This window comes from Gossypium arboreum, chromosome 9 (genome assembly GCF_025698485.1).
Source record: "Gossypium arboreum isolate Shixiya-1 chromosome 9, ASM2569848v2, whole genome shotgun sequence".
Classification (NCBI taxonomy): domain Eukaryota; kingdom Viridiplantae; phylum Streptophyta; class Magnoliopsida; order Malvales; family Malvaceae; genus Gossypium; species Gossypium arboreum.
In genome coordinates this window covers 72468667-72608870 of record NC_069078.1, presented here as the reverse complement: position 1 = coordinate 72608870, position 140204 = coordinate 72468667, and the positions used below count along the sequence as shown (strand labels likewise).

Genomic DNA, 140204 nt, shown 5'->3' with positions numbered 1-140204 from the left:
AAATATATATAAATTATTATTTTAAAAGAATATATATAAAATGGGTTAAATCTCAAAAGCATACATGAAAAGTGGTTTAGTGTGCAATTGTGTACATGAACTGTATTTTGATCTAAATCTTGTAAAATATTAACGCAATTATTGATATAATTAACATCATTTTTTATTTAATTAATTTATATATATAAACTAATGCTTTTATATTTAAAAATATTTAATATAAACCATTTGATATATTAAAATATTAGATTTTTAAAAAAATTGATAAACAAAGAAATGCACTAAAATGTATTAAAATTTGGAGAAACGGCACCGTTTGAGTAAAAAAACTAGTGGCGCTTAGCCTAAAAACGCCGCTAATTTGTTTTAATTCGACCAAAACGATGCAGTTTCAGTTTATACTATTAAACATTTAGTGGCGCTTTCAAAAAACGCTGCAAAAACACATTACCATTAGGCTTAAACGACGGCGTTTCAAAACAAGGTATAAATTTTTTTGTGGCGCTTTTAGAAACGCCGCAAATTTTCAATACCAATTTGCCCAGGGCGATGCCGTTTCGCATCGGTGAATTAAGTTTTAGTGGCGTTTTTATAAAACGCCGCAAAAGTTCAATAGCCGTTAGCCTTCTACGACTGCGTTTAAACAAAAGTTTTAGTGGCGTTTGTAATATAAATGCCGCAAACTTGCCCCAAATCGATTTTAACAACGTCGTTTCATTACAAACAAATTAAACTTACACATTTTCCTCTTGTTTGCCCTAATTCTGAATCCCAATTTCCCTAAATTCAGAAATCCCCAAATTCCCCAAATCGACAAGTTTTCCCCCAAATCTCCTTGTGCATTGCAACCCATCTCCTCCATTGCCTTCTCCCTGTGCATCGCAAACCATCCCCTCCATCGCCTTCGCACCGTTCATTGCAACCCATCTCGGCCTCCATCGCCTTCGTCCCGTGCATCTGCTGCATAGCCATCGAGTCTCCCCTCTGCTGCGTCACCGTCGTCTACCGAAACCAATCGGTCAGTATTTTCCATTATAACTCCTCTGCTGAACTTCCGTATCCTTTTTGGCTAATGTGAATCATGGAACTGTAACCTGGTTGGTTTTGTCTGATATGTATATTATTTTCTGCTCTTTCCCTGGACGCAATATTTGTATAGGTCGCTTTATGAAAAAACATATATATACATAAATAGTTTTGTTTATGCAATATATTATATCTCCGTCTAACTTTGATATATATTAATTTCTTTCGTATTGAAGAGGGCATGGTTGAAGACAATGGAAATGGGTGTTGATATAAATTTAAGCTTTCATAATTTAACCTTCATTGTCAAGCTTAATAGTTCTCAATACTTTTTTCTTTTTTCGATAATTAAGGTTATCAAAGTTGGAAATTTAAAAGATAATTAGAAAATAAAGTCCAATCCTTTTATAACTCACATGAATAATGCTAATTGTTTTCGATATTATTTTTTTAAAAATTGAGTGATTAATGTTATATCTAATTGACACATTTGTGGCAGATGAAGACGATAAGATGTGAATCAAACTTAAAAGATATGAAAATTTTTGGTTAAGTCAAAATGTTAAATTTAGATAGAATAGTAGAGTGGTAACGTAGATGAATAATGATTTGCTTTTGAAGTTGGTATGATTGTATCTTTGATGGTAAAATTTGAAAAAAAGTGCCAATAAGGACAGCTGTTGGACTGAGATTTTCAAATAAAAATATTAAGAGCATTGAACTTTTTAAGTACATGAACTAAATCTCAAACTTCATTCAAGTATGGGGACTGATGACATATTTTGACCTGATGTTTGTAACACATTTGAACTAATGTTAAGACTTTGATGATCAGTGTAGTTGTGGATCAAGAATACCCTTACTTCTGGGATTAAATCAAACTGTTATGAGCACATAATTGTATAAGATGTTGAGGTAGAAATTGGCAATTTAGAGCTGAATGTAAATCATTTAGGTATTTTCCAGAGGCTTTCTTCAAAGAAGTTTCGGATTTTACTTTGATGCTTGATACTAGTAAAAAGATGCTATAGTTTAGCATTCTTTCTTTTTGCAGGTTAAACGATTATATGTTTTTTTCCCTATAAAACACAAATAGCTTTCGTCTCTTTAGCCATATAAATTCTGGACTTTTGTTTCCATCTGTTAGTTACTTGCTTTCATGGGTGTATATTAAGCTTTGTTTAAAGTGTATGTTAGGTTAGCGAAAATGTGATGGATTAGCACCATGCCTAAGTTAGTGACAAAACTATGCTGTATTTTTAGTTTACAATCTGAGATTACGAGATAGTTTCATAGAAACTGTTGTCTCTTTTAGTCTTATTTGTAACATGAATATTTGATGATTCCAATGCATCAGCTACCTTGTTCTTGCTGTTGGCTTGCAAAGTTTGTGGAGTTTGTCTCTTGCATTTGTTGATATATATGCCCTTTTGGTGAAACGGAGCCTGAGGAACTACAGAGCAATCCGCTTGTTCACCATTGGTGATGGAGTAAGAGACTTTTAATCGAGCATACAGGGCCTGCAACAAAACTTATCATTACATTATTTTCTTCTTCTTTTTTTGTTTGCCATTTATTCACTGGTTTAACTCTTTATCTTTGCATAAATTTATAAGGCCATCACTTGTTACCTAAAGTTGAGTTTCAGTTTGATGGGAGCTATGATTTGGTTTCATTAACCAATGTTTCCTTTGGGCTTCTTTCATTACATCAAGTATGCAGGTCAAATTTATACACCCAAAACCTCTTCGTGTTCTTTAGAGTAAAAGTCATTAAAATTGAAGCTCGACATGAAGGTTGCTCTTCCATTTTACCTTTTTTGTTCATACAGATATCTTTTAATAGAGAACAAGGATCTAAAAATTTTAATCTTTAAAGAAAGTGGCCTTATACTATTAATTTATTAAGCCTCGTTCTTTGTATATTTCACTAGCGATGGTTATTCGATTTTGCAAATGAAACTTCCATCGTGGGCAAAAGCATTATCTACTCTGCATTCACGACATAGCTATATAGAATCGATGATCCGCGATGTTCATCACATTTATTGTTCTCAATGCACATGCTACGTATGTTACTCCGATCTCTACTATTCATTTTCCTTGAAGTATCCATGTCCAAAGCTATAGGCTCTCAATGCACATGCTAGTTTGCCATTTTAAAATCTTTAGCGGTTTAGCTTTGGTGGTTTTTCTGGGTGGGAATGTTTAGTTAACTTGCTAGTTGAATAAAAAGGAAAAGTCAAAATGTTAAATCTATAGTGTGTTTTTTATATGTATATGGGGCCTTTTATGTGTTAGTGGATACTCCAAAGAGTCGACCTATAATTGAGGTTATTCTTTGATTGTAATCTAAAATTGAGATAAATTTTCTAATAGTAACTACTACTTGCAATTACTAGTTCAACTCTTAGCTTATAATAGAGATCACAATAGATTTATTAGTATTTTCTTTTTCCATCTCTAATATCTAAATTCACAATAGTTATATTCTAAAATATTTGAATTTATTAAAATAAATTATAAAACTAAATAATAACAAAATTTGTGAATTGATTCATATATTTAAATTCGTTATTCATAGAGGCCCAATTGAAATGATAATCACACAAACACAAGTACGGCCCATTCGATGTATTTTACAAAAATAAATAACTCATCTGTCCTACCAACTAATAACAAAATGCTTAGCTTGTCGCTATTGTATTTTCTTTAAGTAATTTCAAGCATTAAGTTCCTTCCAAAAATCTTTATTTTATAATTAATATTTTTTGTATTGATAATTAAGGATAAAAGGATTGTGTTATTTCAGATTCCCACTCAAAATATAAGCAACGGTGATAAAGATTAAAGAAGGATTGAAGAAGGAAAGAGCAAGTGAGTTCTAACGACTAGATCCTAAACATGGTACTATGACGATTTTTAATAAATTTAATTATTACTATAATAATTATATGAAGTAATATATATGAAGTAAAATTATATTGTATACTAAATATGGTACATATACTTTAATTCCTTGTGTTTTGACTTTTAGGATATAGTTCCATGTGTCTGTATTAGTGAATTAATGTTCTATGTATTTCAGTTACTGCTTCCTGCTCCTCCTACAACTATTGGTTCAACTGAAGCTGCCATTTAATCTTCGAATTAATATTTGGTACTGATATAGATAAAGTTTTTATATTTGCTTAAACTGAAATATATTTGGTGCTACTCTTATAATCTTACATCTGTTCTAGGTACTATCGAGCACCTGAATTAATATTTGGTGCAACTAAATACACCACGACCATTGACATCTGTTCTAGAATACAGGTTTAGTTGCTAAATTTTTTCCTTATTTCTATGCATTTTCACTTTAAATTACTTAACAAATATTACTTTTTTACTCCACCTCTGCTTCTGGTGAGAGTGGAGTATGAATAAGTATGAATTAATTTTATTACCATGTAGCTTGCTTGTCCATTAAAATTACAACAATACGACCTTCTCTCCAACCTTATTTTAAATATTTTAAAGATTCAAAGTATATAGGTTTGGAAACCTGACGGGTTGCCTTATATCGAGCTATAAGATATAATGGATCCCCCTAGGTGTAACAACGTCACGTATGATGAATCATAAAAAATTCAAAAAGACTTGAAAAAAGTTCTATCGAGCTCATTTACTATTGAATATTTATTGCCGTGTAGCTTGCTTGTCCATTAAAATTACAACAATACCTGACCTTCTCTCCAACCTTATTTTAAATATTTTAAAGATTCAAAGTATATAGACTGGAAACCTGACAGGTTGCCTTATATCGAGCTGTAAGATATAATGGATCCTCCCTAAGTGTAACAACGCCACGTATGATGAATCTTAAAAAATTCAAAAAGACTTGGAAAAAGTTCTATCGAGCTCATTTACTATGGAATATTTATATAACCTTAATTTATTTCCAATTTACTTATAAAAATTAAACTACGATTCTTTTTGATATTATTATATTCAAATTACTATTTTTATATTAATAATGTCTGATTTTAATATTTAATATTTTTAAATGTCTTTAAAAGTTATAACTAATTTTATCAAAATAGTATTAATTTTGATCATTACTTAAATAAATTACATAACTTACATAACTCATATAACTTACATAATTTACATACCAACTTACATAACTCACATAACTTACATAATTTACATAACAACTTACATAACTCACATAACTTACATAATTTACATAACTCACATAACGTACATAACAACTTACATAACTTAACAAATACATGTAGTTTAATCTAATAATTTCCTTAAAAGCATATAGTTTAAAGTTCAAATTTCATAACTTACATAATCTACATAACTTACATAAAACATAAAAATATATCATATCAAGACTTACATAATAAACAACTTACCCGTGTAACTTATTGCCAACTTTAGAATTCAACAACTACGAAATGGATAGGACTTGGATGAATTTCTCAAGGGCAAGCAACGAGTATCAAAATGGAGTGCAATCTTTTTTAGATTTTGCATTTCATAATTCAAGCTAAGAGAATATGATTCTTTGCCCGTGTAAGAAGTGTGGCAATATCTATTGGCATTATCGTGAAGTTGTCTACGAACATCTAATTGTTGATGGCTTCATTTGGGGGTATAAAAAATGGATTTTTCATAGAGAGTGTACACCTAGTGGAGCCTCTTCGACGATTAATCCAGGTTATCCTTATAGTGGTTACCGTCAGTATGTTAGAGAAGATGACATGGAAGGTATGATGCGAGATGCATTTAATATGCGGAGTGAAGGTTTCCAATCATTTCCACCAAACTATGTTGCATCCGATGATTATAATATCGGTGGGAATACTTTTATGGAAACGAGAAGAAGTGTACCGGATGAACAACCGAATGAAGAAGCGGTGAAGTTCTACACGTTACTTGGTGAAATGAATGAAGAACTTTATGAGGGATCAAAATTTTTGAAAATGTCATTCAGATTCGCCTTTTCCACTTAAAATGTTTGGGAGGTGGACCGGAAACTCTTTGACAATCTTTATTAGAGCTCTTGAGAGAAATGTTCCCGTTTGCAAAAATCCCTCAATCATGTAAAGACATGAAGAAAGTGATTGTAATACCCCATACCCGTACCTGAGACCGGGATAGGATACGAGGCATTACCAAAATTTTCAGAATAATTTCAATTAATTTATATTATTTAGTATTCATTTTCATGTTTCATGTAACATCCTTTTCATATATTCAATTCAAAATATCATATAAAATACTGAAACAATACTTAAATTTTCATATTTACATGCTCATTCAGGGTATCCGAACCTACCTGACTAAATTGCAGAAATCCCAAGATTTAGGAGCATATTGGTAATTTACCATTTTCCCAAATTTCACCTAATCTTAAATTGATAATTTCATTCAATTTATTAATTTAGATAATAAAACAATTTATTCCTTCAATTTAGTCATTTTGACATTTTTACAAAATTGCCCCTAAAGTTTTACTTTTATTCAATTTAGTCCATGAGCTTAAAACATGCAAATTAGCTATGCTAACTGAATATTCATATATATTTTTCCTCCTCCTCCTCTTCATTCCACATCCTTAATGTATATAACATTCTTTTAAGTATGATTTCACAATTTACTTATTAATGCTCACATCAATCTGTTCACACGAGTCATAGTCACTCAATTATTTATAATTCGAGCTACAGAGCTCAAAATTAAGATCTGTAAATTTTCCCTAAAACTAGACTCACATATAATTCCACCATAAAATTTTAAGAATTTTTGGTTTAGCCAATTAGTACAGTTTATTCATTTAATTTTCCCCTGTTTCACTATCCAACAGTTCTGACCTCTCTTCACTAAAAATTAATTATATCACAATACAAAACTCAGATAATGTTCCCATTGATTTCTATTGAAAATAGACTCATTAATAATTCTAAGCATATAAATTTGAGACTCTAATTAATTTTCTCCAATTTTTGGTGATTTTCCAAAGTCAAAACAGGGGAACCCAAATTCATTCTAACATTATCTCACAAAATTCATTATATCTCATAATTTACAAATCCATTGCTTACACCGTTTCTTCTATGAAAAACTAGACTCAATAAGCTTTAATTTCATATTTTATTCATCTTCTAATTCGATTTCTACAATTTATGGTGATTTTTCAAAGTTAGTCTACTTCTACTGTCCAATATTGTTTTAGTTCAAGATGTTTATTACCATTTTTCCTCTAAATTTCAAAGGTCATACAATTCAGTCCTTGCTCAATTAGCCCATCTATTAAGCTAATTTTTCTCAATTAACATTTTATTCCATCATTCTAAACTATTACACAATCTTTAAAAATCAGAATTTTAACACTAAACCTTAATTCACAACTTTTTCACAATTAGGTCCTAAAATCAATTTCTATTGAAATTACTTGATAAAATCATCAAACAACAAAATCATAGCTTCAAATTCATTTTATTTCATCATAAACAGCTAACACTTATCAATGATAGCTTTTAATTTTGTTCATAAAATCAAAAGCTAATGAATTAAACACTTGGACCTAATTGTAAAAGTCACAAAAACATAAAAATCTCAAAGAAGAGGGTAAGAATTGAACTCACATATGTCAAAGTATGAAAACTAGCAGCTTTCAGACCTCCCATGGCGTTTTTGCTGAAGAAAATGATGATATCTCTAGATTTTTCAAATTTGTCTTGTTTTATATGTTTAATTTGTAAAATTTCCCATTTTGCCCTTGTTTCTCCTTGTCTTTTTGCTGATTTTCTTGCCCAACCGTCCAGCCCATACAATTTGGGTCCAATTGCCTTTTAAATCCCTCCTTTTAATCACTTAAACTATTTAATCACAATTTAATAAATTTTGCACTATTTTCAATTTAGTCCTTTTAATTAATTGACTAACCAAGCGTTAAAATTTTCTAACGAAACTTTAATACTAACTTAATAACACTCCATAAATATTTATAAAAATATTTATGGCTCGGTTCTAAATCCGAGGTCTCAATACCTCGTTTTCAACCAAATTTACCTAATTAATTCTTTTAAAATCGCAAAATTCACTAATTAAAATAATTCTTTTAAATTCGCTTGGCCTATAATTATTATTTGTTAAAATTTCTAAACTTACTCGTCGGATTTAGTGATCTCGAATCACTTGTTTCGACACCATCGAAAAAATTGGTCATTACAACTCTCCCCTTTAGGGATTTTCGTCCCAAAATCTTACCGAAAAAGTTGCTTTCAACTCTAATGAAAAACTTCCACAAAATTTCTCAGAATCACAACCGAATTAATCTCAAACATCTCTTCCTAATAACCTTTAGATCAGCATACAATGTCGAGCATATCATCAAAATCTCACTTATTCCTCATAATTACAACTCGGTAAGGGGTGAGGTCGTAAAGCCTCTAACTTAACTCTCATAACTACACATATATGACTTGACATTCATACATAACATCATCGTTTTCACATAATTCACTTCAAGAAAATTTATACACTTATATAGTCTATCAATATTTTCTGCCATCTACAATTTCAAACAATGAATTCACTTAGTTTAGCTCAATATCAACAATTAATCAATTTCAATCTTTTAAGTCCATTTATCACTTACCTTTTTTAATCAATTTAGGGAACCATTTCGGAATTGAGTACTTTGTTTTCATCATGCCATAGTAAAACTATGGTATTGCATATAGTCACATATCACACACCGTAGCCATAGCCCAGCCATGGTCTTACACGAATCACATATCACACTGATGCCATATCCCAGATATGGTCTTATACGGAAGCACGTAATCACATATCTCTGATGCCATAGCCCAGCTATGGTCTTACACAGATCACATATCACATTGATGCCATGGTCCAACCGTGGTCTTTTCTGTCAATTCGTCTTAGCCATTGAACGAAAGTACTCAAATCCGTTGTTCCACTTAATTTGTACTTTTATTCAAATATCATTTTACAACTATCACAGTTTAATGACATTCATATTCAATAATATACTATATCATTCATGAAATTTTCATATCACAACATTAAATTTAGCCATATGAACTTACTAATCATACTTATTCAACCAAGTCTACATAAACACACACTTATTCAGTTTTGAATAAAATTTACTTAATTAAACATGTTGGGCACATAACATCGTAGACATGCCAAACAGACACGGATAGTCTTATCATAATAGACATAGTCATCATAAACCAAAGAACATACTTTAAGGATAAATCATGATCGATAATTTATGAAATAAGAGTGATAGGAAAACCAAGATAAAGAACTCCAAAATACGATACCATACCAGAAATCCGAGAACATAACTCATACGAAAATAATAATAAATATCCAAATGATTTTTCAGAGAAAACTGGAAGAGACAGAAGAATAGTCTCATGTAAGTTTCACCATCGACTTCTTTTTCCAAACATAATAGAATTGAATCCCATATGGAGTGATAGGGATTTAACACTTAATAATAATAAATAATTTGAATTATAATAATATAATCGTATGTTGAGCATGTTTGTACTTAGTGGTATTACCATAATTCAAATTATAAATACTATAATAAATAATAGACATCAAACATGTAACAATATAAGTCATATGTGTTAATTATGCTTTAATTTCATATCTCGGCAATAGTCTTTCATCAAATGGCATCATATATCATTTATATTATCTTTAATCAATTCATGAACCTTTGGTTCAAGCTTTCAATCTCATATCTCTATTTCAATTCACAATTCACATTTCTTTTCATAATTTCACTTTTTCACACTTTCAATAATTTATTCGATCAAATTCATTCGATTTTCTCATTTCATTTACTCAACCCTATTAACATAACTTCGGACTCGAGCGGATACGGATCCAACCAAACACACCAATGCGGCACATTGTGCATAAAACGATGCGTAGTACCTGATCGATATCGACACATAAGTGCCTGAAAAAACACATGAGGTGCCTGATACGACACACAAGGTGCACGAAATCGACACATAAAGTGCCCGATCAAGATAAATGACAAATCCCAGACACTTCCGGTTCCTATGGCATGCCAATTATATCCGACTAGTCCGACAAGTTAATAGGAATTCAATTCTCATTTCAATTTCACTTAATATTCATATTTACCCTATTAACAAGACTCGGACTTTGGCGGATACAGGATTCCATCCAAACACACCAAAATGTCCAACCAAAACACACCAATATAATCCTCTAAAACACATCAGTATCATATAATCCTCCCAAACACACCAGAATAATATAATCCATCCAAAACACACCAGAATAGCACAAAGTGCCTCTTCGGATAAATCCGAATGATATAAACATCAGCATATCCAAATCTCATCTCCAAATCCCTTCTCAAAATCCTATGGCATGCCAACTATATCCGACTCAGTCCAGTACAGTTAATAGGGTATTCAATTCACTTTCCAGTTTCCAATCAATACACATTTCAATTAATCACATATTCATATCAATTTCATCACATTCCCAATCAATAAAATTTTCAAATATAACATATATCCAAAATTTTATTTCCACATCAATCACATATATCCATACAAATTCAATTCAATATTAATACTTACCTTAAAATTTTACTTACTATACACATAAATTTAAATATAACATTTATTCATACCTTTATGAGTTCCGACTCATCATAATCTACTTTTGCTCATATATTTGAGTATCGCTTTTATCATTATCGTAATTAGCTCGATTGGGAAAGTATCTTTATCTTTAAGTAAAATAAATCTCAGCAGAGTTGGAAGATATTACATTATCTTATCACAAGTTATATAATGGCATGTATTTCTAGACTTCACATATGCTACGTTCGATCCGAGAACCGGCTAAACCTTAGTTCTGATACCATTAAATGTAATACCCCATACCCGTACCTGAGACCGAGATAGGATACGAGGCATTACCGAAATTTTCAGAATAACTTCAATTAATTTATATTATTTAGTATTCATTTTCATGTTTCATGTAACATCCTTTTCATATATTCAATTCAAAATATCATATAAAATACGATACAATACTTAAATTTTCATATTTACATGCTCATTCAGGGTATCCGAACCTACCTGACTAAATTGCAGAAATACCAAGATTTAGGAGCATATTGGTAATTTACCATTTTCCCAAATTTCACCCAATATTAAATTGATAATTTCATTCAATTTATTAATTTAGATAATAAAACAATTTATTCCCTTCAATTGATTCATTTTTGACATTTTTACAAAATTGCCCCCTAAAGTTTTACTTTTATTCAATTTAGTCCATGAGCTTAAAACATGCAAATTAGCTATGCTAACTGAATATTCATATATATTTTTCCTCCTCCTCCTCTCCATTCCACATCCTTAATGTATATAACATTCTTTTAAGTACGATTTCACAATTTACTTATTAATGCTCACATCAATCTGTTCACACGAGTCATAGTCACTCAATTATTTATAATTCGATCTACAGAGCTCAAAATTAAGATCCGTAAATTTTTCCTAAAACTAGACTCACATATCATTCCACCATAAAATTTTAAGAATTTTTGGTTTAGCCAATTAGTACAGTTTATTCATTTAATTTTCCCCTGTTTCACTATCCAACAGTTCTGACCTCTCTTCACTAAAAATTAATTATATCACAGTACAAAACTCGGATAATGTTCCCATTGATTTCTATTAAGAATAGACTCATTAAGGATTCTAAGCATATAAATTTGAGACTATAATTAATTTTATCCAATTTTTGGTGATTTTCCAAAGTCAAAATAGGGGAACCCGAATTCATTCTAACATTATCTCACAAAATTCATTATATCTCATAATTTACAAATCCATTGCTTACATCGTTTCTTCTATGAAAAACTAGACTCAATAAGATTTAATTTCATATTTTATTCATATTCTAATTCGATTTATACAATTTATGGTGATTTTTTAAAGTTAGTCTACTTCTGCTATCCAATATTGTTTTAGTTCAAGATGTTTATTACCATTTTTCCTCTAAATTTCAAAGGTCATACAATTCAGTCCTTGCTCAATTAGTCCATCTATTAAGCTAATTTTTCTCAATTAACATTTTATTCCATCATTCTAAACTATTACACAATCTTTAAAAATTAGAATTTTAACACTAAACCTTAATTCAAAACTTTTTCACAATTAGGTCCTAAAATCAATTTCTATTGAAATTACTTGATAAAATCATCAAACAACAAAATCAAAGCTTCAAATTCATTTTATTTCATCATAAACAGCTAACACTTATCAATTATAGCTTTTAATTTTGTTCATAAAATCAAAAACTAATGAATTAAACACTTGGACCTAATTGTAAAAGTCACAAAAACATAAAAATCTCAAAGAAAAGGGTAATAATTGAACTCACTTATGTCAAAGTATGAAAAACCAGCAGCTTTCAGACCTCCCATGGCGTTTTTGCTGAAGAAAAATGATGATATCTCTAGATTTTTCAAATTTGTCTTGTTTTATATGTTTAATTTGTAAAATTTCCCATTTTGCCCTTGTTTCTCCATGTCTTTTTTGCTGATTTTCTTGCCCAACCGTCCAACCCATACAATTTGGATCCAATTGCCTTTTAAATCCCTCCTTTTTAATCACTTAAACTATTTAATCACAATTTAATAAATTTCGCACTATTTTCAATTTAGTCCTTTTTAATTAATTGACTAACCAAACGTTAAAATTTTCTAACAAAACTTTAATACTAACTTAATAACACTCCATAAATATTTATAAAAATATTTATGGCTCGGTTTATAAATCCGAGGTCTCGATACCTCGTTTTCAACCAAATTTACCTGATTAATTCTTTTAAAATTGCAAAATTCACTAATTAAAAATAATTATTTTAAGTTTGTGCTTGGCCTATAATTATTATTTGTTAAAATTTCTAAACTTACTCGTCAGATTTAGTGATCTCGAATCACTGTTTCCGACATTACTGAAAAATTTGGCTGTTACAGTGATAAAAGATTTAGGCCTTGGGTACAACAAAATTCATAGTTGCCCAAATGATTGCATGTTGTATTGGGGTGATCGGAGAAATCAACAGTCTTGTCATGTTTGCGGTAAATCTCGTTGGATGAATAGAGATGCAGAAGATGTTAATGGGGATGAATATGGGCCACAGTCAACAAGGAAGCCGAACAAGATTTTGCGTTATTTCCCGCTAATCCCAAGGCTTCAAAGGCTATTCATGTCGTCAAAGACAGCTGAGTTTATGACGTGGCATCATGATCAACGAACGGATGATGGATTATTAAGGCATCCTGCAGATTCTTTAGCATGGAAATCATTTGACAATAAATTTCCAAGCTTTGCAAGTGATCTTCGGAGTGTAAGGCTCGGGTTAGCATCTGACGGATTTAATCCTTTTAAAATCATGAGCACCTCGTACAGTACTTGGCCTGTGGTCCTTGTTCCTTATAATTTGCCTCAATGGCTTTGCATGAAGCAATCTTCTTTGATATTATCTATGATTATCCCTGGGGAGAAAGGCCCCGGAAATGATATTGACATATATCTGCAGCTACTTATTGAAGAGTTAAAATAATTATGGGCGGGTGTTGAGACGTATGATGTATTGATGAATGAGAACTTTTACCTATGTGCTGCTTTGCTGTGGACAATTAATGATTTCCGGCATATGCGAATTTATCTGGTTGGAGTACCGAGGACGTTATGCTTGTCCTTGTTGTCTTTCTCAAACGTGTTCACAGTGGTTATATAATGGGAAAAAGTTACGCTATATGGGGCTAGAGTGATCATGGGTCAAGGCGGCCCGCCAAGACCCCTTAGAAATGGGAGGGCTTGGGTAAAATATAGGCCGAAAAATGGGCTTGGGCAAAAAATGAGGCCTGTTTAGAAAGCGGGCCGGCCTCAGTAAGAGTTTTTGGCGGGCCCATCAAGCCTCAAAGACGGCCTACCAATTATATATTAATATATATTTTTTATTTTATTTTTAATTATTTTAAAATTTTAATATAACCATTTTTATTATATTATTAATTTGTGTATTTTTAAGAATTGTTTTAGTATTATTTTATTTGTTTTAATATTTGTTTTTATGTTTTTAAATATATTTGATTTATTATATTTTTAATTTTTTATTTAATGAAATAAAAAAATTTAATATGGTAATGGGCAAGGCTCGCTTAGTAATTTTATTTCTATGGGCTTGGGCAAAATTTTAGGCCCATATTTGAGGCGGGCAGGCGGGCCGAGTCTAGTAGACGCCTAAAATTTGTATGGGCCGGCCCGCCCGACCATGATCACCTCTATATGGGGCATCATGGTGGTTAGATGAAAATCATAGCTATAGATTTTAAAGGGCTTTATTTGATCTTGAAGAGTTGAAAAAGCTCCTAAGCAGACCATTGGATCTGAAATCTTATTCATGTTAAAAGATATGGATTTCGATTCACGGAAGCTGAATCAACCATCTAACAGGCAAACAAATAGACGATTGAGGGATGAATCTGATGATGAATCTAACGAGGAGGATGACCCTAATGAGGCGGACTTGTGGAAGAAAAGAAGTATTTTTTTTGAGTTGCCTTATTGGGAGCATCACATATTACGCCACAATCTTGATGTGATGCATATTGAGAAGAATGTCTGCGAGAACATCATCCAGACAATTTTGAACGTCGATGGTAAATCAAAAGATAATCTTTAGAGTCGACTTGATTTAGTTCACATGGGAATTAGGCGTGATCTTCATCCCCAAGTACGTCTTAATGGAAAATATTGGTTGTCGCCTACAATTTTTGCAATGTCAAATGAAGAGAAAGATATGTTCTGCACAGTGTTGAAGGATATAAAGGTTACGGATGCGTATGCATCAAATATATCTCGATGTGTAAGTCTTAAAGATCGAAGACTATATTCATTAAAATCACATGACTATCACATCTTGATGCAAGATCTACTTCAGCTTGCTTTACGGTCTTATGTCAAAAAGGTAACGTCTGTATAATTGAACTGTCCAATATAATGAAAGCAATTTGTGGCAAAGTTCTGAATGTTGAAGAACTTGAAAAAGTACAAGATCGAGCCGCTTTGACATTATGCAATTTGGAGAAGATCTTTCCACTTTCCTTCTTCACTATTATGGTGCACCTTGTCATTCATCTCCCTCGTGAAGCAATAATTGGTGGGCCGGTTTTCTATCATTGGATGTATCCAATTGAAAGGTGCTAATTTATTTCAAAGGCATTCACCTTTATACCTATAGTTACCAGTTTTGATAATGTTGTATATGGTGTTTAGGTTCCTAAGCAAATTGAAGTCTTATTGCCCTAACAAGCGTTATCCGGAAGGATCAATTGCTAAAGACTACTTGGCAGAGGAGTGTATGACATTCTGTTCTAGATATTTAAAAGATGTTGAAACAAGATTGAATAGATCAAGTAGAAATGCCGGACTCAATGATCCTAGCTTGGCCGAAACTTATTTATTTCAAAGTTATGGAGAACCAATCGGCAAAGTTGAAATTGCAGAATTAGATGACCGATCTTGGATACAAGCATATAGATATGTTTTTTTCCACCACGATACACTTGAAGAATTACGCAAGTAAGTTCTAGAATATGATAAATATTCAACTTTTTTTGATTTGTTTATTTTTTAACGAATTAAACATGTTTTTAACATAGTGAGTACAAACAAGTCTTAAGATCTCATTCACGCTCATGAAGATTACAACATCGCGAGATTAATAGGTTATTCGCAGAATCTTTTCATGAATGGTTAAGCCAAACGGTATGCAACTCAACATTTTATTGACAAATTATATTGTTTTCTCATAACATTTACAATTACTCGATTTACTTTTGATTCAATAGGTTTGGAGTGGGAATGTCGTTAATGACGAAGTTAAATAGCTTTCCCAAGGTCCGAATCGAGTAGTAAAAAAATATAGTGGTTTCATCATGAATGGATTCAGATTTCATACCAAATATCGCGAGAGATTGAGGAGAACTCAAAATTGTGGAGTAGTTGTTAATTCTTTAATTACAAGTTACGCTAGTGCTAGGGACAGTAATCTTGTCGAGGGAAATGTAGAGTATTACGGACTTCTAACCGACATTATTGAGTTGGATTACTATGGAAAATGGAAAGTTGTCTTATTTCGATGTGATTGGGTGATGCTAATACTTGCTCATGAATTAAAAATGATCAGTTTGGTTTTACAATGGTGAATTTCTCTCAATTAATTCACACTGGAGAACATTTGATAGACGAGCCGTATGTATTTTCTTCTCAAGTTAAACAAGTTTTTTACTCGAGAGATCCAATTGATGAGGGTTGGTACGTTGTACTCCGAAACACCCCTAGAGACTTATTTGACATGGGGAATGAAAGTAGAGATGACATCGTTGAAAAATCAGAAACTTTGCCTTTTCCAGAACAAAACTTAAATGAAAATATCCCTAGTACTAGTACACAATTTCAATGGGTTCGTCAGGATGTGGACGAAGATATTTACGATTTATGATGTAGTAAGATTTTATGATTTTTATTTATATGTAATGTTATAATTTTAACATTGGTCATGTTATATAATTTAACTATTTTATATTTACTATTGTTGTTATTTCTTACTAAAATTTTAACTATTTTATGTGTTGCGGAAAAATGCCTAGAAGAAGATTAAGAGATCTTAGTATTGTACGAATACTACAAATTCGGAAGAAGTAAGTCTTGAGCAGTGAGCGGTTGTTGGATCTTCAACGTGTTTTAGACACTTGACGAGTCTGTGGAATTTCAAAGTAATGTTAAGTTTATTTTACAAATTGTATTAAATTTTATTACTGATTTATTTTAAATTTCAATATAGTAATAATATATTATTTTTCAACTGAAAATGGTGGGACGCGTGAGAGGTCGAGGATGTATGCTCTAATGATTTATATAACTTAAATTACATCGAGCGTGTCAAAGTAACTAGAAATGACCATGGTCACTGTTGGACAAGAAGCTCGACTTTTAGCGGGCTATTTGGGCATTATAGCACGAAATGCCAATATGTTGCCCATCAACTACTTAATCATGGCATAACATGCCCGATAGCAATAAAATCAAGCTCTCTCTAATATTAAGGTAACAAAACGTTAATGTAATTTATAATACTTTGGTTTAAGTTTCATTTATATTTAATTCTTAAACTTGTGTTTTTTAGGAGAGGTTTGCTTTAGAGGTCTTTGATGCCTATATCAATAAGGCATTGGGTAAAAAATAGAGAGACCATAAAAGCAGTTTGAAAAAAGAATATTTTAAAAAACCCATAAGCCTCGAAGAAAAATTGCAAAATGTCCCACCAGGAATGCTGAGGTACCAATGGGAAGATGCGGTTCGATTTTGGAATTGAAGAAAGGAGATGTATTATGTACTTGCAAACTCTTATAAATTTTTCGGTTTATAGTATTTACTATATACGTAATAATAATTTCATTATGTAGGACCGTGAGCGAGTTGGAACAAGCGTGAGCAAAAACAAAATTTACGCATTACCAGCAGGTCAAGAAGTTTTGCTTGTGTAGCTCGAGGCAGCAGTACTATGGATTTATTAATTCTATCAAGTATTAATGACTTTTACTATTAAATAATATTTTTACTACTATATTGTAGGAAGCCTCGTCGGTCAAAAGTTGGACGCCTTGACTTTTTGACATTACGCATGAGAAAAAAGATGGAACTCCGATGACATCTGAGGCTGCAGAAATTATGGTATATTTACTTAATAAAATTTGATTCATTATAAATATTTATAATATTTAATTATAATGTTTTAATTCATCGTTTTTATTAGTTTAATTTTAAATAATGTTATGTTGTATTCCTTTTTATTGTATATTTCGTTTCTAACTCTTTGGCTGATTTATTAGGAGAAACTAAAAGATAAGAAGGCGAGTATGAAGCGGCGCTTGATCGATAGTTCTGTTAATTTTGAGGATATTGATAATGGATTATTAATGAAGTTTTGGGTCTGAAAGGTATGGTCGGGTTAGATTTCAAGGATCCGTGTTAACCCGACCAATATTTTGGATCCACCTCGCACCAATACATGCCTTCCGGAGTCAAAGTCAAGTCAAGTTCGAGGCTAAAAGATCGATAGTTCGAGATACAAGCTAGCACAGATGAGCAAATTTCTCAACTTAGAGCGGAGACAAGCGAGGAGGCGGCGAATAGGAGGCGAGCGAGCGAAAATACAATGAACTCCACTCTGACTTCATCTATGATTACTATGTTCCAGCAATTTCAAAATCCGCCATCTTAGACATTTGTTTTCTTGTAACTTTTAACATTATTATAAGAATATTTAGAATATTCATTTACAATTTATATAATATATTTCTCGTATAATTTTGTATTATTTAAATTTGCGGGTTTTGGTTGGATTTCATAGTATATTTGCTGTTTTTGGTTGAATTTCTTGCAGGAGGGTTGGATATAGGTGCAAAATACATATTGCAAAACTGGGCAAATTAGCGGCGCTTTTATAAAAAGCGCCACTAAAGACCAGGACATTTAGCGACGCTTTTTTAAAAAACGCCGTTAAAAGTCCTATTTATAGTGGCGTTTTTTATAAAAGTGCCACTAAAAGTCCTGGTCTTTAGCGGCATTTTTTATATAAGTGCCGCTAAAAGTCCTGGTCTTTAGCGGTGTTTTTTATATAAGCGCCGCTAAAAGTCCTGATCTTTAGCGGCGTTTTTTATACAAGCGCCGCTAAAAGTCCTGGTCTTTAGCGGTGTTACATATAGCGACATTTTTTGCGGCGCTTAAAAACGCCGCTAAAGGTAAAAAAAAACGCCGCTAAAAGTCTGTTTTCCTGTAGTGTCACCTAAGCTAATTATGAATAATGAATTGAATAATTAATGTAGTTATGATCTAAATTCATCTTTTTACTTATTTTAGTTATTAATCCATTGATCTACTATTTTTTCACCACTTAAAATAATTAATTCATAATGAAATTCAAATCAACACCAAATATAAATAAGAACATAATCAAAACAAATGAAAAGATTAAATGTATTAGAGTTGTGTGACCTGAGTCCCGTTTGGTCCGACCTAGAAAGTTCTTACTACCATTATGTTCGGAATGAGACTGCAACTGGTGTCACCACCAACCTGGCTACAGCAAGAAAATTACTTGAGAAAGAGCATATTATGTTGTTTTAACAGTGAACTAATTCTTGCTATGGATGCTCTGTTTGATACAATGAATAAGAAATTATGTTACCAATGATACTTGGTAGTTCAGTGGTATAAAATAATGTATTTGCAGTTGTAACTGTTAGGTTGTTTAGCTGGTGTGAAGATTAAGCTTGGAAGTGGAGTTGCTGCTGCTTCCTTCCAGGATTTGATCAAAATATACTGTCACCTCTAATTACTTTAAATTGTTTAACCTTTAGTTATATTAATATATATTTAAGAAATTTTTAATTTATGTCAAACTTGACATGCATGATCTACATTAATATAGAAATAAATTCAATTGTCGGCTTGTCAAAATATTAATCATATAAAAGTTACGGTTAGTTTTACATTATTGTAATTGAATCTCTTCCAAACCGTGGAATTTATCGATATAATTGTACTTATCATGCATGTAAATTTATTCAAAATTGCTATACTACTAAGTAAAGTTCATTTTAGTCCCTCTACTAAAAATTACTCTAGATTAGTCCTTGTGCATTAAAATTGTATTCAAATCATGATATTGTTTAAGTTATTGATAATTTAGACAAAATATATCATACCCATTAATTTACCCATGACCCAACTGAACCTATAAAAAAAAACTTAACCATCCCAAAAAAATCCATGTATCTTTAAACCATCTTTTGGTTGAAAAATACAGACTTAATGAATTTTTTTAGCCACACAATAATTCAAAAATACATGAAATTTTTTTGGGAAGATTAGGTTTTTAATATACAAATTTGACGTGTCATAATTTGAATAAATTTTAATATACAAAACTAATCTAAAACCATTTTAATAGGACTTTACATATTATAAGAACTCCTAATAGACTTTGATTAATTTTAAATGATTTGTTTTTGGATTATGATGAAAATATTCATCTTTTCTATTTTTCTTCCTCTCACATTTTTTTCTTACCAAATCACATTTTTATCTTCTTTCCTATATTCCATTATATTCTTCTATCTCTTCAGTTTTGTACATAATCAAGCACACCTTTAAATTATATAATTCTATATATTATTAATAAATAAGATAATGACATATCATTAAAATTTTTAGGGTAAACTATTCAAATAGTTAATTAAGTTTGAGGGCATTCTTATTTAGGTCACCATTTTTTTTGTTAATTTAATTACTCTCATTAGATTAATTGCATTTTGTAATCAACTCGTCGTGAAAATGTCTTTGGCCATCGAATGGAAGGCTGACGTTACCTTCTTTTAATTGATATAATAACAATTTTAGCCTTTAATATTTTACATATTCTATCAACTTAGTCTTAATTCTAAAAAATTAACAAAATTATCTTCAATATTTACATATTTTGTTAATTTGGTGTTGACCTTAAAAAATTTTAAAAATATTTTTTTAAATCTCAAAATAAAAATACATAAAAATTCAAAAATATCATAAATATATAAGTAATATAAAATTACAAAAAAAATATAAATATTTGAGCATCCATTCAAATTCAGTAACCGCGACGACAATGATAGTAGGAGGGGATTATGAGAGGGTCATGCCCACCAACAATGACAACAACAACAACCATTACAACTTCATATCTTGAATAGCAATGCCCGCCAACAATGGCAGTGACGTACCCAGTAGCCTCCTCCGAGAGGGATTTCTTTGGCAACCCCAAACCGTCGCCCCACCGCCACTATTTCTCCCTATCGTACTCGCTTCCATCCTCCCCTAAAGGGCCTCCCCCTTCTCTGCTTTTTCATTGCTTTTATTCCTTTATTGTCTTATAAATTCAACTTTTATTTAGGTAGCTTCATCGTTATTTTCACTTGCTGAAACTAAGGGATATAAAGGTGTCAGGTAGTATCTCTCATCTTAAAGGAAAAAACAAATGCATATTAAAACCAAAGATGACTCTCTTGTCAATGTAAGGGACCTAAAGGTAAGCTGTCACATTGCATTGCCCTTGTATCCTAGTTCAGTCACTGCATTTTCATTTCAGCATGTCTCCACGCTAATTGTCTTTGATTTCCATTTGCTTGCATTTATGCTCTTTGCTGGTCATGGTTGAGAAATAGGCTTCGAGACGAAACTTTAAAGTTTACTTCTCATTGGTATATGTTGTCAATTAAAGAACAAAGACAATAAACAACAAGAGAAATAGGAGAACAAAAGAGAATTATGTGTCTTATTCTTCAATCCAGAATAATAACTTATAATATTTTTTTAAAGTTTATATTTATAGACATAATAAGTATAAATTATATAAAGTTCTATTTTAATGGACATTAGAGTCTTAAACTACCTTAAAATTTTATCCTAATAGACATCCATTTTATAATAATAAAATGTTTATAACACTTCTTCTTGGATGTTTATCGATATATAATGTGTTTCGTTAAAACCTTAGTAATATAAGAATCCTATGGCAAAAAAATTCTTAGTGAAAGAAAAAAAAACACATATCCTATAATTCGTATAGCATGTTTTCTCATTAAAACTTCACAAAAAACCCAATAGTACAAAACCTTGATTAAGGAAAAAAGAGTACAACGCGTATTTACTCTCTCTCGTGACATCATAATATCTCAGTTTCTATATTTTCTAATATTAAATACTATCTTTTAAATGATCACTTGAATAAATTTGATAAATGTTTATATAATCTTTCTTTTGAAAGTCTCTCGGTCATAAGTGAGAAAGAAATTTAGGAAATATATTTTAATCTAAACAATAATCATAGCAAGCTCTCTTCATAATCCTTTTATAATAAACATATGTGCAAATCAATTTAATAAATATTTATGCAAACAAATTAAACCATTTTTGAAATTTTCTATAGCTTTGAACATCCTAAATCTTTCAAAGATTTTAATATAAAATTCATTATATAATGATTCATATAGAAGGTTGTATCAACAATCATTAGATACATGTCAAACCTAGACTAATAAGATATTTAAATGTTATTGCATTTAGCACAAAATAATGTTATATTTTCTCATAAGCAATGTGAGGACTTAGCGAAAACTTCATTTTTTTATTTTGTTTTCGTAAAATTACTCATTTATACCCTACTAGCTTTATACATTTAGAAATTTAGACTTCTAGTCTAGAAACTTCTTATTCAATATGTTTATTCTCTTTCATTATCTCAATACAATTATTGCATGCAAAACTGTTGACGGCAACTTTTCATTTTAATTCCATATTTTCTTGTAGTGACAAGACTTATTAATATATCTATATTTTTGTAATTCATCATCAAATTTAGGTACCTGAATCTTTTGTGGAGTTTTAATAATTAATTTATATATTAGGTCTCTTTCGGAGCACCTATCTCCGCTATAAAACTATTTTAATTTATTATTTTATTTTACGAGAATTTTCACCGTTGGAATCAATCAATATACCATACTTCATACATTTATTACTTTCATTTAGGGTTTGATTGTTTCACTGAAAATGATTTCTGAAAAATAATTTACTTTCCTGAGGAAGTTAATATTTTTATTGTGTTTGGATGAATTTGTGTAAAATATTTTCTGTTATTTGGTAGATTTCTTAAAAATACTCTATAAAAGTTGTTTTAAATTAAACAAATATACATGTGAGTTTTTCTTATATTTTCATTGTTTAATAGAGTTTATTTTATATCTATAAATTTATATTTTACATTGTTTTTACATATATTAAAATATTTTATTAAATTTAGGTTCATTACAACGCCATTTTTAATTACATGACTACCAAGTGAGTATTTTTATTTAAAATGTGATATCAATAAAATTGACAACAAAATTTAACAATGTCAACAATTGAATTATTATTTTATAAATTTAACAATGTCAACAAAATTGACACAAGTACATAGACTAAATTGTAAATTTGTAAAGAGTACATAAACTTATGGCATATTTTTACATTTATACTGCAAAATATTTATTATTAATATATTTATAATTTTAATAAATAGTTATTATTAAAATATTGAATTTTGAATATTGAATATTTTAAATGAAGAATATTATTTAAATTTATTATTTTTAAAATTATTATTAAAATAAAATTGAAATATTAAATAATTTATACTAATAAATTATATTAATTATATTAATAATTTATTACATAAAAAATATAAATAGTTAAATATGTATGTTTAATAATATTGAAAAATATAATATTTTAATATTTTTAAAATAAAATAAAATTTATTATCAGATTAAAATTTATTTAAGTTAATTTTTATATAAAATAAAATTACCTATAGATGAGCTCTTTTTCAGAAAATGAATTACGCTCTTCAAAACAGTAAGTTATTTTACAAGAAAAATGGTTTATTTTACGTTGACCTGTAAGTTATTTTCTGTTGATCAAGCTATTTTCTGTGAAACAAACACAGAAAAATGTAGAAAACATTTTTCATAAAATCTTTTATACATACAAACGGATCCTAAATCTAAAAAATTGTCTTATTCTAAATATCAATTAGTATATAACACTTTTTTTTTTGATAAAATTAGTATATAACACTTTGTTGTTCTCATTAGGTCAATAAATGCGTTTGTGAATTCTCTTCTAAACTCTTGATTCAAATTACTTTTTGCAATAATCTAATTAATGATAATTCATTCCAAGTAATTATTTCATTCAACTATTATTTGTTTCCCCCTAATTTGGAAAAACTATCAAATCAAAGTTGTAATAACCAAATGATATCATAATTGAATCAACAATTCCATCAAAAAATTTAATAATAAGAGGAGACTCATAATTAATATGCTCTCAACTTTCTCTGAATACCCAAATTTTTACAATGTGGTTAAGCAACTTGAACTTATAACACGTATTCAAATAAATAATTTCAACATGGGTTGTATTTGGATCTTGATCAAAAACCATTTATAACGGGGAGTATTTATCATAACTTATTGATATGATGCATACAAGCGTTGATTCATGTAAAATATCATATATATATATATATATATATACAAAAAATTATTGTCAAAAGTAATGACTTAATTACTAATTGGAGACAATTAATAATTAATTATGCTAAATCATTTCATTAGTATAAACAATAGACTTTTGTGGTAGTTACTCGTACTGACAATCTAGCATACAGTAATCATTGAAAACTTAAGAAATAAACTCACCAACACTAACAAGACTTGTATCGATTTCATAATTTGAAAGTTTTGTTCTTAAACAAATAATTAAACAAGTAATCTCACAAATGACAAATTGTGAGTTAATAACTCACATGTGATTATTTTATAGATACTTCTACCAAAATAATATTAAAACATCCACTTACTAGATAAATGGACCTATATTTCTTTTAAAAATACAAGAGATTCAATTTCAACTTTTATGAGTGAGGTTTTAATAAATCACTTTATTTGAAAACAAGTAACACATAAGAAATCTTTAAAATAAAGAACATTTAGGTTCTTTAGTAAATATCAATATATATCCTTATTTGTCACATTATTATTGATCAAGATAGTCTAACTGATCATGCTAACTAATTAATATATTTGAACTAGTAAATTTCTGGTTGACTATACATGTAATTCAATCATACTAATATAGAGTGTATAAACTAGAGAAAATGTAGATAAAATTTTCATTAGGAAATTCATCCAATATAATAGATAGAAAATAATCTAATATCAATTTCAATAACATACCTTACGTATTTCGTAGAAATCAAATAGTTTTAAATTATAATCTAACAAACAGAAAGCAATACCATGCAAACAAATATACTAACATTCTATCAAATAAAACATTAAATTAATAAATCTAGAGGTAATTATAAATGTCAATCTTTGAAGTCAGCCAAATTTAGAACATTCACATAAATAATATCAGAGGTGAAGCTACATGTATTTGTTGTAAATAAATTTTATCGCTTTACAAAATGCACACAAGCAAATATTTTCTTTGCATAGATATATGATAAAAATTAAATAAAGTACATGAGCATACCATAGAAAAGTTTAAATATAGTATGGAACTATTAATATGAATTTCAACATCTATCCTATTATTAGTTTTCACGTTATCTTCATTAAAATTATTATGACTACCCTTTTACTATTATAGAGTCACTTATCACATCCACGTTCAATATTATGCCTTTTGCATTTATTAAATATTATTACATTTGTTTTAGAGAATAGAGCAAATTTGGTAGGACGGGTTTTATGATTTTATTCAATCACAAGGAAACATTATATTAGTTGAAATATGTATTTTAAAGTACTTTTCACGGTATTACTAATACAAGAGCACATTTGAAGCATAAAAAGTTGAAAAAAAAAATCTAACAAGTTTTCATCATTAATATTCTCCTCATATAATTTTGCAACTTTACGTACATCGAATCATTCCACAGTTCAAGTGGATCTTTTACGGTAATTTTTTTTCTTTCAACCCTTCATGAGATGATGACGAAAGAAGATTATAACAAATGATCACAATTAATTCAAATTTTCATATAAAACTTGCTATAATTGCTATTTTAATATGCATATTTACAAAATTGGAAACAGTGTAATTTATCTATATAATATAATAAAATTCCAATATATATATCAATTAATAAATTAAAGAATTAAAATTCCAATCTACCATATTTGACAAATTAAAATATAAATCACAACTAATGACAATTACTACTCAAGATAACAAAATTGTATGGATAATAAACTTCATGCTATTTTGTTCAATATAATAATTAAAGTTTGGACCCAATATAAAGTAAAAACATTGACGCTTTAAACTTAATATTAATTCAATTGTCAAATATTTAATTATCCAAATATTATGCATAACAATTGAATATTTCTCTTTTCTTATCAAAATAAGGAAATATTCGTAACAATAATGATTCATATCAAATATAATCCTATAAAGAAAAGATCGAAGAAACTTAGAAACATACCAGGTATAGTGATTAGATATATTACCCTTACTTTAACCATTATTTTTCTTCTTTTCTGAACTCTTGGCTTTCTTTTCTTTCCATATGCAAATGAATCCCTTTTATCATTTCTTTGGCATAAAATTTTCAAGGTTTTGGATTAGGTGAGAGGTTAAAAACGACGATGAATACCTATGGCTATAGGTTTAAAATCTTACTTTTCAAGATTTTTGCTTTCGTGTCTTTTCTCTAATAGCAATCAATTTATAAATTTCTTAACATAAAATAATTTTTAAATATCCAAGCAACTTAATTAGCGAAGAAGAGCGACAAGAATTTGAATCCACAGTTAGATTTTTTCTTCTTGAATCTTGATCCGATTGATTTATTTAAATTTTATTCACATATAATGGAAAAAATGGTCTTCTAAACCAAAAGATTAGAGTTATTTCTTTTGAGTAAAAAGGGTGTAGGTTTAAATCTTTGCGGGTTACGGATTTTTTTTTTTCAAAATCTTTTGGTTTAGAAGAGAATCATTTTTTCTATAATTTTGTTAGCAATCTTGTCTAATAACTTTAGAAGAAGAAAGTTTAAAAAAATATCGTGTTGATAACACGTTATAAAATAAAGAATAAATAGAGGAAAGAACATGAGACATAGGAGAGAACAAGCAAAAATTATACATTTTATTCACAATCAATAATAATAATTGACAATGTTTCTCTAAAATTTATATTTATAGACATAAGAAGTATAAATAATATAAAATTCTATTCATTGTAAACATCACAATCTTAAATAAATCAAACTTCTTGTCCTAATGGGCATTCACTTTATAATAATGAAATATTTATACAAGTGAAGAACTTTTTTTATATTTTTATATTTTAATATTTTATAATATATTTTGTTTTTAATATTATTTTTGAAGACTTCAAAATTTTTAATCTTTTTAAATTTTAGGATCAATATTAAATTGATAAAATATGTAAACATGGAGGGATAAATTTGATAAAATTTTAAAATTAAGACCAAATTGATAGAATATGTAAAATATTAAAGATTAAAATTTTATTATATCAATCAAAAGAACCCACACCATCATTTATCCAGTGACCAAAAGCATTTTAACAATGAATCGACTACAAATTGTAATTGATCTTGCGGAAGTGAATAAATTAAAAAACATTCAGTGACTTAAAGAGAAATAATTTAAAACTTAAAAGGACTATATGAACAGTTTGCCTAAGATGTTAAAAATTATTTAGTTATACTCCCAATTAAATTAAAAGTTTGAATCCCTTTATTAAATGTTAAATAAAAGAATAGTATTGAAATTTCTAGATATCTCTTTGAAATTTACTTCCCGTACGTTCATGAACTCCGCATTTTTATTATTTTGATAACATCTATTTTTATTATTATGATAAAATACGATAAAGAAAAATATTTGATTTATCGCTAATTTATAGGTGTAATGATCAATTAATAATAAAATGATATATTATCATTAAATTTAATAAGAATATGAACAACGTGTGAATAATGTTAATAAATTTATTTAAGCATAATTAAACATTAAACATAACTATTATAAATAAATATTAATAACTCTCATATTTAGGATCTTGAGTTTAAAAGTTTAGTGTCTAACTTACTGAGTTTAGAGTTTTAGTATTTATTTATAATTAATTATGTGTAAATAAAATTATTAATATTTATTTGTAAGTCCTCTACTATTTTTGGTTTATTTAGAGGAACTACATCAATTGTCCCTAATTTTTTTATTAAAATTACATTTTAGTCGCTCACCTTTTAAAAATTACATAATTGTCACTAAAGTTATCGAAATGTTATATTTTGGTCACTTATCCGTTACCTTTCGTTAAGAGGATGACATGGCATGCTAATTTAAAGGGTTAATAACGAATTTAGCCCCTAAATTATAACTAAAATGTCAAATTGATATTTTTAAAAAATTCTTAATAATAATTCTAAAAGTTTTAAAGGGTAAACTACTCAAAAAGTCACCTAAGTTTTAATACGTTCATATTTCAGTCTCTGATTTTTTTTTGTTAATTTAGTCACTTCCATTAGATTAATTGTTATTTTTAGTCACTTTACTGTTAAAATGCTTTTGTCACTGGACAGAATGTTGATGTGACAGTCTTTTGATTGATATAATAATAAATTTAGCCCTTAGCACTTTACACATTCTGTCAAATTAGTTCTAGTTCTAAAAAAATTTAATAAATTTAACATTCAATATTTATACATTTTATCATTTTAGTTCAAATAAAAAAATATATAATTTAAAAAAGTCGAAAAATATAACTTATTATAAAATTTGTTCATAGAGAAAAGTTAATGTTGAGCATGTAGTGATAAGAAAACAAAATGAGGGATAGATAAGGTTTCCACGCCATCAGTGGGGCTCTTCTAATTGTCAACTTTGAACAGCTCCCTCACTCTGACCCTTTAGGCCATTAAACACAATCAATGTTCCTTAAAGCTTAAACAAATGACAAGGTCGGCCTTTCATAGAATAAATCAATAAAATAAAACCTTAGCTTTACAATCGTGTGCAAATCCATGGTCAAAACGCGTACACTTTGAATTCTTTAGAAGAAAAATCACCAAAATCCTATAAAACATCCTCCCATGCCCTTCTTCACAGGATACCAAGAGCTTCATTTCGTTCCCGCAACGCCAAAATGTGTTACAAAACCCATGAAGAAGATGATGATTTAGCTTACTTTGATTGTCTTCCAGATGCTCTTCTTCTTCTCATCTTCAACAAATTGCATGATCTCAAATCTCTTACCAATTGTCTTTCAGTCTCAAAGCGTTTCCGCTCCCTTGTTCCTTTCACCGACACCATTTTCATCTCAATCCCACCTCTCCCAAAACCGAGCAATATTGCTGCTTCATACATAAACAATACTTTGAGACAGGTTTTTCACAACTTGTTCCTCAAACCACTCAGATGTTTCCATCGCCTTATGGCTTCCCCCAAGTCAACGACAATGTCATTTGATATCTCTTGTTGTCACTCAAATGGGGTTTTGAGAATTTTCAAGGAAATGAAATCGTTGCATTTAGAGCTTCCATTACATGGAGATGGTGAGTTGGGATCAAGTAATGGAGCTTCTTTCCTTCAATGGAAAGCAGATTTTGGAAGCAACTTGAGGACTTGCATTATCGTTGGGGCTACATCTTTTCAAAAATGCAATACGTTTTCATCATCGGCTATTTGCTCACAACGGAAGGAAGAGCGGATATTCATGGAGGAAACCGTGTTAAACGATGACGAGCTGAAATTAAGAGTAATATGGACCATTTCTTGCTTGATTGCTGCATCAACGAGGCAATATTTATTGAAGCAAATCTTAGCTGACAATCCAAACGTTCCAATGCTTGAAAGAGTGGTGATTTCTGATGCAAACAAGCAAGGGATGTTTAGTATGGGAAAAGAAGAGCTTGTTGAGATGAGGAACTCCATTAACACAAAACAAGAAGCATCATCATCATCAATGGAGAGAAGTCCAGTTCCAGAAGTGAACATGAAACTGTGGTACTTGCCTATACTTGATTTACCGGATTCAGGGTATGTGATGAAAGGGGCAACACTCGTTCTTATCAGACCTGTGGTCGATGGGATGATTGAAAACAACAGTGATGATCCATTGGTGGGAGATGAAAAGCCTTTTACTGAAGCTGTAAGGGAGATGAGCAAAGTGAAGAAGAGTTATTTGATGACAATGAGTTCTTTTTGAGATTGATATAACCTTGTTTCTTTACGTCCATGTAACATACTTGATGACTTCAGAATTTTGTCTTTGTACATGAAATTCTTTTTAAGTTAAAATATCAGTAGATTTTTTTTATTAGAAAACTATTCTCCGGTAGAAGAAACCACCGAGCAATCTTGAAAGAATTGGTCACAGACCAATATCATCTAGAGCCGGCAAGGAAGAAAACAAACCCATTAGAAACTGGCGACTGACACCATCAACCACAATAGCCTTTAAGCGGCTTCAAACATCTTAGTAGAGTTTGAACGAGTATATACTACTAGTATAAGAACATAAATAGCGGTGAAATTAAATATTATAATAATATTATAGCATGAGACAAAAAGTAAATTAAACAGACTATATCGCATCTCATGGTCCATCTAAACCCACCGTTAGACCAGCTCCGAGCACTAGGAAAGCACTCAAATCGGAGGCCCTATAATCCCAGTAGAGGGTGGTCCGCTTCGTCAAAAAAAAAAAAAGGGTGGGTACTCCAACTGAAGGGGGAATTGGTGGATTATTAGGAATCTGAAAGAACCACTTGGAAAAGCCCATGGACTAAAGGATGATGGGCCTGATGTTGGGCCAAACACAACTATTCAAAATGGGCTAGAATGTCAGGATAAGTAGGCAAGTGGACTTGTGAAGTACAAGGCCCGGAAAACCCAAACACCAAACTTAACGTTAGCACAGAATCAACTGAATCAAGCAGCAACAGCTAGATAAATAATAGTACGGTTGTTATAACAGAATGGCCTGTATGGGGTCTGTAACAACTAATTTGCTCATGAATGAATTACACAATTATTTCCTTCTTAAATCCCTCTCGTCTATTCTCAATCCCTAAATTCTCTTAAATTTCAATTACAAATTGGTATTAGAACTTCCAAAGATCCACTAATTCGAGATGGGAAAACACAATAAAACCACTGTCAAGGTTGGGTTTAATGGTGCCAGGATGCAACTTGATATCCTACAAGATGATAACAAAATTCCAAAATTGTGGGAGAAACAAAGAGAAAGTATTGATGCAAAATTTGAAGAATAGCAAAAAAGTACTGAAACTAAGTTCACAGAAACCCAAGGATACATTACTAGAATCCTGGATATGCTATCCCAGAAGGGAGAAAGGCCACGACCTCCTAATACTGCAACTACACCCAGATACCTCAAATGACCCTATCAAAAGCTGATGGGAAAAAGCCCATGCACATAATGGTCATTGATATTCATGAAAAATTCACCTACCAGCTTGGAGAACCTAGGGTCCTATCATCACATCCCATTCAAAAGAACACCTTTCTCCTAACCATCACCTACCCAAAATGGGAATACATATAGTTGGGTCCAGCAGTAAGGAGATGCTAGAAGAATCACCAGTAGTGGACAGGGACAGTCATACAATGACACAATGGAATTTGGGTTTGTTTAACCCCAAGCAAAAGTAGAACTTCAGAACTTTGATGGCCAAAATCCAAGAGGATGGGTGCAGAAGTGTCGGAAGTACTTTTTCATTATTCCATGTAGGAGAAATCATAAGGTGGAAATAGCTTCTAGGTATTTAGTGGGTAAAGCAGAAACTTGGTACAGTGGGTACATCATGCAGAAAGAAAGAATCACGTGGGAAGAATTTACTAATGATCTCTGTTTGAGATTTTGTGATAGAACCTGTCTAGATGTGGTGGAAGAATTCAATAAAGAAGCACAGAAGGGAACAATTGAGGACTACCAAGAAAGGTTTGAAGAACTTCAAGCCTTCATGCTGCAATACAACTTCCAGTTTCTTAAGTGGGCCGAAGGATGAGATCAAGACAAGACTAGGGTTAATGGTCTGATTGATTGTATGGGACAACTTGATCTTTTAAGCAGAAGGAATAAGGGGATCAATATTTTACAAAGCATTGTCAAAGGGCACCCAAGTTTCATTCACATCCCCTTCATCCCTACAACAACCAAGCACCTTTCTTCTTCCCCTACAGCTGACGATCAATGATAATCCACCTCCTCTCCCACCCCAACACTATCATTGCGGAAAATAAGCTGGTTAATGAACTTCCCCTATCTTAATCATATTTAAATACATTTATATCTAACTTTTATACCTCCATAATTCATGCTTTACAAATTTTTCTTGCTCTGTCACACTGTTGTCATATTTTAATTTTTTCCCCCCATAAGTTGCCATGTCTAAAAACCAATCAGCACAACCTTGATACGAGAAAGCTTACTAAGGAAAAAAAAATGTCATCACTAATATCTTAAAAATTAAAAAAAAAAATAGATGAACACCAAATAGCAAGTTGCAATACCCCCCAAGTTGTTAAATATAAAGCCGAAAAGCAGCATTTGGAAACAAAGCACAATCACCACTCCACTTGAGTCGCCATAAACGAAACAGGATGATTTCAGTAAATTTTCAAGCACCAAATCTCGAAATATCTTGTTCTAACCCTCAAAATAGGGAACAAGTTAGTATCTTCTCCTAGGACTCCTGGAGCGATGTGTCCGTCCAGATCTGCAAAATTTAGAAAGGGTATTGTTAGATTCAAATGTTGCACTTATTTTTAAACTCATGGAGAGAAGATACAGCTTAAAGTTCCATCTTATGGCTAGAGTTGGGTAACTTTGTGTAATACAAATTAAAGTGGAATTTGAACATGGAAAAGAAGAACATTAAACATAATTTTGTCATAAAGTTGATATCTGTGTTTGTTTTCTTTCTAATCAAGTTAGTTTTTAAAGGAAAAGGTAAAACGCTTAGTTTTTAAAGGAAAAGGTAAAACGCTTAAGGCTCACTTTAGAGATTTGGGCAGAATGTTGGCATCAGGCAACCAGGTTTATTTAAAAGCTGGGTTGTGCTCAGCTCGTTGCCATACAATTTTGGATTGCTTCAGTTCAAGTAATAAAGGGCTGTAAATTTAAGTCCAGTCTAGTTGAACGAATACATCATTCTTTCACCACTTAGAATTGATATAATTAACAGACCTCAATGAAAATCCAAGAGCATATAAATAGAGACAAACCTCATATTTTTTCGTTTGAAGGCTCCAACACTAGGTCCATTGCTAAAGGCCCAATCAACATTGATGGTTTGTGTAAGAAGTTCTGCTCCATCCATTGTTGATATGGCATTCTTTGCTTCTTCAAACTTTTCGTATTCAATCAGTGCATATCCCTAAGAGGAAAAACTCTCATTACTTTTAATTGAACAAAAATATTCAATCCTAGAAAATACTGTAGAAAAAGGTAAAAACTCGTCAAAGATTTGTCCTTTGTTATCTCATCTTCAATCAATGCTGTTAAATAAAGATATTGCAATGTGTCAAACTAGCATTTAGTAACAACATGGATGGTTAGAAACAGTAAACTGATTGATATCTTAAAATAAAACTGAATCCACATTCTCTAATACATACAGAAAACACACGGAGATAAAAATGTTAAACAAGCAGACATAGATAACCAAAACATTTCCTATGCACATAAAAGAATGCAATGTGAAGAGCTCCACAACCAAAAAGAGAACATAATACTACACTTGTGCAATGGTCATAAAGTGAGATGCAACAATTTACTAAGTTGCCTACCTTGACAAATCCAGTGCGGCGATCAAGATTTAAATGCAAATTCTTGATCTCACCAAATTCACCAAATGCATTGTGCAAATCATCCTCTTGGGCTTCCTCATGTACACCGCTGACCAAAATAATCCATCCTTCAATAGCTGCATATTTATTAATGAGACATAAAAGAAAATATTATTATTGAGAAAAGAGTTCATAAACGTAGAGGAAAATCTTAATTCATTCTTGTACACAATTGCTTTTAGAGACCTTACTCTACAAGTTGAGTTATATTGACTGTGTACGAAAACAAGGGGTGGTCACACGGAGGTCATAAACCTTTAAATAGCTGGATAGATTGAAGGTTAGGTTCAGTAGAGTATAATACGTTTAATGAACTCAATTGGGTGGTTGAAGCATGGCAAAACAGGTAATAGCAGTCCTTGAAGAAGAGCATACAGATTTAAACCTGATCAACAATGAAACAAGAATTTTTTTCCTTTTCTTTTGTTGGACATATTGTCCTAAATGGCAGGGAATTTCAAATATCCTCCACATGATGTCCCAACAAAATTCTGAAGACAGGAAAAAACAGGATAAATTGCCATCCCGTTATTTTGATAATGGAATAAAGTGAACCACAAGAATCAGCCAAGGATGTATATACACATAGTATCAACAAAGTTTCCTCAGAAATCAAGAAAAGATTTCTATAAAATGTAATATATTTTTTATTGAATTTTGGGTCATGTTCATCACACAGGTTTAAAAAACTAGTATCTATAATAGCAGAAAAAGGAAACTACTTTCAGGAATTCCCTCTAATTCCTAATACAATTTCCACTTTTAGAAATATTAACCACCACCACCTAACAGGCGAGTGCAGAAAGAAACAGATCTAAAGCCTAAATGACAAGTACTTCTTACAGTTTGTGCGATGCATACACAACACAGACCACGAAATTCATGAAGCCTCTGCCATTAAATTTGTTCTAGTCTCACAAATGACTTGAATATATTATACCTCTAAACTTACAATCTCTAATGAAAAGGGTAATAAAGCAGTTATTGTTAATGAAGGGTTCCTACAAGGTATAATATAATTAGAAAATATTCACAATGACGAAACTAATAACATTGCTTCTAGGAAACGAACTATCAAAAGGTTAAGTTCTAAAGACCCACAAAACAACTCATTTTGATATATAATCCTCAAAAAGCCCATTATAGCATGAACCAATGATTAAGATATCTTCTCAAGGAAATTTATTCACTACAATTAGTCTTTTGAACTACTTACTTATGAATAAGCTTTACTCGCAATTTTTAGCAAATGCCAACTGAGCCTTAGCATTGCATAAAAAGAATATAAGCAAATTTACACTATGTTCTGAATATTTTCAATATTAGCCTATTCAAACTACCAAACCTCCCAGTTTATTTCAACCAAACTGATTCTAAAATCATTGAGAAATTTTAAAGCCGTAATTATCTTGTATTCCCGACCACACATAAATAAAACCCTAGATAAAACAAATAGGAAACAACTTAATAAACGAGGAGAGGAAAAAGGAAAAATAGGGTTTATTGGAGGGACTAACATCTCTGGGGACCGGGGCCACCATCAGTGCCAAGGGACTCGAAGTCGCGAGAGGCGAGACGGGAGTGGCGGTCAGCATCTTCCTCGCGGAAGCCACGGCCCTTGGTTTTCTTAGGGGCAGAAAGAGAGGCGGAAGCACCGCCAGTGATGGCGGACTTGAGCTTAGGCATGGGAGCTTGAGGGGAGGCGTCGCCGGCGGCGTCCTCGTCCATGAGGTCATCTTCCTCCGGCTCGAAATCCACCGCTTCCACGTCAGCATTGGCCATCACTGCGATCTGAACGTGCCTTACTTTTCGAAAGTGTTCAACAAAATCTATTTGTTACTGGATTCAAAATTCGGGAGTGTGCTGTGGAACTGAGGAAAAAAAGAAAGTATGATTAATTAAGCTTAGCTGGTTGGGGTTCTGAAACTGAATTTGGATGGGCCTGCTCTTCCATATTTTGCACACGGGAAGTTTTGGGCCCAAATTTGGACTTCATTCGTAACCCAGTTCAACCAGGCCGTAGAGAAGATTTCTGCCTTATTGCCAAAATTTAATTAATCCTAATTTTCTATTCTAAATTTTTATTATTCCGTCAACTTTACGTAGGTATGGTGACATTCACTTTTTATAAAGATTATAATTTTTTTTAATGCGTAACAATCTAAATATTCAAGTTCGCCTTCTACTATATATGTATGATGTATGGGGTTTTAATTTTAATTTTATCATGTGTAAATTTTTTTAATTTATTCTAATTTAAGTCTGAATATATTGATTTTATAATGTTAATCATGATGTAACTGTTTGAATTTATTTTTATATTTAAGTTAATTTTAATATATAATTAATCATGTGTTACTTGTAATAAAACATATATTATTAAATTGGTTATTTTTGTTAAAAGGATTAGAATAAAAGAAGATTTACTTCTCATTGTCAAATGCAATATCAACTAATAATCATAGAAGAAGAAGGGTTGAAACAAAATTTGGAGGGTGGAAAAGGAAGGATAACCTACATCGTCTGAGGTCTACAGCATATAAATATTCCATGTTTCACAAAGTGGTTCTTTTCTACCCCCGTCAATAAATCAACACAAGCTCTACATGATCGTGGGATATGCCAAGACGGATTTTAGAACAATGCTCCACTCCACTTTCAGTACCACCATTTTTATAAACATGCATGAGGAGGGAAATGGCTATTCCAGGATTTCAGCTGGCCACAGCCGCTTCCATGTCGATATCTCCTCGTCGCTGCCAAGTTTTCGGATTCCACCATAAAATCCATCTCCCTCGTTTCCCTCCTCCCGATGTTCTTTCCGGTCGATCGTCGTGTGTCGCCACCTTGAGCCCAGGGCATACTGGTTGAACTCTAGCACAACCGTATCTGTCACATGTGCAACTCTGTTTTCTCAAGTTGCAAATAATTACCCAAAGAGACCCTTTCGTTTATTTTGATGTAACATGGACTAGTGGGGGAGGGGGGCATTTTGAGCTTTGTTGTCAATAAATGAAATTATGGAAACGTAAAACAATCATTGCAGCCCCACACAAGTTAAAAAGATTGTAGATAAGTAAGCAAATAGAGTCCATGGGGGGACATTGGGTTCTTTTATTGTGGTTGGCCATAACTGTTCTGCTGAGACACAAATTATCACAATGTTGGTTGAAATTACGACATAACGACAACAATTTGTGTTTGGGGACCAACCCAACACCACAACCTGGGCCCCATGTATCCAAATATGAAAACAACCTACCCCAAAATGGAAGTCCTCCATTAAACTTCAACTTTTTCAACTGCTATATCTTCATCTCTACTCAAACATAGGTAATAGGGTAATGAGGATAATGATTGAGCGTATTCACATTAGACACGTACCCGTATCCGATAGTTAAGTAGCAAAATTTGAAACAAAGTACCCTTGGCCTCTCTCTCTCTCTCTCTCTCACACACACACGCACAGTGTTAATTTCTTCAAGACAAAGAGTAGATATTTCCATTTTGTGTTTGATCTTATATGCAGGAGATATGCCCCTTGGAATAGCTTAAAAGTCGGATAACGTGTGATGCTTGCAATAATACCAAAGTAATATTTTCAGATTCCCATTTGAGAAAAGATGAAATCAACTTACCACTATTATGACAACGGCAGTAATTTTCGTTCCCATCACATGATGCCAAGTGACCAACTACACCATACCACCAACCTGCAATATATATATGGCAGTTTTATCAGCAATATAATCATTATAATATGATTAATTGGGTTATTTGAAAAGATATTTGTTGGCATACCAATTTCCTCAACTCATCAAAGAAATTAAGATCATATTTGCAATATGGAAATAAACAAAACAAGCCTCAAACAGGATAACATTTCAAGTAACTTCAAAGAAGAAACAAAACATACAAGTTATGAGATACAAAAAACTAACCATAAGGGAATTCTTTGTTTCTTCTCCATTGAATCTCAATGTGATCACCTGGGCGTAGCTCATTCAGACAATCAGAAATATGAAGATCATGTGGTGAAGTGTCAACGAGCGGTGCTCTTAGCCGTTCCCACGGCACGTTATTCTCTATGGCTACTGCCCTCCTTCCATGAGGAGAGTACCTGAAATCATCAAACCAAATCTAATATGAATCCACCAAATTAATTTTCAAAGCATTAGGCCTGTTTTGATCCCTTTGATATGGAACCTGATTCCAGCAAAAGCATGTTCATATCCCAAATTACCTTGCTTGGAATGTGTCAGTACGTTGATCATAACACAGCTCTGCATCATAGCATGACAGCATAAACCCAACATGGCCATTCTGCCAAGGAATTTATAATCAAAAACCGAATCATAGAAAAAGAAATGGGAAGAAGGCATAAATTGCAATGCTGATTTTAATGAATACCTCGCGGTTATAGACCTGAGCAGGGAAGCAGAATCTACCAGTTTCCAGAGCAAGAAACCAAGACATGATTGACTCACGTGGCAAAGAACTCTGCTTACTACAATCATCAACCTTTGGTTTAATCCACCAAGATGGCCTAACAATGGAGAAAATCCTCATCAAACCTTTTGACCTCCCTTGTTTCAAATGACTTGAATCCTTTCTTAAAGCAATACGCCATTGCCACTCTCTATAAGCAACAGGACCAATAATTCTACCCCACTTGTTTTTCATATGTTTTTCCCAGAAATGATCAGTGATACACCTACTTCTTAAAGAGCTGCAAACACCAGCCATGCTACAAAGACTAGCAGGTGGTAGTCTTTCGAGAATGCTTTCCAGGACCAATTCTGGTAAGTCCAAAATTGACATGGCAGCTCCTTCTTCAACAACTTCCTCCTCAAAGTTGTCAACTTTTGAAGTGAGAGACATCTTTTTGAGAGACATTTTGGAGGTGAAATAACTAAGACTAGAACTAGTTTTGATCAACTTGGTAACGGAAGAAAAGGAAACGTCTTTCCCAAACCAGAGAGACAATAATTTCACCTCAGTAGCCCATGGTGGAAGTGATTTCTTTAACTTAAAAAGGAAGATGATGGGAAAACAAGTAAGGAAGAAGTAAAGTAGTAGCATTCCAAGAAAAATACAAAATGGAAAAAAGAAAAGAAAGAAAGGTGAACGAGTGAAGTAAATTTTTTTTTTCTATGGGTCCAAATTCAATGATATAAGGCAAAAGAAATCAATGGTAGAACCTAATTGTCTGTCCTCTCCTATCGTCTTCCTTCCATTCATAAACAAAGTCAGAGATCATGCAAAAAAAAATCACAAAAAGAAAGGGTTTTTATTGGTTAATATCTGAGCCCACCAAACCCCAAAAGTGGGCCACCCTTTGTTAATGACTAATCAGAATAAAAATTAGCAGTAAATTAGGAGAAGAAAAGAATTTTCTTTTGTTCCAAACAACCCCTAAAGAGAAAAAGGAAAACTTATTCCTTTCTTTTTATTAAGAAAAACAACTCAGCCGTACAGACAACTAAACAACTGTCGTGTAATGAGAAAGAGATTTAGTGGATGAAAACCCAGAAACAGATGAAATGAAATAATGGTCTGATATGGAGGTATTTCTGACACCTGGGAAATTTTATCCACCAAAACGAATCTTTTCATTTAGATAAATAAAAGTCTAGATGCAACCACCCATATCCATTCAATTTTCTTAAAAACACCTTTTTTAATTTTAGGAACAAAACCACAACATTAAAAAAATCTTGCCTTTTTTCCTGTTTGAAGACAAAACAAAACAGACAACAAATCTGGGTTAGATTGGGATTGAAACAAACATAAGGAATGAGATTCAGAAATTTGATGAAGAAGATCTTATTTTGATCTTCTTCATCAAATTCTTTCCTTCTTTTTCTTTTTTTATTTCTGGGCAGATGAAAAATGATGAATGGGCGGTTTTGGTTAAAATGGGAAATATATTTATACATTTTTGTGTGGATATTAAAAGCAAAATTTTATGAAATTTATTTTTGTCATTGCTTTTAACAAGTGGGAGGAAAATCCGTCCCGCCAGAAAAACCAATCCCTTTTAGTTTTACGATAATTTTAATTAAAAATATTTCAAATATTCAACTTAATCATAGACAAAGATTCTCTATCTCCTCATTTAAATCAAACTGTTAATCAACTAACAGCTCCAACACACATCTCAGCTCAAACCTAAAATTGGATTTTTACTTGTTTAACAAAATTAATATTGTTTAACCTAAAATTTCACAAGTAAAGTTATAATTTTTTCATGTGTCCTATTTTCTTTTTCTTTTTCTTTTTTTTTTACTATATTCTATATACATTTATTATCAACCTAATTCTACTTGAGAATTTTTAATTTCACCAATTACTGTATCAAATATTTTCTCACAACTTAAAACCTTAAATATAACTCTCAAATTTTTAACAAATTTTAATATAAATATAAATATAAATTCAAATTTTTATTTATATTTTATTACTTTTAAAATTAAATAAAAAGTATTTGGTAAGCAAAATTTTAGTGAACTAATATCCATAATATATAACGTACTTGACTGAGATATTATCACAAACTAACTTAATATCAAATTGATTGTAAAATGATTAAAACTTCGTTCTTTTACAATGAATAAATATTTTGAGAGTAATTTTGTATTTTAAATTTTATATATTGTTCTTTCATCTAAGTTGATTTATAATTTATAAAATTTTAAATCAATAATGTTAAAATTACACTTTGCCCCAAAAAATGATAAAAATCTAAATTAATCCTTTAAAATTATAAAGATGTGAAATTGTATTTTTACTATCATGAAAATATATAATTTAATTTTGACACTCTAAAATATTTTTTTTGCTTCGGCCCTGTTGTTGATACAAAGTACAATAAGTGAGGAGATCAATGTGGTGTAATGAAGGCCAATTCACCTATAGAGGCTAAAAGCCAAAACTAAGACCAAAGACAAGTGTTCAGAGTAAATCTAAAGTGCTAAAAGCTCGATCTCTTATTCATAGTTTTTCAAAGTATTTATAAGAAAGGTTCATTTGTCCACTAGCATGATACGGTTAGATTAGCATCCAACTCGCTAAATGCATAATAGATAATCATAGACACATATTATGGGTTTCTATCCATAAGAGGTAGTCAAGCCTAAATAGATTTCTTATTGTCTTAGAAGTGTGTTCAAATTAGGATAACATTCACCTTTAAACTTTTAGACTTACCACGTGTCTCCTTAACAAAGAGATATAACATATATAATATCATAAATCAATTTAAATCAATACATAATGAACACAAATCATCATAGCTTCTAAAACTTTAGCTTTACCAATTCAACTAACTTCTCATTTATTTTTAAGGTTATTATTATATACATTGCCAGTGAAAAAGATAATTCCACAAGTAAACTTAAGATGATTATATGTGTCTATTTATTTATTAATTCTTTTTAAATATAATTTAATGTACACATGTCATCATTTAATTCTTGCTTGTGAAACTTTTTCTTTCCATTAATAATGCACCAACAAATAATCATTATTTTAGATAAATTAGTCTCACAAGTCAACTAGACATCAATTCATTTGGAAAAATTTTAAAACTTTTTTCTTTTTAAAAAATAGTAAATATTGTTACATTGCATATAAAAATAAATTAAAATTTATATGGTGAGATTTGAACTTAAGCATTATAGTATCTAAAACATTAATTTTATCAATTCTACCAAAACATCATTTATTTTAACATAATGTTTTTGTAAATTTATTTATTATACCATTTTTTTTCCATTTGATTGTATATGTGCCATAATTTATTATTTATCTATACTTATGATAAAGTCTCCGATTGAGTTAAGTGTCACGGGTTAATTGGATGCTAGCTTAGTTAGAAAAACGAAAATACCCTCAATTTACAAAGTCGTGTTGTTTGATAAACTGAAAAATAAGTGTTGAAAAATTAAGTATTGAAAACTAAAGTACTGAATTTAAATTATAAATTTTTGATATATTACTTAAAATTAATTATGGAATATAATTAGATTGTTTGATAAATATGGATTTTAATTTATAAAAAATAAATATCTACATTTCACCTTATTCTAAACAAAAATCAAATTTTAAACGTAAAGTTTTTATAGGATAATATAATATTAAAATAAATAAAATAAATATAATTAATTGAAAATATTTTCATTAAGTGATAAGTAGTTGTTATTTACTTATTCTTTTTATATCTTTTTATAAAAAAATCTATCATATTATTTTTATTTTGGATTACTAAATCTATATATAAAAATAAATTATTTAAAATATTAATTTTAATTAATTTAATTTTTTTACTATCAAACAAGACCTAAAAGGTATTATTTTAAGAATTTTTATCATTTTATTTTTATATAAAAATAGAGAAATAAATATACATTTAAATTCAAGTCTCTTAAATTTTTCATATTTATATTTTACCATTTAATTAAAATTTAATTAATGAATAATTTATAAATATATTTGTTATATAATTTTATTTTTTAGCTGCGTCTATTTTATGAAGAAAAAAGAGTATCTAAAATAATTCAAAGCCTTGGTATCGGTGACGCTGCGAAATTTATAGTTAAAGGTGGGCGGTTGAAAGCGCGGACCAATCATCGTAAAGGTTAAGGAGCAGTGGGAACTGGGAAAATGACACTTGATTCCACCAATAACGCTGATTTTTGGATCACTAAAGCAAGTGGGCTTGCACGTGCATGCTTCTTATCTTCTCCCTTCCCCCATCTCACTCCTACTTGCAAGGGAGTTCCAATTTCCAAGGTTGTATTATTCTTTCATGGTTAAACTTTGTTATTTCTCCCTTTACTTTATAGAAGTGATGAATTAAGTTCTTGTACTTGAATTTTGTCATTTTTAGCCCTAATATTTTTTTAATTTTAAAATTTCAGTTCTTTTCAAATGATAATTGTTAAATTCATTCATTTAAGTTGCATTATTTCTATAATCTGATAGGACAAATATATTATCATACATATTATATCATATCAACTTGTTATTTTCATGTATTACTTACTAAAAATCTAGTCAATAGATTAACGATTATCACTTATATCAATACTGAAATTTCTAAATTTGAAAAGTGTAAGGACTTAGAATGATCCAGTTAGAATATATAGACTAAATCTACAACTTTAGGTATAATACAAGACAATGACTAGTAATTGAATTTAGCTAAACAGATTTAATATCTATTGTTTAAGTAAAATTAAAAAAGTATAAGGATTAAAATTGACCAATTCGAAAAATTCAAGAACTAAATTGATCAAATTGAAGTGGAGGGGCTAGATCCATAACTTTTATGAAGTAGGACTAATAGCATAATTTAACCTTCATTTATTAAAAACAAAAACAAATCTTGCCTAAGTAGATCTTCACGTAAATGGGATGCGATTATTCGGGTCAAATTTAAATATGGTAGTGATGGTTTTTATAATAAATTAATTTTTTATTTTATAAATTGCGATTTTATATATTTATTTTTTAATTTAGTAAATGATTTATATTTATTTAGTTAATGTTAAATAATATTAATTATTTAAATTATTAAACATTGTTGAGTGTTTTTTCGATGTTTCTCATGGGACAATTGAATATTTATATATATAGTTACTGTTCATGGAACTAATATTTTTAGTAGACTCTATGCATTTCGGGCATGTATATTGTTCTAGTCTGTCTGCTAGACTTCATGGCCCCCACATGCAAACTTCTTAGGTACATACAAATTGGAACCGCAAACTCCCATTGAGAACCCTCTTTAGCATATGTGAACTGGGACTGCGAGCTCCTTATGCGAGCACTCCTCGGCATATGCGAAGTAGGACCATGAACTCCCTTTGCTTAGCCCCCACTATAAGGCCTACACACATCCATCTGGTAGGGCCCAGTGAGGTCGCAAGTAGACGACCCGAACTTTAGATGAGTTTCAGGTTAGTGATCACAAATACATAACAAACATAATTGAAATATATTAACTACTTTGATAATTTTTTTATAAATAGTAAATAAAGCAAAAAAAAAACTCAAAATCCACCATCTCAAAATGAGAAATATAAGTTCCTAAAACACTTTTTAATAATTTAAAATTTTTAATAACTTTACGTTCTTTAAAAATTTACAATTTTCTATTTTTACAAATTTTAATGTTTTAAACAATTTATAATATTTACAATATTTTAATAATTTTAACAATTTTATCTAATCAATGCAGTGAATCTATCACTTCAACGATCAACATGCCATATCATTAAATAATGTGTCATGTCATCAATAATAAGATATGTTCTCATCGTTTAGCTTATTTAAGTGTAGTTAATTTTAGATATTAAAATGGGTAATAAAATAAATTTTGTGTACTAAAATGAAAAAAATAATTAAAATGAGAAAAGGGTTGAAATTCAATTGAGAAATGAATAAATCCAAACCATATATCACTTTTTTTTCTAATAAAGAAAACATTAGAAAAGTATTCTAGAATTGTCATACTTTTTAAATAAGAAAGTAGAAAGTGCAACAATTTGTTTTATAAGTATTTGGGGTTTTGACCTAACAAATCCTTATGTTGCTGCCCAATATTAAATCAACCAAATCTTTTGTTTGTATTTTTTCCCCTCACCATTCATCTAATTTTATATAATTTGATCACTGTTTTTCAACTCAATATTAAAAGAGTTGACTCCACCAATAAGAGATGAAGAAAAAAGAAAAAACTCAAAACTAAGAAATAAGGAAACTTGACAATTTTTATTTATTTTAAAAAAAAAATCAAATTCATTTTGGTTTGATTCTCAAAGCTCTTTTTAAGTTTTCAAGAGGGAAAAAAAAAAAACAAAGACAAAATGGAAATATCCAATCTTTTGAAAGGAATAATTTGATTATGGATATTGTTTTTAATTAAGTTGGGTTGAATGGTTTTATTGAGATTTAATTTTTTTTATTTAAGTTAGGCTTTAATTTTGATAATTGTTTATATATTAGGGTTTGTGTCGAGCTTCAACATAATTTTAGACTCGTTTTCTACATTTAGGTCCTATAACATTCCGAAATAGGGCCTAAACGGAACAGTGGTTGCGAAACCACAAATTCGGGGTAGAAAAATTTATTCTATTATTATTATGAGGTTCATGGTATGATTACATGATTGTACGAAAATTTCGTGATAAAATTCTATGCATAAAGTGCTTAAGTTGAGGTTAGGGACTAAATCAAATAATTTGCAAAACTTGCATTCTAGAAGTTTTTAGTATGAAATTGTTTTGGAATATTAATTAGGAGATCTTAAATGGTAATTTGACCAATTTTAAGTTCATGGACAAAATTAGGACATGGAAGGAATTTTTGAAAGTTTAGTAAGGAGGGGCATTTTGGTCATTTGGTTATTAACATTAATAAAAAGGTAAAAAGATGACAAAATTGTATCATCTTCTTCAAGTTACCAGCGGAACCTTACCTCTCTTACTATGGGGTTTCTTCAACTTTCAAGCTTCATAGTAAGTGATTCCAAGCCCCGTTTTTAATGATCTTTACGTTTTTGAAGTCCCTGTAGCTCGATAAAGCTTATGCTAGCAATAATTTAAGTTAGGAATCAAATTTGAAAAAATACCCATAGGTGAAATTTATGTATTTTGATGTTTTATGATGGAATATGAGGTTTTAAATTATGTTAGACAACTTGTGCTACTTGGTTTTAAGTGAAAACGAGTAAAAAGGCATAATCGGTAAAAATACCTAATAGTCATAAGTACATGTTAGTGTGTGAATTTGATGTTGTCATAGAAGGGAAAAATGATCAGCATGTCATAAAATATAAGAAAATAGGATGAAGTTTAATTTATGAGCCTTGGGGCAAAAGTGCAAATATGTGAAAGTTTAGGGGCAAAAATGTAATTTTTCCAAAGTTTGAGTAAAGAGCTGTTTTGATAAATGTTGATATTAAATAAGCTAAATTTTCTATTATAGATCAAGAAGAGCGAAATTCGGGAGTAGATCGGGGAAAAGAAAAAGTAAAGGACTAAATTGTAAAGTTTAGTCACATTTTGTATCGAGGTAAGTTTACAGTAAATAAATGCAATATTATTTTATTTTACATTATTATTGTCAATTTTCAGCATTTATATATTTATGTTATGAAAATATTTAAAGTCGAATTTAAGGTGAAGTGACAGAGGAAAAGTGTTAGAAAGCCCTGTTGAACCCTAGGAATGTTAGGATATTAGGGTTGACAGATGTAATGAAATGAGCCATGTAAGTCCATATTAGAAATATGGCTTTGGAGACAGGATTGAGCCATGTAAGTCCATATTATATATGGCATTGGAGACAGAATAATTCATGTAAGTCCATGTCAAAGACATGGCATTGGCGTGCTATTGATGACGTGAACGACCCTAGTATCTTTAGTATTCCGAGTGGTTCAACGGGTCAGGATACGAGTTAAATTACAGTGAATTAATAGCAAAGGAAAAGTAGATTATATTTATGAAAAAGGAAAGGTCGTAAGAAAGAAAGTAAGGGAATAAAGAAGAAGATAGAAATTGAGAAGTAAAGAAATTTATGATGTTAGATGATATTATGCATAATTATCCATTATGTTGAATGTTGTGATTTATTTGCTTGTAAGCTTACTAAGCCTAGTGCTTAATCTCTTTATTTTCTTCTTCTTATAGTACTTATCTAGCCACTCGGGATCGAAGGAAACGCGGAGGCCGATAACACTATCAAAGAAATAACTCGGTATAATTAGACGTTTTGTTTTGTGTATGGCATGTATAGAAACTTAGCTACTTTTGGTATAATATGAACAATGAATGATGTGTAAATACTTGCTAGTGATTAGCTAATAAAATGGCCGATGATATGCATGTTTATTAATATGTATGATTGAATGGTGATTATCACATGAAAATTATGAAAATGTGAAAGTAACCTAAAAACAGATTCAAGTAACAGAAATGATGTAACTTTGAAAAATCACTAAAAATTGTAGAAACATAGTTTGAAGATGAATAATATATGAAATTAAATCTTATTATGTCTATTTTCTTATGGAATAAGCAAAATAGGTAAAGCTATTATATTTTATGAGATATCTGAGTTTTAGTAAAACAGGGTCAGAGCGATTTCTGGATCCCCTATTTCAACTTTGCAAATTCACCATAAATTGTAAAAAACTAATTAGAAGGTGTACTTTATATGGTTATAATCCTTGTTGAGTCTAGTTTTAAAAGAAACAAACATCTTAGTGATATGAATTTTGTACAGGAATAAACATGGTTCGTAGTAAGAAGAGGTTAGTGCAGTCGAGTTTTGAAATAGGGAAAACTTTAACTAATAAACTGTACTAATTGGCCAAGTCAAAAATCTATGAAAAAAATTAATAGATAGATATTTGAGTCTAGTTTTAGGAAAAATTTACTGATCTTAATTTCGAGTTTCGAAACTCAATATATGAATTTTTAGGCGACTACGACGCAGAATGGCAGCACATTCCGAAAAGCTTAAATAAACAATTTAAAACTATTTAAGTGATAGATTAAGTTTAGTAATGCCTCGTGCTCGATTCTGGCAACAGTCTCGGGTAAGGAGTGTTACAGGTCCAGCTTGAAAAATGGTTTAAATTTTTGCCCAAGCCCGGCCTGAATAAAAATATTAAAACCTGAGTTTATCAGGCCTGCTTGTATTAAAATTTTTATATGATTATTTTATATACAAATATGTAAAAACTAGAATACATCAAATACACTAAAACATTAAAATAAAAATTTTAAACAAATTGAAAGTAAATTAAAAATATTTAATATTTATGCTTAAATAACACTAAGATAGGTATAACTTAGCAAGCAAATACCTCTTAAATAGTAACAAAATTAACAATAAAATAAAAGTTATACAATATCTAGAAAATAACAACAAAATAGTAGCAATATAATAACGAGATGACAACAAATAGTGGCAAAACAACACTAAAACAATGGAAACAACAATAGTTTTTCTTTTTCAAATTTGGGTCGGGGCCAAGTTGGGTCTGGGTAAAAAAAGCTTACTAAGGCTCAACTTATTTAGAAAATGAGCCTCGTGTTTTGTTTAAACCCTCTTACTTTTTAGGCTGGTTAGGTGGTCCGGCCCATCATTAGGTCTAGTTTGAACAAAATAATTATTCCAAAATTGAGGTTTAAATTTTCTTTGTTTTGTTTAAGATAACCGAACTTAACAATTGATCTCATAGTATGACTTGAACTTGACAAATATTTTCATTTTGGGCTTAAAATTTAAGATTTTCAAAAATTAATTTAAATAAAAAATTATAAATCTTAATACGAGAAAAATTATTAAATTTGACTCATTAAATAAAATGTTGTGTTTCCTCTTCCCCAAATGATTAAAAAAGGAAGAGCATTTGAATGGGGTGATTAATGGGGGGTTGGACTTGATGGGGCGGCCGAGGGTATAGTGTATATGGAAGTCTACTAGTTCAAGGGAGAGGTCATAAATGGTGACCCTTCTAAAAAAATTAAAAAACAAAACATTTTTTATTGTTTAGTGTAGCGACGGCATCATGTTTTTAAATCATAAAAGAAGAAGAAGAAAACTACCAATAATTGATTACAAAATTAATAGAATTTTATTCAATCCATATTATTATTATTATTATTGCAACATTTTAAGAATACGAGTCGAATTTGTTTAAATATATAATATTTTCTGCTTTAAATATTGAAGAGTTATGAATAATTTAAGATATATTTATATATTTAAAGTTAATAAAATGAGACTTCTTAAAATTATTAGTTTTTTTCTTATTGGTGAGTGTTGAATAAGTATAACAAGAACGAATTAAAATATATATTTAATTTAATGGTATAATATTTTCTAAAATATTATTTTAAATTACTCATAAATTTTTAAACTTCGATTAATTAAATTAAAAATAATAATGCGTTTAATTAGCATGTTTGAATGCACAACCTTCAAATTACCGTAACCTTAACGACACCGATTAAATTAATATTATGATATTGTTTGATAAATTGAAAAATTAAGTACTAAATTTTTAATACCGAATTTTATAAGTGTTCGATTTACATTATAAAATTGTTTATTATGTTAATAAAAAATTAAATACCAAATATAATTATGTTGTTTGATAATACTAAATTTTAATTTTTAAAATACTTATTTCATAATTTTTTCAACATTAAGTGATAAGTAGTAACTATTTAAGTACAATCAGTTTATTCTAAGTACTTTTTTGTTGAAAATTTTGAATTAAGTGAAAATTTATTATGATTATCAAACACAATGTTTAGAACTACTTATAGTCCATAAATAAGAGGATAATGTACTTACGTGCATTCAACCTGACGTCTTCTTACATTCACAACAATGTCCATACCAATTAAATAAAGACTGAATCAACTTTTTAAGTGTTAGAGTTGTGTGACCCAAATTTTAAGAGATTACTTGCAAGTCAAGTTAAACAAAAATATATTTTCTTTTTAGAAGATTTAGTATTTATTAGTATAATATCTTTAGCATTTATTAGCATAGTTTATTTGACTTGCTAATTTAGCCTCTAAATAGGTTCTTTTACAACCTTAGAAAATACACTCATTAGATATTAGAACTCATAACACATTTAGAGAATTTTGTGTTTACGTTTTGAGGGTTCTTTGTTTTCGAGGTTTAGTTTTTATCTCTATCTTTTATACTCGTCGTTCTTTTGCCATTATAGTAAAATTATCTTTGCCCGTGGTTTTTTATCCTCTTTGGAGAAGTTTTTCCACGTTAAATTTGTGTGTTCAATTTCTCAATTTATTATGTTATTTTTACTTGTTCGTTGCTTAAATCAGGTCGATCCTAACATTAAGAATAAATTATTTTAAATTTTTTTTGAGCATATTTGAATCCACTTATATGATATCATCACTAATGGTTGAGTTAGGTTTGAAAATCTCCTTGGCATTTATTTATTTCTATCATAAAGCAAAACATTTTTGAACCAAAAAAAGAGAAGTGTTGTTTAATGTATGATAGTGTGTGTAATTATAGGGAATTTGTTTCTTAAGAAGTTATATTATTAATTTCTTGTTAGCTTAGGGTTTTCATAAGATTCATCGTCTCATAAAGGTTAAGCCTTCCATGCATCATCCTCCATTAAAACTTTTCTTTATTCCTCCAAACAAACCTAATCCAAGCAAATGGATTGGGGTTTAGTGGATTTGCCTAACCCAATTTCTACCTCACTTATATCAGCTTCTTTTTATTTTATTTCATCAACATTTATTTATTCCATTCATTATTACTGTAATCCAAAGTAAATCTAATAAAACAACACTTTTTTTCTTATTTTGAAGTTTAAACTCCTCAAATTTATTAATTAATTTTTGTTTAAAGGTTGATGATAGTGGCTTCCTCGTCTTTAGGCGTTCTTAATTGAATAGCAATTGAGATATCTTATTTTATTTGGTATTTTTTATTATTATGAATAGTTTTATATGTAAATGTCACGCGGTATTAGGTGATTTTTTAGATTTAAATTTGCCTAAGTTAATTTTACTCTCGAAAAATGAGAATTCTCATAAATTAATTAGAATATTGGTGGTAGAAAGAAAGAAGAATGAAAGAAAAAATAATTTTTCTTATTGTTTCTTGGTGTTGAGATGCAATTAAGAACCATGACTGACATTAAAATTTCAATACAATGAGCCAACCAAATATTGCAATTGCAGCATAATAGAACTCAAGGATTTCATAGGATTATTGCAAACTAGATTTTAACATCATCTGTTCATGCATTATGTAATTAGTTCAAGCAAATGGAGGCATGAAATGCAAAGCAAAAGACAATTATTCGAGTGTTAGGCGATTGGGCTAAATCATACAATAATCTACCTATATATGACTGGCTGCAATGTAACATTTCAATCCTACTACAATTGCAGAACTGCAAATTAACAAGATAGTTATAGACTGGTAGAAGATAAACATACATTCCATACACATATTTAGAGATTAAAGTCATGCATTTATGGGGTTTGTTTATTATGACATTTTATGATGACTAAATGACCATCTAGCTGTAGGGAATTTCTTGAGATGTGATCAAGCAGGTTAGCACGTTTTAATTTCTTGTGTAAGAAGGGCTACATTCACACCATTATCTACTTCTAACATCTTCAAATCACGACATCGGACAAACAAAGGCTTACGTTCATCCATAAACCATCTCATGTATCACCAAGAATCCATTCTTTATGCCTAGTAGGCCAAACTTCATCATGGTGCCCGCCCATATCAATCTTGTGAAGCTTATCAAGGTTGATTGCCATTTGGGAATTGATTGTTGCATCCCAAATTGTTACATTACTCCATCAGTTTGGTGCCACTCCACAACTGCAAAGCATATCAATGTTGTATTTGCATTCCATAAGTGACAATGGTCATAAGCGTCTATAGATAGACATATTACAATTTCATTTGAAGAATATGGCATCCAAATAAATTGCAAATGATTTATTAAAAAAATTTAAAGTAATAGAAGAGTGCATATGCATCAAATGCATGAATACTTGAATCAAATTATAAAATCATTTACCTTATCATTTTCTAATCGATCTAGTTGTAGTCTAATGCTTGCAAGGTCGACAGATGGAATACCAGTATGATCCTTACGGTTGTTCCATCTGCTAAAGTCATATAAAATACAAATAATTATATGAACAAATATAATCTGGTCCAATATGAATTAATTAGCCAACGTTATTACCAGCTAGCAAGAGGGTATAGCCTTTCGTGGTGAAAGAAATGGCAACCGATTGGAGTAACACTAAACATCAGGGCTCTTTGGAAATGTAGCACGACAGAGTTCTCTATACACGCAGAACCCCAACTATAAGTTCCAGCCAACTCAAAATCTCTAAGTAATGGAAGATACATTAAATGTTCCAGACTTCCAGATCAATCGGGCATTAGCATTCCTTTAATCAGACATAGAATACAAATGTTGAGGAAAAAAATCCATAATTTATTTTATTTCTGAGGTTTCTATTATTGAAAAATGTTTTTTTTTATTAATTTTTAAAAAAATAGAAAATGAAACTGTTTTTCGAAAATATCAGTGAGAAAGTATGGAAAGTGAATTAACTTGGGTGAAGTTCACCATTTCTTTCAAGCCTAGTACTGCAAATTAGATCAACCATCAAATTCTAGGTAAGCTAAGCTAAGGAAGATTAATGATGATTATCAAATATGTCTAAATCAACTAAAAAAGCTAATCAGTGGAGGCACAGCCAGCATTTCAATTCTCGCCGAATATTAATGTTTTAAGGGCGCAAACCGTTCGTTGTCAATGAGAGGGACTCCGAAAAGCTGCACATTACTGTTATTTGGCACAGTCAGTGATGATGAGTTGCCCAAAACGCTGGTTTCAGCAGTTTCAGTGCCAGAAACATGGCTTGAAGGACCCAATTGTATGATGTTGGATCCTACTGTATTGGCCTTTTGTTGATAAGGCACTGGTTTCACATGATTTTGGATGAAATAAATAATGTCATTGTAAAGGGTCTTCATGTGAGTGAGTTCAGATACTAGCATGTAGTTCTTTCTTCGTAGTCTCTGATTATCTTGGGTAAGTGCTGTTAGAATGTCGGTACTGCTGCCTCTCGGAGATGGCGATGGAGACTCCATCCAACCATAGCTGTCTTCTGGTTTCAGAAACAACTGTTGAGGTTGTTGTTGGTCGTGGTGGTTTCGATGGGTTTTTCTTCTATGGATCTCTGACAGCAAGTGCTTTGCTCCTTTCCTGAAATTCTCATTTGCAAACTCCCATCTGTCTGCCACTACTTTCTTAAATCCCTGTAAACATATGTTTAAAGATGTTGAGAAAAGATGGATGAGCACTGAAAACACCAGATTATTTAAGCAATCAAAGCTTGAAAAACCATTTCAAAGCAAGTGGAGAGAGAGAGAGAGAGAGAGAGACATAGGTATTAAGCTGCCTGACAAAGCTGGAGAAATTGTTGTGCTTGAAATAGTTAGGGAGAAGATTCTTGGCGAACTCAGTGATTCTCCACACCACGAAGGAGGTTTCATTTTCACCCCAAGACACAATGTGGTCAGTGAGAGGGTCATCAACAAGCTGGTATGTCTTTGTTAGAAATGGTGCCGGAACTGGGTTTTGGGGTTCCACACTCAACACCAACTCTTCACTCCTTTCCATTAGTTCACACTCACACCTAATGGCAGTAAATGATGAGCAAGTTTTAGTTAATTTCTAACCAAGGGGGGGGGGGGGGGTTTAAAGCAGTTTCCCCCACTGCTTCTCTCTCTCATTATCACTCTCTAACTTTATGAAACAGAAACATATGACTTTGTCAATAAAATACAATAACCTTGCTATCCTTTTTGCCTCTCACTGCTATATTACCATTTTAAATTTATTATACATCATCATCTTAGTATTCAAATTCCTGAAATTTATAACTTTAAGGAGCATATGACAATGCCAGCCAAATTTTTTGAGAATTTCAAGATTTACTATAATATGATCCATTAAGACCATTGATCATCCAAATTGTGGTGGTGAATGGAGTGATGCTTCTGGAACATTTTCTTTGATTAGGCCACTCCCAATTTCTTATTTTAGTATTCACTCACCATTTTTTATTTTTCAAAATAATTAATTTTTTTAGCTCTTAAAGGTACTTTGTTTGACAAACTTACTTCTGATTTTGTTGGAAACTAAAACTGATTATATATATTGGTGAGAGGAATTCCATTTTTTTATAGAAGTTTTCAAAGAGATGATAATTTTTCAATAGATAATTTTTTTTTAAGAGTCTAAGGCGGTGAGTTTGACAGAACGAAAGCACTTCATCGTATCAAACTAAACAAGATGTATGATCGTTTATTAAGAAGATGAGAGTATCACCGCTCAATAGATTTTGAACCTTAATCTATATATAGCTCAATAATGGAGCGTGATATCACTTGATCCAGTGGTAGATAAAACTCGGACCAAAAGGACCCTCAACTCTCAACAGACTCCTCGAATAAAAAAAGAAGTGGCGTAAATTGGAGAAAGGGGTTTGTAATTTGGGTTTATTCTGCTTTTGGGCACTTGCTTCACCCTCGAATGCTCTTCAAGAGTAAATGTAGTATGATGTGAAAGAGCATGGCTATGGATGGAGTGCCCTTGATAGTTTTTGATGTTTCAAAAGGCAGATGGTCGGCCGGCAAATTTATTATAAAATTATAAATCATTTTCAGAACAGAAAGATCCAACTTAAACTCAAGATTCCAAGATTAATGATGTGATGAAATGGTTTTAATGTTGTTTTGTCCTCCATATCACCAACATTATATTCTTCTCTACAACATTACCTTGGTTGCTAGCTACAGTCTACAGATACACACACCCCATAGAAAAATAAGTTTTTTTAATATTAACACACAACAAATTTAATATACATTTTATATTTATATTTAGTTTTTAAAGAAAGTTGATTAATTTACATAATTAACGTGCAAGAAAAACACATACACAAAAAAATTGTCTTACAAACAGACAAATTTGGATTTATAAAACAGTGTTTCAGAAAGCACTAACTCTTAGATTTATTGGAATTAAAGAGTATTGCAAGTTGGCATCCTTCTACTTAATATATTCTCTTTCATTTCTGAATACATCAAGTATTAACCATAAATGGCTTAAGAGTATCAAACCTAATCCAAGTATTTAAAAGAAACCAATCAAACCCTATCTGGATTTGATTAATTAATTGCACCTTCAACAGATAAAAATCATTAATTAAACTTTTTTGTCATTAGATTTGACAATTGATGTTGGTACGGATGATTGATAAATCATCTAGTTTTGTTTATGTGACAATCCACAGTATTTCTATACTAATTTGATAAAGGAAGATTATTAAAAATTATTTTAATTATAAAAATTCAAAATTTCTAATAAAAAAATTGTTATAAAGACCAAGTGAGATTGTAATAAGAAATGAGAGACCCAACATAAGAAGATAGTACTTCTTTTCTCATAAATCAAGAATTTGTACCTGAAATCTATTTATAAGACTTTAATTATCATAGTTTATAAATGCAATGAATTAATTAAGGGTGCATTTGGACACCACGAAGTAGTTAGATGAAAGTGTAATTATTAGTGTAGTAATTATATCCTCTCGTAATTATAACAAATTCTAATTACAGAGATGTGTTTGACTGATAGAGTATAATTATATTGTTATTTTTCGTTTCATGCTTGGTCGTATAAATTATAATTACTCTACTACATGATTTTAATTTCTAAAAAAATGTAATTATTATAAGATTATCAATAATATTTGAGAAAATTTCTCTAAATATATAATAAAACCTAAAATCAAATCATCTTATATAATTCCTTAGCCTAAGAAAGTACTGAACAATGCGACTACTAATAACAAAAAATAAACATCCTATTCAATTTTATTTGATTACTCTAGTATTTCATATTTGTTGGGTTATTCTCTCTTTCTCTCGACATTAAACGATATTCTTTGTTATTATCGATTGGTCTTTGACCAAGTACGAATAATTAATAATAAATTCTATGCAATTTAGTTAACTTTAGTATAAATAATTTATAATATATGCTATGTAATTTAGTTAATTATTTAGCGGTGCTAAAATGTATTGAAAATGATCTCTCTTCAATAAATACTCAAATTATTTAAACAAGGTGAGCATAATAGCATAAATTATATTTTAAAATAGTACTATTATTATATAAAATAACTTTGAAAACTTAAATCATGTATGAGCATGTTTGAAAACTCACAGGGTGATCGAATTTGAATATAATTATTGTATTTACTTGCATAATTACTCTAATTATCATCCCCTTAAGAATTAGATCAGTGAGACCCTTTAATTATAGTGTTGCCCAAATATGCCATAAATGTGTAATATGAAATTCAGTTATCAAGCGACTTTCTAAACTCATCCTAAATTTCCCTTAAGTTCCATGGGAGTTTTGGGAGTTGGGACGTCATCCACTTTATTATTTGGGGTTGTTGTAGTTGAAAAGAAATTCATTATATGATAGGACTCATGACAATCGCCTTGGATATTGCATTAAAACCATATTAGTAAAACGTTGTGAGATAAATACCTAATTAATGAAAGAAAAAGAGTATACAATCTCCCATTATGATTTCCCTTGTCAAAAACTTTTAATAAGAAAACTTGATGGAACAAAACCTTGATAAGAAAAAAGAGTTGGACTCCCTATATAAGACCCCTTACCTAGCCCAAACTAAGACCCGAGCAAAGAATGCTACATTGAAAGGCCAAACTCATCATTCATCGTCCACTCATCTTTTAGACATATTTGAGGTCATTTAAGGCTTTTCAGACTATTTCTAAACTCCGTTTACAAAACGGATGCAAATGAAGGTAATTTGAGACTCATGTCGAAGCAAAACAACTTAATTTAAGTGTACAGAGTAGATTTATTGGTATCTATACTCAATGTATCGACACTTCTACCCTGATATTGATAATTTTTGCATTTTGTTTGAGATGTACTGATACTAATCCTTCATGTCTCAATACCTCGATGCAAGGGAATCAAAATCAAACTTAAAAACACTTCAAAACATATCAATTTATATTCTAATCATTCTCAATATCCTCAATCATTCTTAGACCTTAAAACATATCTAAATATCATTCTAATTAAGCATCATGTATATCATCCATAATCAATCTCCAACCAATGTATTGTAAAAACTGAAAACATTTCCTCTTATACACTATTCTTCTTAGTGCCATTGCACTACTATTTCATTATGTGAACCATATATATGTCTTACAATTATAATAATTAATTAATAATATATATTTTAATTTTTTCCCCATAAGTGACTCATACATATCAATCCCTTAAATATAATTTAAAAGCAAAATAATAAATTTAAAAATAATAAATAGGAAACACCAATTTTATTTTTCTAAGTATGTTTGATAGATATGTTAAACCAATTTGTGAATCTCTTCAAATTGATCATATAAATCAATCTTTTAAAAGTCATCATTAAATTGTAAAAGGACAAAAAAAGTTAAAATAAGAAAAGCAATAAACATTAGAAAAGATATTAAATGGCAGGCAAAGAAAAAAAAAATTTGACAGCTAAAATCAATAAATGCAGCCGTTTCATCTTCTTAAACAAAAAGTAAATTGCCACGTGTCAAAGTTGTAACATTCATGGCATTCTATTTATAGAAAAAGTGGGCCCTTGTTCATGTATTGGTCAAAGCAACCACAGGAAGCATCAAAACGACGGAAATTTCGATGTTTCAAATTCATGCTTACGGGATTCTCCAACACCCAATTAAGGCAATGAAACGTTACCACTATTTTCATCCATCCACTCACCTCCACCACGCCTATGTGTATCTCTTTTTTTCGCTTAATAGCCCCTTTTACTATACCTAATTTCTCATTTTAGTACTTGTACTATTTTTTCTATCAATTTAACCTTTGTATTTTCATTCTGTATACCCGGATACCCGCCTATATATTTTCCGCTAAAAAAGTTAGATCAGCCAATGACATGCTGCCACGTATAAATTAAAGTGAAAAAATAGTAAAATTTTAACAAAAATCATAATAAATCCAAAAAGAGAAAAAACCCAAAAAAATCTTAGAAATTTAAAAAATTATTAAACACATTAGAAAAATCATAATCTAATTTTTGAAAATTATAAAATATATTTTTAAAATGATAAGTATGTGAAAATTTAAAATTTTGATAAAATTTTACTAATTTTATGATTTTTTTATATTTTAATGAATTTTATATTTTAAAGGAATTTTGAGTCTTTCTAGTAATTTTTTTAAAAAAATTGGCCCAATGAGATAGATGTAGTTATATAATACCCTAAAAAATAGTTTTTTTTTTTTTTAGAAAATGAAGAAGAAAAAGTATTCCTACTCTCGCAGCTCAAGTCAGAAAACTCTCAAAATGCTCAAACAAATTCTATAAACAGGCTTTTATTGAGTGGTCTCTAATCTTTTTTATTTATTTAAATTTTATGATATTTTTATTTAAGAAACTCATAATTACTTTAAAATATTATAAAATTATTTAAAAGCCCTAATATTTTTCAAAACATCATAAAATTATATAAAGATTTCATAAATTTTAAACTTTATAAAAAATCTAGAAAATCCAAATAAACGAAATTTTAAAGTTTCGCATACTTGTAATTTTAAAATATTTTTATAATTTTCAAAAATAGATTATATTTTTTAATTTTAATGTTTTTCCAATATTTTGGGTTTTTCATATTTAATATATATTTATGATTTTCTGATTTTTAAAACTTTTATTGACACGTAGTAGCATGTCATTGGCTGATTTAATTTTTAATGGAAATATATAGATGGGTAACAGGTATACACAATGAAAGTATAAAGACGAAACTGAAAACTAAAATAGAATACAAGGGCTAAACTGAGTACTAAATGATAATTTAACTAGAGTACAGGGGGCAAAAAGGGCATTAAGCCTTTTTTTTCAACCGAACCCATACGTTTCTAACACTAAAAACTTTAACCTATAAATTGGGTTGGAATGAATGGAGCACCAATGTGAACAAAGAAAAATCATTTCTTGAAGAGGTTAGATTTTCAATATTCACTTTTTATTCTTTTTAACTTCATTCTTTTGTAATATGATTTCTTATTAACTTTGTTTTATTTTTATTCTGTTTTGATTATTTATGTTCTGGTAATTAAAATAATATAATTAGATAGTAGTACTGTTGATCAAGAGACTAGTTAGTTTATTGCAACATTTTGCTTTCAATTATTTAGGTATTTTTAGATAGATGGTATATTTACTTCTGGTAAAATTAAAAATAACAGTGATGGTGAAATTAATTCCTGTGAGGTAACAAATTTCATTGCACCAAAGTCATCTCCATTCAAAGGCATACTAAAACTAAAAACAGAGGTTGGTCCACATAATTAAAACTAAAAACAGAGGTTGGTCCACATAATTAAAATCTCTATATCACATGTTTAATTATTAATAATAGAAATTTATTTATTTTTCTTGCTTTTTTCAATACTGATATAGTTTTAAATGGCATTAAAATTTTCAGAGAAAAATGATGTGTTACTGCCGCTTGTTTGTTTTGCTTGCACTCTCAAGTTTTGTGGTCGAAAGTCGACATCTCAAAGGAAATTCATACGAATTATCCAACTTCCATCCTTCCGGCACCAATGCCACCATTGAACCCAAAATATGGGCAGTTTTAGTTGCTGGCTCCAATGGTTTTGTAAATTATAGGCACCAGGTAATACCATTTTAAGTTTTGTATATTCTTTACTAACACAATAATTTGTATACAATAATACATGGAAATATATGGTGCAGGCAGATATATGCCATGCATATCAAATCTTGAAAAATGGTGGACTAGAAGACGAAAATATTATCGTTTTTATGTATGATGATATTGCATTCGACGTAGAAAATTTGAGACCTGGTGTCATTATCAATAAACCAGATGGAGACAATGTTTATAAAGGAGTTCCCAAGGTGTTTTTTTTTTCTTCCTTTCTTTTTGTTTCCTTGAAAATTCATTTGTTAATTTCTATGGAATTTATATGATAGGATTACACAGGGGAAGATGTAAATGTGGACAATTTACTTGCTGCAATTCTTGGAAACAAAACTGGTGTTAGGGGTGGAAGTGGAAAAGTTGTGGAGAGCGGTCCAAATGATCATATTTTCATATATTATGCTGATCATGGCGGCGCTGGAATACTTGGTTAGTAGCTCTCAAAATAACATTACCCCCCAATCAATTAAGTGTAGTCTAGTTGTTACCATGTCAATACATTATTTGTCTAAACTCTAAAATTAGATTTGATTTAGGTTTAGATTTGCTTAATATCAAAGAATTTTGACCAAAATATTAGACATGAAATTCAGGTTAGGAAAAATATTAAATTTATTTAAAAATTGGATTGAACTTGAGTAATGTATAAAACTTCACCTCTCCAATATGGTAAAATTCTCTCTTTAATCCCTTTAAAATTTATGAAATTATAAATTTATTTAATGATAAAATTGTATCTTCCTTTCCCTCCAAAAATATATTATTCAATTTTGCCCCCCCCCCTCCCCCCAATATTCTAGCTTAACCCCTTACCAGCTATATATATTGGCCACTATGGATTAGTTTTAACATAAAATTAGTATGGTTCTTGACTCACACTTGGCATTGAGTTAATTATTCTTTTACTAAATTATTGAGTAAAAATTTGAAAGTCGAAATATATTCTAATTTTCTATACTATCTGTGCATTTGGAATTTAGTATTTATATTTTTATTTTTAAAAATTTAGTTCCTTTACTTTTTGGATCTAAAAGTTTAGGTCCAATTAACACTATTAAAATGCTTTTGTTAAATTCACTAGTGTGACATATTGAATTAAAAATAAATCAGTTGGTAGCCATGTAACAAAAAATAACATTGTAATGGGCTTGAATTTAACAAAGAATTTTAATAGTGTTAACAATTCTTAAAATTCATACCAATATTTTAACCAGATAAAATATTTAGATTAACTAATGACATTGTAAAAATTAAGGTATCAAATTAAATGAAAAATTAATGTATAAAAATTAAATTTAAAATTTGAGCATAATATAGGAATCAAAACTGAAATTTGACTAATATTATATAATCTTAAAAAGAAAAGAATGTCTACAAATACACTTTTTTGGGGTTTAAATTTCACTAAAATATTAATCCTAAAAAAGTATAAAAATATGTCAAACTAGATGGCATAAAAATTTTCAGGGAAACGTGTCTGGTCAATTAAACTTCAGACTTTAACTTAATTTGAATCTTGAAATAGGAAAGAGAAAGTTAATGCTTTCAACTTCAATTTTTTTAATAAACCTTTAAATAAGAGAATAATGCGTTTTAGTGTATTCAAACGTACGTCTTCTTACTGTGAACATGTTTATAAATATTTGAGTAATGTTATCAAATCCCAACCAAATTTGTTAATTTTCATAGTCTAAATTTCTCTTTATGATTATAGGAATGCCTTCTGGAGTAGACCTTACTGCCAAAGATTTAATGAATACGTTGAAGAAAAAACATGCAGCGAAAAGCTACAAAAGCATGGTAAATTTGATTAATTTTGACAAATATTATACCCTAATTTACTCATTTATTTAATATGGAGAGGATATGTTTCAGGTTATCTATGTTGAGGCATGTGAATCAGGCAGTATTTTTGAAGGACTATTGCCAAAAAATATGAATATATATGCAATTACAGCAGCAAATGCAAATGAAAGTAGTTGGGGCACTTATTGTCCCGGAGAATTTCCAAGTCCCCCTTCTGATTTGGACACTTGTTTGGGTGATTTATTCAGTATTTCTTGGATGGAAGACAGTGACATTCATGATTTGCGGAAGGAAACTCTGGACCAGCAATATCAGTTGGTAAACCAACTCACCAGATTTATGTATTTACACTCACCAAATACACAACATTAATTTTTGTGATTGCAGGTTAGGAGGAGGACAGCAGTTGATGATATGGTTGGTGCTTCTCATGTGATGCAATATGGGAATAAGACGATTGCAAAGCAATTTGTGTTCAATTATATGGGTGCAAATCCAAAGAATGATTATTATTCACCTTCTTCTTCTGATGACTCCAGTTTAACAACTACTCCCAGTATTGTTAGCCAGCATGATGCTACCCTCCTCCATTTCTGGAATAAGGTTTGCTTTCTTAACCTCACCTCTATTTTATATCATGTAACTTATATTCAGATTTATTTTTCGTAGTTCCGTAACGCTCCGGAAGGCTCTCCCAAAAAGACTGAAGCTCACAAGCAATTGATGGATGAACTTTCCCTAAGGAAACACATTGATGAAAGTGTAAATCAGATAATATCAGTCGTTTTTGGGCAAGAAAAAGTTCCAGAGATGCTCAACACTGTTCAATCTGCAGGGAATCCTCTTGTTCATGATTGGGATTGCTTCAAAATGCTGGTAAGTATAGCAATTTCATAATGAACAAGTGCAGCTGAGAACCATACTGATGCTTGTTTGATAATGTTGCAGGTTAATAGTTTTAAAAGACTGTGTGGAAGCACATCAAGGTATGAAATGAAATACAGTAGAGCTTTTGCAAATATGTGCAATGCTGGGGTTCATATCAACAATGCTACTCAAGCAATAACTCAAGCCTGCTCCACCAGTTCTCCTCCATGAATACCTATATATATATATATACATCTTCAAAAATAATTTTTAATTAACTATAATAAATTGAATTTACATTCAGCTCATGATGGATGTTTGATGTACTTCAAATGGTTTTTAGTCCTTAAATGATCAATGCTTGACATAAATATTTGTCTTATTCAGCATTTCTTCTTTCTGTTTCTATATTTAGTTTTGATTAAGTTGCATGAATTATTGTTGCTAGATAAACAGATAATTTTTACAATTTGCACATATTTATTATTAATAACCATCTCTCTTAAATAAATAGTTTTGACAGATTTGAAAATTTATGAAAGATTTAATCTTAAACAACACTTTTAAAAAAAAACATGGGATTTTTATCAAGAAAATGGGGAGTTGTCATTATTTTTTTTTTTATTAAAAAAAGCAATATTTTGTTAAAAGAAATTTAATTTGTACGGTTACATTTAGATTTTCCTTATTTAACAGTTAAAAAGGTTTAAATGCACATTTGACCTTTACATTTGGCTCTTACCTTGGTGCTTAATTGCTTATGATTTTCTTTATCCTAATTTAGTATCTACCCTTTTCCTTTTTCACTATTTTGATATTTTCTTGTAATAACGTTAAGTTTAGAATGTGACACTTTGAACAATATTGTTTAAATTGGATCGTATTAGTTAGTTAGGTTGGTTGAATTAAAAACTAATCGAGGGATTGGTTCAAAGAGTGGCTTTGAATCAATTAAATCGGAAAATCAGTATGTACAGATTAAACCGACGGTTAGATCAATTTTGTTAAAAATAATATGCTTTGAATTTTAATAAATATTAATTGACCGATGAATTGGTGACTTCACCAATTCAACCATCGGTTTGACTTAAAAAACATTTACTTTAAAATTGTGATCATGACAACAATAGCACTGTTATCCAAAAATTTTACAAAATATATAAAAATCTAAAAAAATCTTGATATATATATATAATAATAATTATAAAAATTCAAAATTCAAAAATATATTAAAGTAAAAATCCTTAAAAATTTGTAAAAAAATTTTAAAAACATCAAAAAGAAATTAAAAAAAAATCCATTTCCTTATCAACTTTACCAAAATTTTCTTTCCAACCAATCGCAATTGACGAGAACAGAAAGTGAAAGAAAATTTTATAAAATTGGTGTGTGGTGAGCTAGAAACAGTGGAAATGTAGTGGAAGAAAATTTTCAGCAAGCTTTCTCACTTGGAAAGAGAACTCCAAAGAAAAGAACTTACATGCTATCTGCTAGTGGATTTTGTTAGGCGAGATAATGATTCATTGGTATTCCCTGTGAACAACTTGTGGTCATTATAAAAGGAATGTTCTTCCAGGAGTTTCAAAGGAAAAAAAATTCCTGCAATTTCTTCATTCTTTCTAAATTATTTATTTAATTTTTATAAAATTTTAGGAGAAATTTCTTTTTTTTTTTAAGAATCTCATTTTAAGTTCTGATCATATCTATCTATTCATAACCTCTTCATAATCCATAAATTAAAGAATAATACGTTTCAACGCACTTGCACCTGTAATATCTATACCAATCGAGTTAAGACTCAATCGACCTGTATGCAAATTTTTTAATTATATTTGTATTGGATTGCTGTTGCATATTCAGCTCCTGTAGCAGTTGCTACCGTTGTTTTCTTGATCTATCCAATTGGTCAAGGAAGTTTTTCTAATGGTATGCCCATATGAATCTTTGGCACTTTCAACTTCATGATTGTAATCCAGATTGAACACAACATCCTTTTGCATCCCTTTCACATGTTAGGCGTAGTTAGTGTATTTGGCAGCTCCCTATTCAGTGCTATACATGGTTCCTTGGTAACCTCTAGTTTCATCAAGAAACCATAGAAAATGAACCTGCTAATGAAGATTCCAAATTCAGTCAAGAGGAACTGCTCATGATTATTTTGGCCGATTGATCATCTAATATGCCAGTTTCAATAATTCTCGTTCTTTATATTTCTTCTTAACTGCTTAGCCTATACTAGGTATCTGGTTCACCGCTTTAGGTATTAGCACTATGACTTTCAACCTAAAGGATTTCAATTTTAATCAATCCGTAATTAATAATCAAGATGATGTAATTAACACCTGGCTGATATTATTAACCGTGTTAACCTGATGATATGTTCGTAGTATGAAATCTTAATGCTAATATTATATGCTTATTTGTCAGTAATAAATTGAAAATCCAAGTCGTGGAATATGACAGAAAGGGAAATGTTTTTTCATAGTTATTAGCAAAGAAGAAAGGCAACACTAAGAGGAGCTAGCGATCGTTGATGGAAGTTCCCCAACAGATACAAAAAACATAAAACGGTTTTGGTAAAGGCCGACAAATCCTCTGGACTCTTTGTCTGACAAGCATGTTCATTCCCAACAGTTTCAAAACACACCCCCAATGACTGGTTTCCACACATTTTTGACATCTTTAATCCTAAAATCACTCATTATCAATCCTCTCTAATTTCTACACCAAATTCCAAGCTGCTGTACATTTCTTTCAACAGTTTTTTTTTTCCTTTCTTTTTTTCCTCACTCTATACATCCTTTCTATAATTTCTTTGTAATAAAGGCTTTTGTTGAGCCCCAATCAGAACGAAAATATTGTCCTTCTGGTTAAGGCTACCATCCCCTCTCCCACTTTCATTTGACCCCAATCATGGGGAATTGTTGCTCTTGTGGCAGCTCCGTCGAAGATGCCAATGAAAAGGGAGACACCATCACGGCGGAAGAAGCCAAGAGTCCTAGCGGTTCCAAGCAGGACTCATCACCAAGGAATAATACAGCCTCCCCAGCAGACTCCTCCAAGCCATCCAAGTCTTCCCCAATCGGACCCGTCTTAGGCCGCCGAATGGAAGACATTACAGCCACCTACAACATTGGGAAGGAATTGGGTAGGGGACAGTTTGGGGTCACACATTTATGTACTTGCAAGCAAACCAGGGAACAATTCGCTTGCAAGACCATTGCCAAGAGGAAACTTGCTAACAAAGAGGACATCGAGGATGTTAGAAGGGAAGTACAAATCATGCATCATTTGACAGGCCAGGCTAACATTGTGGAACTCAAGGGAGCTTATGAGGATAATCATTCGGTTTATTTGGTTATGGAGTTATGCGCCGGAGGCGAGCTATTCGATCGGATCATTGCTAAGGGCCATTACACCGAGCGTGCTGCTGCTTCTTTGCTTCGAACAATCGTTCAAGTTGTGCACACATGCCATTCCATGGGTGTCATCCACAGGGATCTGAAGCCTGAGAATTTCCTATTGTCGAACAAAGACGAAAATTCCCCCTTGAAGGCGACAGATTTTGGTCTATCAGTCTTTTACAAGCCAGGTTGAGATAATTCCCTCAAACTCGATGCTTTTATATGGCTCAACGATATCTTCATTGCTAGGAATTGATCTTAATTCCTTGGATCTCTTACAGGTGAAGAATTTAGAGATATTGTTGGTAGTGCATATTATATAGCACCTGAAGTCCTAAAGAGGAGATATGGACCTGAAGCTGATATATGGAGTATTGGTGTTATGTTGTATATTCTTCTATCTGGTGTTCCCCCTTTCTGGGCAGGTACATTTGGTTTCTCAGTCCTGGTAAATGCAATCTTGGAGCTCGAAACTAAGATGAGTTTTTTTCCCCTTGATAGAATCCGAAAATGGAATATTCAATGCAGTTCTACGTGGCCATGTTGATTTCTCGACTGCTCCATGGCCTTCAATTTCAGCTCAAGCCAAGGATCTTGTTAAGAAGATGTTAACTGTGGATCCCAAGCAGAGGTTAACAGCAGTCCAGGTTCTAAGTAAGTATATACCTAAGCTTTCAGCTATGGCGGCCAAGTTATTTGCATGATTCTGATTGATTGTATGGCCATGAACAGAACATCCATGGATCAAAGTGGATGGTGAAGCACCTGATACACCTCTTGACAACGCAGTGCTAAGCAGGCTCAAACAATTTAAAGCAATGAATCAGTTCAAGAAAGTTGCTTTAAGGGTATTTAACCCAACATCAAACATCCATCTCATTGAATTAACCCTCTCAAAAACATTAGTTTGTGATGTAATTTTTGGTGAAACGATTAGGTCATTGCGGGCTGTTTATCAGAGGAAGAAATCATGGGATTGAAGGAGATGTTCAAGGGCATGGATACTGACAATAGTGGAACAATTACACTAGAAGAATTGAGGCAAGGTCTCGCTAAGCAAGGAACAAAACTCTCTGAATATGAAGTTAAACAACTAATGGAAGCGGTAAGTCATTTCCAAACATAAATCCCATTTCCTTTATTTATTTTTTATTTTTTATTTTTTTTTGTCAATAAGACAAAATATTTGTTGTTTTTCTTTTTGAAAATAGGCTGATGCAGATGGAAATGGAACTATAGACTACGACGAGTTCATTACGGCCACAATGCATATGAATCGAATGGATCGAGAAGAGCATCTCTACCATGCCTTCCAACACTTTGATAAAGACAATAGCGGGTAATCATAGTTTTATTGCAGCTAATTTCGTTATTTCTGCAATTGCTTTTTTCCAATTCTGGTAACTGTAGTTTTATCAGATTCATCACCATTGAAGAACTAGAGCAAGCTCTACGTGAATATGGCATGCATGATGGCAGAGACCTAAAGGAAATCATTTCCGAAGTTGATATTGATAACGTAAGGAAATTTTCTATATATATTATATTCAATTTTCAGTAAAAAATTAAAATCTTTGAAAAAATTATTTAATATATTAACATCAAAATTTTTAGACTCTACAATAAGATTAAAATATTTCACTCACAATATATCAAATACTAACCAGAAACTCTAATATTAAAAGATTTCAATTTCATGCTCTTTACTTTCACTTGTTTAAACAAGTTTAGTATAAATTAAAAAGAAGAAATAATTTTTACAGGATGGAAAGATCAATTATGACGAATTTGTTGCTATGATGAGAAAAGGAAACCCAAAGAGGCGGCGTGATGATATTTTCCTTTGATTACTTTTTATGATCGAACAACTTGCATCATATGAAGAAGACGCAAATTTTGTACATATATAATCTAGAAAAGATGCAGAGAGGAATTGAGGAGATGGCTAAAATTATTTTAGGAAAAGAAAAGATATGGTTTAGTTGCTTTTCTCTCTTTTTTTTTTTTTTTTTTTCAACATTGTAACTTGCTTACTAGTATGTTTAGGAAAATGGAGGACAAATTTCTGGGAATTTTTTAAATTATGTTTGGCAATATAAGAGATTATAAAATGGAGTGTATATATATCATTGATCGGCTTTTTGAAATCAAAAGTTAACAACTTGATTTTATAATATTTTTTTATTTTTTTAATTTCGAAAAATAATTGGACATCGATAAATAATTGTTTTATCAAATGGAGACATTCTGCTAACATCAAATCCACAATTTCTTCTGTTCTATTTGTAATCACCATTAAAGGCTCCACTGTAGTAGTAGTAGTAGAAATATTTATGGCATCCATCGATTTTCCTTTCATTTCTACTTGAAAAACAGATCAATAAGAAAAGATGATAAATCCCTATTTTAAAGGAGAAAAAAGTGGCTTAATTTTGTTAAGCTGCTCAAATTTTGTTGAGAAAAAAACGTTATTTTGGTACTAAAAATTATTAAACAAATTTGGGTAAAAATTAATTTGGCGCCACCCACCACTAATTTCATTTGGCTTAAGTGTTTTTTTTTTTTTTTTTTAAGTTTCCCACTATACACCCCTAATTTTGTAGTTTCATTCATTTTATGTGATTTAATTAATAAAAGTTTTGACTTACATATAAAGTAGTCGATTGAGTTTTAACTCGATTAGTATCGATATTGTTGTTAATACAAAAGAACATAGGTCTGAGTACGTTGAAGCGCATTATTTTCTTATTTATGGGTGTAAGACCCAATTTTGGCCCGGGCCTATGCACATACAAAAACCAAAGAATAAAATAAAATATTAAATGTCCATTTACAAATAATAAACCCAAAAAGAAAACCCAGCTCAATTACATTAAAATAGCATAGTGACAGAAAGCCCAAATTTAGAAACCCTAAGTTCCCTTCTTCCCCTTGCGCCGCAGCCCCCTACGTTCAGCGCCCCACGTACGTCGGCACGCCCACACACAACCCCTAGCTCGCGTGTCCATGACCCACGATCGTGCACTCTCCCACGGTACCTACAATTTGAGCAAAGAAATAGGCAAAAACGATTTTTGTATTCGGCTATAAAGTTTTTGAATTTCGATTGTAAAGGGGTTGGTTTTTTTTACCTTTTTTTGGAGAGAATATAGGTTCAAAATCAAAAGCAACGAGAGATCTATAATAACAACATTTGTTAAAGGTGATTCTTTTAGTTTTTTTCCTTTTTCAGTTTTGCTATTTTTCTTGCTTTATTTTTTTTCTTTTGTGTGTAAAAAAGGATATAAGAGAAAGAGGAAAACTCACCGGAGTTACATCGCAATTGCTAGGCTGGGTCCGGGCATTTTACCTTAAATGGGTAATTTTCGCGGCCAGTCCTTCCCTTTTGCGCTAGTGTTCGATTGAACCCTTTCCATGCTTTCTTTAATTCTTTTAAATTGTCTCAAGAATTTGCGCGGGTGTTCATCTTAGTCCGTGTTGAAAGGGTCCAATTTGGGGTTTGGTTAATTTGTAGTTTTCGCGTTTTACTTTGGCCCAAAATTATGTTTAAATGGTTTGCTTTGTTCATAAGTTGTCTCTTTAATTTTGTTTTTCTTCCAGTTAAGTTTTTTATTCATTTTTTCTATAAAATAAGAATATATTATTTTAACATATAGTTTTGTTTAACAAAATTGATATATATATATATATATTTGTACATATTATTTTAACAAAATAAGAATATACTGTTTTTTCATGTGCATATTTATTTGTTTTTTCTTCCAAAATACTTTCATATATTATTTTGTATTTATATACTTTATTTATATTAAGTTTTCTTTATTTCACGTATATACGTAACTTACACTAAGTTATTTTTACTCTAAGTGTACATTATTGACTTCCTTTTATTTTATTTTTTATGTATATATTATTGATTTTATATTATTTTATGCATATTTGGTTTCTTCTAAGGACCCTATTTTAAATGGTATATTTTATTTATTTTCATATACTAGTACCTTTGTTTTTTTTTTAATGTATAAATTTTCATTTAAGTATTATTTATTTAGATTGACAAATACCATGCTATGTATTACTTACTCTTTTATATATACATTATGTGTCTTGAAATCTCATTTATATATTATTATTTCATACATTTTTTTAATTTTACTATTTTTGACCTATTCGAACTGTCATGTATGTTACCTTAAGATTTTTATACATTTGTTTGATTGCATACTAATGATTCCAAATTGCATTTCTTCTATTTTATCTATATATTATTTGTTTTAAAACTTGCCACATACTTTTATCACATGTACAAAACTAAGCTTGTATACACGTTATTGCATCATGATCTTTAAATTCCAACTCTTTGCCCAACATCAATCGTTTTTACCCTAAAGTGAACCAAATAAATATACTTTGAGCCGGTATTGCAATTGTTTATTTGAAAACTTCCAAAACAAAGGTGATATTTGATGTTTTTGGGAATTCGAAAAATCGTGCCCTAACATGCTGGGTTTCGATTTTCCGTTTGTCCAAATAAACAAATATCCCTTTGAAATTTCATCCGTGTTTTCTAAATTTTAGAACAAGGCAATGTTCTATGTTTGGAAATTCGAGAAATCGTACCCAATCGTGCAGGGTTTTGTTTTTTTCGTTTAGCCAAATAACAGGATACCCTTTTAGATTTCATTGCGTGCTTTGGAAATTATGAGGTGATCTCAATTTTTGGAGGCTTAAAATATCGTGTCCTAACGTGCTGGATGTGGTATTTTATTTCTTTAAACGAGTGAATCTCAAAATCCAATTCGAATTGTTCATTTTTTTTAAGAGGGAATCGTATTTTAATGGTTTTCTTTAAATTTTCAACGATAGGACATTAAACAATCAATTGATACCAATTTTGGGCGTCACGAGGGTGCTAACCCTTCCTCGTATGTAACCGACTCCCGAACCCTTTTTCTCGATTCTTGTAGACCTAAAATTATCGTTTTAATAAATCAAATGTTTTATTAAAATGATCAATCTCTAGGTGACTCGATTATACCTCAAAAAAGATCGGTGGCAACTCCAAAATTTATTTTTAAAGTCAATCCCTTTTTTTTTTAAATTTAAAAATGGTTTCGACATTCCTATTTATGGGTTGAGAAGAAACTATAAGTAATTTTAGACATTGTGTTAAAAAAAAAAGATTATAACCTATAATAAGATTATTCAAAAAAACTATATACAAAATAAATGAAAATTTATTTTTTAGAAGATTGTCATTAAACACTTATTTGGTTGGAACAATGTCATTTTATACTCTATTTCTAATATTGTATAAAAAAAATTCAATGTAAAAAGTACTCAGACGAGGAAAGGATGAGCGCTAACCACATCATGTGATGCAAAACCACAAGTAAACAAAACCAAATAAAATTGAAATTGATGAAATAAAGTTGTAAAAAGAAGGTTGAAAACAGCTTAAAAATATATTAAACAGAGGAAGAATGAAATTATTGTGCCAAATTTATTTAATTTTAAAATATATATTAATTTTTTTAAAAATTAAGCTTTAAAACAAACGAATCTAGATAATCGTATGTTTATGTTCATTTTAGTATATTTTAATTTTTTTCATTTTTAAAAAATTATTTCGTTTATTTTTGCTGGCATGACACTACCACGTTAGCAACTATAGTTGACACGAAATACCACGTTAATACCGTTAACGGCCACATCAACGCTGTAATAGTCAACATTAATCAAAGGGCCTATTTGACTAGTTTTATTAGTTCAAGAGCTCAATTAGGTGAAATAAGTCGCAAGAACTTAATTGATTTTTTCAAAAAAGTTTTAGGGTCTTTTAAACCATTAAACCATTAAACATACATTTAAATAGTAATAATAATTGTATTGAATAACAATGAATGGAAAAATAATGAAATGAATCCTAACCCTCCAATAAAGATAAGTAATTAATTAAGATTTTGTTTGATTTGATATATTTTATATATTAACAAGGAAAAATTATTTTACGAGTTCTTTCTACTAGATCATTTATAATCCCTACCAATAAAATCAATCCATGCCATTTTTTATTTTCCATGTTGGATTAAACCTCCAAATCATCAAAAGAACTTCGAGGCTGGCTTAAACCCCTACATTAAATTGACTAATTTTATTGTTTCGAAAAAATAACTATAATATCACTATTTTCATATGTCGTTACGTCATCTTAAAATACAATTTCAAATTTTCTTCTTCCAACCCTCATTAATTATATATAATATGAAAAATAAAAATGAAAATGATATGAATTGATTGTACCGGTAAAAACAGTAAACATCATAATAAGAATGACGATAAAATAATTCCAAGTCTATAATTACCATGTTTATTTTATATTGTTGTTGCTAAAATGCTAATCTAATTTAGGCAATATCTTGATTGAAGTTGAGTACATAATTCTTACCACCAGTTTCTAACTGAAAAATGATTTATTTAGTTTTGTTTTCAAATTTAATCCAACTGCTAAGGCAACCTTTGATTCCCATAACATAAATTATTTATTATTTGTGAGATGCTCCCCACCATCTCCAATTCTTTTGCTGGTCACCATGGCTCATCAGACAGAGGTAATTATTTAACTTCCCAACATCTTGTTTACATACCAACAGTTGTGTAATCATCTTCATTTCATCTGCACGCCTAATGTTTTGATATCCATATAAAATACAATCATCTTCATTCAAATTTCTATTCTTTAAGGTTTGATTTCTTTTTCAACATTTTCTAAACTCCTTATCCCTTTCTGTCAATATTTGTACAACTTATAATGCTTGTTTCAATATAACAGTTGTAAATTTCATACATACATATAAACAAATAACTAGATATTTTGAATTTGTCCGAATAGAGTATGAAATATTAAGATGTTTGGGAAGTAGTATTTGAAAATTAAAATGGGGAATGGCAGAACAATGTAGTAGGATGGACGCCAGTCCCTCAATTTGGAGCGTGGGATCAGAAAAATGCAGGAGCCACCGATTATTCAATGATATTCAATCAAGCTCGTGCCAACAGGAAGCAGCACAAGTCTGATGTTAGGCGTAGCCTTGGCAATGACCGTGATCTCGTTGTTTCTTCTTTTCCTAAGCGCCCCCCAGACGACCATTATCCTGTCTCCGTACTATTCTCTCCCTCCATTCCTGCTTTTGCTTCCCCCCCCCCCCCCCTTCCCCCTTCATTTCACATTCCATTCTTTCTCATTTTTCCTTTTCATATTGCAGAAGAAAAAGAAGATTTTGACCTACATTAACTGCTGTATCAAACCTTGATTTGGCTCCGCCCCTCTAATCTCACCTGATATGTACATTTATAGGCATTTTCCGGTGGGGAACAAAGCATATATAGGGCTTCTTTAACCATGATTTTCCATGTACATATATCTTCTTTAGCTTGCAGTGTTGTACAGAGCGCAAGGCTAAAAAAAGATGCCTGCCCAAATGATGTAAAGGTACAACATCTGTATATATATATGCATGTTTTTGTATGTATGTAATATAATATACACATAGAATGAAGTATATAATTATGATTGTATGCCACTTGATTTCATTCTAAGTTGCGAGGATATTCAAAGCATTCCATTGTTGACTGATAATGTTAAACACAAGAATAAGCATAACCATCAACACAAGGAAAATGGAATGGATCAATAGCATAGCTAAGGTTGGTTGTGATAAAAGCTTCTTTGCAGCCAAAAAGCCAACTCAAGAAGCTACTAGGCGTCTTCTTGAACAAGTTTTCCTCGTAGAAATGCTAATATTAGAGATTGAAAGCATCCCAAGTAACAGTTGGGAAACGCAGATTTCAAGCATCCTATTCAGCATTCCCTGCTGCTCCATTCTTTTATGACTCTAACAATGCAAATTATGTAACAGAAATAATGGAACATTCTTGACTTTAATCTATACACTTATAAAACAGGGAACGGGAATTAAAGCCGACAGAGCATTTGTTCTTGGATAATCTGGCAAAAATATTACAGTTATAACAACCTCAAAAAGAATTTCATAGCAACACAAATACAAATTCCAACAAAACTTAATAACCGACACGACACTTGCATTATTCCTAGTGTACAATGCAAAATTCCTAGTCTCTGAATTTCAAACAAGCCCTCGATACAGGTGAACCATCATACCATATGCAGGTCTTAATGATTATATGGTTAAACATATAATATTTCATTTTTTGTTGGGAAAACTCAATACCACATCAGTCATCAACCTCTGCTCTAATCTCTCTTTGCAGCTCTTCTTTGTAGTCTTCAAAACTACCAGGGAAAGAGTTCACAGTCCCATTATCTACTACCCAAATTTGACTCTTCTCTTCATCCTCGCAGACACGTGATATGAGCCTTGAGTCATGACTTACCAGGACTACTCCACCAGTAAACTCATCAAGCGCATCAGCTAGTGCATCTATGCTTTGCATGTCCAAATGGTTTGTGGGCTCATCCAACAGCAATATGTGAGGTTTTGACATGGAAATTGAAGTAAAGACAACTCGAGCTTTCTGTCCTCCAGATAATTTTGCAATTGGAGTGAGGTGATTATGGCTGGGAAGTCCAAATTTCCCAAGTTTTGCACGAACAGCCTCCTGCTTGCTAAGTCCTTCTTGATCTGGATGAAGACGAAGCAGATACTGCACTGGCGTCTCCTCCATAATTAGTAGATCAACAAAATGTTGTGAATACCTCCCAATCCTCAATTTCTGACTCCTCCGTACTTCACCTTCTGTTGGAACTAGATCACCAGCAATCAGGTTCAAGAGAGTAGATTTACCAGCTCCATTAGGCCCAACAATGGCAACCCGAGTCCCCATATCAATACCCACATCAACATCTGAGAGCCTGAAATCCTCCCGGTTAGGGTAACTAAAGCTTACATTTATTATCTGCAAAAGGGGTGGAGTTAGTTCAGTAGGCTCAGGGAAGTGGAATTCCACACTGTAATCTCTCCACTTCTTCGGGGCCTCAGCTGGAGTTTCATCCTCATCAATCTTGCCCTTGCCCTTTCCCTTGCTCTTCGCTGCTTCTTTTGCTGCTGCAAACTTCGCTCGATCTTTTACCTTCTCCTGTTGAACTCGATTCCCTGACCTTTTTGCAGCTTTTACCTGCTTTTCATAAATTTCAAACTTCTTATTCATCTCTTTACGGCGCTGTTCATACCCTGATTCAAAATCATCAAAATTTCCACGGTAGAACTGGAGCTTGAAATCATGAAGATGAATAATATCAGTGCAAACAGTATTAAGAAAATCTCGATCATGAGAAACAACCACCAATGTCTTTTTCCAGCGAAATAAATATTCCTCTAACCAAAGAACAGCTCTAAGGTCAAGGTGGTTAGTTGGTTCATCCAGTAACAGAAGTGTTGGTTGCACAAAGAGTGCCCTAGCTAGAGATATTCTCATCCTCCAGCCACCGCTAAAAGACCGAGTAGGACGACCTTGCATTTGTTTGGTGAAACCCAACCCTGCAAGAATCTTTGATGCCTGTGCTTCAGCAGCGTCTGAACCCAAGATCTGCAACTTATCATACAGTTCTGCGAGCCTTTCTCCTGCATCATCCCCATTAAGATCACCATCATCCTCTCCTCCATTACCAGAAGACGAATTTTGTAAGGCTGTAACTTCTTCTCGAAGCCTAAGTAGCTCTTCATTAGCAGAAACAACAGCCTGAAGGGCAGTTCTATCATCACCAACAACCTCCTGTTCAACCAAAAGCACATCAATATTTTTCGGAACTGGAATCTTTCTCCATGCAAGAAGCTTTAACAATGTAGACTTGCCCATCCCATTTGGTCCAACCAAACCATATCTTTTACCATGTGATATCTTAACTGAGGCATTCTTTAGAAGCTCTTTCCCACGAGCTGATACAGAAAAATTGTCTATAGTTATGTCTTTGACATTAGCATCTGCTTCATCCTCACCATCAAGGACAGAAGCTCGACTACCAATAACCACTGTGAAAGCATCATGATCATCTCTAAGGGCCTCCAGTTTCGCCTGTTCAGCAGCTTGTGCAGCAAGCATTTCCTTCTTTTCACGCTTCTTCTGTTCCTTTTCACTTATAGAGGTTTCAAGAGGCCTCAAGCCCTGCCTTTGGTGTCTATTGGACTGTGTTTGCTCTTCCTCAGAGGCATACTCCTCCTGCTCCTCCTCCTCATCTGAGGGTGGGAGATCAATGCCATCAGTATAAGATGAAACCTTTGGGCCTTTCACCTTGGGTTTTGCAGAAGAGGAAACCCCCTTCTTTGGTTTATCAGGTTTCTGGTCCATGCTAGCAAGCATAGCTGAAACAGAGAGTTTCTCTTTTTTCACATCTTTGCTGCCTCCCTTAACTTTTGCAGTAGCACCACTCTCCTCTTGCTTTTTCTTGCCCATCACAACAATTACTCTGCTCAAATCAACATGAACAGAAAAGATTTATCAAATAAGCTCAATCTTATTGTTGCTTTGCTATTGTTTTTATAACTTCTTTTACTATTTTCTTTTCGGTACCAGAGAAGTTATTAGAAAGAAAAAGCTATTAATAGAAACTGAGATGAAACTTCGTTAAAAAATTAAATAAGTAAATAAACCCAGCACCATTGCCTAATGTATGTTTGTTGGACTGCTTTGCTCTTTCTTTCTACTTCACTGCTAAATGTTACAAGAACAAAAACATGGACATGTCATTCAAATGCTACAATCTTAACGTTATTATTTACTATTGTGTTGCTAAAAGAATCACAGGCCCTAACAAAGTAATAGTAACCTTTTTATTTGATTCTAAAGGTCAACTAAAAAACCCCCCCAAACCCTTAAGCCTATATTCTTAAATTCCAATTACCATCAACAATTGCAGAATCTCCTAATTAGCTTCTTAGAAGAATATTTGAACAAGATATTCCATAGTCAGAATACATACATCAACAGCTTAAATCAAAGTATTAGAACATATCATGCTTAAAGATAATAATTAGATTTATCTAAAATCAAGCCCGATTTAACTAGTACTAAGTAAACCTATTTCAAGTTTTTTTTTCTGGGCAGCCAAACAACATATAGATTCAATGATCAGATAACCTAAATTTATCTAATCAACAATTTTTTTTAAAATAGTTAAAGTTTAAAATCATGGATAAAAATCCGATAGACAAACAGGTATGGCAAGAGAAAACAAAGCAGGGACTTTTATAGTAACGCACCTATTAGCTGAATCAAAGAAGCAAAAACAGAAGAGAAAGCCGAAGTGAATCCTCAAAATCTAGAGAGAAAATATCGAATAAAAACAAATAAAGTGAAGTGAAGAGATGAGATGAGATACTCAAAAACAGAGAAAAGGGAAAAAAAAATTTGGTGGATATTGCTCTCAGTGGGAGAGCTCGTGGGGTGAAACAGAGCGGCGACCACCTTTATGTTTATAGCTCCACAAAAATCTCCCAACTTGTATCGAGATTCGAGATTCTAAAACTTCGACTTCACTTACCATCTTTTTCTTTTTTTAGTTTTCAGTTTATTTACTTACGAAAAATAGCTACTCTTTCCATATTTTATTATTTATGTACCAACCTCGAGTTTATATTGGAATTTTTAATCATAAATTAAAAATAAAAATCGTAATTATTTTAAGTAATAAGATATTTAACTTCAAGTCACTCGAAAATTTGATTTTTTTTAAATTAAGCTCTTTTTGTTTTAAGGTTAAAGTTTTTACAAAAAATACTTTTAATATTTTTTTTGATATTTATTTTATGTAAAATAAGATGGTCAACATAAAAAGTTTTTCAGTCATCGTAAAATTACCCTCTTATTCCCATAACACCCCATACCTGACCCGAATATCAGGTCAAAGCACCAAAATATTATCTTTTCTACTACATTCTTCACTTATTAAATATTTTCTTATAAACTTTCATAACTCTTCAATTTAGTCTCTTTTTGTCATAAAAGTTCAATATTCACTAATTAATCATATCAAATCAATTTTCTTTATTGTTACACTTTAATAACATAATTTATTTCAATTTATTATTTCACGTATCAAATTTCTATGTATTTCACTTCTATTTCATCCACATATTTTCTCAAGTTTAACAATTTAGTTCTCATCATCATAAAAATTCTACATTTTTCTACAATTTCACATTTACAATACTTTATGCATATTTTATCATCTCATAACCCATTCATTAAAATTTTATCATAATTTCCTTATTCACATATAAAATTGTTTCACACTTAAATTTTTTACATCTTTCAATTTAATTTCTATTGTCATGTAATTTATTTTCCACCATAATAGGCACTTTAATAAAATAATTCATTATAATATCTTATTTTACATAACAAATTTTCATGCATATCACTTCTCTTGTTTCAATTATAAATTTTAGAAACTTTACAAATTAATCCTTAACATCATGAAGATTCATTATTTACTATAATTTCACCTTAACATCACCTTGTAATCAATCCACTACTTATCATAAATCTCAAATGTATATTTGTTTCATTAAATAAAATTTATGAAATATTTTTGAGAAATATATCAAACAATGAGAAAATATTTTATACAAATCTATCTAAATATTAGAGAATATTAGTATTTCTAAGAAAGTAACTTATTTTTCGAAGTCATTTTCCAAAAACTATTTTCAGTAAAATAAATGGAACCTTAAACTCAAGTAATTTGAAAATAAAAATATTTTGTATGCACTCTTAAATCAAACAATAAAACAATAGTTGAGCTCAAACTAGATTAAGACTAGAACGATGTTTTGTAATTTGTATTGGTTGTTTGATTTTGATTTTAAAATATATAAATATTATTTTAGATATTAAAATATTATTTAATTGCATTCAAGCGTAACCAAATTCAATAAATTGTATCTTCATATGGTGCTTTTATATTTTTAGGTAACATGTAAATTGAAATAGCATTATATTTATTTGATAGTAAAACAGACAATTAACTGTTTAAATATTTTCAAATTAAAAGTTTAACTAGAAAACGGTATAATTAAAAATTATTACTTTTTTTTTTTAGATACACAAAATTCTAACATGTCCAAACTCCAAAATTACGGAGACCAGATTTTCCTATTCAATGACGTCCCTTAATTGCTTGTTCATTTTTTTTCTTTGTTTTTTTTTTTTAATATAAATATTCAAAAATGTCGTTAACGTTAAGAAAAATGAAAAAAAAAAAAGAATTCTAAAGATCAACGACAAGAATCCTAAAACCAAACCATTCAAAAAGTAAATAAATAAAAATTTCTATGTTTAAAAGATTTTTTACGAAGACAATCCTAATGGGATCACATTAATCATTCCAGAATTTTGTTGTAAATTTCTTTTTCTTTTTCCTTTTTTTTTTTTTTAATTTTCAACTCAACTTGTATACAAGTACGCACACACACCAAACATTTTACAACAAGGAGCCTACAAATACAAATGCAACATTCCTCTTCCCGTAATTCATACATTTGGAGGGTCAGGCTTTGCTCTGGTTTTACTTGATATGATATGATGTTATTGATTTTATTTTGCTCTTCAAGAAATGCCAATTGGTGATAACTATGGATTTCACATTCTAGTTGGAGGGTGAGGGCAGGGCCGCGGTTGAACCAGATGGTGTCCAAGCATAAATAAGCAACCCTGTAACAAGGATGATTGCTCCTGCTACAAAACCAGTTGGAAGTGACGATGCAACACCGAGATACGGCAGCGGCAACGTGAACACATAGACTGAAATAGGCACTGCATTTATATAAACCGATAGCGTATTATTAATCATGTTTTCCTGGAAAAGAAAAGCTCCTACTTGGAGTGGCATGCTGGGACTTGTGTACTGTTAGGCAAATCAGATTTTATGAAACTATCTTCTAGCACTTCAACACTATCAAATCGATTGGGGCAGTATGTATGCGTGCATGCATGCATGCATGTTATGTTGAGAAGATAAAGAAGAAAAGACGAAGACATACCCGAAAAAGTGGATGCAAGCGAAGAAACCACAGCAGAAGAAATCTTGAGAAGATGTAGCAATGATATGTTAAAACCCATGTTCACAATAACAAACAGCAAGGGCAGTAGTGGTGCACCATCACATCCTGTGGTCACAGAAATTTCAAACTAACTAAATCAATCACTTGCTCCATTCAAGACAGAATCTAGTCACACCATAGGACTTCATGTAAAAACTGAATGGTTAATCTCAATAGCAAGCCAACTATATAAGCAACAAATAGAACTTCCATCAATTCTTTTTTTCTTATGTATGAGCAACAATATCCCCCTTTCGAAATTTGAGCTCATAAGCGCAACCCAAGCCCTCCACTAGTGCAAGAATCTAGTAAAATTTTCGAAAAATGTCTAAATTTCTTGCATGACGTATTAGATACGCAGTTTCTTTGCAGATTCATGGAAATTATTCCTTCTAACATTTGAAACGCAAATCATTGCTGACGCTACCCAGAACAGAATCAGTCAACCGATACAACAGATAGTAGATAATGAAACAATTAATGCTTACTGCTAGATAAAGTGCCACCAATGTTCAAGAAGCAAGCTGCACCATCTTTAAGATAGTTTGGAAGCTGGCTAAATGGGATGCCCCAAAGTTTTGATAAAAAGGGTAGAAGCAGGCAAATGAACAATGCCTGCACTAAACATGTTAAAATCACATCAAAATCCAGCCAAGATCCATAATAAAAAAAGAACATTAAAGAGCAGACTGCAAACAAAAATTGCCGCAGAACCTAACACTATACGATACACAGTACTTACTTGAAATGCAGATCCATAGGAATTTACAACAAATAGATCTATTGAACCACCCTGCAACAAATACAAGAAAATGATCTTTAATACAATGCAGAAACTCACAGAAATACCTCTCGACTTTATAAGTTCATTTTGACCAACAAGAGATGGGAAACTTTCCAACAGTAAACATCGTACTTTTAATCGCTGTGCAGCATCCAAAAAGATCACTTCCTACAAATGATTAACATATCACCTCTTAGAAGAAAGTATTATAGTAGAACCTGGAAATGGTTAGATATTTCGGTTTCAGTAAGAAAGCCAACAACCTTCAGAACAGTATCAGCCGCTTGAAATAAAAAGGAAACTATCATCAATAAACTCCAAAACATGCCAGCTTCCTTCAGTGAATGACCACTGCTGGATCCGCTGCAGAAGTAAACACAGGCAACAAGTCAAATTCTCAATGTCCAGTAGAGGAACAACCATTATGAGAAAATTGTTAGGTTACAAATTATAAAAAAGGAAGCTACTATGTCTCAAATCACCATGACTGAAACTAATAAAACTTATATTTGTAATATTTGAACTTAATATAAATTATGCTGCAACTAAAATGCATTTTGCCTTCAAAATTAGTAGATTCATACGAAAGATGACACTAAACTAATATAAATTAGTTGAGATGCTAAAAGAAAGACCAATTACCAAGTTTAGATGGCCTTATGAATGGGGGAAGAGGCAATCAATAGTGACACTACCAGGAAAATTATTAATGCATATTTCCATTGTACTACGTGGCTCTGATCCTTTTCTGTTTTTGCTGTTATTATTTTTTAAATATCCTACTGATTTCCTATTTCTGTTGATTCCATTTTTTAAATCTCCTACAAAGTTTAGGAGATTAAATTAGAGTTGTTATATATATGTTTTTAAAAGGATGCTTATGATTCAATAAATGCAGACAGTTTCTGATTTTCTCCTACTGCATTATTCATTCATTTCTACTTATCTACATGGTATCAAAGTATTGCTAGAACTCTAGTGAGTCTGACCCTGTTTTCCTTTTCACTCTTTTCTCTGTCATCACCAATTCCTCTACCTACTACATGGCTGCCACTAACCTGACCACTGTTGTTAACTTTAATGGCACAGCCGTTGCCTCTTCCACCATCCAAGTGATTCAATTTAACCCAACTACCCATTAAATTGCAAGGTAGTATTATCCTCACTACCTGGAAAGCTCAGCTTGTTGTGCTACTCGGTCATCTTGACAGCAAAAGGCCAGCTTCATCAATATTGAAACTCACAACCCCAACAAACATGTTAAGTTTCTTCAAGACCAGTTGATTTAACAAGCCACCCAACCGTTGCAGATTGTCAAAGCCAGTTTTTACCTCTCCAGAGTCAAGTCAACTGCAAAATATCTACAAAAGGTTCAATCATTTGCCGATGCTTTCAAAGTTGTTGGTTCTCCTGTAGCTGAAGAAGCATATTGGCCCTGAATATCATGAGATTTCCATTGCACAAGCTCACTAATCACGAGCTTTTCCTCAGACATCAAGATCTTCACAAACCATCTTCTCTCATTATTGCTGCCACCGCACAAAAAAAAAAAAACACCCCTCTTCTAGCCAATCAATCAGAACAACCGACAACTCACACTTAACCAAAACCGATGCTCCTCAATGCCTTGATCCACCAGCTCCAACAACCAACAAAACTGGCAGTCTTATTGTCCCAACACCTCATTCACTGCCAACTTTGCAACCAGAGAAGTCATATTGCAAGCTAAGTCTCTCAGGATCCATAACCATTTAGCAATAAAAGCCAATGTTGCCTCCGATCTTCAATTGGATGCCAACACATGGAACTTGGGCTCAGGCACCAACACCTCACAACCTTCAGGAGCGTACTAGCCATGACAAAATATCAAGGGGAGATGGTAAAACAATTCCCATTACTTACACAGATTCTACTAAGTTAAATGCATCAAGTAATATTTTCAGGCTATTTAACAGTCTTGTTGTGCCTGCTGTAAAGCAAAATCTTATTTTGTTTCTAGATTTTGCCAAGATAACTCAACTTCTATTGAATTCTTTCTTTTACATTTTCATGTGAAGGACCTGCAAACACGGATTCCACTAGGGTGCAACCAGAATAAAAAAATACTCCACATCCTCGCATACTGCCAATTTCACCACTACCAAAGTACCTGTTTATGTTTGGCATCATCATCTAGGACATCCTCATTTCCAAGCTCTCAATTTTATTTTGAAGAAGATTTCTCTCCTTTTTGTTCGCGAACACAAATTTACTTTCTACATTCAAGTTGTTCCAATAAAATTCATCGATTTCTTTCTTATAAACTAACTCAGTCCAGTGATGCTCCCCTAAAAACATTGTTTAGTGACTTAGAAGGACCTTCATTTTTCATTTTTATTGATAAAAAAGCTATATTATTGGAACTTTATAGACCAATGTACCAAATATATTTGGTTGTTTACACTTCAAAACCAAAGTGAAATCAAATCCATCTTTCAGAAATTCACTCCACCAATGGAAAAGGTTTTCAACACATAATTTCTATCTACATTGATGGAAGGGGTGAATATAAAAGCTTTGAGTCAGATCTTCAATCAAACAGCACCAAGCATCTGATATCTCCCCCATATACCCCTTAACAAGTTTCTCTAACAAAAAGACATCATAAGCACATTATAGAAACAGCTAAAACTCTTTTACATGAGGCATCATCCTTTTGGTCATTTGCATGTCACCGTATTGTATATCTCATTAATTGTCTTACAACTACTTTAAAAAATCATCTTTCCAAAAACATTTTGGTGAAATGTCCAATTACCACTCACTTCGAACATTTGGTCATCTATGTTATCCTTGGCTCAAGCCTTACACAAATCATAAACATAAGTCCAAACCCACTAAATGTGTCTATTTAGGCTTCTCTACAACCCACTACTCTCATCTAAGTTCTGACCTGGTCCAATCCAAATTATATATTTCAAAAGATGTTAAATTTTGAGCATATTTTCCCATTCAAAAATCTTCTTTTTTTTCCTAATTTAAAAAAAGTTAACAAATATCATGGGGGAAATTCGCCACTAATCTTCTATCAAGTTTTCATCTACTCCGCCAACCATCTCAAGTCTCCCTCCCCTATACCAGTGCATCCAGAACCTCAACAATCAGCAATGCCATTTGGCAATTCCCACAATACAAACACAAGATAAGCCATCAAGTATTCTTCAATTCACTACAACTTCCACCTTTTCACCAAAAAAATCCCTCACCTCTAGTACATCAAACTCACGCCCACTTCACAACCCACCAATGTCAACCAATACTCTTTCTACCTTTAGGTGTGAACCACCCCACGTCCAAACATCATCATCGGACCCACACCTTCATCTATTACCCCACCACTTGACCCTCTCCCTCCTCCAACCAGCCCTTCTCAACCTTTTGCTCTTCCTCACACATATGACAGGTCCTAAAACCAAATTTTCAAACCTTGTATGTCTTTTGACTATCTAACTCAAGTTTCTTCAAACAACCACCTCCAAGCAAGCAAATAAATACCCAAAGTGGAGAGATGCAATGAAATCAAACTTTGATGCTTCAATTCAGAACCAAACTTGGGAATTAGTACCCCGAGACATAATTGATTCCGAATGGCTCTGCAGGATTAAGAAGAAAGCTGATGGAAATACTAATCATTAAAAGGCTCAACTGGTTGCCAAAAGCTTTACCCAAAGCCCTGGCATAGATTTTCATGATACCTTTAGCTCATTCATTAAACCAACCATTGTACAAATTGTCTCACCATTATTGTTCATGTTATAATAAACATCGACAATGGCGATAGAAGGATCGCAAAGCAATAAGAAAAGAAAAATAATAACACATAGATTTTACTTAGAAACCCTTCTGGGGAAAAAACACGGGCAGAGAGGAGAAATTTACCAAGGTTGAAAAACAAATGATTATAAGAGGACCCCTTATTTTAGAAGATTCACCAACCATATGTTAACAACACTTGCTTCAAGTATGCCTAGACAAAAAGTATTTATGGCTCAACCACAAGGTTGATCATTTTGAAGATAAACAAACTCAACTTCCTAGGCCCTCTTTCACTTGCCATCTCTAAAAATTAGGTGTTGTCGCACATCACCTAACATCAAGGGGTTGTACCAACTGTGCTTACGTGGCACCTCTTTTACTATTTTTGCTGTTATTTTTTTTAAATGTTCTAATGGTTTTTTTTTTTTTTTTTTGCGCTGATGCTTTAAAAACCTCCTACTCTTTAGGAAACTCGATTAGAGTTGTTATATTCATGTATTTAAAAGGATGCTTATGATTCAATAAATGCACGTAAAGCTTCTGATTTTCTCCTTTCGCATTATTCATTCCTTTTTACTTCTCTACAAAAATGTCATATTAAATGTTTCTTTTTCTGACATTTTAATCATAATCAGTTTAGTTTTCTTGTAAAATGATATAAGAAGACTATTCACTCTGATTGATTAAAACCTTTAGGAAAAAGTCACTAATCAGTAATGAATGATTCAATTTACGATTGGAAACAGTGTCATTTTTCATAGCTATTATGGTTGTACTGCAAGCTAAAACAGAGACCTGCAACTTCCAAAGTGACCATAAAAGAAGACAACTAAGAATGATCATATGTCTAAATTTTCACTCCTACTCCTAAAACATTTTCATTGTTTTATTTTAATCATCTTACAAGAGTTTTGAAGACCAAGTCTTCAAAAACCAATCTCTCTCCATGAAGCTAGGCCAGGACCATGCTACTTTTTATGAGATTAACTGTAATTAAATCCAATAGAAACAGCATTATTGGTCAGGTTTAAATAACTCAATCAAATCCTCTTTCCAAGAGATTTTAGCTCTAATTCAGTTTTAGGGCCTCTATAAACCAGGTAGCTTAGGAGGCAACTAGAAGTTGCACCAAGAGAATTTGTAATGTATCATACAATAGAAATCACAACCATTGTAAGTTACCTTGCTACGGATATGATTACACCAACAGCCACAAGAAAGCATCCAAGTAGTTGGTTTATTCTATATCTCCTTCCAAGAAAGATAATGGAGAGGAAAATTTGCCACACGAGAAATGTCTGTAGAAGTCATAGACCAAAGTAACTAATTCAGTGCTTATACATTAAAATGGTTGGTGTCACAAGCTCTAATGAGCTAGATAAGAATCACTAAATAAAAATCTTTAACATGAAATAATCAAATTATTAGTTTATTACACCAAAATCAACTATTGCTTTAGTTGAACATAAAATGAAAACATGTTATATTCATTCAAAGCATTTCTGGCCAATAACTTTGAGCAGATTTTGAATTGTGTGATAGTTGAACTCATCCAGTTGCATTCTTTATAAAATCCTCAAAGTAAAATTTGGAGCCTAAAACTCATTACAACTCAACCCTAATAGAAAAGGCAATCAGCAGATTATTCAGTTTTTTTACATGTGTAAATCTATTTGGTTGTTTTCAAATACTATTTCTCTGAAAAAGCTTTCCATTTACTATCTTGCCTTGTTTTGTCATGAAGGCATAGAGGTAGAATCAGCCTTTAAATCAAGAACTTTGGCTATGGCAATTTATACGAGAAAGAAGAAGAAAAAAAATGGCCTAATACAGACACTATGGCAGTTATATTTAATGTTGAGCAGTAGCAATAAATGTTTCTCACCTGAGATAAAATTGGAATAGAAGCCCCAGATAGAATTGCTGTACAAAGTTGGAGAAAAATGTCAAAAGAAAAAAAATAGTATACAAAAGTTCAATATAATACTCCTATCATTTACTCCAACAAATTCATGCATACTGACTAGAAGCAAGAAACAGAAACATTTATACAATATTAAGAAACTAGCATCAAGTAATTAAAAGTTTTTGAAACTCTAATAGCTTCTAACAGCTACATTAGTACAGAGCCATCTCCGCCAAGAGGTAAAAAGATCCCAACGGAAAAGAGGCCTAATAATGAATATTAACAAAAAGATCCCACGGTTGGAGGCTCATTTTTCTGAATGGAAAGAGAATTCATTTTACACGAACAAACATACTTCAAAATCACCATGCAAAGATGCCCTATAAATATCAGTGTGTTAGGAGACAACATTAAAAGGCATCTGAGTATGATGAGCTAACCTCCAGCTGCCATTCCAGTTGCAGCACCAAGAGCCTCCAAAAGGCCGACAGCAAGAAATGGAGCTTTTGGCATGGAAAGCATCTCATCTGTAACTATGCCAGCATGATACCGGAGATACAACACCGAAAAGTATACAAGCACATACCTGGACAAACCAAGAGTGAGAGAGGTATTAGGCTGGAACAAAATTCCCAACTAACAAGTATCTGTGCACTCTTGAGTTAATGGAATCAACCAGTAACAAAATTCAGCAGCTTTAATTCATCTAGCATATGAAGAACAAGAAACTTTTGAGAAATGTACATTTATAGCCCCAAAGAGACTGTTAAAATTTCATGGGAATAAAACCCTTCAAACTTAAAAAGGAGAGGTTTTTGAGAAAATAGAAGTTTTAGACAGGGATTCAAAACTACTCAAGGTCCATACATTCAGAGAAATTGAGTTCTCGATACATTCAAAGTCAGACTGCCTTTTTTCTAGTAAGGTATCAGGTTCTTTGACAGTTAATACAAGAACAAGTGCTTCATATTAGTACCAGTATATTTTTAAACATTAGAACTCTTTTCAGAATAAGCATTTATTTAATTCATTATTCAAAAGTTATTTACCAAATTAATTAAATTCTAAACTGTGCAAGATCTTCAATTTAATATTTAATTTAGGATTACATAAATAATAAGATATATTGACAGATAATTTGAAATTTTAAAAACTTTGCCGTAGTATCTTCTGTTTAGTAGCTATATTTCTTTATATAGATTATTTTTCTTCCTTTAATGCCTAAAATATTTATTTATATTAAAACTATTTTTTTTTCTTTTCTTTTCTATTTAAAGAAAAAGTAATATTTTAAATATAAAATACTTCTAAACGTTAACATTTTTATGTGTTACCATATAAATTATTTAATAAATGCCTTTAAAGTTAAAAAAATCTTTTATCAGAATCAGAATTATTATTTATAAGTATGATAAATATTTTTATTAATAATTAAATTTAGTTAACCAAAAATTTTAATAAGATCAAAATTCTTATATATAAATGCAAGAAATCTTTATAAATAATTAAAATGTACCATAATTAAATTTTGATATTTAAAACTAAATAATTTATCTATTTTCTGTTTTTCTTTTTATTAAATGAACAAGTGATATTTTTAATATAAAATAATTCTATATAAATTTAACCTTTTATGTGTAATTATATAAATTATTTAATAAAGGTCCTTTATAAATATGATAAATATTTTTATTAAATAAATTCAGCTAACCAAAAATTTAATAAGATCAAAATTCCTATATATAAATGTGACAAATCTTTATAAATAATAAAATATATTTAAAAATACAAATTTAGTAATATAATAAGCAATAAAAGATATATTGGTTAGTTCAAAAGCTTATCCAAACTAATGCTTTTATGTATGTTATAGATTATATAAATTCTAATGTAGTTGCATTTGCAATCTGCAAATTTAAAATCTATAAATTATATAATATAATAGTGATATAAAATTATGTGCAGTTTTAATATCTTAGAAGTTTTTCTTTTAAATTTTAATATCTAAATGAGTATGAACAATGATACCATCCTTCTAAAAGGTGATAATGGGACCCATGAAATACAAGATCAACTTGAATAAATTTAATATCAGTGATATAAGATCTACATCCAATTGTTTTTTTCCCACACACACATAAAAGTTATTTTATGAGTAATTAGAAACAAAATCTTTTAACATTAATATATGTTTTCATTGAAAAAAGAAGAATTACTTAGACTTTTTTACAGAAGTTAAGAAAAGGGTAATTGTTCTACCTGAACAAAGAGTGACGGCTACATTTATTAAAAAGTAACAAAATAGAATATGCTATGAGAAATCCAAAAGCAAAATAAAAAAGCTACTCAGGACGAGGCCGAGTGTCTAAACATAAAGCTAAAGCCACCACCTTGACCCACCACAACTTCAATAAATCCCGCTGATGATATCATATCAACCCTTTTTCTATAATGGAAATCAAAGAGTGATCGATTATCTCCACAATATTTGTTTTTGACTAATTATGATACCTTCTATGATCTATGGGTTCTGTTTCATTCGAACCCACCACTTGATTTTCTTGCCAATTCCATTTTGTTGTTGTTCTTATTTTTATTAATTATTTTTATCCCTTAACTTCAATATTTATAAACAAGAAGATTAAGAATAAGAAACTTTGAATAATGCACAAAAGATGCTACAAAGAGCATATATAATAAAATAGGATTCTTACAAATTCACTGGTTGTCTTCTGAAATTCACATATTTAAATATAGATGGTATTAATTTCACATGACCGAAGCCTTTCGAGCTTAGAAAACCAGCCAAAGATAGTAAGAGTTACCACATTTTCCTTACGAACAAACCAAAGCCGTGCACAAGTGGGTCAATCATGCAACTTGTATAGTCTTGCATATAATTTAGATTCTAAGCTAAATCCATCATTGTTCTTAAAAAGAATATTCCTTAATCAATTTAAGTGGGTATAAAAGGCCACATCTAAATGATTTACCAAGAGTCTGTAAGTCAATAATGATGGTCGCTGAAAAAAAACCCTAGATTATAATTTGACAGTATGCCTCAAGTCTTCTCAAAAATATATATATGCGCGTAGAATTTATTATCTTTTATCAAAGTGCGGGTTAGGGGTTGAGACCTGATCTATTATTTTTTTTATCCCTAATTTTCAGCTAGTTACTACTATTCAAATGTATAGGATTTATAGTTGAATGTGCCTGGCAAGTCCCTCAATTATAGAGAACAGATCAAATTAGTCCCTATACTATTAAAAATAATCAAATAAAGCTAAACTTTAACAGAGTTGAAATTTAATATCATTTACTATTTTTCTTAGGTGGATTATCATTTACTATTTAATAAAGTTATATTTTGTTGAGAGTTGAAATGCAAATAAATAATAATAATTTTCAGAAAATGTTAATTCTATTATGATTTGATCTTATTTAATTCCTTTTATTAGTACAAAAATAAATTAATAAATTTAATAATAGAGAAATTAATTCATTCAATCCTAATAAAAGACATTGCAACTACTTTCACCTATATAAATTTATACCCAACATGAGTAGTATCTTGCTCTTTTTATTCTTTGTCATATATCTTTTGATGGGATGGCAACATTTTTTGCTTGGGGTGAAAACTAAACATTGGGACCAAAGAGAAAACAGTGGACGTTGAAAAGTAGATGAATCGGGAACATTGACTTGGGCACGGCACGCTTTACTAGACGACATTTCCATTATGGCTTTCGGCCGCTTCCCATCGAGCAGAAACCAAAAGCAACCTAGTTTTGCCTATAAAATATTCGTTATGATATTTTATTTTCAGGTCTCTATTAGGTTCCTTCCTGACGCCTATATGAATCAAAATAAATAAACAAATTGATCCTATCTTAAATAAAAAAAAAATGAAGGAAAGATACAAAAATATTTATATTAAATTCAATTCTAAAAAGAATGGCTGAAAAATATAAATAGATGCTAAAAAATTACTATATTTTCGAAAAGTAATTTTCAGTGTGCTGTTGTCAAGCGGGCACTAAAAAAAAGGAAAAACAGAACACAGAAAAGGAAAAAAAACGTTTTTTACAGGATAATATTGAGCATTAGAAAACCATAACAAGGCTTGGCCCCTAGGCTGCGAGGAAAGGGAAAATTAAATATGTACTAAAAAAATGAGGTTAAAAATTTTATCACGGTGGAATCTGGAAATAGCGAAAAAAGCTCTGATAGTAGTAAAATTTTAAAAATAAATTATTAACAAGGAAGAATAATTATAAAAATAAAACAAAATGCGAATCAATAATGAGATGTTTCTGGGTACCCGAATGTGGCGAGTTGAGCCAGAAAGAAAGGGTAATGCTTGAGAGGAACCAAAGCCAGCTTATACAGCACCCGATTCCCTACTCCCAATACGACCGTCACCCCCGCTGCAACCACCACCTCCACCGTCCGATTTCTCTCTCTCCTCTCTACCTCGGTCGTCCGGTCCCCCAACGAATACGAGCATGGGCCTGGGCCTGGTCCCCCTCCTGCCTTCTTCGTGCAATCTCCGCCCTCCGATCTTCCAACCGGCCCCACTGCCTCCACCCTCCAATACTTTCTCGATCTCAGAGCGATTCCTAACGGCCGTTGGTTATTGTGAGGCAACAGAGGGAAGGCAGGAATCTCAATCGTTGGTTTAAACTTCTGTTGATGAACCGGAACGTGGGGTATAGTTGAACCGACCGTTAAACGGCGAACAAAGGAAGTCATGTCGACTAATTTTTTTGTAAAGCAAAAAAATTAATGTTGAAAATACTACTATACAATAAAGATTTTAGTGAGTTTTTGGAAATACTAGTTTGGTGAGATTTTGAGAGCTCTTTTTTTTGGTTCGAGGAGCTCTATACTTTAGTGTTGACACGGAGAGAGAGAGAGGGCGAAATGTGATGTAAAGTATTTATAGCAGGTATGACAATGACCTTTCGTTGTCCAAATTAAAATTTTCTTCTTCTTACTTTTTTTTATTAATTTTCTATTATAAAATTATGATCTGGTTAAAACTTTAATTGAATTGGTATTAGAAGATAAGAATAAATATGAAAATATTTTTCGATCCTACTTTTAGCCTCTCTTTTTAAATAAAATATAAAAATCACGCTAATTAAATTGCTGAACTAAAATTTTATTTTAATATTTTTATACATTTTTATTTTAATATACACTATTTTTATTTCTATAATAACTTATTTTAGTTAAATCAAAATAATAATTTTAGAACTATAAATTCAAAGTCAAAATAATTATTTTATTATTATTGTTAATATCTACAGCATGAAAATATGTTTGTGTGAAAATTTTATTAATAAATTTTATCTTTTGAATGGTCAATTTGATAAAAATATCTAAATCGCTTAAAGTGAAAAATTGAAGTTCTATAAAATAAAAGAATCGATGGCTATGAAATTAAATAGAAGAAGTCCTTATATTGTAATTAGACCATTATTAAGGTGGGTGGACGTACATAGTTTATATGAATTTTAAATGTTTAAGTAAAGTTTAGTAAAATTATAAAATAAATTAAGTTAAAATAATAAAAACATGGTGTCATCTTCACCATTTAGTTTTCGCGACCGAAACTAGGGCTAAGAAAAACACAATTGTTGTGTTCTTCATTCGGCTAAGCTTGTATAGCTAATTATGGTACGGTTTTTGTCCTGTTTTTAATGATTTTTATGTTTTTGAGATCGTTGCAATTTGGTCTAGCTAGCCCAGGGACTATTTTGCAAAACTGTTAAAGATTTTGAATGTTGCCATTAATAAATAAGCATGTGTTTTGAAGTTTCTTGATAGATTATGAATGCTTGTTGATAAATATACAAGTTTTATTAAGTTATTTTTAGTGAAAATGCAAATTAGGGGTTAAATTGTAAAATGTGTAAATATAGTGGTTAAAATGTGAAATAAGTGAGAAATATGGGCTGCTGGAACTTATATGTAATTCGGCTAGTATGGGTTAGTATTGAATTACATTAACTTGTGTTTTAATGAAATAAGGACTAAATTGTAAAAGATGTGAAATACTAGGGACAATTATGTAAAAATGCCTTAAAGTGAGTTTTAGACTAAATTGAATAGAGAGATGATTAAACAAGTTGATTTCGATTAAATTTAGATCAAGAAAGGCGAAATACGAACTTAGATCGGGGGAAGAACAAAGTTACAGAATAGTTTACTCGTTTCGCCGTTTTAGCATCCGAGGTAAGTTCATATGTTAAAAGCATTGTTATAATTATGTTTTAAATGCTTTGATATTGCATAAATTGTGAATACGAGACTGCAGACACATTCGACAATGATTCGACGATGATTCGGCATTTGAAATCCCAGTTGAACCTTAAGAATAGATATGGATACTAGTGACATGTCATTAGGGAATTATTGTGATTATGTGATTCGGGTACTGGTCCTGTATGTCCTACCGGTGGCTGAGTATACCGACATGTGTTGCGAATACTGACAGCTTGTGTGAGTAGCACCGTGTAGCACGTCTTGACCTATAGCTTGTGTGAGCAGGCCCGTTGATAGCTCTAGTGTGAGCAGTATATGTGATACGATATTTAGTTGGCTTCGGGCCATGATATTGGCACTTTGGTGCGAGTTTCCTGAGTATCTGATAATAAAAGACGTGGTTGTGTATGAGATTGATACGAGATGATACAGGTATGTACATGAACCGTATAAGCTTAAATCGAAGAAGTTGCGATGTTCATATATAAGTTATGATTGAAAATGTGAAAGGTTTGTTAGTTAAATGAACTATATGTTGATATGTTCAATTTGATGATTTGTATATCTATGTTAAGATTAAGTATAATTCATATGAGCTTACTAAGCTATATAGCTTACTTTGTTTAATATTAAGTATAATTTATACGAGCTTACTAAGCTATATAGCTTACTTTGTTTAATTTTCTATGTTTTATAGTGACTTTAAAGCTAGCTCGTATTCGGGGATCATTGGAGACTTTGTCACACTATCTTACTATCACTTTGGTACTTTTGAGCTTATGTTTTGGTCATATGGCATGTATAAGATTATGGTCATTTTGGTTACGAGTTGATAATGATTTAGGCCATTTGAATTGGCTTGTGAATGATCTAAGTTTAGTTTGTATATATAGCCATGAGTAATGGCTTTTTTGAGGTCATTTTAGGTGATTGAATCATGTATATATATATATATTTATATGGCTTGTATGATGTTTTGAATGTGGGATATGTGATGCTTGTGGATAATTAGTATTATGGATAGCAAATGGTTGAAATATGAATATCGGTATGCTAATGAGTCTAGGAATTAATGCACATTTTAGTTTGGTATGATTTTAGATGGCATATTGTGTATTGATATGTTTTGTATTGGTTGGTTTTGGAAATGGTATAAATGATGTTTGATTAAGAGTAGTTGAATGCTTATATGTGCCATGTTTTGTGCCAATTTGATTTGTTATAGGTTTATGCAAGTTGGGTGGCAAAATAGTTTGGTAAATAGCCTATTTTTGTCCATACGGGCAGAGACACGGGCATGTGTCTCAGCCGTGTGTGACACAGGGTTATGTTACACGGCCGTGTGTGACACACGGTTACCCTTGGTGTTGAAATTAAAATCAAGTCAATATGCTCCACACGACCTCACACACGGGCGTGTGACTTGGCCGTGTCGTATAAGTCAGTATACCCTACAGGTTTGGCACACAGACGTGTATGGCCATTTTTAAGGCACACGAGCTAGCCACATGAGCGTGTGTGTTGGTCGTGTGACCCAAGTCAGAGAGTTGCACAGGGTTGGATAAGGGCTGAGAGACGGCCATGTACTCCAATTTCAAATGTCCACACGGCCTGTGACACGGACTGCCTGTTGGCCGTGTGAGACACACGGCCATGACACACAGGTGTGTGTCCCTTGTTTTGAGATAAATTTTATAAGTGTTTTAAGAATTTCCAAAGTTATCTGCTTTGCCCCGAACCACTCTCAATGCATGTTTACCTGAGCCACTCTCAATGCATGTTTAAGGCCTCGTAGGCTTGTATTAGGGACAATTTGATTGAGATTGAACGATGTTTGCATGAAATGTGAAAGTGTATGCAAAGTAAATGTTTAATTGTTTTATAAGTCGGGTAATGCTTCGTAACCCTATTCCGGCTTTGAATATGGGTGAAGGGTGTTACAATATCCATTAGTTATATATTTATATTATATCTAGAGTAGTTGAACGAGTTGATTTCACAAATCAACATGACACCAACATAATTAGGTGTAGCAACGACATATCATAATTGGCGTAATATATTATGTGCCAACACATCATACGATATTAGTAATATCACAAATTTACTTTACATAAAAGATATATTTATCTCATGTACTCTCATTGGGTAAGCAAATATAAACCCAAACGAATGATAATTCATAGCGATAGTAAATGTAATATCCTGAATTAGGGCCTAATCGGAATAGTAGTTTCGAGACCACAAATACGAAATAGAAATAATTATTTTATTATCATTTTAAGGTCTATGGCATGGTTTCATGATTGTGTCAAAATTTCGTTTAGAAATTTTATCGATAGAGGGTCTAATTTGATATTTAGGACTAAATTGCAAAAGTTGTAAAATGTGTGTTCTAGTTCACAAAGGTACTAAGTACTTGTGAGTAATGGGTTTTTAAAGTGGAGGTCCTTGGATAGTAATTAGACCATTATACTAGTTTGGACAAAAATACCTAAAGAAAGATAAAACACCATAGTTTTTAATTAAGGGCATTTTGGTCATTTAGTTATTAAAATGAATTAAAAACAAAATTAAAAGCCAATTTTTGTCCATCTTCAACCTCTTGGCCGAATTTCACATGAGGAAGACATAGCTAGGGTTTTTCAAGCTTCCAAGCTCTATTATCAAGAGAAATAAGATTCGAGTCGTGATCGAGGGAAAAATAAAGTTTATGAGGAATAGGCTCGATTTCTAACATTTTGTACTGAGTTAAGTTCAGGTGTAAATGTAGTAACATAATTTTCATTTTAAGTAGTTTAATGTTATTTATATGATATGATGATTATTATCATAAATATTATGCTTTGTGGATTATTATTTAGTAATATGCAAATTATGTGAGCTACTTGATAAATATGAAATGCTATCAAGTATCAGTTTCCGACATTCCGTGGAAGACAACACAGATGTGTGATTGAGAAAAACCCGTTTGAACCTTGGGAATAGATTAGGATACAAGTGACATGTCACTAGGATATTTGAGTTCTGAGCTCGTTGAGTTGAGTCCGAGTTCGTGAGATGTATCTAAGCATCCGAACTCATTAAGTTGAGTCCGAGTTCACTTATGAATACGAACGTCCGAGTTCGTTGAGTTGAGTCCAAGTTCGCTTATGGGTGGGTTACATGGTAGCTTGGCTACATAATTTCCGCAGGCTATTGAGTTTGTCTAGCTGCGGGTATGGCACTTATGTGCATGCAATCCGTGTATCCAAATTATATTCCGATGTGTTCAACGGGTGAATCTTAAGTGAATAAGGAGAATACTTAAGACGAAGGTGACATGTTGGTAAGTGTGGTGAATGAGAAAATTTGGACAGGTATGCGCTTAAACCCTCGGGTCGAGAACTTGGTATGATGAAATCGTGGTAAGATAGTAAATGCAAATGTAACATGAATGTCTTGGTGATATTTATACAAATGATGTTTTATGTTGGATTGCATGATTATGTTACTTGCTATTTACATGTGAACTTACTAAGAATTTATGCTTACTCCCTCCTTTCCATTCTTTGTAGTTTTGACAAGCCAGCTCGAAAATTGGGAACGGTCAGAGGCTCGCTCACACTATCCGTGGACCATTTTGGTATAGTGGCTTGTATATTTTGAGTATGGCATGTATAGTATTATAATCATTTTGTATATATAATCTTATGATATGACTATTGGGTGGTAAGGAAATGCTTGGTAATGATTAGCCATTGGAATGGCTAATCAATATCATATTTGGTGTTATATATACTTAATGTGCTATCTAATCCATGGAAATTCATAAAAAAGGTGAAATTTGCTATAAAACAATATCATACAACAGCAATGACGTGAGTTTGAAAAATCACTAAAAATAGTAGAGACAGAACTGGATGATGATTAAAATATGAAATTGAAGCTTATTGAGTCTATTTTTCATATGAGAGAAACAAAACAGGTAAATGAGTTGTATTTTATGAGAAATTTGAGTTTTGGTGGAACAGGATTAGAGCAATTTTTGAATCCCCTATTCTGACTTTATAAATTCACTAAAAATTGTACAAAAATAATTAGAAGTCATACTTTATATATATAGATTCCTTATTGAGTCTAATTTTAAGAGAAACAAACGATATAGTCATCTGAATTCTGTACAGAGAGAAAAGTGATTCGTAGTGAATAGAGGTTAGAGCAGTTGAACACTGAAATAGGGGAAATTTTAACTAATAAACTGTACTAATTGGCCTGACCAAAAATTCTGGAAAAAAATTAATAAATAGATATATGAGTCTAGTTTCAGGAAAAATTTACGGATTTTAATTTTGAGTTTCGTAACTCGAGATATGATTTTTTTTAGCGACTGTGACGCAGATGGCCAGTTTATTACGAAAGGTGAAATAAATTGTTTAAAATTGTTTAAGTGATAATTTAAGTCTGTTAATGCCTTGTGCTCAACTCCGGCGACGGTCTCGGGTAAAGAGGTGTTACAGTAAAACTTATCAGGTTTTTTAATTTTCTTTTTTTTTTTCCTTTTTTCTTAAGGCACGAGTAATCTCCTTACATTCTAAATCATATGCTTGAAGCAATCTGCACATTCAGATCTAGTCATAAAAGAAGACACAAAATTAGGTATTCTCAAAATTTGATAGGTGTCAAATCCACAAAAAATAAAATTCTACACTTAAACTGAATATAAATGAGCTATATAGGAAGTAAGATCGATCCCATAGAAGTTGATCTATCTGAATATTTATTTTGTTTTTAACCAAAACGTGTCATAGGCAATTTTCGTGTCACGACTCGTGTCAACCTATACAAAACAGAAGGAGAAATTAAATCTAGATATAAATAAACAATAGAATTTAAATAAAAACATAATCGAAACAAACAAATCTAAGTTAAATATTAACAAAATGAAAACCTCTAGCCTCAGGTGCGATTTTGACTTTGGTTTCAAATTGTTCTAAGAAAATAAAAAATTTCCCTCAATTGATAAATCAGTTATAGTGATCGATGAACAACCTTAAACCAGTAGTCCTTTCGTATGTAAATTAACCATAGGAATAGCATGACAACAAACCATTACCAAGTGAACAACCTTAAAATCAACTTTCATGATTTAATTTTTCGATTCCTTTGTAAACTAGAAGGACCCAATTCAAATCAACAACTTCAATTGTGCCAAAATAATCTTAGATTCTAAATATTGTATACACCAACTTGAGTTCCTGTGTCAAATTTTTCATGCAATTCATATATCAACTCGTTTTCGACACATTAGACAATTGTATAAAATATTAAAATATGTCAATTAAGCACACAATAAATAGGGAAATGAATATACTGAATAAAAATATACAAAAATAATAAAAAGTATAATTATTTATTTTATTTTAAATTTACATAGTAAATATAATTCAACAATATTTATGAGATTTTCTTCGAATATGAGGGATAAATGGATAACTCTTAAAATCATAAAGGTAAGCATATTTTACATAAATTGAGAGGGTAAATGTTAAAAGCAATAAATTTATTATCTATTTTAAGTTTACACTAATGGTATAGTTAAAGTACAAACACAAATTCGTTTGTACTGTAATTAATTAAAATATAAATTTTTAGTCATTTGTCAAAAGTTATATCATTTGATTTTTGAAAAAATTATAACTATTCAAACAATATTATTCGAATAGTTATACAATTAGATGAATAATTATTATTTTATTTATTTATTCAAAATACTATTATTGAAAGATGTCTCTATAAAAGACATGAAAATTTTTATAAATAGGAATGAGATTTCATTTATAAATCACACTAATAAATTCTAAAATTATTTCTTTCCTTCCACCATTTTCTAATATTATTAGATTATTTTATAAAGTATTACTATAGAAATCTTTTGTAGAAATTGAGTTTCTTGTTATATATTACTTGGTAGTTAGTGGATTATTCTCGTCAATGCAAAACACAAATAGTCATTGACTTCATTGTATGCTTTCGAAATTAATTTACTTGAAATTCTTTTGCACAAAAAAAAAAATTGAAAAGGAATATAAAAGTACATAAAACGTTACTAAAATAAAAGAAACCCAACAACTTTTTATAAAAGAAAATGGCTACTACAAAAGTTGATAACATATTGGTCTGATAATCCGAATTTTGAAGTTTTAGCTTAAAGTTTTTTTAATATTTATTCTAGTTGAAGATTAATTTTGTTTTAATTATTAGTAAAATAATGTTACATCTAAAATTGTAAGATGAGGTGAATATGCACACATGTTAATTTTGGATTTGTTTGAGTTTTCTCTCTACTTGATTTTATTTTATTAATTTAATTTTTTATTTTAATAATGAAATAGACGAATTAGATCTAGCTTAAGATTTTTATATCAAATAAATTCATATTGTGAGGGAGAGCTTCGAATTCAAAATTCATTTATTTTGTACATTCAAGTCATTTTTTGGATCACGTATGTTCGTTTATTTTTTTAATCAATTTCACTTGAATTTAATGAAATTTTATCATTTCCAAACACAATGCTCACAAGTTTCACCTATTTTTAAGTGTAAAGCCATAAGCCGATCTTCTCACCAATAGCCCAAGAGATTCCATGTGAGCACACTCCCCGATTCAACGGTCGCTTTATCAGGTTTCAACCTCTCATTTGCTACCATTTCTCAAAAACAAAAGGACCCACAACCCCATTCCAATTGTTCATTAAAGTTGCAACATGACATACCAAGAAACAACATCCCTCAAAGGCATTGCCTTAAAGAAAAGCACCGTGAATAACCAATTAATTTCAGGTAACAATGTTTCACTCGGGAATTTCATCGAATAATTTACTTGCATCATCAAAATAATAGACAACACATTGTTAAAAGTTTTGACGAACACATAAAAAGCAGAAAAATGGAAGGAAAAAACAAAATTTGATTCATTGATTTCATTCTCTTGCCATTCATACAGAAAAAAGAAGTAGTTAACAACTACTTCCTGTAAATTCAGCAACATGTTTCTTGATCTTTTGGTGTTCTTTTTTTGTCGACTTCCATCTTTTAGCTTAAAATAAGCTTATCCAAGAATCCAATATGATTAACGTTATTTTAGTAAAAAACCAATATGGTTAACGTTATTTTAGTAAAAAACCTATCATGCTAGTATTTAAAATTGAAATTCCTAAGTTGGTATTTTTTATTGATACTTAATAACACCATTAATTTTAAAAATTTCAACCTATCATGCTGCACCACGTGTCTTCAATAATCATTATTTTAATTTTAAATAATACAAAAATTATTTTTCTTTAATTAATAAAAAAATTACTTTTTCATATCATCTTCTCCTCTGAAACAAAACGCTTTGTTTGATATCCTAATCCTAGTGTTGCTGTCGTAAGCCGCCGCACTCCGGCATGACTTCTCCATCCAGACAGTAACACGAGTCCCCTCTGCTCGTTTTGTTTTCTTATCTGATGGCTTGAAATGCGAGTTGATTGATTTCTTCCTCTTTTTTTATCTCTTAACCACGAAACCTTTGGTGTTTCAGTTCTAATTTGTTTTTACGAATAATTTTTTTAATTTAAATAAAAATGTTTTTTATTTTTAGACACGTGGCGTAATATAATAGGTTGAAAATTTAGAATTTAATGTGTTAACTGGGTAAGAAAACACTAACTTGAATTTTAGATATCAATTAGATAAAAAAAAATTTTAGAACAGCAGCAGCACTAGAAATCCAACGGTGTCGTTTGGTTTGCCGCCTGAGTCTTAAGATTTGGTCAATAAATAATAATAAAAAAGAAAATAAAAGAAAAGACATTGAAATATTGAAATTGTAACCTATTCATCCCCAGTTAGACCAAAAACCAGACTAGCCTACCTTCCCCTCTCTCTTTCTGCGACCAATTCTTCTTTTATTTCTCTTTAACTCGTTTCCCCATGCTGTAATTCTTGGCTTCTACTCGGATTTTATCCTCCTCAGCTGAGGTTAGTTCTTTTTTTCTTCTTTTTATTTTAAATTTCGTTTTGATTTTGATTTATTTTTCTGGTGACAGTGAAGGATTGATTGATGTAATTATTGTTATCATCTTTTGCTACCTTCGGATCTGGTGCTGTTTCTTTTTGTTCTCTTATTTTTGTTGGTTATGATTTATGAACTCCAATCTTTTTATGTGTATTTATTGTTTTCTATTAAATAAGTGAAAGAAAAATTGAAAGTGTAAATGTAAATCGATATAGGGAACTTTTTCTTTTCGTTTCTTTGCTTTCTTATCTCTGATTTTCTTTACAAAATTTTAGAGAGAAAAAAGGTAAATAATAAATATACGTTCGGAATTGATTTGAGTTCGTAAGAGAGAGGGATTGAATTTTATTCTGTTTTCTCTATGAGCAATTGGGAATTTTATTATTTGGAAGACTATGCTTTTTTAGGGTTTTTTTTAAATGAAAAAAAATTCCTTCCTTTATTTAATTGTTCTTTATTGATTATAAAGTGTTTGGGGCTGTTAACTTTTTGCAAGAAAAAGGTATTCTGGATTTGGCATTTTTATTGGCTAAGAGAAATACTAGTTTTAGGATTTTATGGCTGGAGTGATTGCCAGTTCTTTCTTATCTTTCCATAGAATTTGAAAGGGTTTTCAAGTATTGTTTGATTTATCTTAAGAGGATCAGCAGCATATGGTTTTGGATTAACTGTGCTTTTTAGAGCATTGTTATGTTCTGCGAGAGTCCACTACATAGTATTTGATGATTTTGGCAATCTTGATCGTGGGTATTCAATTAGTTTATTCTTTTAGCAAGTTTTTTTTTTTTTTTTTTTTGAGATGCGCACTGGTGCACTGTAAATGTCTTCTTGATTAGTAATTTGAACTATGTCCATCTGGTAATCTGGCTATAAAGTTTCTCCAAATTTGTAGAAGTTTGTTGTTATTAACATAGAAAGTGATTTACTGTTTGGATTTTTAGATTCTTTTCGTCCAATCCCTTAATCCAACTTAGTGTAGTTTATTGAATCTGTATTAGCCACTGGTTTGTAGCTAATGATGTGTGCATTCTGCAGATTTCATTTTGACAGGGTATTTTAAATGAATGATGATAGTGCAGATGGATAAAATGTCGACAGCTCCTTCATCCAGGGAGGGTGCACAGTGTCTTTATAAGAAGGTATCTTCTTTTGTTTAGAAAATGAGGTTCCGTTTGAGTTTCTTACCGATGGAAGTTAATATTTGGTAGTCCATGCAGAATATAGAGCTGGAAAATAATCGTAGGAAATCTGCTCAGGCACGAGTACCCTCAGATCCAAATACCTGGCAGCAGATGCGTGAGAACTATGAGGCAATAATTCTCGAGGACCATGCATTTTCTGAGCAGAACAATATTGAATATGCTTTGTGGCAATTACATTACAAACGGATTGAGGAACTAAGAGCACATTATAGTGCTGCCCTAACTTCTGCCAGGTCAACCACATCTCAGGGCGTGAAAGTTCCCCCACAGTCTGACAGGCTTACAAAAATAAGATTGCAGTTTAAGACTTTCCTTTCAGAGGCAACAGGATTTTATCATGAATTGATTTTGAAAATCAGAGCAAAGTATGGACTTCCATTTGGGTATTTCTCTGATGATTCAGAAAGCCTAATTGTTATGGACAAAGATGGGAAGAAATCTGCTGAGATAAAAATGGGTTTGGTGTCTTGTCACCGTTGTTTGATATACTTGGGAGACCTAGCACGGTACAAAGGATTATATGGAGATGGAGACTCTAAAACACGTGAGTATGCAGCTGCTTCAAGTTACTACTTGCAAGCTGTGTCAGTTTGGCCCTTAAGTGGGAATCCACATCATCAGGTTTTTCTTTATTTTCCTTTCCCTGTTGATTGAGTATCCTTAACTTTTATGCCTTAGTAATCTTTTTTACTGACTTGTATTTCTCCTGTTCAACAATATCCTGATTCTTTATGTGGGAAACTATCTCCTTATTTCAGCTAGCTATATTGGCATCCTACTCGGGAGACGAGGTGGTGGCTGTTTATCGATATTTTCGGAGTCTGGCATTGGATAACCCCTTTTCAACTGCTAGGGATAACTTGATTGTGGCTTTTGAGAAGGTATAAGTGCAAATCTTAATTTTTATTTTGGCATTTAAGTTCGTTCATTCTGTGCGATGGAGTGGTGTGTGTTGTACTAGCTAACGAAGAATGCTTGGTTGAACATTTTTATGTGTGCACTGTCTTAAGAAGCAGTGATTGATGGGTTTTTGATATGTAGATAATTGCAAACTATTAACTTTGTCTTTTTTATATTTGCAAAGTTCCTGGTTGTTACCATAAAAGGTGGTACCTTCCAGCCTAATGGGAAGAGAATATATATTGATCCATCCCTTCTAGATCACAAATGGGGTACTGTGGGTTGCACATGCTTAATATTGTCAAATTTTTTGACAGAAGATATTGTGTTTTTTCTTGCTAAACTTATTTAATAAGTATAGCAAAAGCTAATATGACACAATGTCAAACTCCTACCCGGTTTTTTCATTATGGAATTTTGGGAGTTGGGGTGGCTTTTTACAGTTTTGAAAGGCATTTTCCTTTTTTTTTTGAGCATGCATCCAGTTTTTGACATGTTAGATGGTTTAAACTTTTATATGCAAGTATTGGAAATGGTATTGAATGTATTCATTTTTGTTTTATCAGAACCGTCATAGTTACTCACAGCTTACTGGAGATGCTAAAACTTCCTTGGTCAAGGAGCCTGCAGTGTCGTTATCGGGAAAAGGTAGAAGGAAAGCGGAAGCAAAACCTACATCGAAAGAATCCAACATGGAATCAAGGCCTCCTAAGGAGAAAGAATCTGGTGCCCAGGATAATTTGAAGTCCTTCTGCATTCGATTTGTGCGTCTAAATGATATTCTTTTTACACACACAAGGTATATTTTCTCTGAAATGTTTCAATTTTGTTATTGACCAAGTATTTTTTTTTTTGGGGTTTTGTCCTTATTGAAGCTTCCTTTGTGCAGTCTGGAGACTTTTGCAGATGTTCTTAAATTGGTTAGCCATGATTTATGCGAACTTCTGTCTTCGGGACCAGAAGAGAAATTGAGTTTTGGCACAGATGCTACTGAGAATGCACTTTTCCTTGTTAGGTTGGTTTCAGTTCTCATATTTACTGTTCACAATCTGAAGAGGGAGAGTGAAGCTCAAACATATGCTGAAATTGTACAGCGTGCTGCGTTGCTTCAGAATGCATTGACAGCCATTTTTGAGTTGATGGGATATGTGGTAGAGAGATGTTTGCAGCTCAAGGATGTTTCTTCTAGCTACACCTTACCAGCTATTCTGGTTTTTGTAGAGTGGCTGGCTTGCTGCCCGGATGTTGCAACAGCTGACGGTGATGTTGATGAGAAACAGTCAATTACTAGATCACTCTTCTGGAAACATTGCGTATCATTTCTAAATAAGATCCTGACAATTGGGCCAATGTGCATCGACGATGATGAAGATGAGACCTTTTTCAATATGAGCAGGTATGAAGAAGGAGAAACTGAAAACCTTCTTGCATTGTGGGAGGACTTTGAGTTGCGAGGGTTCTTGCCTCTTGTTACAGCACATAACATTTTGGACTTCTCAAGGAAACGTTCCTTTATAAGCGATGGTGATAAGGAAAAGAAAGCCCGTGTCAAGAGAATTTTAGCTGCTGGGAGGGCTCTTGCTAGTGTCATTAGGATTGATCAGAAAACTGTTTGTTTTGATTCAAAAGCCAAGAAATTTCTTGTTGGTGTTGAGCCTTGTGAAGGTGTCACATTTGGGTCTTCTACCCTGCTGGCAGCAAATGGCGTGGAACATGAAACCCCCTCTGAGAAGATTAATATTGGAAATATGCTGCCAATCGCACCTGGAATTGTTGCGGAAGATGATGATGATGAAGTGATTGTTTTCCAGCCTTCTGTGAGTGAAAAGAGAATTGAGGTGATCAATTCTAACAGGCCTCCTCCTGAGACTTTGAAGCTTGATCTAAGTAGTTGTGGAGGTGATCGCAATTTCTATGGCAGTTCCGTGTCTGCTTCTCTTGATAGTCTTCGCCAGCATAATAAATCTGATGCTAGTCCTCCACTGCCTGCATCTGTTGGTAGCATTCACTCTCAGCAGTTACAGCCTGTTCAGATGCAGGCATCTAGGTGGTCAGTGAAGGAAGCTACTTCAGTGTCTAATAGTTTGAGGGCTTTGACAATGTTGGAAAATGGGCATTTAAGAAAACATGAGATGCAAGATAATCTAGGCCTTCGTCATCCTGCTGCTTACTCTTTTGCTATCCAACAACCTATCAATGCTAGTGCTGGCGGTATGTACTACAGTCAGACAAAAGTGCCAGAAACTGTGATCCCATCTGGAATTGATACAATTGTGTCGTCTAGAGTTGCTGCTGATGCTTTGGCTTCTAAAACTACCTCAGCTTCACAAGTTGGGATGCATAATAATCCAGTTAATGGCGCTGTTAGGCATCTTGGCCCCCCACCAGGTTTTGGCCCTGTTCCTCCAAAGCCACCAAGTGAAGAAACCCCTGTGATGGATGATTATAGTTGGTTGGATGGATATCGGTTGGCATCATCATTGAAAGGCTCTGGGCTTGATAGTTCTCTCAATTATGCGTCTCATGCAGATTCCCTGTATGTCAATAATAGCAGCAGTGGCTTGACTGGAACAATAAGCTTTCCTTTCCCTGGAAAACAGGTCTCACCGGTGCAATTTCAAATGGAAAAGCAGAATAGCTGGCAGGATTACAATACCCTTGATCATAAAAAATTTCAACATGAACAGAAGCTGCAGCAACATCAATTCATGAATGGAAACCAGCAGCAGTTTACCTCACTGCCTGAGCAGTTTCAAGGACAATCAATGTGGACAGGACGTTATTTTGTGTGAGATCAATATCCAAGTATACATGGTAGCTTTGCTTTATTGCTGGTTCTGTTTCCTAATTTGGAGTTGATTATAATAGTTGTTAAAGTTCTTTTTACGTAACTTGTTCACCAACTTGCTTTTTCGTCTTGAGGTTTTTGGGAATGATTCCTATGAATTTACTGCATCCATTTGCTGCCGAAGTGAACTCCAACTTTGAAGCATTGTGGGCTTATTTGTTGCTGCGTAGCTGTCCTTGGCTTCTACTTCTAGTGGGCACTTGCTGCTCAACAGGTGAGATTGCCCCAATTAATTTTCTTAGTTCATTTTCCACTTGCTTTCTTTTCTTTTATTTTGTATGCACTTGGTGATTTTATTTGTTAGAAATTTCCAAATACTTGGTGCTTTCTTTAGTTCACTTTTCTCTCTTTTTGTGTTTTTGTGCGTATGCACCTAGTGATTTTATGCTGGATCAATTCTTGGTAACACTAATGCTTAAAATTCATTCTGTACTTCGTACCAGACAAAATGTTTCCACAGGTCTGATTCTGTTGGTTTGAATTTGATGCACATGTTGATGCTTGTTGTGTCACGTGATGCGTATTTTTCTGTTTACTTCGACAGAATTGTCTCTTAAAGTTATTTTTGCAGGTTTTGCATGATGTGTGGAGAAAGAATGAGGAAATCATCTTCAAGATGTGGAACTTTGAAGGAGCTAGTGTCTTAAGTGGTCACTTTGGGATGGAGATAGAACGTGTTAATAAGATCGATCTGTTGGTTTTGGGGCTCTTGCTGGGGGATTTGATAGAATAAACTTGGTTAACTATCCTATTAACTTTCCAATGGTTCAAAGTCAACAGCAAGCAGGCAGTTGTAATATATGTATTCGCTGTGAAGCTTGGCCAATCCTCTCCTAGGTATGTCGGATCTGCATATCGGTGGGTTTGAGCAGTTGGGTTGGGATTATGGTGGTTGCAGAATGTGTGGGTGAGAATCGAGTGATGTGTATGTTGTTTGATATGGGATTCGAATACTTGTTTATGTTTTCAGGGATGGATGATGATAAGTGTCTTTTGTTGAAGTTGGGGTGGGTTCACTCCAAACATTTTCTGTTATGAAATAAAAAGAATGCATGATTTTCTCTTTTGTTTGTGCCTGCCAACCTGCCTTTCTTCGCTTCCCCTTCGTAGTTATTTGTGTCTGTATGTGTATATATGATGAATTTGAGTTTCGATAAAGTTATTTTGAGATGGTAAAAGGTTAACATGATCCGTTCTTTAATCAAGCAAGGCCATGATATATATATATATATATGTGTGTGTGTGTGTGTGTATAAAATGAAATGAAGTCCCCTGAACAAGAAATAGAGTTAGGATTGAAAGAATCTAAAGAACTAAAGAAATCAAGAACAAACAGATGAGTTCTTAGTATGTAGAATATGAGATTTGGTATAATCCTGACAGACTGCTATTGTCAAACTAAATAACTGGTACACAAGGCAAGCCCACGCACCTAATTCTTTCAACAAATGATTGAACTAGATGATCTCTGTATTCTGCTGTTGTGTGGGGAACAGTTGTAATACATGCTTTCGTTGACTCAGGTGAAGGCACCCATTTTTCCTGGAAACTTCAGCCCCAAAAAATAACTGAAATCTCCAATATCTTTCAGGAAAAATTCCTGATGTAACTGCGGAACAATACGATTAATCAGCTCACTATTATCATCTGTGATTATGGCATCATTGACGTATGCTAAGAGCAAAACACAAGCCTGTTGATCCCTTGGAAAGAACAGAGACAGCTTTGACACAGAGCTTTCAAAATTGAGAACATTACCATATAGTTTCAAAGCTTATCAAACCAAGCCCTAAGGGCTTGTCTAAGGCCATAGAGAGCCTTTTTCTAACTCGATACTGAACGTTGACCAGTGGAATCAAATGTCTCAAAACCAGGTTGCTAAAATCATAAACACTTTAGCCAAATCCCAATTTAGAAAAAGCATTTGTGATGAACTGCTAGAGCAAGAACAGTTCGAATAGTGTTAGCTTTGACCACTAGGCTGAAGGTCTATTGAAAGCCATTGATCCGCCAGATCCTTCACTTCGGAAATCCATTTCATCCTACTAACTTCCTATTAGGAGACCAGGTTTGATTTTCATGCACAGCCTTTCTACACTTTGGATCAAGCATAAGCTCGAATTTCAGGCTCAAATGTACCAACTTTGCTCCTTGTGACCATAGGTTGGACATTGCAAACATCAAGTGAAACATGAGTTGAGGGATTAGCCACTTCAGGTACATGTACTTGTGTACAGGACTGCTCAAAGGGCAGTATAGAACACTGCTCCAGGGAATATTAGTAGGTAGCATCTCTGGTGAGAAATGTTTAGAGGACTCCTTGAGAGATGTGAGGGTGGAAGCTGTATAGAAATCACTGGAATTTTGAAGACTGATTTCTGACGACCTTGAGTAAGTTGCTGAAAAGGAAATACACTTTCATCAAATTTCACGTGTCTTGTAATATAGATTCTCCCATGGGAGTCCATGCACCTATAGCCTTGATGCTGATCACTGTAACCACCAATAAAGGTACAATGGGTGGAATGAAATGCAAGTTTATTCCTATTATTACGAGTTAATAGAGGATAACAAAGGCAGCCAAACACTCGGAGAAAACCATAATTAGGGGATTTCTTGTACAACATCTCAAACGGTGAGACATCAGAGAGTACCTTTGTAGGAAGTTCATTGATGAGACGAACAACAGTGTAGAACACATCATTCCAGTGAGAGAAAGGGAGAGATGCTTAAGCAAACAAGTGAGACCAATTTCTGCAATATCTCTATGCAACAATTCCATTTTGTTGAGAGGTATGAGGACAAGTGATACGATGTTGGATCCCACAAACTCTGAGAAGAGAACCAAACGAGCAGAACTCACCATCCCCATCAGTCTGCAGCGCCTTACTACGAGACCCAAGACTTAGCTCAGCTTTGCTTTTGAAAAATAAGAAAAGCAGACAGAGCATCGGACTTCTTCTTCAAGAAATATATCCAGGTATGCCTTAAGTATGCATCAATGAAGGCAATATAATATTGATAACCATACGAATAATAAGTTGCTAGTCCCCAAAGATCGGGCTCAACTAACTCGAGAGGAGCTTCAATCTTGGTTGTAGAAGAAAAAAAAATGGAATCTGACTTTTTCCAAGCTGACAAGCAGCACAGAAATATGTACTTTCATTCATAGTAACAGAAACATTACAATTTTGAAGAACTTTGCTCACAACATTACTACGATGCCATAGCACATAGGCTGAGGATTGGCTAGTAATTATTACAAGGAGTAGTATGTACAACGGTAGAAAAAGCCGCCGTAGAAGAACCGCAAAGAACACCAAGAGAAAAATGACAATGTTGCAACTCATAAAGACCATTTTTCTCAACTCCACTAAGCAAAATTGTTAGAAGTTGGCCAACCATGCAGCAGTTCTCTCTCATGTCGAAGTGGCGAAAGGCTAGAAGTCTCCACAAGTGGTCAAGTGCGAGACCCGCGAAATGGCAAAATGCGAGAAGTCTCCACAAGTGGCTGTTGAAAGGTGGCCAACCATGCTACTGTTGGTATTTTGATGATTGCATGCAGCTTGTGTGCACGCTGTATTAACAAGTTTTTTGTCTTAGTTGCATTGTAATGTTGTTTAGTTGAAAATAAACCAGTTTGTTGACAGCTTGATGTGTTTAGCTAGTAAATGACTTGTTCAGTTAACTTGTTTTAGTGTACAAGTAATATTTTAGTAGTTTTAATGCTGTATAGTGGGAGTGGTTGAGCATTTGGAGAAGCGACTATAGATGTATTGCTTTTGTAGTTGAATATGTGAGCAGACTGTAGAGAGCAGATTGTTTCATGCTTCCTTGCTCCACGTTTGTCAGTAAGCTGATATTTTTCATGCTTCTTTGTTGCACGTTTGTTAGCAAGCTAATATTTTTCATGTTTCCTTGCTACCCGTTTGTGAGCAAGCTAATGTTCAAGAATAGAGAGCGAATCAGTTTTTTGCTACTCTCAATTGTTGGTTTTGAATTGATTGCTAATTTTTTAATCGATTTTTTCTTTTGATTTTCATCTTTCTTTCTTTGCTTAAAACGCCAACAAAAATTTACAGCGTTGGAATGTAAGACAATGAGTTCGGTAAAATTCAAAACACACATTATTGTCCTTTGTAAACTAAGATACGAATAATAAGTTTTTGGTAATGTTGGTGCATGGGGATAAAAATAACTTATGAGAAATTAATGAAGGCTTCAAGGTGTGAATCAATGCCACTTTCTTTGAGGTTCTATTCGCCCCCACCTATATTATGGTGTGTAATCAAGCTTTTACATTTAACAAAGTTGACACCACCCAGGTAAATCATCTGATTGTTGACTGGTAGTCACAATAGAAACAATGTTCTCATATTCTAGTGGTAAGCCATATAGAATGGTTGACTGTTGTACATCGCCTGAAATTACTTGCTCACAGCTAGACAACGTGTCATAGATATGTCCAAATTCAGCAATACATTTTCGCATAGGCTTACCAAGTTTCTTTGTGTTATACAACAAGAACTCAAACTTCATCCTTTTGGTATGAGACTGACTCCAAAAGATTTGATTGAGAGCACTCCAAATACCAAAGGGAGTACTTTAACCAATCAAATGAATGTGCCAAGAGGGACTTACATAGTACACATACAGGAGTCCCTGACTCGTCTGTAACCATTTGTGAGGGTATGAGAATTGTCCCATCTACAAAAACTTGCAATCTATGCGTTTTGAGAATGAGAAAGACATATTTCCACGCCAAAGTAGCTGTGCGATCTTCTCTGTGGAAAGCAAACACTATGGTTGGCCGCGGATTTACCTCTTGATCATTAGGACTTGTGTCAGAATCCATAGTTGAATAAAAAGTTTTAATACGCTATTCAAGAACCCAGATGTAAAAAAGGATTGATTGGTTAAGAAGTCACTGAGTACAACACCTCCGGTTGCTAACCGTGGTGGCTCTATTACCATGAAAGATCTCCTCCAAGATGAGAGAAAAGAAAAAAAAAAAGAACTAACGAAAGCAAATGAAGACTATCAATTTAGACTATTGAAATAGATACTGCAGGTGCAACTTAGTTATCCCAACACTCCAAAGTGGCAAAGGCTAAAAAACAGAGAAGCATTGCCATGCTTCATTCATCAACCAAAAAGGTTTTCAACACCAACCCCAATGATTGATTTACAGTCCGAAAAACTTCACAAGAAAAAATTCGATAAATCAACATCATACTTAACATGAAAGAAGGCATTTCATGATTATAAATATAAGTGTAAAAAAATGATATATCCCTCCTTTAACTTGTAAACATACCCTTTTCTCTATGTATACTGCTGTCTCAGCTACCTCTGTATTTCATGTCCATAACTCTAGTTGGAAAGCAGATTGATACCAGCGTCAAAATGGATGCGCAGATTAGTAAGATCAGATCTCAGCCACGATTTAGTGTATCCCAATTGGGAATATTCTCTGTAGCTTCGTTCACCATCTTCACAAGTCTCACCTGAAGATATTGCAAAGATCACATTAGAAACTGTTTGCAACTAGAAAGGTTTATGTTGAGAAACTATTTAATTTTCCGAGTTTATTTAAATAGGCATCAAGACTCGGGGAAACAGTCTGGATAGGATGATTGACTGATTTTTCTATTATGGTTTGAGGCAATAGCAGAATATTAGTGCCAAGCTGCTACTCAGTAGTACTTCCAGCATCGAATATCACCAACTTTATGTCACAAATCAGCAACAACATTGAGTTGATAACTAAATTTAATAATGAAAAAACGGAACTGAAATAAGAAATCATAATTTCCCAAATAATGCTTCAATCTTTTAGCATCTGCAACATAATTTGAATGAAGTACAAAACAACGACAGTTTGATTAACTAGAAATGAGTGAGACAATGATTACTGCCATTAGCTAGCTCCGGCTAATGAGCATGGTAAAAAATGAAAAACTTGCTCTAGGGTATGGTTTGAGCTGTTTTAGTCAATGATCAGTCTATCAACTTATATATTTACCACATGACCCACATTTATATTTTCCCAAATGGATGAACTTACCACACTTTCAGGAACACCTGGAGGGGGCAAAGAGAGGTTCCTTGGAGGAGGCCCACTAAGGTACGATCTCTTATCGAAACGCCATTCTCCAATCTTTCCATACGTTAATTCTCCCTGTAATGCCAACTCAGAGTGAAGAACTTGTAGGCAAAACTTCATCTTAAAGTGGTAAACAACTTGAAGATTACATATAGAATTCAGAAACAATAAAGAGAGACAGCTTTTCCTGTATGGTTGTTGTACCTTCAAATTGTAGTCACATCCGTAAGTATAATGGATTATAAACTTCTTCCCTACTTCCGTATCCCATGGTGGCTGAAAACAAAACAGAGATGGAAGTTGAACTTCAAATTGTTGCTAAAGGTCATTGAGAGAGAAAGAAAAGGTTCATAGGGTATTATTAAAACCTGGAGCATGAAGTCTTTATGAAGTATGTGGTGCACGTCATGCAGTGCAGATGCCACAGCATATGCATACCTAAGTTTCAATTGAATGATCACCCATGTCAAAATGCTATATCAGCCAAAAGAACAAAATTAAAACAAAATGTAACAAAAAAAGAAGAGTTTCTCACATTTCTAGCACCCATCCAAATGCTTTGTCAGTCACTGGGTCATCTTTCATCCTCAAAGAAATATTCATCCATGTAGGTGCAATTTTCTCCAGCACAGACTATTATAAACCAATAAATTATGCTTTAAATTTGTATAAATATTAATGCAAAAAAAAAAAGAAAAAAAAGAAAAATCTGAAAGGTGATTTATGCTCCAAAAAAATGTGCCACACAAGCTATATGACAATCATAATGATATACCGTTCTAATAATCACAGGAGAATTGCCAATTGGATCGATATTCTTCACAGGGCCCTTCTCCTCAGGATAATACTTCCTAATAACATGCTCGTGGTCAGACGGCTTAATGTAAAAGAAAGGAAACCCTGCTGGATGTTTTCCACGAGCCAAGTTAGGCAAAGGATTTACAAATACATGGTCAGGTTCAGCCATTAGAATGTATCTGCATCAGTCATAAAATGCAGTAACTTTTCAGATAATGAAAAGGAAGAACATAAAACAAGAATGGTCTTATCGGTTAAATGAAAACTCACTCTTCGTCAATCATTGCTTTTTCCAGCCATTGCACAAAAGCCCATGGTCTATTTAAGACAATGTAACCCTGAAGACGACATTGAGACAAAACAAGAACAATTTAGTCAAAGCAAGGAGGTGATTTTAGTTCAGTTTGTGTTGCTAGAGCATTCACTGTAAAAGTATCATTCAAGTGAAAAACAATATGAACACCTACAACTCCTAATGAGCCGTTTTCAATAAGCTATATCTATAGATTTGATAATATATATGGCACATCCATCAGTTTAGTTGTTTGTTCACTGAATTAGATGTTCAAATATACAAGGGGGAAATGAAGAACTGAAATACTAAACCCAAGACTGACCCGATCTAAACCCTGTGGAAGAGGATCAACAACAAAAGTTGGAATCTCCTCCATCAAATTGTCGGGCTTCCCTGAATGCAAAATTCGAGTGAATTTTCCCATATCTGATCCAGGCATCTCTTTTACCTTCTTATACCAATAATACATAATTCGACACTGCCATTGGCTATACGGAGCATCCGTTGCCGTGAGAGCAACGTGGTACTTTTTAGAACCCCCACCTTCCATCAAATTCCCAGGCATTTGTATAAAAGGATTGGACAAATCCCATTGCTCTGAAGTAGATGTCTTATAGTGTATTATCATAGTCAACAAATTATATGTTGCAAAGAAGAATCCAAGGACTAAAAGTACCAAAAAGAGCGGCGAAACGCGCTTCATCTTTCACTACACAATACAAAACCCAGCCCTTCTCACAGCCGCAACGCCTAATTCAATTTATGCTATTTCGAACAACATCTGGAGAGAAAATTCACAATAATCTACCAAACCGTGCAAATTGGATGCTGACAGTACAGAATTGCTGCAAGTAAGAATACCCTTCACTGCAAAATCCCAGACAATTGATCATAAATCCCTCAGAAATCCAAAGAAAGAATCTGCATAAGTCCATCACAAGCAACATGACAGTAAAGTATGAGTCAATGCTGCATCTAAACGGCAGTGTTGAAAGCAGAAGAATGCAAAACCATGATAGTTCAATCTAGAAACAGAAGAAGGCAAATCTGGGTATCACTTAGAATTCACAATTCGCAAAGATCAGATCTGATATTCTGAGTTTTTCTCTCTTTTTCTTTTTTAAATAAAGCAGCCGTAAAAACCCAAGAAATTAAAAAAAAAATGGAAAGAGAAAATGAGAGATGAATGAAGTAGAAGTACCTGAAGGCATAGGAGAGATTTGGGGTTTAGTTTCTTCTATTCAACGGCAATGGTGGAAAACGCGGAAGTTTTGGCAAGATGGAAAGGGTGGATTGCTTCTAAGCAATAGTATAATTAAAAAATGGGGGCCTACTTGGTGGACAACTGATGTGGTTTATGTTTTAAGATGGTAAGATCTTTGCTTTTGGCTTGTCAGTTGTCAGTATTTGGTTTGGTTTCCACTGTTTTTTTTCCATATGTAGCGACAAGTTTTTGTTGGATTTCAGAGGTCACTTCTTTGCTTCTTTATAGGACATAAACTATTAAATCATTTAAACTAGACATTTTTATTTTTTTTTTGGTAATCGACAGACCAAGTAAAAGCGAGGTAAGTTTTAGCAGCACAGCGTCTTGCTTCCCTTCTTTATGCTACGGTTGCTGCCCTTGTTTTGGACAATTCTGAAGTACGATTTGGATATCCCAATCCAAATTAGACTTCCCTAATAGGATACTAGTCCAGTGTTTCTCTTTGTTCACCAACTTATAACTACTAATTTGGTGCTCAATGAGGAGAAGAAGAGATAACCGAAGAATGAGGATTCTTGCTTGCAATTTAGAACGCACCTTGTTGATTATGGATGATTGTAATACATCTGAGCCTATTCATGACCTCTATGTTGCAGATAGAAAAGCAAATTTCCCAATTGATGAAGTTATCATGCAAAGGAAGTGATCTAGGAGGAGGGAGGTCTGTAGCTGGATGGATATAATTTATCAGTGAGTTGAAGGAGGTTGATCGAGGATATAAGGTCGTTGAGTCGATTAATCACCCCAACAAGGTTGCAGATGGATTTATTAAAAATGACCTTGTTTCTGGCTTTCCAGATGGTCTAGCTGGTGTGCAGGTGAATGTCGTGTAAAAGCATCTAGCATTTCTGCTATCTATGGTGGATCTTATCCCAGGTTGATCAATTCTCATGAGAGAGGGCACCCGAACTAAATGGCTTTGCAAAGGCGAAATGAATTAATAGGGTGACCAAATGGTGGATCTTATCCCAGGTTGACCAATTCTCATGAGAGAGGGCACCCGAACTAAATGGCTTTGCAAAGGCGAAATGAATTAATAGGATGATCAATGCTTTCAGATCCATAACCACATAATGGACAAGACATATCCAGCATTACATTGTAAGCAATTATTGCAGATTTCCTATAAGAACATAATAAGCTTGAAAGGCATCTTGAGTTTCCAGAGAGCTTTCAGTAACTTGAACTAGCGTTTTGGCCTAAGGTATTATCGTGTATAGAATACCAAAGAAGGTCATAAGCCTCTTTGACTGAGAATTCGCCATTGTGTGCATTTTTTCATGTTATCTTTTCCACCGAAGAAGGAATCAGGCCTGGTCATGAGTTCTTTAGCCCCAGCTTCATTAAGATTGTTTCGGACTTTTAAGAGATCCCGGTATTTTTTATTTGGTGTGCACCAGGATTGAACTAGCAGAGAGTTGGAATGAGTTTCAACAATATTGAAATGAAGGCCGTTTGGGTTTGGGGTTGCCCAACTGTTGTTGCTGCTCCAAACCTGAACATCTTTACCCTCATTACAAATGTCTCTGCCATGTAAAATCTCTTTCCATAGCCAAGAATCAAAAGTTTTAGCTTCTACAATCTCCAAGGGTTTAGTTCTGCAATACTGTGCTTTCCAAAATAGAGGCCAATAAAGAATCAAGTTTCTCATAATCCTCCATGCTTGCTTGCTTAGGAAGGAATCATTTGAAAGGTATTAAGGATACCGTTAAGGTGCTTGACAAGCTTTAATGTTAGAATTGAAAAAGATGTATCAATCATCTGCAAATAAAAGTTGGTTAATAGAAGGGTCATTTCTAAAAATTTTGACTCCTTGTAAAAGATTGTCAGATTTAGTTTTGATTAGCATTAGAGGGAATACATTCTAGCAAAGCACAAACAGGTAGGGGAAAAGGGGTTCTCTTATCTTAATTAACGCATAGGTTTGGAAATATCTGAGAGGTTACTGTTAATCAAAACTTGGTAAGTAGCTATTGAGGCACACTGAAGAATGATAGTAATCCATTTCTGCTAAGCCACATGAGCTCAAGAATAGCTTTATGGAATACCCAACTGATTCTCTCAAAAACTTTACTTCAGTTTTCAATGCTTCTAGGGAGTCCTTCCCTCTAGTCTTCCATCTGATGGTATGAAGGAGTTCTTTGACATTATTCTCTCCAACTTTGACAAGGACTTTGAAAATAATTTTGTATGCCACATTTGAAAGGATAATGGGACTATAATAGTCAAAGAGCCTGAATTAAGGAAACACAATTAGGTTATTAGTGGCCCTACAATGTCCTAGAACTCTTGGTAGGAAATGTTTGGTTTACCAAAAATGTTTGGGGCCTTCAAACAACAGTTTGGAAGACCGCGTCTTTTCTTTTGCAGATTGGATTGGATATCCATAAAGATAATTTTTGAAATAAAGTTCAACGTTTTAAGGGTCTATTTGAACAGCACAAAGTAATTAAATGAAAGTGTAATTATTAAGATAATAGTTATACTCTCTTGTAATTACAGTGAATTATAATTCTTTGCATCTGTTTGGTTGACATTGCATCATAATTCCTTATGTCATGTTTGGTAAACAAAATGTAATTACACAATTACACAATTTATATTTTTTAAAATATTAATTACTATAAAATTATTAATCCAATAATTTTTTTAAATGAGTAACAAAATTAGAATTAAATCATCATATGTAATATGTTAGTCCAAGAAAGCGACTAATAATGATTATTAATAAAAATAACAAAAAAAATCATATGCAATTTTATCTACTCTAATGATCCATATTTATTGGGTTATTCCTTCTTTAACTTTTAACATATATTCCTTATTATCATATGTTGGCTCTTGATCAAATTCATCTGAATCTGAATATGAATCTATATCATTAAGATTGCAAGATCTCCTTCTTCTATGTGCTGTTCAAAGTATGAATCATCCTAGTTCCACCCTGTAATACCCTTAACCCGTATCCGTCGCAGGAATAGGGTTACGAGCGTTACTGCACAATTGGAACATTTATAATTTATTTCATTTGAAGATCATAAACGTAACTTAAACCATTCCTACATACACATATCATTCCTAAATCGAGCCCTCAAGGCCTTAAAAATACTTTAGAAATAAATCGGGATCAATTTGAAATCATTTGGAAAGCCTAGGCAAAATTTAGAAAAATTGAAAACAGAGGTCACATGGCCGTGTGGCCAAGCCGTATGCCTCACATAGCTGAGACACACGCTTGTGTCTCAGGCAGTGTAACCTATTCAAAATCCGATTAAACATACTTAAAACATGCCAAAACAATTTAGCTTCAAACATAAACATATAACTCAATTTACATCACATTCACAAAACAACTAACAACCAAAGACATCCTAAGTACATGTCATTACAAAATTAAACATCAGCACACTTGAGATTAGGATTGCTGTTGGATGTTGAGTCGGCAATCAAAGAGAGTACCTAACCTTCACATGGAAAATAAAACTGCACGCTGAGTAAAACTCAGTGATATTTCTATAATTTGAACATTTTAAGACATGATATGATATATGAATGCTCAAATTGAATTATATCATCATACTACTATCTAAGCATACAATTACAAGATATCACCATTTCAATTTCATGCATTTCATCACCTTATTTCATGCTATACTCAATTTTCACAAGTATTCACCTTTAGTTGGTTTAAACATATATCTCAATTCACATCACTTGCTATATAAATAGCTTTGCATAGATCAATCAACAATTTACTTATACTATGGCACAAACCAATTCGCATTAAGCAACTTCACTTATTCGAATAACCATAAGTATATCTAAAGCATTTGAATTTATTTCAAAACTTTAATAATCTAACTCAAGAATATATCATATCTTCCAATGAATAAATGTATATACATAAGTAAATATAATCTTCTTTAGTAATACCTATAACCATCCTCCTTAGATGATTCATAAAACTTTGATGTATAGTCTAGTTGATACACGACACCCGGTGCCTAGCGGATAATCCGTGAAAGAGTTTGCGCCCAATGCAAGTTGGATAAACCAACAAATGTGTGCCCAGCACTAGTCAAATAAACTGACGGAGGTTGCGCCCAGCGCTAGTCAGATAAACCGACGAATAATTGGTGAGCCCAACTCTAATTGGATAAACCAACAATATTTGCGCCCAGCGCTAGTCGAACGAATCGACGATATCAATTACTCATTTTCACGTCCATAATTTTTGCTTTTCATAACTCAATATCAAATTTCATAATTTAATAACACTTCCACTCCAATTATCTCCTAATCATAAATTAATTTATTCCATAATGTCACATTCCATAAACCTCCATTCAATTGAATTAACTTATACGTCCATAAACTTCCATTCAATTTAATTAACAATTATATTAGGGATATATTAAGGCATCAAGTAGTAACTAGATTAATTAAAACAATTTATAAAGTTCGAGTTTGGGGACTACAAACTTACCTAAAACCACAAACAATTATTCCGCAACCTTCTCTTTTCCCCGATTTACAATTGATCTACTTGTTTCACTATCAAAACATAATAAATTAATTTATTAACTAATTCAAATACCATATCAAGTTCAAATTCAAACCATTCTACCATTTAATTACATTTTTACTTATTTGCACTCAACATTTACCCTCGATACAATTAAATCCTCAATTATAGATCATATTATTTAATTAAAATCAAGAAAGTCCCATTCAACCAATTATTCCACAAGGTTCAAAACAACTCGTACTTTCAATTAATCCGCAATTTAATCCTTGAATTTACCATTTCCATAATTAACCAAATATACATATAATTTATTAAAAATCCCTAAATTCTTGAATTTTATAACTGAGCACCATGCTAATTTAATTTATAGTATTAAATTCCTTGAAAGCTAATACTAACAAAACTCATGGTACAAAATATTTTAATTACTCACTAAACTTAGTAATTCAACTCAAATTTCCAGCACAAAGAACAATCCACTAAAACAGTCCCTGAACTTCACAAAGTTAACAATTTAAACCCTAATTCTATCAAAACAACTTCAAATATTAAAATTTTTCAACAGTAGCAACTTCCACAAAAATCATAATTTCTCTAAATTTCCACATGGGTAATCTACTACATAATTTTAAGGTTCCAAAAATATAAAATTTAATTGAAAATAATAAAATCATCCCAACAAAATTAAGCTTCAAACATGGCACTTAAATGCCTAATGGTGCTAACCTTTCTTCTCCCCAAATTGGCATGCAAGAGATGAAGCTTTAATTTTTGTTTCATTTTCCTTTTTCTTTCCCCACTAGTCTATTGTTTCTTTTATTTTATTCCTATTTTCATTTCATTTTCATTTTTATTATAACTTAACATATATATATATATATATATATATAATTCCCTCATAATTATCCATAACCAAAACTCGTCAAATTAATGGACTATTTCTTTAAATAGTCCCTTATTTTAATCCCACTTTGAAATTTAATACTAATTACTAATTTATCATCCACTTAAGTTAATCATTGTACTTAATTAAACACTAATAATTAAAATTATCAAACTATCATTCAACTTGTTTCTAAAATAACTCCGTAAATATTTAATAAAAATATTTACGAGTCTAGTTTACGAAAACGAGATCCTGATACCTCAATTTTTGAAACCACCGACTTTAGGACCGATACTCTTGTACCTTATCTATCTTCCAAATAACCAAAATTATTAGACCAAACTTCAATATAATAAATAATTTTCACCGATCCTATCATCAGAAAACAATATTTCGAAACCATCATTTCCGACTACATTGACTTTTGGGTCGTTACACAACCACGAATGAAGTTATAAAATATGCAACATGCTAGTACAATCAAATCTCTTTTTATGTTATATTGAGGTGATATTAATACGAGAAATCTTTCTTTAGAACATCACATCCTTTCAACCACATTTTAAAGTTTTGAATGCATCTAATTAAAGCATTCACAAGTTGTCTCTAGTGCTTGCGTATAGATCCTTTCTCTAAAATAGTATCGTATCCCACAATATAGTGCAAGAAAAGTTTTTGTGTTTGCATAACTAGCATTTACCACATTATATTTGAGTTCACGATGCAAGCAATATGTAGCTTTGATTATAAAAACTCATATAAACTTAATTTGGAGAAAGACTTGTGCTAGATTATAACCCTTCTTATAATAAGTAAATTATATTTAAAAATAATGTAAAAATTTATAATATATAATCTATATAAAAAATTTATGAAGTATCCAATAAATTTCAGAACACTCCTTATAAATAATATTTTTTATCATAACTTTAAAATATTTTTAATAATTTTTTACTATAACTTTAGAAATTTTTAAGATTTAAATGATATTATTTTTTATCATAACTTTGTACAATACACATTAATTACTTTTATAATATTTTTTAGAATTTATAATAGGAAAATATTAATAAATAGGGTCAAGATGATGATAAGTGTCCTATAAGGTATAGTAAAATATTAAAATAATAAATATATAAAAGAAATGAGACATATGGTAATTTTTAAGTCTACTTGTGGAATCAAAAAGAGTATTACTAGTATACCAAATACTAACCCTTTATAATAGAGTTTTAGAAAATTTTTGTCGAAATCATCTTAAACACTCAAACATGTTTATAATATAATTTTTATAACTTGAGCTTGTATAAAAATAATTTTTTTTAAAGTTAAATCATTTATTAGTATACGGAAAGCTATTGGATAATTGGATGTGAGTATAAGTACAAGTGAAATTACTTCAATTCTCACATTTCCCTCTAAGGGTCTGTTTGGAAAACACAAATTAATTGAATGAAAGTATAATTATATCGTAATTTCCTATGTCATGTTTGGTAATACAAATTGTAATTACATAGTTATATAATTTATATTTTAAAAATATTAATTACTATAAAAATATTTGTATGATAAAAATAATTTCTAAATAACAAAAATTAAAATCAAATAATTATACGTATTATGTTAGTCTAAAAAGTAAATAATACAATTATTAATAAAAATAGCAAGAAAAATAAACATGCGATTTTATCTAATTGTTCTAGTGCATATTTCTTGAGTTATTCCATCTTTAATATTTAATACATGCTTCTTTTCATCATCTATTAGTCTTTGATTGCGTTTATCATCATTTGAATTTGAATCTGCATCATTAAGATTATCAAGGTCGTCTTCTTCTATATACTCTTCGAATTATATGGAAAATCTCAATTCCAAAGTTATAAAATATGTAACATGCTAGTATAATCCATCTTTTTTGTTTTATATTATACTAAGGTTATGTTGTTATTAATATGAGAAATATTTTTTTAGAACAATAAATGTCTTTTAAACCACATTTCGAAGCCTTAAATGTGTCAAATTAAAGAGTTTGCGAGTTGTTTTATGATGTTTATATCTGACAATGGTACCATACCCCACAATATGATGTAAGAAAATCATTTTTATTTGCATATTAGCATCGACTTTATAATATTTAAGTTCACAATTCAAATAACATGTAGCTTTAATTATAAAAACTTATACAAACTTAATTTGGAGAATATTTATGCTAAGTTATATTTCTTTTGTAATACCTAAATTAAGTCAAAATAATATAAAATTTATAATATTTAACCTTTATAAAAAATGTTTTATAAATTGTTCAAAACTTTCATAACAATTCTTATAAATAATATATTTTTGTCATTACTTTTAAATGTTATTTTTATAAATAAGTTATGATAAAAAAACTATAACATTCTTTATGAATAAATATATTATTTTTATAACGATAGCATGTACACATAAACAAGTTATGTTCATACTCGGCCATAAATTTTTATAAATAAATATATTATAAAACTTTTATAACATGTAAATTATTTTTATAATAAATTTTTTTCATAACTTTAAAAAAATTTAAGATTTAAATAATATATTTTATAACTTTATAAAATAAACAATTATTTTATAATATAATTTTTAATGATTTATAGTTTATAAATTTTTTTGTCATAATCATCCCAAACACTTATATATGTCATGCTTATAATATAAATTTATAACTTGTATAAACATAATTTTTTTTATAAAATTAGATTTCAGTATAATTACATGTGTAATTACTCCAATCCTCATTCTCTCCCAAAAATTGAAAAGTGTAATTGGGTGCTCCAATTACACCAAAATCTAATTACTAGACGACTTTTCAAATATTACCCAAGACTTGAAAAAAGTGTAATTGAAATGCTCAAATTACATCCAATTCAATGAAACTCACCTATTACAATAGTTAACAAAACATATCACAATAATATAATTACAAACAATAGAATAGTTGTGGAAAATAAAAAATATTCATCAGAAAAAAAAAAGAAATAAAATGTAATAATCTGATTCTACTACAGTTAGAGTAGATCACATAAGGTTTATCAACGAAAAATTAAATATAATTTCTATATTGTTGTTGTTGAAGCCTTTCGAGCAAGAATGATCCAACAAAGCACACGATAGAAGAGAAAAAAACCAAACATGATACCAACATTGATCCACCTTGTGTCCTTCTCAAGTCCTCTACTCTTTAGAACATCATTTCCCGATAAAATACACATGTTCCCCAGTCGCCATGAAAAGCACTCATTTCTCAAGCTCCAATACTCATTCGTAAGCAATGTGTCCAAGGGATACCTGTAAAGGGACACATAGTACATGAAGAGCCAGTACTTTGGGATGTTATCTTTGGGGATGAAATAGCCCGAGAAGAGAAAAAAGGATCCTAGAACGGTGCAGATGAGCGAATTCCCGGATATGAAGTCGGGCGAGATCGCACTTAGAAAGAGTACGAGGGAGCTCGCCATTAGGATTATGAGCCAAACCACGAATGTGAAAAACGCGAATGCTGAAATGGAAGGGTTGAGGCCTACGATCCAATAAACCGGGACGGCGAAAAGGATGGAAACAGCGAATAGGAAGGGCATGAAGACGATGGTGTTGGCGATGATGTAGGATGAAATTTTGTAAGCTCCCCTTGAGGCTTCTTTCATTAGAACTCGACGTTCTTGGAGGTATATTGGGAGTGCTTCGACCGTGGATGAAAGGAGGAAACTTAGACTAAATGCAAATAAGCCTAATCTTTCAGCCACTCCTTCTTCGTCTTTCCTTACTTTTACATAAACGCTTGCCAATCCTAATCCACCCACAATTGCTTGCATGGTTCTTGCTAAGAACAGCTGCTTAGTTCTGTAAATTATCTTCCAGAATCTGGAGCATAGAAACATGATTTCAAGCAAATTTGAAAAGAACCAAAAGTTTCCCATCCGTTTGTCGTCGTCGTCGTAGTCACGTTGTTGGATTCTATTGCATTCTTCGTCGGACCATACCTGTGGATACGATTCATACGAGTCCTTGTCTTTCACAACAGCCAATTTGGGGGTTGAAGCTTCCAGTGCAGGCATAATTTCCATTGCAAACTCGAGAGCATTCAATTGAGTTGGGATTTGAAATCCTAATCTCTGTATGTTTTCCTCAAGCAACTCGAGACTACCATTATGAACAACAGAACCACGAGAAAGAAGCAAGAATTTAGAAATGTATCTGAGAATTCTATAGCTTGGTTGATGGATAGAAAGCAAAACTGTTCTTCCCCTAGCTTTAGCCATTGAAGCAAGAAGTTCAATCACTTGAAGAGCTGAAGAACTATCGAGGCCTGAAGTAGGTTCATCCAGGAGTAAAATTGGAGGGTCGTGAATCATATCAACACCAATTGAAACCCTTTTTCTTTCTCCACCAGAAATCCCTCTATTCTCTTCATCACCAACGAAACTGTCTGCAACATGTAAAAGGCCAAGCTCTTGCATCAAGCTCTCAACCCTTTCTTCCTTCTCTTTTGAGCTCATTTCTTTGAGCCTGAACTTGGCACTGAATATCAGCGTTTCTCTTACAGTGAGTAGTGGAAGCAAATTATCCTCTTGTGCCACAAAGCCACAAATCTTCCTCAACTGATCTGGACTCCTCATCATCAAATGATCGTCAATGGAGATGCTACATGGATCAAAATCTTTATCATTTACCCTTCCTGATATTATCTTAAGAAGACTGGATTTGCCAGTGCCACTTGGACCCAGGATGGCAACGATTTCGGAGCTTCTAGCAACAAAGCTGACCGATTTAAGTACCTCAACAGGCTTAGGCTTTTGCGCCAAGTGAAAGAAGGAATCAGGGATCGATCCTTTCAAGCGAATTGTGTAGGAAAGGTTTCTCACTGTTAATTTGTGAGAAGTTCTAGAATGATGATGAGATGAAAGGGACGGTGGGGGTGAGTGGTAGGAAGAAGAGGAAGGGCTAGTGGATCCTTGAGGGGAACTGGAAGTTGAGAAGAGAATAACAGAGTCATCTTCGCCATTGATGGTGGGTTTGGGGTGGAAGCAAGCTGCCATTGTTAGAGCTAAAACTTGAGTGTGGACTGCATTTTGTTGAAGGTGGCTGAGGGGGTAAATCAATGTAGAAATGGAGGTTGGAACAACCAAGGTTTTTTGTTTAATGCTGATGGTGAAATATTTGGCAGAGGTTGGTGAACTGAGCAGCTGACCATTAACACACATGTACAGAAAATTTTTATTTCTTGTACAATTGACTAATTCCATTCCACAACTAAAGTTGTTCCACTTCCATAAATGGATTGCCAAACTTCAGCTAAGTTTTAACTAAACTGATGCTTGCAAGAATTTCAAAGGCAGGTTTGAATACTTATGCTGCCAGGAAAGATATCCCATTTTGGAATTTCTTTGGACCCTGAAAATTATCTCTCTAGTATTGAATTTATTTGATAAATTAATTAAAACAAATACCAAATATAATTAAGTTTTTATCAAACTGAATATCTATTTTTTTAAAATTTATTTATTTCTTAATTTAATCTTACTTATATAGTACTTTATATTATTTTTATATTATTTTTATAAAATTTAAATATAGTAATTTGAATATTTTATTTTAATAAATAATAAATTTTGGGTTTTTTTTCCTTAGCACCTCCTGATATTCACACCGAGGAAGAGTTTTTTTTCTTTGGATTATTACGAGATAACTCCTTTTAGTTTTATCGTATTTATAATTTAGTCCCTATTTTAATTTAATAAAATCATTTTGATTTGCAAGTGAAAAAATAGATAGTTTTAATTAGTAATATATATAATCTAATTTAATATTTAAATATTTTAGTAATATTATGTTATCTATTCTTCTACTCTAAAATGTTTTTAACAATGAGTTTTTTTCTAAAACATTAATATTAATTTTAATGTTATGAATATATTTTTAATTTAAATAAAATATTATTATTCTGTGCCAATGCTTGTGATCAATTACAACTAATACAAAAATTCAACTCTTATTTTTACTTATAATAATATTTATATTAATACATTACATATTTTTACTTATTATAATATTTATTTAATACACTATCTATTCTCTTGCATATGAATTTTACTAGATTTAAATTTTCATTTTTAACATACTTATATGCACCCTTTATTTGTAATGTTGACTTAATTTTTAGTTTTGAGCTAATAATCACATTCCAAATAAAATACAAATTTTAATTATATTTCTCTTCCACGATTGGCCTTAGCTCAATTGGTATAAATATTGTTGTCAATGCAAAGCATGGGTTTAAGTGCGTTGAAACACATTATCCTCTTATTTATTACTTGAGGAGGAGCTATAAATAATTTTAGGTATTGTATAAAAAGATTAGATGTTATTAGAACTTATAATGAGATTATTCTAAAAAATTATATTTCTCTTTAAAATATTATTTTAAAATAAATACTAATATCTACAAAATACTTATACATATTCTAAATAATTTATACACATAATAAATCAGTGAATCACACGTATAAGAAAACTATATAATATATAGTGATCTTACATCTTACAATATAAATTCAAAAATAAATTACTTTTTATATTAATGTTTTAACAATATTTTTAAATTTTATTTGTTGAGCCAAACATTGATAATGTTAAAGGAACACTGACCTCATCGACTATCTAATTTATTGACATTTTTAACATAAAATTAATTTAAAATAATGATAAAGAAAACGTTGATTTTCTTACTATTTTTAAATTTTAAATAAATAAATGTTGAAGATAAGTTTAAAATTTTAAATTTTAAACAAAAAAAAAACATGTAAAAGATAATTTTAAATCAAAATTGTTAAATTGAAATGTATTGAAGTATTGTATTAGTATTACTTAGTGATCAGGGTTCAATAACTTTCTTTCCTAATTAATTGTTAATGTCAGTTCTAATCTTATATTACTTTTTAATAGACGACATAAATTTTGGCCCGCTATGTTAAAGGATAGCAAATTCATAAATAAAATAATTAATGATAGGTTACGCACACTAAAAATTTGAAATGTAACGTACTGAATAACTCATATATTCAAATTTTAAATTTAAATAGTGCAACTTTATCTACATATACAACATATAATTCGGTAAAACCAAGATTGAATAATTTTTATTTAATTAAAATCTGGTTTAGGATTAATATTTCAGTATAAATACTGATTTAATTAAACTCATATGTAATTTTAGATTTCAAAGTATTTGTATTCTTTTTTAATATCTAATAAATTCTTTCTTTTACATTGCTCTAATTTGAGGTACAATTAGTTTTTTTTTTAAAGGTAAATTCATTGATTCATTTAATGAATGGAACTATATAATTCAAAGAAAAAAATAGCAAATACCTGTCGTAAATGGTGAAGGATAAACTCCATCAACATAACAAAAACTTTAACCTCAGCATCAATAGAACATTATGATATGTTGACAATTGACTTTGTCACAACTCAAGCCCTACATATCTGGAGTGATTGTAAGCACTTAATACGAAAGAAATTTAACCCAGGATGGTCCAAAGTGACGAGCAAAAATCGATAAAAGAATCGAGCATTCACCAAATTAGAGAGGACGACAACAAAACCATATCTAAAATCACTTGTAAAACTAAAACTACATGCATAAACAAGACTAAAAAATGTGCTACAAGAGCAGACAACAACTTATAAACCTAAAGACTTATTAAAAAACAGAAAAACAAACAAAAAAACATATAAATCTTAAGACAACACGGGTCTAAATCGACACGTGAAATAATTTATTGTTCTGAAATACTCTCAAAACAGAAATAGATTAAGAAGTTGACGAAGAGCTGCTCACTTTCCAAGAAAAATTACTGGTGACTGATGGAGTTTTAACGAACAATAGGCACCATCATCTGTCCATCACAGCTTTTGAAGATAACAAAGATACTCATAAAATATATCTACAAACTTTTACGTACCATTGGGTTTTTAGCTAGCAAAACAAGGCTGAACTTTTAGGTACCATTGGGTTTTTAATGAAGGTATCCACCGTTGATTGTAGTAATTAATCTCTTTGTCACAGGTGCTTTTCGAAGAAATAAATAACTAACCATGAAATGTGTTTTTTTTCCATGAAAGGGGATCGAACCCCCAGCCACATGATTAAAAAATGAGGTGAGCACCACCACACCACACCTCATGATTAAAAAATTATACTATTATTTAAGTCTATTATTGAATTACTGTTGCAAGTAAACTAAATAACAATTTAGATAGGAAAATTACGAAAATGTCTTTTCATGATTAAAATAAGTTATATTATTCAATGATATTTTAGTCTTTCTTTTTTTTTAAAAAAAAAAGCTAATAAAAAATTTGCATGCGGTTGGGTTTAAACTCGTATATTTACATTTATAAAACATTAATTTTTTCACGGAACCAAATAATATTTTAAAATGATATTTACATTTAAATTATATTATGCATTGTTTATTATCCCCATCAACTCGTATATTGAGTTAATGTTACAAGTCGACTAGACAACGACTCACGATTGATGACAGTATTATTTTAAATAATTATAGTACATTTAGTATTGTTAATCTAATATATTTATGTAGTTAAATTTTGTTTTACTTACAATTTAATCTTTTTTAATATCGTACATTTTCATATGCTATTATTAATTAATTTCAAATCGTGCTTTTTTATTATTTATTATATATTACTTTTAAACTAACATTTGAGTTCTAAATATCTAGTTTCCACATAAATACACCTATAATAAAATATCTATTTTTATTATATATTACCATTAAGCTGCTAATATGACTTTCAATAACATAAGAATATATTTTTTAAATATTTATATAAATTTTGAAATATCTTTATTTTACCTAAATAAAAAAATAATAACTCTCTTTTGTTAGATAGAAAGATTAAAACAATGAAAAGAAATTAAATATATATTTTTATAATATATCATATGCTTAGGAGCGGACTAATATGACAGGCCGCAAATTAAAGTCTGTGACAGATGTACATAAAGTATATCATGAAAGTCAACTAATTAAATTAGACTACTTTTAACTCATTTGAATTAACCCAGTTTGTAAAAAAAATAGAAAATTGGAGGAAAAAAAAGAAGGGTTAGATTTAGTTCAAGAAATTGGAGGCGCTTTGGTAACTTGCTCGCCAGTCCTAACTACTAGAAAGGAGGTATTGGTGAGGAGGATATCATAAAAACAGGCCAATCTAACGGCTGGTGATGGAGATCTGGGCTTGGGTAGTCCAAAAACTAGGAATTTTTTTAGATGTTTTTAGAGCTCTAAGCCAAGTGAAGAGTAGAGGGGAAAGAGATATACATTTTGGTAGCCTTCGATTGGAATTCTTGTGGCAAGTTTGACGACAGCGGTTAGAGTTGTAAAGGAAGGAGAACAGAAACAATATGAGAAAGATAAAAGAAAAGAGGGAGACACGTAAGAGTAGTGAGAAGTAAGAAGAAATAAGAAATTAGAAAAGGAATAAAAAATAAAGAAAAAACTAAAACAGGTTAAAAATAAAATAAAAACATGTGTAAATTAAATGGGGATGATATGTCAGGATTTAATAACACAATTTGTGTCACATCAAATTTTGTAAAATCATTAACGTAAGTAATCAAGATTCAATAATTAAAATGTAATTTAAAGTAAAAATAAGTAATTGTTTTTATAATTTACCCTTTGTTTTTTTCATTTAATACTTATATAACTATTATTTCAATAAAATAAAAATAAAAATAAAATACTAATTTAACTATTATTTCAATAAAAGATTCAAAATATAATACTAATTGAACTATTATTTCAAAAAAAATCAAAATAGAATACGAATTATACTACATGACACTGTTATTGTAGTTTAATCATATTTGTAATAATATTATCAAAACTCAAGTAATTTAACTATTATTCAACGTTCTTTTGATAGTGCATTATTCAAAATCCTAATCCAACTAAAATAATGAATCCTAATTATAATATTCCCCCAACCCCAACCTATATATATATATATATTTAATACACACTGAAAATTTAACATTAAGCACCCTTCTTTCCTCGATGGCGGATTATAAAGATTACATCCCTTCATCACAACCTCATATCTCCGATCATTCATCTGACCGCAACCCTCCTCTAAGCGTCCCAACATGCGGAGGAAGCTCAGAAGTACTGCAAGGAAATACTACAAGGAGGCCCAGAGGCAGGCCTCCAGGCTCTAAAAATAAACCCAAAACTCCCACTGTTATAACCAGAGACAACGATTCGGCTATAAAGCTAGTGGTTCTCCAAGTCTCCGCTGGTTCTAATGTTATTGAAAACATCATCAACTTTGCCCGTAAAAACCATGTCAATGTTATTATAATCAGCGCTACCGGCTCTGTTTCAGACGTCATTCTCCGATATCCTTCTCCTCAAGGGGCGCCATATCGTTTTGCAGGAAACTTTGGGATACTCTCCTTGTCTGGCTCATTCTTTGTTGATCATAATACTACACCAACGCCATGCTCTTCTTTTAGTATAATTCTTTCAGGGGGACAAGCCCAAATCTTAGGAGGGATAGTAGCCGGGGAAGTAATGGCAGCAACACCAGTAACAGTGGTGGTGGTTACTCTTGCAAACCCTTTATTTCATAAACTTCTGTATGAAGGAGATGACGAAGATCTTCACCAAACAATGCCTAATAACATTGATGGTGCCACCCAGTGTTACACTCCAGTTATTCCTTGGGCTTGTCCCTAGAAGATGAATGACTTACCTGAGAAACTTAGCTACTTCATAAATTTACATTATCTTTAAGCTAATTTTCACTGGTTTAAATGTTCCACCAAATTACGAACCCTATTTTTTTTATTGTGTCCATTGTTGACTTCATCCATCTTACAATATTTTGTTTATTATGAGGAAATTTAACGTTGACTAGTATTCAGTTCCTTCTACATGTATGCTCCTCGTTCTGGTCTGTTTTTTTTTTTATAGAAATATTATTAAACCATGAAACGAAACATGGATATAACAATAGGACCTTAGATTTTTAAATTAGATATCTTCTCAATATATATTTATTTATATCATATATGCAATGCGCTCAGGTAAAAAAAATCTATTAAGTCCATGAAATTTATTACACACAGAAATACTACACGATGCGTGTTTTTACCATAGAATGTTTAAATCATAAATTAATATATCATCAACACCTCAATTTTTTTTAAAAATATCTATTGAACTTCAGAAATCATAAATTATATTTATATTGTCATCTCCAACCTCCTTAGAGAATTTAAAAAATTAAAATTTCTGATTCGGGCTTGAATTCAGACCACCAAAAATAATGGATATCTGATATCAAAATATTCCAATTTTTATATCCACTGTTCATCCCTAGTTAAAGTTCTCACTACTGTTTTGTTCCACAGACAAGGAAAGAAAGGGAAATACTGTACAAAGCCAGGATATGATACAGCGAATCTGGGTTATCAAACCACCCTAATTCCTCTGCTACAATGTTCCATAAAAAAGACATTGCATCAAAGAAATCACTTCCGCCCCAGCCTCATCAAATGCTCTTGATGTTTTGCAGCAGCTGCCTTATCAGCAGCCTCACGCTTCAGTGCCCTCTTTGCCCGTCGCCCCATTATACTTTTCGACACTTCTTTCTTCTTGGGCTCACTTGAAGATGAAGCATCAGAGTTCTGGGAACTGCTGGATGATCGTTGAACAGGCCTGGCTTCTCGGCGCCCCGATCTTACATATCCATTGTCACCCCATCTCCGATTGCCGATGCGGAGACTAGGCGAACTTCTGTAGTAAACTTCATCTTCTTCCTCATCATCATCATCTTCACAAGGGTAAGGATAATAATGGTAATAATCTTCCAAATCATCGTACACCTCACATTCCTCCACATTCAAAGGTTTGAACCATGAGGCTCTAAGAAGCAGGCACACACTTTCCTCAAACATGTAGTCGTTGATCCTGATAAAGCCAAAGGCAAATGGCAACCAGAAATGAATCTCATTAGGCAGAAGTCAAGACAGACAATATGTCAATCACTTGCAACACGGGATAATGACACTAGGATTTCCTCCCTTGCAAATGCCTACATGATAAAGTATATATATTCAATAATTGAGAATGGAGGATTCAATATTACCTGCCATCAAGTGAACGATGAACGTTGAGGGACTCAAATGGATGTTTACACTGAGGGCATTTAGGTGATTTACCGCATGTGGCCCACCGAAGGATGCATGTCACACTGCAAGAACAAAGAAACAGAACACCCATAAAAAATAGAACCTCCTTGCCCATCCAAATGCACTGAAATATAGAATTTGTAACAGATGTCAAATGTAAAGCAAATAAAACTACATAACCAAAAGAAAAACAAATTCCCAAGTCAGTCCTGCACAGACAGAATAAACAAGCGAAGCAGTGAGTCTCTAAATCCATGATAAATAACCTGAGTTCCAAAACATTAATCTTCAGAGTAATTGAGAAGCATAGCTCCACAATAAAGCAAACCCTAACAACTATCATTTATTTGACAATTCTAACAGAAAGTTGATCTGAATATTAATAAAAAAGTAACTGTTTTCTATTTCTTTTCTAAATAGTCACAATTAGAAGGAAAGAAAAATCCAATCTCATCCACAGAGTTGAATGAGAAATAGTATGATTACCAAGTTAGAATACTAGCAGAGTTTCTAGATCTTGCAACTTATCGGTTAATTTAATAAAATAGTTTTTGAGAGTAATTTAATAAAATAATTGAACATGACAAACTCGTCTGTTAATTTTAGCGCTTGAAGTGTTTAAGTCAAATCTAGAATTAAGACCGCTACAATGACAGTGCAGTGTGACGGATTAAGCTAACTGACCTAACAGCCCATCCTGTGTTTTAATCATGCTTCTCAACACATAATGAATGTTCCAGCAGCTTATTCTAGAGTCTTAATTCCAAAATAGACCACTAGTTCAACATAACAACCAACTTTTACCAGTTCACAGAAACCTAGACAGCAAAGCATACATTTTGGCTTTGTTTGGTACGGACAGAAAGCAGTGAGAACGGAAACTTAGTTAATCTAATGGTTAAGCTATAAAGTAGGAAAGATAAATAAAATCTCCATCCTTCATATAAAGGAAAGCCTTAGAGATGTAATAAGCAGAACCTCAAAACATGCAATGAGGCACCTAGTTGTCTAGCACAAACATGCAAATGATGATAGACTACAAGTAACGTACCATTTCTATTAAATTTTGGCAATTTAAACCAAAACTTCAAAAGGCAGTATGACAGCAATGAAATTTTCAATTAACTCCCACTTTGAGGCACAAAGTATAGCATGCAAGCCATCATAAAATATTAATAAGAAAGTTGTAAGAAAGGATAAGAAAAAGAACAGTTGCTAAAAAACAGGAAATCACAAACATACACTCTTGCAAACCTCTACTACAAAGTTAAAACCCTTTAAAACGTAGTAACATCTACAGACTATATAAATAGTACATAATAAAACAAATCTTGAAAGATAATGCCATGCATCACGAGAGAGTGGATTGAAGTGTGGTACAGATATATTCAAGCATTCAATGTCCAGGATTTCTAACATGCATCAAACTACAGATTTAAATGTTAGAAGGGTGCTGTTGAAGGCTCAAAAATTGGAATTAACATATCTTTCGTCCAACATTTTTGGCATATAAACGAGTGTCTGACAAAAGAAGAGGATGTTGGCTTATCGCACTATATGCCATCAAATTAATATAACAGTTTCCAGAAGCACAGAACAAGAAAACCACACCCATTTCCAGTTGGTGAGATCAACATGAGCATTGGAAAGCATGCCCTACTTCCAAATCTTCACCTAAGTCCAGGGGCGAGGGACTTAGCCCCTTGATTAAATGTAAAAAAACTGTAGTTGGCCCCTCAAAAATTTAGTAATTCAATTTAAGCCCTTCTAGGACAAATTTTTAGCTTTGGCCGCCCTAATTTTATAATTTTATCTTGGCCCCCTAAGACAAAATTCAAGACTTCGCCCCTGCCCAAGTCTTCTCTTTCTCACAAAATGACAACACCATAGAACCCAACTCCTGTGAACCTAAAGTCACTTAAAATCAGTGCACCACTTAGAATAATACCGTACCGAACAGTCACCAAAACTATAGGGAACTAAGATTCAGGACTACAAACTACAACAAAAATGAACTTAAAACTGAATCCTAAAAGTTAACATCACTAAAAAAAAAAGTTAAAAGAGAGACAAGTAGAATGAGAACAAACAAAAGAAATTAAAATTTTAAAGCATGGCAAAAAGGGAACGGAACAGAACGTAAGACATAACCAAGGCAAACCATAAAGCAATAATTATAAATTTTGGCTAAGAGAAGGTTAGACAAACCAGTAAGCATGCTCGCAACCTTTTATGAGGGCAGTTTCCTGTAGAACTATCTTATCTAAACAGATAGCGCATATTCCACTATGACTTTCGCAACCCTCGCCAACAGCCCCTTTATTCTTCATCTCCTTCTAAACAAAATTTCAAATATTCCTTCAATAAAATATTTCAAATAATTGACAAAAAGAACACTAAAAAATTTCTGTTACCCAGTGCATAACCATTAATAAACGAAATCTCCATTTTTTTTCCGTTTCTTTCTTTCAGTTCTCTCAACAACCAAACCACACCAGAAAAAATTAAATATCCCAGCACAAAAATGAAATAGATCTGATTCTAAAAACTGAAAGAAAAAAAAAACAAGTACCTGCTCTTGAAGGGAGAGATTGGGGAAAGCGGTAGCAAGTTGTTCACCGACGATGTTGGTTGCTGAAGTCATGGTTCTGAACGAAATCTAAAATTTTGTTTCTGATTTACAGTCCTAACCTAATTTAACAAACAATTTCCTTTAATTTAATTAAGGAAAAAGAAAACAGTGGAGATGCCTAAGAATTATTCTGATGATTCCAGAGAAAAAGAGGAAGATGGATTAATAGCTAAGAGAGGGGTCGAAACCGAGAATTGATGTCAAAAAGATGTGGTATTTATAAATTTTATAAATAACCATTTTTTTTTATTTTTTCCATCTTTTGGGAGCATAGGTAGCTGACACTAGTCCTTCGCTTGGAAGGTGGCAGGTATCTGTTAAGAACACGTATGTTTTTCATTTCACCGCTTCCTCAAAAGTCGGAAAATGATAAAAATAAAAATAAATCAGGTTAAAGTGAAATTTTGCTTGAATTCTCGAAATAAAATAGCAAATATCAATATTCAAGCAAAATTTCATTCAGGTTTGTAATTATATTTTAAAAACTAGCCCAAATTCTCCCACGTCTTTGGGCTTGTACGGATAATGTGATTGTAAAAAATTTACTCAATATTATTTATTTGATGATTTGAAAACATAATTTAATAAGAAATTTTTTTCAAATATTTTATTTTAATAATTAACATTAATTTAATTTTTAAGTGTTAATAATTAATAAATTAACTTAGATTTTTTATTTCAAGTAAATAAATACTTGATAAATAAAATTACATATAAAAAATTATTTTATATAAAACTAGTTTTCTTAGGCTTAAGTTGGATGGGGTGCATTTATCTCCGGTGAGTTTAAAACGGTGATGGCGATAAGATTAGCTACTTGTAGCAGTAAGATTGGATATTGTAGCGGTGAGATTCAAAACAACGGTGGAGTGTGTCTTTGGATTCAAACACAGTGTAGCGGTGATGTAAGAATAGAAAATGACTTTTAAGGATATTAGAGTAGAAATTATATATATTAGAAGTTTTTAAATTATTTAATAAAATATTAATTTCAAAAATTAAAATCATATTTTTGTTAAGGTTAAATATTTATATATCTTTTGAATAATTAAAATATATTTATCATAATAAAAGTTTATATATTATTATATAATAACATAATTATTAATGCCATTACTTCCTATAATTACTAAATATAAATATTTGGTGCAATACTATAATATAATTAACTTTTATGGAGTCCACTTTCAAAACAAAAAGCACAACCACCAAACTAAAACAAAACAGGTTAAAATGGTAAAAGGCAAAACCACCGCAGCTTCTTTTTCTTTACTGGAGCTCCATGTTTCAGTCCAAAACCAAGTGCCCAACGCGATAAAATCTCTTTCACTGACAAAATTTAATGTCATCCACACGAATGACTAAGGTGCGTTTCACTATTTTCAAGAACAATCGTGCTTCACTGGAAGCAATCGGGCCAAAGGAAGCCTTACTTGATGATGCACAGATTTGGTTGTATGTATCAATTAAATATATTAAAATTATTTTATAATTTTATATAAATTTACTTTTATGATTAATATTATAAATAAATTTAAATTATTTTATAATTTTTATATTTTATAATTCAATATTTTATTTGATAAAAATAATGTCTTAAATTGTTGTTGTTATATGCTATATACAATTTCCTATATTAAACATACATGAAAATGTGTTTGTGGAATATATTAAATTCTTACTTATGGAATCTATTTATATTAAATATTTTAAATTTATTTTAATTTATTTTTTTGTATAATAAATATAGCATTAAGTCCTTTTGAATTAATAAAAAGCTCATTCGCCTTAGAATATCTGAAATAGTCCTCTTGAACTAAGTCCCGCACGAAATGGGTGAAAACTCAAAAACCTGGATATTTGATGTGTCGTTAAGAGCGCCAAAAATATCTTATTCCCTGTAAAATAATAAAAATAATAGTAAAGGGGAAGTAGTGTCGAATCCTCAGGGACCGGATTGTACGAATGCTCGTTTCTTGAAATCCTAGACAATTTCTTGGCCAAGAAAACTTGCGCTCCTGAAAAAGAATTTCGGTTTGGAAAAGTAAAAATAGAATTTAAAGTAAATTGAAATTGCGAAATTAAATAAATAGTGAAAATTGAAATGAAGAATATAAAAATAAACAAAGTTTGGAGAAGAGAAAGTTTCTTATGTGGCGAGATTTCAGCCTCCAGTTGTCTCGTTCCACCTTGGGTTCAATCATTGGCTTTTAAGTAACCCTTCTCGAGCAGGATAAACCAGTTATAGTGGAAGAGGACGCCTACGACCACCAGCTCCAATGATTTAAACTTAAGATTTGGTGGAGCCTGACTCTAGCCAATAATCGCTTTTGTGGGACTATCTTCTGCTAGATCATCACTTCCGAACGGCGAATACCACGTCGTTTTGTCTCTTGGATTCGCCAACCTCTGACGCAGAAAGCTAACGAACCGACCGTACAACCTTCCCAAAACGTACAAAACGGTCGTTCCATGCACAAGTTGAAAAGATCACCTATTAAGGGACATGGACGGAAGCATCAGGCCCGTAATGCGGAGAAGCGATGAATACCCTGTTGAGAAGGCTAAGTGCGAGTTCTAAGCCTCATGAACTCTTTTTTGGGGAATTTTGACAACCTTCGGCTAGATTAGATTTAGTGGCTCATGATTTTTGGGGAAAAACAAAAAAATAATGAAAAGGGAAATTTTATTGAAAGAAAATATGGAAAGAACAAAAAAACAAAGTTTTTGGGAGAGGGAGTGTTTACAGAAAAAGAGAGATATCAAATATGTGCCACTCCATCCCCTATTTATAGTACTAGAAAACCTAGCCTATTCCTAATTAAATTTTAAAAGAAAAATACAAATAAATAAAGATAATTAAAGATAAATGAAAATAAATCCTAAGATTAAATCTAAATAAAAATCCTTAATAATTATCCTAATATAATTGAAATTAAAATAGAGTCTTGTGCTATAAAATATCTTCTTTTGCATATTTGTCCTTAGGTCTTCCATGTTTGCATTTTCGGCTCCACATTTTTCCCTCTGTCGCATGTTGGCCAAATTCATCTTTAATTTCACGCTTTTCGCCCTTAAATTTACTTTTGCCTTCAATTTAGTCCTTAAAAGATAAAAGACCATAAATAGCCCAAATTAGTAGAATCATCTCAAAATAAATATGTTATTAGCACATAAAAGTATGACGTTCTAGAGTATTATCAAATTCCCCCTACTTAGCCCTTGCTTGCCCTCAAGTATGGTTCATGTCCACTATTAAAATTAGATCCTGCTATGAAAGAAATTCTACTCCAAAGTTTTATAAAAATTAGTCAAAATGCATACGAAAAATAAAGAGAACCTTTAGCTTGATTTAAGTAAAATTGAAAAAGTATTCCAATTAACACACACAAAAATTAAGATCGACTTGAATTATTTCATGAAAATTAGGTAATTTACCAAACCTATCAAGACACCTTATTTATTTCTCCCTTTAGTCTCCAAATTTTATTAATGCATCTTTCTTTCTTTTTTTTAATATTTCAATTTTATTTATTTACTTTCACTTAGGAGTATACTGAACCTTTTGACGCGAAGAGAGATGACAACCCAAGCACCCCACCCCGGTTACTCAGCCCAGCACATTCCTAAATTTATTATTCCTAAGAACATATCGAACCTTTTAACGCGAAGAGAAATGACAGCCAAGTACCTCACCCCGGTTACTCAGCCCAACACATTCTTAGAAATTAATTCCGGTTAGCTAAATTTTACCTAACACGTCACACAACCTTTTGACGCGAAATAGGATGACAACCCAAGCACCCTACCCCGGTTACTCAACTTGTCACGTCTTAAGCTGCACTCATAACCACGGAAACATTATTATTATTAAACGAAATTTTAATTTTGGAGGACTGAGGAAATATAATCATGTGTCAAAAATAAGTTTTAGTAATCACCTTAATAGCCATGAACATATTTTAAGCATGCAATTGTATTAAGTGTCCTCTTGTATTTAGGCTTAATCAAATTTACCAAAATCAAGATAGGTTTAACTCCATTAATCATAATTATTTAAACTAAAAGAAATAAACAGTGGAGATGAAATCTATCAAGCAAAAATCAAAATTAATTCAGTAGATAAGAATCATGCATGTGGGTCAAACAGTGGGCAAGTCGTGGTCAAATTCTTGGGCATGAAAAGAGGCAAAATATTCTTAAAAATATATATATATGGGTAGCAACAACAACAAAAATTCAGCATCTAAAATGACAAAAATAATAAGAAATGCCTCCCCCCTACTTAAAACACATAGTCCTCGATGTGGAATAAATAAATAAATAGGTAGAAGAAAAGTTTAGAAGAACTCCCCGTGTGGTTACTGTCGTTCGCGCATTATGGTAATGAGTTCTCCCTATTGTTGCTTTGGTTTACCTAGACAAAAGAAGAGAATTTTATCAACATCCAAAAAAATAAAATAAAATAATAAATAGTAAAATAAAATAAAATAAAATAAATAAAAAATTGGGTTACCTCCCAATAAGAGCTTGTTTAACGTCGCTAGCTTGACGCCTCAACTAGTATTGGGGTTGTTCCAGCTGAATTCTTTCGTTCGTATGAGTTTGGAAATTCTCTTTTTTTATCACATCCACCATATTTTGGTTTAATTGTCCTAGCGCCTCTTTCCTTGGTTTCTTATTTTCCTCCAAGGGGTTGATCCCATTTAAATCGGTAATGGTCTCATCATTCTCCAAAAATATGTATTTGAGACGCTCGGGAAGTGATTTTAATTTCAGTTCTGGTGCCTGCACAACAGAAGGTAGAAGTATAGTATCCATAGGAGCCAATAATTTATTAACAGATTCAAAATCATCAAACATCATTTTAGATTTATCTTCATAAGATGACTCAAAAGTTTTTTCTACTGATGAGTCAATTATGTCGACATGGTTTACGTCCAAGACTTCACTTGGGTGATTAATAGTGCCACAAACGTTAAACTTCACGATCTCCCCCTCAAATTCTATCGTGAGGGTTCCGCTTCGTACATCAATCTTAGTATTTGCAGTACTAAGGAAAGGTCGCCCTAACAAGATGTCTGAAGACCCAGAAGTGTTATCCTCTTCCATTTTTATCACATAGAAATCTGCAGGGAAGATAAGCCTATTAAATTTGACTAATACGTCCTCGAAGACTCCTTCAGGATGTACAATGGACCTGTCTGCCAACTGAATGATAACACCTATCTTTATCAAAAAACTCGCGTTAAGTGATTCATAAATAGAAAAAGGCATGACATTTATGGAGGCCCCTAAATCACACATAGTCTTCTTAATTCCTAAATGGCCTATTTTGCATGGTATTGCAAACATGCCCCTATCTTTACATTTTGCTGGTATTTTCCGCTGTAACACTGCAGATATATTCTCACCAACACTTACCTTTTCATTACCTGTTAATTTTCGTTTGTTGGTGCAAAGCTCTTTGAGGAACTTGGCATACTGCGGAATCTGTCTAATGGCATCCAACAGTGGTAAATTGATCTTAACATTCTTGAATATTTCGAGGATCTCCTTGTCTTCCTTACTTTTTTGACACTGATTTAATCGTCTTGGGAATAGAGGTTAGATTTTCGATAATGGGGGTTTCGCTTGGACTTGTTTGTCACTTTCGGGATTTTCCTGGGTGATTTCTTGGCCAAGGTTCCTATCTGGAATTGGTTCCAATATCCTTCCACTTCGCAACGTCACTGCATTTGTGTGTTGTCTTGGATTAAGTTCTGTTTGTGACGGTAGCTTCCCTTGAGAGTTCAATTTCTCAATTGATATGGTCAATTCTCTTATAGATGCCTCGATTTTCTGTTTAAAATCAAGCATATTAGTTGCTAATTTATTGACCAAAGTTTCTAGAGAATTACCTGAATATTGTGGCTGTTGTGGAACCTAATTTTGGTATGGCTGGTTATATCGTGGATTGGCCCCATAACGTAAGTTAGGGTGGTCCCTCCATCTTGGGTTGTATGTGTTAGTGTATGGGTCGTATCGCCTTTATGATGGCCTAGGGAAATTTCCTGCAGCATCTAAATGAGCCATAGTATCATCATTCAAACTGTGACATGCATTAGTTGTATGTTCAGGGGTAGCACATATTCCGCATACTCGGGCTGGTCTGGCTTTTTCTGCAACAAGAGAGCTCATAATATTAGTAAGTCTATCAATTTTATCTTCTAAGGTTGAATTACTTAGCTGATGAACCCTTCTAGGGGGTTCAGGATTGGTTTGGAATTGCTGAGAATTTGCAGCCATCGTGGAGATTAAGTCTCTTGCTTGTTGTGGAGTCATGTTGACCAACGCTCCTCCACTAACAGCGTCTACTATATTCATCTCCATGGGTTT

At 31.8% G+C, this 140204-nt stretch overlaps 13 protein-coding genes and 1 long non-coding RNA gene across 21 annotated transcripts; 5 read left to right on the top strand and 9 right to left on the bottom strand.

Annotated features, from left to right (window-relative positions):
* Positions 1-32133: 32133 nt before the first annotated feature.
* Positions 32134-36064, bottom strand: LOC108457087 (RNA-binding protein Y14-like). The gene is made up of 4 exons (XM_017755920.2): positions 35226-36064; positions 33649-33785; positions 33085-33236; positions 32134-32576 (listed from the first exon to the last, which is right to left on the bottom strand). The coding sequence occupies exons 1-4, from the start codon at positions 35488-35490 to the stop codon at positions 32531-32533; spliced, it is 600 nt and encodes a 199-aa protein (XP_017611409.1). The 5' UTR covers positions 35491-36064; the 3' UTR covers positions 32134-32530.
* A 66-nt stretch (positions 36065-36130) lies between these two features.
* LOC108457086 (F-box protein At2g26850-like) lies at positions 36131-39641 on the bottom strand. Of its 2 annotated transcripts, none has more exons than XM_017755918.2 (5): positions 38119-39641; positions 37952-38031; positions 37650-37828; positions 37347-37421; positions 36131-36597 (listed from the first exon to the last, which is right to left on the bottom strand). In XM_017755918.2, the coding sequence occupies exons 1-5, from the start codon at positions 38788-38790 to the stop codon at positions 36410-36412; spliced, it is 1194 nt and encodes a 397-aa protein (XP_017611407.1). In that variant the 5' UTR covers positions 38791-39641; the 3' UTR covers positions 36131-36409. The 2 variants fall into 2 exon arrangements, with proteins under 2 accessions (XP_017611407.1, XP_052874872.1); XM_053018912.1 differs by lacking the exon at positions 36131-36597 and adding an exon at positions 36766-37027.
* Positions 39642-50702: 11061 nt separating this feature from the next.
* On the bottom strand, positions 50703-53189 carry LOC108456049 (heat stress transcription factor B-4d-like). 4 transcript variants are annotated; one of them, XM_053019273.1, is made up of 5 exons: positions 52721-53189; positions 52076-52593; positions 51506-51608; positions 51335-51425; positions 50703-51132 (listed from the first exon to the last, which is right to left on the bottom strand). In XM_053019273.1, exons 1-3 carry the CDS (start codon positions 52955-52957, stop codon positions 51566-51568), a joined length of 798 nt encoding a protein of 265 aa, XP_052875233.1. In that variant the 5' UTR covers positions 52958-53189; the 3' UTR covers positions 50703-51132; positions 51335-51425; positions 51506-51565. The 4 variants fall into 4 exon arrangements, with proteins under 4 accessions (XP_052875233.1, XP_052875234.1, XP_052875235.1 ...); XM_053019274.1 differs by having other exon boundaries at positions 51335-51422; XM_053019275.1 differs by having other exon boundaries at positions 51506-52593; positions 52721-53188.
* A 5179-nt stretch (positions 53190-58368) lies between these two features.
* LOC108454010 (vacuolar-processing enzyme-like) lies at positions 58369-62189 on the top strand. Its single transcript, XM_017752295.2, has 9 exons — positions 58369-58417; positions 58903-59097; positions 59178-59342; positions 59418-59574; positions 60860-60945; positions 61021-61269; positions 61339-61554; positions 61621-61827; positions 61900-62189. Exons 2-9 carry the CDS (start codon positions 58909-58911, stop codon positions 62047-62049), a joined length of 1419 nt encoding a protein of 472 aa, XP_017607784.1. The 5' UTR covers positions 58369-58417; positions 58903-58908; the 3' UTR covers positions 62050-62189.
* Positions 62190-64615: 2426 nt separating this feature from the next.
* Positions 64616-67390, top strand: LOC108455543 (calcium-dependent protein kinase 17-like). The gene is made up of 8 exons (XM_017754090.2): positions 64616-65410; positions 65504-65647; positions 65724-65876; positions 65955-66070; positions 66160-66327; positions 66434-66561; positions 66642-66741; positions 66986-67390. The coding sequence occupies exons 1-8, from the start codon at positions 64732-64734 to the stop codon at positions 67067-67069; spliced, it is 1572 nt and encodes a 523-aa protein (XP_017609579.1). The 5' UTR covers positions 64616-64731; the 3' UTR covers positions 67070-67390.
* Positions 67391-67945: 555 nt separating this feature from the next.
* LOC128280504 (uncharacterized) lies at positions 67946-68752 on the bottom strand. Its single transcript, XR_008270593.1, has 2 exons — positions 68529-68752; positions 67946-68260 (listed from the first exon to the last, which is right to left on the bottom strand). It is a non-coding gene; the product is annotated as an uncharacterized LOC128280504 (long non-coding RNA).
* Positions 68753-71705: 2953 nt separating this feature from the next.
* On the top strand, positions 71706-72805 carry LOC128280718 (uncharacterized). Its single transcript, XM_053018974.1, has 3 exons — positions 71706-71833; positions 72175-72384; positions 72488-72805. The coding sequence occupies exons 1-3, from the start codon at positions 71816-71818 to the stop codon at positions 72533-72535; spliced, it is 276 nt and encodes a 91-aa protein (XP_052874934.1). The 5' UTR covers positions 71706-71815; the 3' UTR covers positions 72536-72805.
* A 325-nt stretch (positions 72806-73130) lies between these two features.
* On the bottom strand, positions 73131-76820 carry LOC108457116 (ABC transporter F family member 4-like). Its single transcript, XM_017755974.2, has 2 exons — positions 76460-76820; positions 73131-75666 (listed from the first exon to the last, which is right to left on the bottom strand). Exon 2 carries the CDS (start codon positions 75651-75653, stop codon positions 73479-73481), a length of 2175 nt encoding a protein of 724 aa, XP_017611463.1. The 5' UTR covers positions 75654-75666; positions 76460-76820; the 3' UTR covers positions 73131-73478.
* A 1671-nt stretch (positions 76821-78491) lies between these two features.
* LOC108457151 (protein CLT1, chloroplastic) lies at positions 78492-90723 on the bottom strand. The gene is made up of 10 exons (XM_017756030.2): positions 90110-90723; positions 86226-86371; positions 85765-85802; positions 85062-85177; positions 80348-80447; positions 80217-80252; positions 80043-80093; positions 79789-79915; positions 79241-79366; positions 78492-79013 (listed from the first exon to the last, which is right to left on the bottom strand). Exons 1-10 carry the CDS (start codon positions 90538-90540, stop codon positions 78847-78849), a joined length of 1338 nt encoding a protein of 445 aa, XP_017611519.1. The 5' UTR covers positions 90541-90723; the 3' UTR covers positions 78492-78846.
* An 8547-nt stretch (positions 90724-99270) lies between these two features.
* LOC108457047 (nonsense-mediated mRNA decay factor SMG7) lies at positions 99271-106115 on the top strand. Of its 2 annotated transcripts, none has more exons than XM_017755854.2 (8): positions 99271-100062; positions 101135-101238; positions 101317-101922; positions 102060-102182; positions 102768-103000; positions 103091-105015; positions 105124-105263; positions 105621-106115. In XM_017755854.2, the coding sequence occupies exons 2-6, from the start codon at positions 101164-101166 to the stop codon at positions 104991-104993; spliced, it is 2940 nt and encodes a 979-aa protein (XP_017611343.1). In that variant the 5' UTR covers positions 99271-100062; positions 101135-101163; the 3' UTR covers positions 104994-105015; positions 105124-105263; positions 105621-106115. The 2 variants fall into 2 exon arrangements, with proteins under 2 accessions (XP_017611343.1, XP_017611344.1); XM_017755855.2 differs by having other exon boundaries at positions 99741-100062; positions 101179-101238.
* Positions 106116-110093: 3978 nt separating this feature from the next.
* On the bottom strand, positions 110094-113729 carry LOC108454191 (hydroxyproline O-arabinosyltransferase NOD3-like). 2 transcript variants are annotated; one of them, XM_017752566.2, is made up of 9 exons: positions 113450-113729; positions 112571-113169; positions 112224-112291; positions 111931-112132; positions 111691-111788; positions 111524-111593; positions 111360-111431; positions 111117-111230; positions 110094-110556 (listed from the first exon to the last, which is right to left on the bottom strand). In XM_017752566.2, exons 2-9 carry the CDS (start codon positions 112949-112951, stop codon positions 110485-110487), a joined length of 1077 nt encoding a protein of 358 aa, XP_017608055.1. In that variant the 5' UTR covers positions 112952-113169; positions 113450-113729; the 3' UTR covers positions 110094-110484. The 2 variants fall into 2 exon arrangements, with proteins under 2 accessions (XP_017608055.1, XP_017608056.1); XM_017752567.2 differs by having other exon boundaries at positions 112571-113115.
* Positions 113730-121807: 8078 nt separating this feature from the next.
* Positions 121808-124274, bottom strand: LOC108454945 (ABC transporter G family member 23). Its single transcript, XM_017753584.2, has one exon. It carries the CDS (start codon positions 124209-124211, stop codon positions 122025-122027), a length of 2187 nt encoding a protein of 728 aa, XP_017609073.2. The 5' UTR covers positions 124212-124274; the 3' UTR covers positions 121808-122024.
* Positions 124275-129056: 4782 nt separating this feature from the next.
* LOC108455542 (AT-hook motif nuclear-localized protein 22-like) lies at positions 129057-129737 on the top strand. The gene has a single exon (XM_017754089.1). It carries the CDS (start codon positions 129057-129059, stop codon positions 129735-129737), a length of 681 nt encoding a protein of 226 aa, XP_017609578.1.
* A 574-nt stretch (positions 129738-130311) lies between these two features.
* LOC108454272 (E3 ubiquitin-protein ligase RHF2A) lies at positions 130312-134226 on the bottom strand. Of its 2 annotated transcripts, none has more exons than XM_017752679.2 (4): positions 133767-134226; positions 133403-133530; positions 131152-131256; positions 130312-130973 (listed from the first exon to the last, which is right to left on the bottom strand). In XM_017752679.2, exons 1-4 carry the CDS (start codon positions 133836-133838, stop codon positions 130535-130537), a joined length of 744 nt encoding a protein of 247 aa, XP_017608168.1. In that variant the 5' UTR covers positions 133839-134226; the 3' UTR covers positions 130312-130534. The 2 variants fall into 2 exon arrangements, with proteins under 2 accessions (XP_017608168.1, XP_017608169.1); XM_017752680.2 differs by having other exon boundaries at positions 133403-133527; positions 133767-134126.
* Between the last annotated feature and the right edge of the window lie 5978 nt (positions 134227-140204).

Bases quoted from the DNA above. Each gene is read 5' to 3' on its own strand.
- LOC108454010 (XM_017752295.2), top strand. From the start codon at position 58,909: ATGATGTGTTACTGCCGCTTGTTTGTTTTGCTTGCACTCTCAAGTTTT. The intron at 59,343-59,417 runs GTGTTTTTTTTT...TTTATATGATAG, and splicing joins TTTATAAAGGAGTTCCCAAG to GATTACACAGGGGAAGATGT. The intron at 61,270-61,338 runs GTAAACCAACTC...TTGTGATTGCAG, and splicing joins TGGACCAGCAATATCAGTTG to GTTAGGAGGAGGACAGCAGT.
- LOC108454945 (XM_017753584.2), bottom strand. From the start codon at position 124,211: ATGGAATTAGTCAATTGTACAAGAAATAAAAATTTTCTGTACATGTGT.
- LOC128280718 (XM_053018974.1), top strand. The intron at 72,385-72,487 runs GTACTATTCTCT...TTCATATTGCAG, and splicing joins ACGACCATTATCCTGTCTCC to AAGAAAAAGAAGATTTTGAC.
- LOC108454191 (XM_017752566.2), bottom strand. From the start codon at position 112,951: ATGAAGCGCGTTTCGCCGCTCTTTTTGGTACTTTTAGTCCTTGGATTC. The intron at 112,133-112,223 runs GTGAGTTTTCAT...TGACTGATGCAG, and splicing joins AAAGCAATGATTGACGAAGA to ATACATTCTAATGGCTGAAC. The intron at 111,789-111,930 runs GTATATCATTAT...GGTTTATAATAG, and splicing joins CTCCTGTGATTATTAGAACG to TCTGTGCTGGAGAAAATTGC.
- LOC108457086 (XM_017755918.2), bottom strand. From the start codon at position 38,790: ATGCTACTACTTTACTTCTTCCTTACTTGTTTTCCCATCATCTTCCTT. The intron at 37,422-37,649 runs GTTAGTTTTTTG...TATATATTGCAG, and splicing joins AAACAAAGAATTCCCTTATG to GTTGGTGGTATGGTGTAGTT. The intron at 36,598-37,346 runs GTAAGTTGATTT...CACATGTGACAG, and splicing joins CTGCCGTTGTCATAATAGTG to ATACGGTTGTGCTAGAGTTC.
- LOC108457087 (XM_017755920.2), bottom strand. From the start codon at position 35,490: ATGGCCAATGCTGACGTGGAAGCGGTGGATTTCGAGCCGGAGGAAGAT. The intron at 33,237-33,648 runs GTAGGCAACTTA...TTTTCCTCTTAG, and splicing joins GCCGCACTGGATTTGTCAAG to GGATATGCACTGATTGAATA. The intron at 32,577-33,084 runs GTTTGTCTCTAT...TAAATTTTGCAG, and splicing joins TTCAAACGAAAAAATATGAG to ATCTGGACGGACACATCGCT.
- LOC108457116 (XM_017755974.2), bottom strand. From the start codon at position 75,653: ATGGGCAAGAAAAAGCAAGAGGAGAGTGGTGCTACTGCAAAAGTTAAG.
- LOC108455542 (XM_017754089.1), top strand. From the start codon at position 129,057: ATGGCGGATTATAAAGATTACATCCCTTCATCACAACCTCATATCTCC.
- LOC108454272 (XM_017752679.2), bottom strand. From the start codon at position 133,838: ATGACTTCAGCAACCAACATCGTCGGTGAACAACTTGCTACCGCTTTC. The intron at 131,257-133,402 runs GTTTGTCTAACC...TTGTTCTTGCAG, and splicing joins GGTTGCGAGCATGCTTACTG to TGTGACATGCATCCTTCGGT. The intron at 130,974-131,151 runs GTAATATTGAAT...TGGCTTTATCAG, and splicing joins CATCGTTCACTTGATGGCAG to GATCAACGACTACATGTTTG.
- LOC108457151 (XM_017756030.2), bottom strand. From the start codon at position 90,540: ATGACTTCCTTTGTTCGCCGTTTAACGGTCGGTTCAACTATACCCCAC. The intron at 86,372-90,109 runs GTACCCAGAAAC...TGGTTTGTCCAG, and splicing joins GCTCAACTCGCCACATTCGG to GTATGTGCTTGTATACTTTT. The intron at 79,367-79,788 runs GTAAGCATTAAT...CTGTGACCACAG, and splicing joins TGGTGGCACTTTATCTAGCA to GATGTGATGGTGCACCACTA.
- LOC108455543 (XM_017754090.2), top strand. From the start codon at position 64,732: ATGGGGAATTGTTGCTCTTGTGGCAGCTCCGTCGAAGATGCCAATGAA. The intron at 66,328-66,433 runs GTAAGTCATTTC...TTTTGAAAATAG, and splicing joins TTAAACAACTAATGGAAGCG to GCTGATGCAGATGGAAATGG. The intron at 66,562-66,641 runs GTAATCATAGTT...TAGTTTTATCAG, and splicing joins TTTGATAAAGACAATAGCGG to ATTCATCACCATTGAAGAAC.
- LOC108456049 (XM_053019273.1), bottom strand. From the start codon at position 52,957: ATGGAAAGGAGTGAAGAGTTGGTGTTGAGTGTGGAACCCCAAAACCCA. The intron at 52,594-52,720 runs GTCTCTCTCTCT...ATATGTTTACAG, and splicing joins TCAGGCAGCTTAATACCTAT to GGATTTAAGAAAGTAGTGGC. The intron at 51,609-52,075 runs GTTTGCGCCCTT...CTGCGTGTATAG, and splicing joins CCTCTCATTGACAACGAACG to AGAACTCTGTCGTGCTACAT.
- LOC108457047 (XM_017755854.2), top strand. From the start codon at position 101,164: ATGATGATAGTGCAGATGGATAAAATGTCGACAGCTCCTTCATCCAGG. The intron at 101,239-101,316 runs GTATCTTCTTTT...TAGTCCATGCAG, and splicing joins CACAGTGTCTTTATAAGAAG to AATATAGAGCTGGAAAATAA. The intron at 103,001-103,090 runs GTATATTTTCTC...TCCTTTGTGCAG, and splicing joins ATTCTTTTTACACACACAAG to TCTGGAGACTTTTGCAGATG.